The 121,896-nt window shown below is 46.0% G+C and overlaps 4 protein-coding genes and 2 long non-coding RNA genes across 9 annotated transcripts; 4 read left to right on the top strand and 2 right to left on the bottom strand.

The window, feature by feature from the left end:
* Nucleotides 1–35,715: 35,715 nt before the first annotated feature.
* Nucleotides 35,716–50,401, top strand: LOC310705191 (uncharacterized protein). The gene is made up of 7 exons (XM_083499744.1): nt 35,716–35,795; nt 36,953–37,445; nt 37,614–37,695; nt 37,975–38,057; nt 38,994–39,120; nt 44,731–47,803; nt 48,173–50,401. Exons 2-6 carry the CDS (start codon nt 37,044–37,046, stop codon nt 45,987–45,989), a joined length of 1,953 nt encoding a protein of 650 aa, XP_083355870.1. The 5' UTR covers nt 35,716–35,795; nt 36,953–37,043; the 3' UTR covers nt 45,990–47,803; nt 48,173–50,401.
* Nucleotides 50,402–56,025: 5,624 nt separating this feature from the next.
* Nucleotides 56,026–73,295, top strand: LOC310705318 (zinc finger protein 24-like). 3 transcript variants are annotated; one of them, XM_083499957.1, is made up of 4 exons: nt 56,026–56,096; nt 70,957–71,449; nt 71,781–71,874; nt 72,147–73,279. In XM_083499957.1, the coding sequence occupies exons 2-4, from the start codon at nt 71,048–71,050 to the stop codon at nt 72,545–72,547; spliced, it is 897 nt and encodes a 298-aa protein (XP_083356083.1). In that variant the 5' UTR covers nt 56,026–56,096; nt 70,957–71,047; the 3' UTR covers nt 72,548–73,279. The 3 variants fall into 3 exon arrangements, with proteins under 3 accessions (XP_083356083.1, XP_083356082.1, XP_083356084.1); XM_083499956.1 differs by lacking the exon at nt 56,026–56,096 and adding an exon at nt 69,646–69,742 and having other exon boundaries at nt 72,147–73,295; XM_083499958.1 differs by lacking the exon at nt 56,026–56,096 and adding an exon at nt 69,646–69,742 and having other exon boundaries at nt 71,781–71,862; nt 72,147–73,295.
* LOC310705088 (uncharacterized protein) lies at nt 56,037–94,080 on the top strand. Of its 2 annotated transcripts, XM_083499499.1 has the most exons (7): nt 56,037–56,254; nt 57,267–57,759; nt 57,956–58,037; nt 58,306–58,388; nt 63,799–63,925; nt 64,343–66,404; nt 93,835–94,080. In XM_083499499.1, exons 2-6 carry the CDS (start codon nt 57,358–57,360, stop codon nt 66,103–66,105), a joined length of 2,457 nt encoding a protein of 818 aa, XP_083355625.1. In that variant the 5' UTR covers nt 56,037–56,254; nt 57,267–57,357; the 3' UTR covers nt 66,106–66,404; nt 93,835–94,080. The 2 variants fall into 2 exon arrangements, with proteins under 2 accessions (XP_083355625.1, XP_083355626.1); XM_083499500.1 differs by lacking the exons at nt 56,037–56,254; nt 57,267–57,759; nt 57,956–58,037; nt 58,306–58,388; nt 63,799–63,925 and adding an exon at nt 64,128–64,261.
* Nucleotides 79,665–93,751, top strand: LOC310705096 (uncharacterized protein). Its single transcript, XM_083499516.1, has 6 exons — nt 79,665–79,779; nt 81,001–81,493; nt 81,825–81,906; nt 82,188–82,270; nt 86,651–86,777; nt 91,139–93,751. The coding sequence occupies exons 2-6, from the start codon at nt 81,092–81,094 to the stop codon at nt 92,830–92,832; spliced, it is 2,388 nt and encodes a 795-aa protein (XP_083355642.1). The 5' UTR covers nt 79,665–79,779; nt 81,001–81,091; the 3' UTR covers nt 92,833–93,751.
* On the bottom strand, nt 87,580–110,953 carry LOC310705476. Its single transcript, XR_014525323.1, has 2 exons — nt 110,739–110,953; nt 87,580–88,131 (listed from the first exon to the last, which is right to left on the bottom strand). It is a non-coding gene; the product is annotated as an uncharacterized lncRNA (long non-coding RNA).
* LOC310705413 lies at nt 91,851–103,058 on the bottom strand. Its single transcript, XR_014525252.1, has 3 exons — nt 101,322–103,058; nt 92,796–95,117; nt 91,851–91,957 (listed from the first exon to the last, which is right to left on the bottom strand). It is a non-coding gene; the product is annotated as an uncharacterized lncRNA (long non-coding RNA).
* Nucleotides 110,954–121,896: the final 10,943 nt, after the last annotated feature.

Genomic DNA, 121,896 nt, shown 5'->3' on the forward strand with positions numbered 1-121,896 from the left:
CAGAAATATGATTTGCAAAAGCACAGCAGAGCAGAAGAGATAAGACTGACTTCCGTTCTTACACTTTCCAAGCCCAGGAAAGTAAACAGGGGCATGTGACATACTAGCCACATATCCAGCAACGGGAGGAGTGAATTGCTAACACACCACACATGATTTTAGGTGATAGAAGTAAAAAAGCCCTTTTTGCTTATGAGGTACCCAAGAGCCCATACAGAGTCCTTTTGTAGGTTCTCTATCGGTAGAAGAAAATAGCAGAGACCAACCAGAGATAGCAAAGCAGCTAGTAAGCCTGATCTTTATTAACTGTTGTAAGAGGGTGCTCCCCCACACGCAGGAGAGAGGAGGAGGACCCCGAGCCATGCATGCAAGCCCTTATATAGACATTTTTAATTGTCCGCCCCGGAGTCCAAGACCTCCCCTAGAAACATCATACATACATCATAGAAGGGGTGTAGCCCAAGGACACCCCCCCAGATACATCATTCGTACATCACAGAAAAGGCTGTCTACAACAGAAATCAGAGTGTGTTGTTTTTACCTTGTGTGCCAGGTCACTTGACTGGATTACCTGGGGAGCCTGGCCATTTTTTTGTAATGATAGTACTTAATTCCTGAGCCAGGTCACAGGCTCACCCTATTCACACCTTAAATGTGCTCTTATGGCAGGATTTGCAAGGACAGAGACAATGGGGTGGTTTCTGCATTTCCTTCGACCTTGTAGAGAAATATTGGAGGTGACTGAAAGAGTCAACATGACTTTAGGACTTTTCCTCTGCGTTTTGGACATGTGGTTTATATATTTCTATATATTTCTATATGTGTTTGCTTGGTACAATGGGGTCACAAAGAGGTGGACACGACTAAACGACTAAACAACAACATATATATATATATATATATATATATATATATATATATATATATATGAGACCTAAAAATTATTATAACTATTCCCCCCTTTTTAATGTTTAATGTACCCTGAAGCTTTTTCTTGGTGAAGTGAATTTCAAACCATTTAAAAATGGATAGAGAAGCTTGGCACAATGCAGAGTGCCAGGCAGAACAAGGAAATGTGGTCATAAATTGATCTAAATACTGGACAGTGCAATAGCCTGATCTATTAGAAAGCTTAAAATGCATGAGAATCCTCCATTGGGGTTTAGGCAATAAGACACTATATATTGAACATAAAAGCTATTATACACAAAAAAATGGGTCCCCTCTTTGTGGAAATAACATACTGTCAGACACAGGTTAGCATTCCTACATAATATCACACAACACCCAACATACTAATTACCATAAATATCAGTTGCCTATCTTGAGGCAATCGTGATCTTTTACATATCTTCTCAATCCTGGGGCCCAGAGTCTTGAGGTTTAAGAGGTAAGAGAATGTGCTTGCAATTCAACTTTCCCCCCTTTGTCAGCCCCCTCCCTGTCAGTCTATATCCTTTGGAAAGAGATAGCTGTGGCCACTCTGGTGTCTTTTGTTGTTGTTGCTGCAGGTAATAAATAGTCTTGTGGTCACGAGGAATTGGGCTGAGGGTTTTCCATCGTTGGGTCTGCGTTGACATCTGTAGAAAGGATATCCTGGAGGGTGGGGCAGGACTTTTGGGACTTAAAGACACAGTTATAAAGGTAAGAGGTAAAAGCCAAAAAGGGGAGAATCTCCTTGAGTTTTCTTGGGAAGCAGAAAACAATAAAAATATTGGCGAGTAAAGCATTTTATTCATTTCAATATTATTATCACATTTCCATATAATTACGACTGTTATTATATGCTAAAAATACAAAAATATAAAAGGAAAACAAAAGTAAAAAAGAAAGATTACCAGCTAAACAATTTTTTCCAGATAAAAAATAAATGGACTTGACAGAACAACAGCGGATTTTTTAAAAAAAATATGATTAAATAATACAAAGATATTATCAAAACCACACAGATTGTTACTGGACTGGAACCTTAAGGACTAGGAGGTGAAGGCGGTGATGGTGAAATGGGCACACGATTGTGGCTATCCAATGAAGATGAAAAATGGGGGAAATTATGAAAAAAGACTTAAAATTCACCACATGCTATCTGATTTTTAGATGGTACCTGACCCCATCCAAATCAGTCAAAATAAATAAATATCAGCAATAAGTGTTGGAGATGCAGACAAAATGAGGGAACCTTATTCCACATGTGGTGGACATGTCCCCAAAGGGAAAATAAAATAAAATAAAATAGATGCTATTTATTTTAAAGAAAACCAAAGCTTTCCTATTTTATATTCTTACAATAAGCATACCAAATGAAAATAAAAGAGTGTTTCTTTACACGACAACAGCGGCTAGGATGTTAATAGCAAAATTCTGGAAAATGAGTTAATATCAACCATAGATGAGTGGCAATTAAAGTTGTGCTAGTACCTTGAAATGGCCACAATGCCAGAACTTCCAAGAGACTGAGATCTACTCCCAGTAATAAAAATCCTGCCAGTGATCTACCCATTGTCTTCGCCCAGAGTTCTTGAGCTTTTCTCAGGGAGCAATGACCAGAGTTGTGGATCGACCAGTAGATCATTTAACAAATTAAAATTATAAAAATAAATGTGCTATAAAAGTACATACCATATATGAAGTATCCAGATAATGGAACTTTTAACACAGTGGTTTCTTCCATGAACAACAAGTCTTACAATGTATATAGACAGGCGCAGCATTGATTTTAGCTACAGGTGACAGAAATCTGCAGCTGCAAGGTTTTCTTCTTTAAGTGACCCCTTTAAAACAACAAATGTAAAGCAAACTTGATCCATACACAGGTTTGTTACTTTGTTAAAATATGTTGAATTGTGACATTATGGTCATTTATATTACTTAGAATATGTACAATGAATGAAGCCCATGAGAGCGAAACAAGGCATTATTCCGGAAATCCTTGTCAACACTGTGGAACTGTAATAGGCTCCAATTTGGACTTTATGAACGTATGTGGAACAGACACTAGCAGACATTTGGTCTTTTGAATGAACTGATTTATTGGGACTTCCGTCTATATTATTGCACTTTATGTGTTGTTTATGTGCAAGATAAACCTTTGATATTGTGATAAGAATGTATAGAAGAGTATTATTTATGTGAATCCACAGCCGGTTACGTCTTGTGTGTTTGTACATTCAAGGAACAGCATTCCTGACCCAGATTTTCACAGGAAGTCCCTAAGATGATTCCCCTTTCAAACCAGATACGTGAACCTAGGCCAGTAGGGTCCTCCTCTCTGGCAGACGGAGAACCCCTTCCTCAAAGCCCCTCCCTTCCCCACTTCCCCATGGGGGTCTCCCACACCACCCATCACTCACCAGCATGGCTTTGGTCGTCTCTTGCTTGGAGCATTTCAGAGTGCTGAGCCCCCTGAGCTGAGCTGCCTGGCAGTTGTGAATCACCTCCGGCAGGTACAGCTGATCTTCCTCCAGCAGCTGAAAGGCAAAAGTCAGTTCCTCACGAAGGGAGGGCTTCTCCACCTCCGAGAGGGCAGAGTGGGGGGCAAGGAGGGCAGGTCTGAGTCCCTGCTCTGGTTCTCTCCAATACTCACCTCTGAGCGACAGATGTGCAACCGCAGCACATCTGCAAAGAGAAGGACATGGGGACAGGTGAGTCTGTCTCTTGAGTTCCTGGCAAGGCTATTCTAAGAGTTTCCTCCTGGATTCCAAGTCCTACTGCAGGGGAGGAGGGACATCCCAGGCCTTGGGGGCCAATCCTGGTCTCCTTCAACCAGAATGTGGCTCCCCAGGCCAGGGGTAAGCAAACTAATGCCAGGGGGCCAAATGCGGCCCAATCGTCTTCTCAATCTCGCCTGCAGACAATTCGGGAATCAGCATGTTTTTACATGAGTAGAATGTGTCCTTTTATTTAAAATACCTCTCTGGCATTTGTAGGGCATAGGAATTTATTCATTCCCCCCCCCCCCCATATAGTCTGGCCCCCTACATGGTCTGAGGGACGGTGGATCGGCCCATGGCTGAAAAAGGTTGCTGACCCCTGCCCCAGGCTAACAAGGTGGTCAATATCCAGTTCCACTCCACCCTTTTAAAAATTAAATATCAAAACAGATCCCAGCTTTCAGAGCATGTAAACCACATGAGTGGAAAGACCGCTGTGCCACTCACAGAAATAGAACTATACTTCCTTCTTCCACATTTACAGTAAAACTCTACGTAACGAAACCGAATAGATCCAAGTCTGCCTTCCTCCGCCAACCTCAACTTCGCTCTTCAAGCCAAAAGACAACACTTCCCCATCCCCTGGCGAAACCCCGTGGCCTTTCATTGGTAGAGCTGCCACCACGCCAGTGGCGTTTAACTCAGCGCAGCATGACGACTGACTCAGTGAGTGGTGAGATGCTTTGAGCCTCGGGCACTTGGCGGGTTCTGAAATGGCCGTGCAGGACACAGTTTGAGGACCCCTGGTCTACACTGACTGGGACATTCTGCATGCCAAACAGATGCTCTAGGGCTCCCCATATTTCACTAGCCTTTCAACGTTATGCTATTAGCAACCGTGGAGATTCCACCTGCCTCTTTTGAAAGGAGAAAACTCACCTGATCAATTTAATTAACAACAACAACAACAACAACAACAACATATTTATACCACTCCGATCTGGCTGGGTTTCCCCAGCCACTCTGTGCAGCTTCCAACAAAATATTAAAATACAATAGTCCATCAAATATTAAAAGCTTCCCAAAACATAATAAGAGCAACCATCCATTTTCAGTCCATTGAATTAGCAATTAAGCATTTCTGGAAAGGGAAATAGCATACTTTTGTATATTAGCATAAAAAGCATGCATAAGAAAGTATTACTCATTTATGACGAGAATAAGATTTATTTCTTTTGAAATTTCCTTGGTTCCTCCTTGGCAGCCAGTGCGATTATTTCAGCAGGGCTAGAACTCAGGACCCGCTGCCTTGAGGGACATCTAAGAGCAGTTGGGCAGGGGAAAGGTCTCCCTTGGGAGGTGGTGGACTCTCCTTCCTTGGAGGTTTCTAAGCAGAGATCGGACGGCCATCTGCCATGGATGCTTTAGCTGAGATTCCTGCATTGCTGGGGGTTGGACTAGATGACCCTGGGATCCCCTCCTATCTCTCCACTCCTGAATTCTAGGAGGAGCTTCCTTGCCTCCTGCAAAGCCCTTTTCCCTGCAAGCTCTTCCTCTGGTTTCTGGCCAAGGGAGGGAGATGCTCAGAGTCCAGCCAAGAGCCTCACCCCCAAAAGGATATCTGGGCATAGGCGTAGCCAGGGGGGCAGATGCCCCCCTTAATCCATAAAAAATAATAGAAATCTGAGGTTCTGCCAAGCGGGAGAGGGCTGAGGTGGAGGGACTCGGCTTGGCAAGGGTTAAAGGGAAGTGAGCTGCCTTCCTAGAGAGGACAGGAAGCAAGAGGGGGCCAGGTCCTCCAGAGCCAAGGCCCCTCCCTCCCCAGTCCTTTCCTTGCTTTGGGGTCTCTCCTGCAAGGGCTGCCTCGCTGTCCCCTCCTGGGATCTGGTGAGTCTCCTCTCTCTCCCCCCCCCCCGAGGGTGCAGTGGGGAGACGGGGGGGGGGGTCCCAGGGCTGCAGCAGGGGAGGATGCCTGGGGGGCCTGATCTGCTCCTGCGGGGGGGAGGGACCCCAAGTCAGGGAGGAGAGGGTTCTGCCAGGGAGGGGCGGTCTGTCACGCTCTCCTTCCTGGAGATCAGAGGATCCCAAACTCATTTAGCCCTCCCCCCCTTTCTGAAAAATATCTCCCTTCTTTAAACAAAGGAGTCCCTGGGACTTTAACTCTGTGTGACATCGCTCAGCCTCATTGCACAACAGAGGAAACATGTGCAAATGGTTTTCCAAAGCTGGACGAGGAGGTGGACTAGACCCCCGCCCCCAAGAAAACCCCACGTGGAGGGAGGAAGGAAGGAAAGGTGGGAGAGAAAGGCCAGGAACAAAGAGAGGGATCCCAGCCCCTAGTCTGGCTGCTGTATTGTGGATCAGTTTCCCAGTCGTCTCCCAGGGCAGCTCCCCACGGAGGCCACTGCAGGAATCCCCTCGCACCCAGAGCATGGCATCCCAGGACCACATCCTATCTTGAAGGGAGAGGGAAGGGTTAATCCCAATAATATCTGGACCCAAGCTAACTGCTGCAGTTGTGGTTAAAACCGCAATTGCTTCAGCTATGTAGGCCAGAAGCTGCTTCCTGTTTCATGCTTCCTGCTTCAGTAATGCAAGAGAAGAACACACATAGAAGGGAGGGAGGGGAGCTTAGTTAGCCATATGCCATATAAGGTAATAAGTTGTAACCTTGCCAGCTGATTGGGGAGACGAATGTATGCTCTCAGGTATAAGAAGGCTTGCTGAACACAGTATAGGGGCCGCCAGTCTTTGGAAGATATTCCACTGCGCAGATAGATCTCAATAAAACTATTTTCTCCGAAGAAGTTGCTTCCCTGGTGCTTTTGTTCTCTCCTCGGTCCTGGGCAAGCGGGCAAATGGATCCCATGTAATTAAGGCTTCAATCTGTCCCAAAGGGATTGTTGATGGCAAAGCAGCCGGAAATGGGCGCTGCTACTCACCGAACCTGCAGGGACCTTGGCATCAATGGCTGTGTGTTTGTTAAGCTATCTATCAGAATAATAATAATAAAGTAATAATAAATTACCCGCCTAAAATTCAAGGGAGATGTTTTCGGCCCTGCCCACTTGGCCCTGAGGGGGTTGGTCAGATACATACCTGGCCCTCAGAGCAAATAAAAAGGGTCCCCACCCCAGGAGTCTGTTTGGAGAGCGGCAAAGAGTCCAAGTGCAAGAAAAGGAGACAGAAGCAGGGGAGTGGGGGGGAGCAACTCCTGAGGACCCCCGGGTGAGGACCCCCACTAGAGCCAAGCACCCATTTTTCACAAGATACAAATGATTCCCTGGTCTGTTGGTTCTGACTTCATGCATTCATAGAATCATAGAGTTGGAAGAGACCACAAGGGCCATCGAGTCCAACCCCCTGCCAAGCAGGAAACACCATCAGATCACTCCTGACATATGGTTGTCAAGCCTCTGCTTAAAGACCTCCAAAGGAGACTCCACCACACTCCGACCTCCAAAGGAGACTCCACCACACTCCTTGGCAGCAAATTCCACTGTCGAACAGCTCTTACTGTCAGGAAGTTCTTCCTAATTTTTAGGTGGAATCTTCTTTCTTGTAGTTTGGATCCATTGCTCCGTGTCCGCTTCTCTGGAGCAGCAGAAAACAACCTTTCTCCCTCCTCTATGTGACATCCTTTTATATCTTTGAACATGGCTATCATATCACCCCTTAACCTCCTCTTCTCCAGGCTAAACATGCCCAGCTCCCTTAGCCATTCCTCATAAGGCATCGTTTCCAGGCCTTTGACCATTTTGGTTGCCCTCCTCTGGACACGTTCCAGTTTGTCAGTGTCCTTCTTGAATTGTGGTGCCCAGAACTGGACACGGTACTCCAGGTGAGGTCTGACCAGAGCAGAATACAGTGGCACTATTACTTCCCTTGATCTAGATGCTATACTCCTATTGATGCAGCCCAGAATTGCATTGGCTTTTTTAGCTGCCGCGTCACACTGTTGGCTCATGTCAAGTTTGTGGTCAACTAAGACTCCTAGATCCTTTTCACATGTACTGCTCTCAAGCCAGGTGTTCCCCATCTTGTATTTGTGCCTCTCATTTTTTTTTGCCCAAGTGCAATACTTTACATTTCTCCCTGTTAAAGTTCATCTTGTTTGTTTTGGCCCGGTTCCCAGGGCAAGAAAAGGAGACAGAAGCAGGGGAGTGGGGGTGGGGAGCAATTACTGAGGACCCCCGGGTGTGGACCCCCACTAGAGCCAAGCATCCATTTTTCACAAGATACAAATGATTTGCTTGTCAGTCGGTTCTGACTTCATGCATTGACTGGAAGGCAGTAGAAACCAGGTTGATTAATCTCCCAGAAATCCCTTCAGTTGCCTCCACATTTTGCATTGCTGGAAGGCTAGAGACTTATTTCTTCTCCTCTTCCTCTTTCTTTTCAAAAGATAGCTCATGGTCTGGGATGCAGTGCAGTCCAGCCCTGGTTCCCAGCAAGACTCATCCATGCTTGCTCAAGGAACCAATCCCCCCCCCCCCCCGTTCTACAATTCTGTAACAGAACAATGTCTTTGGTTCATAGGATTTCCTAGGGCTTTTCATTACGACAGACAGAACTTGTCAGAAGACCAAAGGGTTCCTTCCGATCTCTCAAAGGCTTCCTGAGAGCACAAATGGATGAGCAAGATTCAGCTGGCCCTGAGGCAGGAAGAGGCCATGGCAGCCAAACTGGGAGCAGTGGGAGATTCTGGGAAAACCCAGTGCAGAAGATCCATGGTGAGGTGGACCCCCTCCGCTCAGAGGTGCAGAGCCAGAAGTTGAGGCAGTTCTGCTGCCAGGAGGCCAAAGGACCCCGAGAGATTTGCAGTCGACTCTACCACTTTTGCCACCAGTGGCTGAAGCCAGAAAGGCACACGAAAGCTGAGATGCTGGACCTGGTGATCTTGGAGCAGTTCCTGGCTGTCCTTCCCCCGGAGATGGAGAGCTGGGTGAGGGAATGCGGAGCGGAGACCAGTTCCCAGGCGGTGGCCCTGGCTGAAGGTTTCCTCCTGAGTCAGGCAGAGGAGAGGAAGCAGGTGAGAGAGACTTTCCTCTGGATACTCCCAAGGGGCTCCAAACAGGACAGAGAACATCCCATAATGCTCTGCTGATGGCCAATCCGTTTTCTGGGAAAGCATCCATGAAATGAGATCTCACACCCTTCAAGTCTTTGTCATTCTCTTTCTAACATTTCTCACCATTCTCTGTTTTGAATCCTTGTTTCTTTTTCAGGGAAAGGATCTCTTTGCGGAAATGGACCTGGATTCCTGTGAGGCAGAGAGGCCTCCGTTGGACACCAGAGAGAGGCCACTGGGTAAGGAGGAAGGTGGTTTTTCTCCATTTGGTTTCATTCTGTTTGCTTTCCAACTCATCTGAGGGTTCTTTTCATCTTCTTTTGGGGGGAGACAGTTGGGAACAAAGGTCCAGAGGAGGGGAGATGTATTTCTGCACAACAAACATATGAAATGGACACAAACGTCCAAATGCTCTCAGTAGGTAAGGCTTTCTCAAAGGCCCACCTGTAGTAAGAGATGCCCTGTTTCACCTGTGAGAGAAGCCAGCACTCCTGGCTTCCTGTTCACCTTTTATCTTTTGCAGGTGACAGGATGATGCCGGCAAGACCTCCTGATCGGTCTTTTCATGGGGACAGAAGGGAAGCAGCGGCTGTGGAACCAGATCAGGTCAGGGGAAGCTGCCTTGTGGGGACAGAGGCCGAGGGATGGAGCAATGTCATGGACTGGTGGGCACAGAGGAGTGGTGGGAAGAAGAAGCTGGGGAACCAGGAAGGGAAGACGGCTCAGAGCCCAAGAAGTGGAGGTGGAGGAAGGATGGGCGGTCAGAGGGGCAAGAGGGAGAAGCCTGGGAAGAGGAGGTGTCAGAAGCTGAAGGGGTTACAGGGCTTAGTGAGCTGGGAGACTCTGTGGAAGAATGCAGTGCAGAATCAGAGGCAGAAGAGGAAGGAGGCGAGTGCGAGAGGAAGGTCGAGAGGCAGAGGTGAGTCAGGAGGAGGAGCCACAGGTGACTCCCTCTCCTTTTCACAGAAGCCACCCTCCCTGCTTGTCTCTCAGAGCCAGGAGACCCCCTGCAATGCAGGAATCTCTGCTAGATCATCCAAGACAGATGGCCATCCAACAGAGGCTTATTTTATTTCTAGATTGATCACTGAATGCTCAGATTGATTGGACAAATGAGAACAAATAGTGGCCTGGATTCACCTAACCAGCCCCATTGGCTGCAAAATGGGGCCTGCCCCCCATTCCTCCCGCTCTATGCCCCTATGAACCCCTTGAATTTGGCTCTAGGGCATTGGGAGGGAACTCCCCAGAACAGCTGAGGAGGAGAGGAGAAAGTGGACCCTTCCATCAGGCAAACTGGAATTCTAGGCAGAATGACTTGGGAAACACAAAGTGGAGTACCACCTATTTGCACAAAGATGAATACCCATAATTAAAACTTAGAATAAAATAAGCATCCATAAATAAAATGCGCAGCAAAGCAATCCTATTGAAACAGCTCCCCTGCGTGAGTGCCCGAGGGCCCTGCTCCTGCCACTCACCACCTGGCCCAGGGCGGGTCCTGAAGCCTCATAAGGATGGTTGCTGCTGCTGCTCCTGCTGGCCAGGAGGACTCGGAGCGGCGCAATGTTCTTTTTAAAATGTTTTAAAATGTTTTTTTAAAATTTTTAAAATCTTTTAAAAAAATTTCTTTTCCCCCCTTTTGATTACTATTTTTGTGGGGGGTGGGATGGGTGTTAAGACCAGAGCATGTCATTACAGAGGAGGCAGGTTTAGTCGTTGTTTGAGGACTATCCCTGCCTCTTGGTCTGGTCCTGACTGGACGGATACTAGAATCAGCAAGGGATACCCACATGACCTGAAGGTGCTGCTGTGCAATGCCAGGTCAATGATTCATAAAATCACTGCCATCCATGACTTGATCATGGATGGAGGACTTGACCTGGCATGTGTAACAGAGACTTAGTTGGATGAAGAAGATGGGCCTGTCCTTGCCGCTGCTTGCCCACCAGGTTTCTCTTACGCACAGCAACCCAGGTCATGTGGGCGGGGAGGGGGGGTTACAGTGCCATGGTCAGATCACTTCCTGGTGCAACTGGACTTCTCCACTACCCTTCCCCTCTGCAGGGATGTGGGACCGATTCGGATGGTCCGCCCCCGCCACTTAATGGCTCCAAATGGTTTCCAGAGAGTGGTAGGGGATGCTTTATCCCATGTTGATGGCCTTTCAGCTGATTCCCTGGTGGCCCGCTGGAATGCGGAGTTAACCAGGGCTATTGACTGTTTGGCTCCGAAGCGCCCTCTCCGATTGCATGGAGCCCGGACAGCCCCGTGGTTTTCCACGGATCTGAGGGCAATGAAACGATCGCTGAGATGGCTAGAGCGCCGGTGGCGGATAGCTCATTCTGAAGCTGACCGGACACGGGTTAGAGCTCAATGCCGAGCCTACCAAGTGGCAGTAGCAACGGCGAAGAAGACTTTCTTGGCCGCCTCTATTGCATCTGCAGAAACCACCAGCAGGAGACTTTTTCAGGTGGTTTGCAATTTAGCAGAACCACCTGCTACATCGGGGCCCAGTATGGGCCACATGATCTCCTGCAATGATTTTGCAAAGTTTTTTGCAGATAAAGTCGCTCAGATTCAGGAAGAGGTAGACTCCACCGTGGGAGCAGGGCCGGGGCAGGAGAGTGCTAGTGTCCTGCCTAGTCAAGTTGCGTGGGATCAATTCCAATCTGTTACCTCCGAGGATGCGGACAGGCTGCTTGGACGAGTGAAACCAACCACCTGTCTCCTTGATCCTTGCCCATACTGGCTTATAAAAGCTAGCCGGGAAGGGCTGGGAGATGGGCTTCGTGGGGTGGTGAATGCTTCTCTCTGTGAGGGAGCCTTCCCAGACCCGCTGAAAGAGGGGGTTATCAAATCGCTTATTAAAAAACCATCTTTAGATGCTGCCAATATGGCTAACTATCGCCCAGTCTCGAATCTTCCATTCCTGGGCAAGGTGATTGAGCGAGTGGTTGCCGAACAACTCCAGGCACGCCTGGAAGAAGCGGACCATTTGGATCCCTTCCAGTCGGGATTCAGGCCTCATCATGGGACTGAAACTGCCTTGGTCGCACTGGTTGATGATCTCCGGCGGGCTAGGGACAAAGGTGAGAGCTGTTTCCTAGTTCTGCTGGATCTCTCAGCGGCGTTCGATACCATCAACCATAGCATCCTTCTGGACCGTCTTGAGGGGCTGGGAGCTGGGGGCACTGTCATACAGTGGTTCCGCTCCTTCCTCCTGGGCCGTGTTCAGAAAGTGGTGGGGGGGATGAGTGTTCAGACCCCTGGGCTCTCACTTGTGGGGTGCCTCAGGGTTCTGTCTTCTTCCCCATGCTTTTCAACATCTACATGCAGCCGCTGGGAGAGATCATCAGGGGGTTTGGCCTGGGTACTCATCAGTATGTGGATGATACCCAACTCTACCTCTCTTTCAAATCGGAACCAGTGAAGGCATTGACGGTCCTCTGTGAGTGCCTGGAGGCAGTTGGAGGATGGATGGCGGCTAACAGATTGAGGTTGAATCCTGACAAGACAGAAGTACTGTTTTGGGGGGACAAGAGGCGGGCAGGTGTGGGGGACTCCCTGGTCCTGAATGGGGTAACTGTGCCCCTGAAGGACCAGGTGCGCAGCCTGGGAGTCATTCTGGATTCGCAGCTGTTCATGGAGGCACAGGTCAATTGTGTGTCCAGGGCAGCTGTCTACCAGCTCCACCTGGTACACAGGCTATACCCTACCTGCCCGCGGACTGTCCTGCCAGAGTGGTGCATGCTCTGGTTATCTCTCGCTTGGACTACTGCAATGCACTCTATGTGGGCCTATCTTTGAAGGTGACCCGGAAACTACAACTAATCCAAAATGCGGCAGCTAGACTGGTGACTGGGAGCGACCGTCGAGACGATATAACACCGGTCTTGAACGACCTACACTGGCTCCCAGTACGTTTCCGAGCACAATTCAAAGTGTTGGTGCTGACCTTTAAAGCCCTAAACGGCCTTGGTCCAATATACCTGAAGGAGCGTCTTCACCTCCATCGTTCTACCCAGACACTGAGGTCCATCCAGCTCCGAGGGCCTTCTGGCGGTTCCCTCACTGCGAGAAGTGAGGTTACAGGAAACCAGGCAGAGGGCCTTCTTGGTAGTGGCACCCGCCCTGTGGAACGCCCTCCCACCAGATGTCAAAGAGAAAAATAACTACCAAACTTTTAGAAGACATCTAAAGGCAGCCCTGTTTAGGGAAGCTTTTAATGTTTAATAGATTATTGTATTCTGGTGTTTTGTTGGAAGCCGCCCAGAGTTCTGGCTGGGGAAACCCAGCCAAATGGGCGGGGTATAAATAAATTATTATTATTATTATTATTATTATTATTATTATTATTATTAACAACAGGAAGGATACAACAGAGCATTGTCTCAGAGGAGGACATTTCCCTTTTTCTTTTAGGGTCCATTGTGCTTTGAAGATGTTGCTGTTCGTTTCACGGACGAGGAGTGGGCGTTGCTGGATCCTGACCAGAGAGCTCTGCATAAGGACGTCATGAAGGAGAATCGTGGGATCGTGGCCTCTCTTGGTAAGGCTCCCTGTGGGATCGTCATATCTGCCTGGAAATTCAAAAAATACCTCAATGTGACCAACCTCTTATATTGTCACAGAGCTCAACAGCGCCCCCTATAACACCTGGGAACCTAACACCCTCACAATAAAGAGTAAATTACAGTTTTTTCTTTGAACAACCTTCCTCAAATTATTCCTTTTTCTACCAGGATTAGGCTGGTCTGAACTTCCCAGGCCATCTTCAATGTCAGCTTCAGAATTGTTAGGAAAGCTAAGTAGTTTCAGGTTTTTGTTTTTGCTCCTGTCAGTCTTGGGTTGACCAAAGAGACGACTGGCAGCGAAGCTCAGGTGCTGCCAGCCAGAGAAGAAGCAGGCCTAGGGAGAGGAGAGTTAGCAGCGGAAGGCAGAGGGGAGGGGGAGAGGAACTGTCATCTGAGCTCTGAAGAAAGGGGAGAAGAAAAAGAGAGAGAGAGTGACAGACAGCTGTGTGAGAGCTACAGGAGTGAGTCAGACGCTGGAATGCAGGAAGCATTCTCTGCCAAATTTAAAGATACTGGAAGAGAAGGTGGGGGCTTCCGTGCTGGGGAAGGGGGAGGAGCTCAGTCCGGGCAACTCCATCTTGTGGGGAGGACGATGAGTAGAGGAGCTCCGTCCAAGTTTGTTGTTTCAGCAATAAATCTGAAATTATTAACAGCCAGAGTCGTCTCACGACCAAGCCATAACAAGGACTGACATTGGAGATGGAGGGGATGCCATGACTGGGCCAAAGAAAATCCATCCCAGAGAAGAGCTAGGCTTATGGAATCTCAGGTAGTAGTAGCAGTGATGAGGATGAGGATGAGGATGATACAGTGGTACCTCGGTTTACAAACTTAATTTTTTCCAGAACAGGTACCACTGTAGTAGTAATAATATTTTTTTGTAATGGCTTGGCTCTCCCACAGAAGTGAGACACCGGCAGTAATTATCTCAAGTTTATTGCTCAACCACATAAATCACTCCGGAGCTCCTTCACTCCATGTCTGACTTCCAAGTTTGCAGTTGCCAAGTCTAAACTCCACCCCTTCCTCTTCTTCCAAGAGGGGGGAAAACCCTTTCGCTTCCGCTCTTTCCCCCTCCTCTCACTGACCTTTTCGCGCCTTCGAGTTTTTGGGCTAGCCATTCCTGGCCTCTCCCCTTCGGAGCTAAGATTGGTATTTTGTGGATCTTTGCTATCTGCTGCCTGCTCTCTGTTCTCTGAAGCTCTGCCACTCGGCTGCCCCTCCTCCCTCTCACATTCCGGCTCACATTCCAGTGTCCTTATCTCTCTTTGCCTGCTTTCATACATTCCAGCCTCTGTCAGCTCCGGAACAAAGCTGACATTTTTATTTCTACCCTGCCCATCTGACTGGATTGCCCCAGCCACTCTGGGCGGCTTCCAACACATATATAATCATGAAACATCAATAATAATATTCTGATCCCATATTAAAAGAACATTAACTTAAAATGAGCAACTTATACTGGTGGCCAAAATTGTGGAAACCTTTTGTGGAAAGTGTGTTTCTGAGGTTTGATGGCTCATAACACCACTTTTTTGTGGAGTAATGTCGTTGTTTTTTAATCGCTTAGTTGTGTCCGACTCTTCGTGACCCCAGGGACCAGAGCACGCCAGGCACTCCTGTCTTCCACTGCCTCCCGCAGTTTAGTCAAACTCATGCTGGTAGCTTCGAGAACACTGTCCAACCATCTCGTCCTCTGTCATCCCCTTCTCCTTGTGCCCTCAATCTTTCCCAACATCAGGATCTTTTCCAGGGAGTCTTCTCTTCTCATGAGGTGGCCAAAGTATTGGAGCCTCAGCTTCAGGATCTGTCCTTCCAGTGAGCACTCAGGGCTGATTTCCTTAAGATTGGATAGGTTTGATCTTCTTGCAGTCCATGGGACTCTCAAGAGTCTCCTCCAGCACCATAATTCAAAAGCATCCATTCTTCGGCGATCAACCTTCTTTATGGTCCAGCTTTCACTTCCATACATCACTACTGGGAAAACCATAGCTTTAACTATATGGACCTTTGTTGTCAAGGTGATGTCTCTACTTTTTAAGATGCTGTCTAGGTTTGTCATTGCTTTTGTCCCAAGAAGCAGGCATCTTTAAATTTCGTGACTGCTATCACCATCTGCAGTGATCATGGAGCCCAAGGAAGTAAAATCTCCCACTGCCTCCATTTCTTCCCCTTCTATTTGCCAGGAGGTGATGGGCCCAGTGGCCATGATCTTCATTTTTTTGATGTTGAGCTTCAGACCATATTTTGCGCTCTCCTCTTTCACCCTCATTAAAGGTTCTTTAATTCCTCCTCACTTTCTGCCATCAAGGTTGTGTCATCTGCATATCTGATATTTCTTCCGGCAATCTTAATTTTGGCTTGGGATTCATCCAGCCCAGCCTTTTGCATGATTAATTCTGCATATAAGTTAAATATGCAGGGAGACAATATACAGCCTTGCCGTACTCCTTTCCCAATTTTGAACCAGTCAGTTGTTCCATATCCAGTTCTAACTGTAGCTTCTTGTCCCACGTAGAGATTTCTCAGGAGACAGGTGAGGTGATCAGGCACTCCCATTTCTTTAAGAACTTGCCATAGTTTGCTGTGGTCGACACCGTCAAAGGCTTTTGCATAGTCAATGAAGCAGAAGTAGTAGCCACAGTCAGCTCCAGGTCTTGTTTTTGCTGACTGTATAGAGCTTCTCCATCTTTGGCTGCAGAGAATATAATCAATCTGATTTCAATGCTGCCCATCTGGTGATGTCCATGTGTAGAGTCGTCTCTTGTGTTGTTGGAAAAGAGTGTTTGTGATGACCAGCTTGTTCTCTTGGCAGAACTCTATTAGCCTTTGCCCTGCTTCGTTTTGAACTCCAAGGCCAAACTTCCCAGTTGTTCCTTTTATCTCTTGACTCCCTACTTTAGCATTCCAATCCCCTATAATGAGAAGAACATCCTTCTTTGGTGTCACTTCTATAAGGTGTTGTAAGTCTTCATAGAATTGGTCAATTTCAGTTTCTTCAGCACCAGTGGTTGGTGCATAAACTTGGATTACTGTGATGTTAAAAGGTCTGCCTTGGATTCGTATCGAGATCATTCTATCATTTTTGAGATTGCATCCCAGTACAGCTTTCACCACTCTTTTGTTGACTATGAGGGCCACTCCATTTCTTTTATGGGTTTCTTGCCCACAGTAGTAGATATGATGGTCATCCGAACTGAATTTGCCCATTCCCTTCAATTTTAGTTCACTGATGCCCAGGATGTCAATATTCTTGCCATCTCATTTTTGACCACATCCAAGTTCATGGTTCTTACATTCCAGGTTCCTATGCAATATTTTTCTTTACAGCATTGGACTTTCCTTTCGCTTCCAGGCATATCCGCAACTCAGCGTCCTTTCTGCTTTGGCCCAGCCACTTCATCAGCTCTGAATCTACTTGTACTTGTCCTCCGCTCTTCCTCAGTAGCATGTTGGAAACCTTCCGACCTGAGGGGCTCATCTTCCAGCGTCATAACTTTTATATGCCTGTTGTCTTTGTCCATGGAGTTTTCTTGGCAGGGATACTGGAGTGGCTTGCCGGTTCCTGCTCCAGGTGGATCATGTTTGGTCAAAACTCTCCACTATGACCTGTCTATCTTGGGTGGCCCTGCATGGCATAGCTCATAGCTTCTCTGAGTTATTTAAGCCCCTTCGCCACGGCAAGGCAGTGATCCATGAAGGGGTTTTAATTAATTAAAATTAATTAATTAATTAAAATTAATTAATTAACATAATTAATTAATTAGCTTTAATTACGGCCTTACAATGCTTCCCATGAAGTTTTTAGTTCTGCAGCTGTGAGAATGTGAAACCAAGACTGAATTATTGCCTCTATTAATTGGGCTTCCGATTGGGTTAAAATCTGAGCTATTCCCAGGACATTCTGGCAGTGGAATGGAATTATCTTGAAAGCACCGCTTGCACACAGCAGCAACATGACATGGAGCTGAATCTTGTTGAAATAGAAAAATAAATAGATTATATATATATATATATATATATATATATATATATATGCGCTTCAGTATCAGGGAAAATATCACCTGTGGAACGCCGGTGTAATGCAAGTAGGATGTAAATGTTCTCTGATTTTTCTCGTGTATTTCATGCCATCACTACCAAGCAAGGAGATTTGGGTCTCATCCCTCCAAATAACACTGTCCCATTCTTCCACTGTCCACTTAACAAGGGTTTAGTCTTTCAAGCTTTGCTTGAGAGATAACAATGGCTTTTTCCTTAGAATTCTAACATTTCGACCAGTCCTTGCACTCAACTTCACATTACATTGCACCATGTCATCTTGTATACACCCAGATGATATTCTTCTGTCATGTAGGGACAGTCTCTCCATTCTTCGATCGTCACTTGCCTTTGTGCACCTTTTCCTGCCTTAACCAGTCTGATTTTTTAGTGACTGAGTCTCCATATACGTCTTCAAAAATATAGAAAGGCCAGCTTTGGTTATGTTTTCCACAATCTTTCTTCTAATTTCTTCATAACTGTAGCCCTGTTCACTTAATAGTACTATTTTACCTCGCTTTCTGGGTGACCAATCAACTCTTTGTGCCATTTCTTTAATTTTATTATGTTGTTCAACCTGACTAAATGAAAGAAGACAGAAAACCAACCAACGTGTTAGCAATCACGTAACACACTGACAAAAGTCAACCTAAGCAAGTTGTGCTTCCTTTTTCTGGTTTTTTCGCTATAATGTTTGATAGAATATGGGTAATTAAACAAACTTTGTTGAATTGCATTCTTGATTAAATTAAATTATCTTTCCATTGATATATAATTTTATAATATTACTCCAAAAGAAGCAGAGTTTTGAGCCATCAAGCCTCTGAAATTTTTCTCCAAAGGCTTCTGCAATTTTGACCACTACTGTATATCAAACAAAGCAACATTCAACAACACATCAGAATATCATAATAAATATGTTGGTTAATGACAAACAACACAGGTAATGAACACACACCCAACTCCCTTTAGTTCTTCTCTGAGGCTCTAACCCTTTTTGTCTGCATTGCAGATTGTGATGAATCGGAAATCGAGAACAATGGTGACCACGATAAAATCCCCAGAGAGGAGAAGCCACGTAAAAATTTAGAGTGTGGAGAAAGCTGCAGTCAGAGCTCCCATTCCACTTCCCATCAACAAAATCTCATTGGAAAGAAACCATATCAGTGTGTGGAATGTGGAAAGAGTTTCAGGAAGAGCTGCGATCTGACTTGCCATCAAAGAATTCATACAGGAGAGAAACCCTATCAGTGTGTGGAATGTGGAAAGAGCTTCAGTAACAGCCGCAGTCTCACTTCACATCAAATAATTCATACAGGGGTGAAACCATATCAGTGTGTGGAATGTGGAAAGAGCTTCAGTGACAGCCACAGTCTCACCTCCCATCAGAGAATTCATACAGGGGAGAAACCCTATCATTGTGTGGAATGTGGGAAATGGTTCAGTCAGAGCTCCCATCTCATTGCGCATCAAAGAATTCATACAGGGGAGAAACCCTATCAGTGTGTGGAATGTGGAAAGAGCTTCAGGAAGAGCTGCGATCTCACTTGCCATCAAAGAATTCATACAGGGGAGAAACCCTATCAGTGTGTGGAATGTGGAAAGAGCTTCATGAAGAGCTCCCATCTCACTTCCCATCAAAAAATTCATACAGGTGAGAAACCTTATCAGTGTGTAGAATGTGGAAAGAGCTTCAGGATGAACTACCATCTCACTTCCCATCAAAGAATTCATACAGGGGAGAAACCCTATCAGTGTGTGGAATGTGGAAAGAGCTTCAGGAGGAAGTACATTCTCACTTCCCATCAAAGAATTCATACAGGGGAGAAACCCTATCAGTGTGTGGAATGTGGAAAGAGCTTCAGGAAGAAGTACATTCTCACTTCCCATCAAAGAATTCATATAGGGGAGAAACCCTATCAGTGCATGGAATGTGGAAAGAGCTTTAGTCACAGCAACAGTCTCACTTCTCATCAAAGAATTCATACAGGGGAGAAACCCTATCAGTGCATGGAATGTGGAAAGAGCTTTAGTCAGAGCTCCTCTCTCACTTCTCATCACATAATTCATACAGGGGAGAAACCCTATCAGTGTGTAGAATGTGGAAAGAGCTTCAGTCACAGCTCCAGTCTCACTTCCCATCAAAGAATTCATACAGGGGAGAAACCCTATCAGTGTGTGGAATGTGGAAAGAGCTTCAGTCAAAGCTCCAAACTCACTTCCCATAAAAGAATCCATTCAAAGGTCGGAAAAACCATTTTACAGCTTTAGGAGCTAAGAAATCCGCACCTTTATTACCTTGTGTTTGGCTGATTGACATCTAATGCCTTTTGAACATGTGGTGTTTTGTGTTTTTATGTTGTAACCATCCTGAGACCTGTGGGTGTAGGAATATGCGCCAATATTTAAAGACCTAGGCGTCTCCCCCCCATTAAATTTTTAATTTGGCCTGTGGGGTTTGCCCTCCTAGGTGTATGGCATCATACTGGGTCATAAGGAAAGGGTTAACAGTGTAAAATGATTAACCAATAGGAACCCAAGCGGAGGAGTTAGAGTTGTTAAGAAGTGAGTCTGGAGTTAGAGAAGGGAGAGGGAGGATAAGTCTGTGGGTTGGGCTGGTTTGATGCGAGAGAGTGAGAGAATCTGTTAAGAGGAGTCAGTTAAACAGCTGGGATAATCAGTTAGAAGGTATTAGGAAGGTATAGGCCGGTAATGAAACTAAGGTTAAGAAACTGACAAGAAAAATTATCTGAAACCGGGACTTCCGGGTTGGACCCATCGTTTAATGGCGGATTCCCTCCGAGCTCCGGAGGGAATCGGCTCTGCAGAGACCGGGTCTTACCACTGCGGCGATGCGGGGACCCTTAAAATCACAGGCATAGAAGCCTGTGAGCGTAGTGACTCGGCGGGCACCATTTGCGCCCCCCCAATCCGTGAAGGAGCCTTTTTAAAGGCTTCGGAATGGGGACGGGGTGCGGCGCGGTGCTGAGAGTACTCCTTCATCTGCGGAGTGAAGCCGTGAGCCATTATCAGAGAGCGCTGACTTTTTCCTTGGAACATTCGGACTTTAAAACAGCAACCCGTGAGTAATACGGAAATTGGAATCTTAAAGAAAAATTTTGCAGGTCAGGAACGAGCGGGGAAGGGTTAAAAAGGAAGTCCACCCCCCCCTTTGTAAACAATTTAAAGCAAAGGACCTGCTAGCTAAGGTCGAGAGAATATTTTTTTTATTTTTTTTTAGTAAAAGACTTTAATTTCACGGTTTTGACATTATAAGAATTTTTGCTGGAGGATTAAAAGATTACTTTTGGGAGCTGAAGTTTCCACACACCCCCGGACCCGGGAATGTCCCACGAGAGAGCCTGTTGATGAAAGACTGGAAAGTTTGACAGCTGTCAAGTTGGCTGTCGAGACTGAAAAGGAGAACCTAGTTTCTGTTGCTTCTGTTGGTTAATTTGTAATAATTTGTTGAATAAGGAAGGGCTGATACAAAATAACCTGACTTTTGGACTTGAGCTGAAAGGAATACTAAGGAACTAAAATCCCCCTAGAGGGGTTTAGTGACATTACAGGAATGACTGGAGGAAGGAAAATTCAGGCTGAATTGGACAGAGCATTTGTTCTCTTGGGAAAGTTACGAGGCCAATCTGATGTTTTGGCTATGAAATGTTACAGCTCTGGATTCAGCAGTAAAGAACATTGTTGAACCTGATAAGGACTTGAAACAAGGAGCCTATCCAATTGAACAAATAGAGAAAACGGAGAGCTTTGACAATATGGAGCAGGTAACAGATGTTGTCCCTGAAGAAAAGGAAAGAGGAGCTGAAACTGCAGAAGTTAAAGGAGAGCAACATTTTGAAGCCTGACATGATGACAAAAAAGGAAAATAAAAATCTGATGTGGAGAGCCTGGCCTGAATTGGAGGTGGAAGTTGGAGCCTGGGGGACATTTGGACCTGAAAGGAGTATAAAACAAGATTTGAAGTACCCCATAAGCTTTATCACTAAAAATGGAGGTCTGGCTGGTAGAAATATGGATCCTGTTGGGCCGGAGTTTCTTAGAGATTTGGATCCTGTTGGACTGGAGCTTCTTCGAGACTTGGAGTTTAACATAAAAGACTATCCAAAAGACCGGCAGAGAGGAACTGAGAGAGAACTGAGAGCCTCGGACATGAGATCTCCAGGCTAAACAGTATATTGAGACTGATGGATTTTTGTTTAGGACTGAAACCAGGAAAAGGGTGGGTGGAGTCTGGGAATCCAAAGGGTATATAAATATAGTTTGTTTTGTTTTTATTTTGCTTTGTTATTGGTATGGAAATTGGGAAAGACGTGGAAGGGAAATTTTGATCGACTTTAGGAAATATGTTTTGTTTAAGAAAAAATAATGAGGTATAAATATTGTAGGTGTAAATTTGGTTAAGTTAAAATTGATCTTTTTTTAAATGGCTAAAATTAAAGGAAAATAAGGTTTGTAAATATAAATTGAGGAAATGGAAGAAAGAAGAAAAATAAAATAACAATATGTTAGAATAAATTAAATTAAGTTAAAATGGAGAAGTAAATTAAGGATTTGCTGAGCCAATAATTTAAATTGGAATACTAGAAGGGGAGGTGTGAGGAGGTCTGAGAAACAAGTTAAAAGAAAATAAGTATTTGAACTTTCAGGTGTTTTTAATTGTTTTTATTTTTAAGTTTTGTATTTTTGTATTTTTTCTTTTTGTTTGTTTATCTTTGTCTTTGTTGTTATATGTGTTGTTCTTTTTTGAAAATGCTAATAAATATTCATTAAAAAAAAGAAAAATTATCTGAAACCATAAACTTGTTAATGCTTATAAAATAAACTTGTGTATTTGGTTTAATGTTAACAACTGTCTAGATGCAGTGTGTACCTGAGAGAAACGGGTTGGTGGCAGCGGGGAAGCGATCCAGTGGTGGCACAGGGATCAATAGACTGTCAAACGTCCGGGGACCCTGTGTGAACGCCACAAAAGTGTTGGCAGTGGTGGGATAACATCACTACGCCTGTGAGATCCATTCAATACCCTGTGGTGGGATATTTAGATTGTTGCGCCTAGTCACCAAAAAAGCGACAGCAGCAGTGGGATCCAAATCAATATGTTTGAGGCGGGATCAGATAGATACGCCTGTGTTGGGGAAAACAATACACTTGGAGGGGGAAGGGTAAATCTGTGAAGTGATTACCTAGCCTGAGTGTGTAGTTGTAAAATACCCAAGGTAAGTCGCAAAGCCAAAATAACAAGGGAAAAGAGAGCTCAAAATCTGTTCTGGCAGAGGGCTTAGGCTCGTGGTCAGAGGAAGTAAGCTTGAAGGGTTAGAGAGAAAACCCATAGCAGAACTTTGGGACCAGAGTCTTGAGAGAAGCCTAGCCAGAGGGAACGGTACTGAGAGGAAATTTCTCTTATTTTGTTAATTTACTGACAATTCTCACTCACACTTTATGCCACCCAAAAAGATAAGAAATCCTGTGAGGGAAAGAACTTATGAAAGTTCTGAAGGAGAGGAGAATGGAAATCCTCAGAGGGGAGAGCAGTGTTTAGAAAATGTAACTAACATTCAACCTGAGGCAGGAGGTCCAAAATTCTCTGAAGACTTTGTAAAGTGGAAGTTAGAACAAGAATATAAATTGGAATTAGAAAAGATTAGATCTGTACCAGAAATAGAAAGAATTAAAGCTGAAAGTGAGAGCTAAAGAATTAGGGCTTAGCAGGCGAGCGAAAGAATGAGAGCTGAGCAGGAGAGGGAAAGTGAGAGTGAAAGAATGCAATTTCAGCTGGAGATGAGGAAACTGGAATTAGCAGCTATGGAAAATCAAAATAATAGTAATAACACCATTAGTCAAACTCAAGTGAAGGTAGATTTAAAGCGTTTTCCTGTGTTTAAGGAAAAAGATAGCCCTGAGGCTTTTATTATATCATTTGAAAGAGTTTGTCAAGATTTTCAAGTGAAAGATGAAGATAAGATGAAGATACTTAGAGCCAAAATAAGTGGTGCATTAGCTGAAATCTATGCCAAAATGACTGAGGACCAATCCAAAAATGTTGATATGTTTAAGCAACTAATATATACCAGGTTTGGGATTACCCTAGAACAACTGAGAAAGAAATTTAGAAATGTGACTAAAGTGAGGGAGGAGACATACGCTCAGTTTGGGGCTAAAATCTCAAACTACTTCACAAAATGCTTAGAACAGGAGAGGGCAGACTCCGTTCCAAAAATCAGAGAAGTGTTTGCTCTGGAACAATTTTATGAAATGATAAACGGCCAATTAAAATATCTTATAAAGGAAAGACACCCTCAATCACTTCAAGAAGCCGCTAACTTAGCTGACCGAATAAATGAAATAAGGGACCATAGGTTTGATGAACCAAGTTTTGGCGGGAAAGAAGAAGAAGAAGAGTTTGGATTTGATATCCCGCCTTTCACTCCCTTTAAGGAGTCTCAAAGCGGCTAACAATCTCCTTTCCCTTCCTCTCCCACCACAAACACTCTGTGAGGTGAGTGGGGCTGAGAGACTTCAGAGAAGTGTGACTGGCCCAAGGTCACCCAGCAGCTGCATGTGGAGGAGCAGAGACACGAACCCGGTTCCCCAGATTACGAGTCCACTGCTCTTAACCACTACACCACACTGGTGTGGGGGACTACCAGAAATAGATTCCAACAGGCAAAGGGAAACCCATCTTCAGAGACAGACAAGGGAAATAGGCCGTTGTCAAAAGGGCAAAATGGCAAGGCCCAAGCAAACACCAGTCTCACTGAGGAGAAAGAGTGGAAAACAAATTATACAAATCCCAAAGAACCGAAATGCTGGGGATGTGGAAAATTTGGCCACAAAAATTTTAATTGTAGAGCTGGAGGGGGAACGTCTGTCAATATTAGCCCTCCAAAAAAAACCCATATTGTATCAAAGCAGTTGAGGAGAGCCAAGCTAGTCAGGATAGGCCGAAGCCTGCTGAAGTGGTGGAGGCTAAAGTGGCACATTGCTATGCCATTAAACAAGACAACCTTTTTTTGAAAAACGCTGGGGAAATTATTTGGATTGAAGGGAGGAAATTTCTAGGGTTAAAAGATACAGGCTCGCAAGTCACTATTGTCCACTGAGAGATAATCTGTCCCATCAAAATAATTCCAGGGAAAGTTATGCGATTAAAAGGAATTTCAAATCAGCCTCTGTATTGCAGAGATCCATGTTAAGTTCCAAGATTGGTCAGGACAGTGGCAGGTTGCCATTTCTGAGGAGATTCCCACTGCTGTGCTGATCGGATGGGATCTCTTAGAGCATGAACAGAGTTCTTTTGTAGTTACTCACTCCAAGGGGGGTCAACAGTCACCCGATGCTGAGGGGAATGCTACTGTTGTCAAAGGAGACAGAGCTGAGGAACAGATCTCTGAGAGGAGAAATGAAGCCCTGCTGGTTCCTTTTACAAAAAACCAAAAACCTAGTTTTGCCCAAGAACAGAAAGAGGATGCTGATTTAATTAATTGTTTTGAGGCAGCCCAAACAAAACAGAAAACCTGGTACGACAAAAAGGCCAGAGTAAGAACTTTTGAACCCAATAGTGAAGTGTTGCTACTGAGACCAACCATAGGAAATAAAATGCAACTAGCATGGAAGGAACCATACAAAATTGTGTTCAAAATGAGTGATGTAAATTCCATAATCCAACAAGGGGAAGAAGGGCGTCAGGTGGTTCGTGTGAACATGTTAAAGCCTTATCTTAGACCAGAAGGCTGGACAGTGTATGCAACACGTGAAGATCCAGACGAAGGCGATATAACATGCTGGGAAGGGAGAGGGGAGCAATTGTGCAATCTACAAGAAATTAAGATAGCTCCTACATTAACCCTTAATCAGCAGGTGGAGGTTAAACAGATCCTGCAAGATTATAAGGAAATTTTCAGTAATACTCCAGGTAGAGCTAAGGGAGTTGTACATCATATCAACACCGGGGAAGCCGAGCCCATTGCTGTAACCCCCTATAGGATAACAGGAGAATATAGATATAGGACATAACATTATGTTTGCTGACTGGGAACGGTTGTGGACCACTGGTATGAAATTTACGGCATGTAATGCCTTAAGAGAGAATATTATGAAAATGATATACAGGTGGTACATGACTCCAGTCAAGCTTGCAAAAATCTATCATTTGCCCGATAACAAGTGTTGGAAATGTAAGGAAAACGAAGGTACATTCTTTCACCTTTGGTGGACGTGCCCAAGGATTAAGGCTTTCTGGGACATGATATATAATGAAATGAAAAAGGTATTTAAATATACCTTTCTGAAGAAACCAGAGGCCTTTCTCCTGGGCATAGTCGGCCAATTGGTGCCAAAGAGGGATAGAATTTTTTTTTATGTATGCGACAACAGCAGCAAGAATACTTATTGCGAAGTATTGGAAGACACAAGATTTACCCACCCTGGAAGAGTGGCAGATGAAGGTGGTGGACTATATGGAATTGGCAGAAATGACTGGCAGAATCCGAGACCTGGGAGAAGAGTTGGTGGAAGAAGACTGGAAGAAATTTAAAGACTACCTGCAGAAATACTGTAAAATTAATGAATGTTAAATTGATGTTGGATTGAAAATAAGTGGTATTAACAACAAAGTTAAAACGAATATGCAAAAAACTGGAGTGATAATGGATGAAAATATTTAGTTATAATGTGTTAAGATATAGGGTTAAGATAAACGAAAGAGGCTAAGGATTTGCTGAACTGATTATGTAAACGGGAATACAAAAAGGGGAGGTGAGAGGAGGTCAAGGAAAGTGGAAAATGACCCAAAAGATATAAAAAGTGGATTTGTTTTTTAACTTTTTTTCCTTTCACTTATGTGTTTTTATTTTTTATTTTTTGCTCTATGTATTATTGTATTTTTCTTTTTTGTATTTTTTTCTTTGTTCTTATATGTTCTCCTTTTTTATTCTGTAAACTTTTGTTTATTTTTTGTAAAACCTTAATAAATATCTTTAAAAAAACAAAAACAAAGTGTTGTTAGACAAACCTGAGGGATCTATCAGATTTTGCCTGGATTATAGGAAGCTGAACCATGTCACTAAAGCAGATGCATATCCAATGCCACATTTAGATGACCTGATCGAAGCTATAGGCCAGTGTCATTATATCACCTGCCTATACTTAACAAAGGGATACTATCAAGTAAAAATGGACCCTAGGAACCAGGAGAAAACTGTGTTTAGAAGTCGCTTAGGGCAGTTTGAGTTTAAAGAATGTGCCAGCCACTTTTCAGCGACTGGTGGACAAAATCCTGAACGGATTACGAGGGTTCACAGTTGCTTATTTAGACGATATTGCTGTGTACAGTCCAACTTGGGATAAACACAAAGAGCACTTGGGGATAGTGCTACAGCAAATTAACCATCAAAGCTAGCAAATGCCAGATAGGGGGCTCGATTATTCAATACCTGGGACACATGTTGGGAGGAGAAGTGATGAAACCTTTAGAGACAAAGGTAGAAGCCATTTCAAAATGGCGTACCCCTACCTCCAAGAAGAAAGTCAGAGCTTTCCTAGGACTAGCCGGTTATTATCGAAAATTTATTCCAAAATTTAGTGAGTTAGCAGCGCCTTTATCTGACCTAACTCGGAAGAAGGAGCCAGATAAGGTTAAATGGACAGCAGCGTGTCAGCAGGCCTTTGATGCCTTAAAAAGCGCCTTGACGTCAGGACCAGTCCTTGTTGCTCCTAATTATGATCGTGAGTTCACCGTCTTCACCGATGCCTCCAATGCCGGGATCGGGGCCGTACTGTGTCAAGAGGGAGAGAAGGACAACCTGCATCCAATCACCTTCATAAGCAAGAAATTACTTCCGAAGGAAAGACATTTTCGACCATCGAGAAGGAATGCCTTGCCAACCTGCGGTTGAAAGTTAACCAGTGCACAGTTATAATTTTTCTGTAGTTAACTGAATACCTAAGATATATCAGGTTTTATGTATAAATGTACATTTTGCCAGAACAAAGTAATTGATGTACCAATGTTATGTGGAATGTGAAGGGTGTAATAACAGGTTAGTAAATGTTTATTTGCATTAGATATGTAATGCTGATTGATCAGGAGAATAACTACTGTAATTTTCGCTCCATAACACGCACTTTTTTGCTCCTAGAAAGTAAGGGAAAATGCCTGTACGTGTTACAGAGCGAATGCACTGGACTGGAGCCCTGGCTGCCGTCAGTCAAGCAAAGCGTCTGTCCTCGCTTTGCTTGCTTTAAAGCAACCTACGGAGGAGCTGGGGAGGAGGGAGGGAAGGAGAGGTGTTATGTACTGAGTTCAATAGGATCCAAACTGCAGCAGTCTGATTGGTCCTAGAACAATAGGATCCAAAAGGCAGCAGTCTGATTGGTCCTAGAACAATAGGATTCAGAATGCAGCAGTCTGATTGGTCCTAGAACAATGCAGCAGTATGATTGGTTGGCAGGAACCACCCAATCCTGCTCCAGATAGAAGTGAATCCACAACCTGATTGGCTTACAGTAGAATTCCGGAATTAGCCGATCATGGGCAGCCTATTGTGTAAATAATGTATATAAAGCAGATACTGTGAGGGGACATTCATTCATTCCTCCTCACCACTATGAGCTGAATAAAGAGCATGAAATCACTTTGCGACTCTGAGTATATTTCACTGGCGACGAGGATGGGATCCCGCTGAGCTGACTGCCACACCCAGCACCGCAGCACCGCCACCTGCCGCACCGCTGCCTCGCACCGTGTATCCAGGCTTCAGCTCCGGGACACAAGGAACTCAGAATGGCAGCCAACAGCAGCTTCTCGCCATTCAACCCAGCATCTGGAGACTGGGAAGCATACGCCTCCCGTTTCACCTTCCTCCTAGAAGCCAAAGGGGTCACCGACGAAGAAAACGCCAAGAAGAGGGCGATAGTCTTCAGCGTCTGTGGAGAGGAGACATTTGAAATCGCCCGGGCTCTCCTTGCGCCTGAAGACATTGCTACTGTTCCATACAAAACAATAATGGAACAGCTGAAGGGGCACTTTTCGCCGCAGCCCTCAGTGGTGGCTCGTCGAAATGCCTTCTACGCAAAGCGGCAAGCCCCTGGGGAAACCATAACTGGGTTTGTGACCTCTCTCCGCCAAGCCGCCCGGTTCTGCAACTTCTCAGAGCTGGAGAACATGCTTCGGGACCGCCTCGTCGGTGGCCTGAAGGATGAGAAGCTGCAACGACGCCTCTACGCTAAGAAGGACCTAACGTTCCAGGTTGCTTTGGAGGAGGCCCTGGCAACGGAAGCTGCCGAGAGGTCGACGCAAGAGGCACGGCCGAGCCTGCCATCCCAACCAAGGGTCCACCATGAAGACCTCACCGACAACTCAGGATCCGACAGGGAGGAGGTGCACCGAGTACAGCAGCGCACTCAAGCAGCGCACAGACCACAGCTGCCTCAACGAGAAGGAGGGAACTGTGCAAGCTGCGGGGAGAGTCACGAGAGGAGGACCTGCCGTTTCCGCAACGCAGAGTGCAGGCAGTGCAGAAAACCGGGACACATCGCCCGGGTGTGTCGGGCTCGGCCCACCCGACGCCAGGCAGCAGATGACCAATCCAAGAGCCCCAGGTCCCGGGGCCCAACGCACCAAGGCAACTCGACGGAGCTCACGGACTTCCAGGTATACCAGTTGCCCCACCCCAACGTAGAGAAAATTTATGTAGAGGTACAGATAGAGGGGGCCCCTTGCCGCATGGAGCTTGACACGGGTTCAACTCTATCCATAATCTCGGCAAGGACCTTAAGGAAACTGTGTCCTACTGGGGGTCCCAAACTCAGGCCGGCCCCATTCACCCTACGGGACTTCCAGAAACGTAAGGTCCCCACAATGGGGGTGGGGACCTTCAGGGTGCAATACCGAGGGCGGACGCGGCAACTGGACTTGCTTGTGGTCAAGGGCTCCTACATTAGTTTACTGGGATTGGCATGGTTTGGACCACTGGGGCTAGCTGTCACCGGGGTGAACCACACTAGCTTACAAGTGGACGTGGACGCCATATGCAAGGAATTTCCAGGGGTTTTCGATGGGAAATTGGGACAGTATACGGGGCCCCCCATTGCGCTACAGCTTGACCCCGCAGTACGACCGGTCAGGCTCAAGGCCCGCCGGGTCCCGTTTGCCTTGAAACCCTGTATAGACGAGGAATTGGACCGACTTGTGGAGCAAGGAGTGCTGGAGCCGGTGCCTAATGCCCCCTGGGAAACCCCAATCGTCACACCCGTCAAGCCTAATGGTTCGGTCCGCATCTGCGCAGACTACAAATGTACCATAAACAAGGCCCTCACGGCCCACGCATACCCAGTGCCAGTGGTCAGCCATGTCCTTGCCACCCTGGCTGGGTCGAAAATTTTTGGCAAGCTGGACTTGGCCCAAGCATATCAACAGCTGCCAGTAGATGAGGCCACAGCAGAGGCACAGACGGTTGTGATGCACAGAGGAGTGTTCAGGGTAAAGTGGCTGCAATTCGGTGTCAGTGTGGCACCAGGCATATTCCAGAATCTAATGGACTCGCTCCTTAAAGGGATTCCTGGCGTCACCCCCTTCTTCGATGATGTGTTGATTGCCGGGCCCACACCAGAGTTTGAGGACCGCCTCCGCACCGTTCTGCACCGTTTCCAGACGGCGGGTCTCAAGGTAAAGCGGGAAAAATGTCTACTAGGAGTGCCTCAGGTGGACTTTCTGGGATTTATGGTGGACGCAGAAGGGGTCCACCCGACTGGGGACAAGGTACGGGCCATTTGTGATGCCCCAGCGCCCAAGAGCAAGACTGAACTTCAGGCCTTCTTGGGACTATTGAACTTTTACCATTCCTTCCTTCCCCACAAGGCGGCGGTAGCAGAGCCCCTACACAGACTCCTGGACAAGCGGGCCCCTTGGGTGTGGGGCCAGCGCCAGGAGGCCGCATTCCAGGCAGTCAAGGACTTGCTTGTCTCAAACTCAGTCTTGGCACACTTTGACGAGAGGCTGCCGGTGGTGCTAGCATGCGACGCCTCACCCTATGGCATTGGCGCTGTCCTGGGGCACCAACTCCCGGATGGAAGAGAGGTACCGGTGGCGTTCTTTTCCCAGACACTCAACGCAACCAAGCGGAACTACTCGCAAATCGACAAGGAGGGTCTGGCAATCGTGAAGGGAGTAAAAAAATTCCATGATTTCTTGTACGGGTGGCCCTTCACCGTGGTGACTGACCACAAGCCGTTGCTTGGCTTGTTCGCCCCCGAAAAGCAGACCCCCCAAGTGCTGTCTCCTCGCGTCCTCAGGTGGTCAATTTTCCTTGCCAGCTACCAGTATGCACTGATTCACCGACCTGGGAAGGCGATGGGCCATGCGGATGCCCTCAGCAGGCTACCACTACCGGAAACAGGCCCTGACCCAGCACCTGCACAAGAGGTTATGAGCCTGGAGCTGCTTCCCGACCGCCCCATTCAGGCACAAGAAGTTGCACACCATTCCAAGAAAGATAGGGTCATCTCCCGGGTCCTGGACTGGGTGTGGAGGGGATGGCCCAGCAGCAGCCCCGGGCCAGAATTCGCCAGCTACACAACCCGCAAACATGAACTGTCGGCCCACAAGGGGTGCCTGTTATGGGGAAGCAGAGTCGTTGTTCCCCAGCCCCTTCGCAAAAGGGTCCTCACAGCCCTACACGAGACACATCCAGGGGTAGTAAGAATGAAGGCCCTGGCCAGGAGTTATGTGTGGTGGCCGGGGATCGATGGAGAGATAGAGGCCTGGGTCAAACACTGCCAGGCCTGCCAAGAATCCTGCCCAGATCCCCCAAGGGCCCCAGTCCAGTCCTGGGGGTCCGCCCGAGCACCATGGTCACGCCTGCATGTGGATTTCGCTGGCCCCTTCTAGGGGAAAACATTCTTCATAGTGGTGGACTCCTACACCAAATGGCTGGAAGTCGCACTGGTACCGTCCACTTCCACGTCCGCAGCCATCCGGGTACTACGCAGGCTGTTTGCAACCCACGGGCTCCCTGACACTCTTGTCTCAGACAACGGGACTGCATTTACGTCAGGAGAATTCCAAACCTTCACAGCGCAGAACGCCATCCCCCACATCCGTTCGGCGCCGTTCCACTCTGCCACCAATGGCCAAGCAGAACGCATGGTGCGGACTACCAAGGAAACCCTTCGCCGCATGACGCAAGGGGACTGGGAGTACCGCCTTGCCACATTCCTTCTAGCACAGCACAGCACCCCCAGCTCAACGACTGGCCGGAGCCCCGCTGAACTACTAATGGGTCGGCGCCTTGCAATCAGATTGGACCGCCTCCACCCCGATAGAGCTCAGGATGAGGTAGTGGTGGGGGAAGGCAGGAACCCCCGGACCTTCGAGGCCCAGGACCCAGTGTACGCAAAGAATTTTGGGGCAGGCCCAGCATGGGTACCCGCCACAGTCACCAGGGTCACTGGCCCTGTGTCGTACGAGGTGCTAACGGATGGGGGGCAATGCTGGCGCCGCCACTGCGACCAGATACGGCGACAATTCCCGGGAGAAAACCAGGAGGAGGACAGGTCAGAGGAGTCCCAAGGGAACAGCGGGGCAGTGAGGCCCATAGAGCAGGAGGGGCCAGCAGGAGAGGCAGAATCAGTAAATACAGAGAGGACCCGTGAGGCCGAAAGGACACCGGAACCAGAACCACGACTGAGCGAGCCGGTTGCACCAGACCAAACAGCCCCATCACAGCCAGCATCCTTGGAACACGAGCCAGAACCTGGAGCCCGGACCAGGGAACACCCCAGGCCGCAACGCACACGTAGGCCACCGGCGTACCTCGAGGATTATGAATGCGACCTCCCGGGCAGGACTGGAACTTAGAGGGGAGGGGTGTTATGTACTGAGTTCAATAGGATCCAAACTGCAGCAGTCTGATTGGTCCTAGAACAATAGGATTCAGAATGCAGCAGTCTGATTGGTCCTAGAACAATGCAGCAGTATGATTGGTTGGCAGGAACCACCCAATCCTGCTCCAGATAGAAGTGAATCCACAACCTGATTGGCTTACAGTAGAATTCCGGAATTAGCCAATCATGGGCAGCCTATTGTGTAAATAATGTATATAAAGCAGATACTGTGAGGGGACATTCATTCATTCCTCCTCACCACTATGAGCTGAATAAAGAGCATGAAATCACTTTGCGACTCTGAGTATATTTCAAGAGCCATGGCAGCAAAGCGGGCAGCAGCCGCTTACACGGGAGGAGGGACAGACGGGAGCCATATCGAGCCGGAAGGAGGCAGGTGGTTAAACGCCAGCAGGCGCTTTTAAAAGCGTTGCGTAGCCAGCAACAGCTGCTGCAGCCTCAGCTAGCAAAGGTCCGCACGCTCTCTAAACGGAGCAATGAGGCTGGAGAGGGACGGCAGGGCACAGGAGGGGTTGGATCGGGATGGAAAAAAATTAAGCAACCAGCAGCAAAAAAACCCCAACCTCAAGCTCTGAGCCACGAGCGCAGTGAAAACCAGGAAGTAAAAAAAAAGGCTGAGGAAGGCACGGGATGAGGGAGAGGGGAAAACTATGCAAATCCCCCGCTGTCTCAGCTGATCCGCTGGGGACAGGAGCTGGAGCTTGCTTTTTTACTTCTGCAGCTTGTTTTCAGGCAGGATAGATTTGAGCATTGTCTGGGTCCTAGTGCCCCTACCGCTTTTTTGTGCTCCATTCTATTGCTGCTGGTGGCTGCTTATCCGAACCTGATACCAGTAGCCATGTGTACAAACAAAGTAGAAGGCTGCAAGTAGGAGCGCTTTCACACAGCTAATGGCGAATCCCCTGCAATCCAAGTCCTCCTCACTTGCTCAAATCTATTCTGCCTCAAAACAAGGAGCGGAAGGAAAAGGCGGCAAACTGTTAAATGGAAAAAAACCCCAGGCACAGGGCAAATACCTTAAGTATACCTTTAAAGCAACAGTGCTCTTTCCCTCCCTCCTCCCCGCTCAGCTCACTGAAAAGATCCTTCCCCACCCACCCCACGCGTGTTCCTTGTCCCTTGAGTGCTTTTCCTTCCCTCCCCACTTAAAACGTGGTTACAAAGCACGGATCCACATGGATCCTCAGGATTTTTGCACTGGGTCACCCCAAATTCACCATCAGATCACATGTCTGTGGCCACAGCATGAACCACAAAAATCATACATCCACTGTTTTGTTTAGAATATTTTCTTCTTCTTTTCCTCCTCTAAAAACTACGTGCGTCTTATGGTCAGGTGCATGTTAAAGAGCGAAAAATACGGTAGGTTAAGTTATCCCTCCTGGGTCAATCTTCTAAAGGGGGAGGTATGTGGCGTTAGCCCTCCTAGAAAGAGGCCTTGTTCTGGCTCCAGCAAACGTCAGACTGTCAGTTCTTCTCAACTTCTCAAAATTAAGGGGAAATGTGTGTGCGTCCTATGGAGCAAATGCAGGCTCCCTGGCTTCAGCGATAGCAACCCGAAGCCTCTGAAGCCTGCGCTCCAGAGGCTTGGAGTTGCTTTCGCTGAAGTCACGAGAGTCTGGTCTTTGAGGCTGGCGGTGGGGGAAAGCAGCGCTTTCCCCCACCGCCAGCCCCACAGACTGGGGGGGCAGTGGGAAGGTGCACGATGCCTTCGCGCTACTCCCCGACCTGGTTTTGAGGCTGGCGGTGGGGGAAAGCAGCGCCAACACTGGTAGCGTTTTAATAATAATAATAATAATAATAATAATAATTTATTATTTGTACCCCATCCAACTGGCTGGGTTCCCCCAGCCACTCTGGGCGGTTTCCACGACCAAAAATACACTAAAAATACACTAAAATGACAGACTTTAAAAACTTCCCTGAACAAGGCTGCCTTAAGATGTCTGAATCTCAGGTAGTTGTTTATCGCTTTGACATCTGATGAGAGGGCGTTCCACAGGGTGGGCGCCATTACCGAGAAGGCCCTCTGCCTGGTTCCCTGTAGCTTTGCTTCTCGCAATGAGGGAACCGCCAGAAGGCCCTCGGCGCTGGACCTCAGTGTCCAGACAGAACGATAGGGGTGGAGACGTTCCTTCAGGTATACAGGACCGAGGCCATTTAGTGCTTTCAAGGTCAGCACCAACACTTTGAATTGTGCTCGGAAACGTACTGGGAGCCAATGTAGGTCTTTCGGGACTGGTGTTATATCTGAGTGCAGCGCAGGGACTGACTGAGCGGATGGCGAGATGCTTTCAGCCTCGGACACTTGGTGGGTTCTGAAATGGCCGTGCAGGCTGGAGGGCTGGATTCGGCCCACGGGACATAGTTTGAGGACCCCTGGCCTACACTGACTGGCGGCAGCTCCCCAGAGTTTCAGGCAGGGATTTCGTCCAGCCCTTACAGGAGATTGACCCAGGGGTTGACCCTGGGACATTCTGCATGCCAAGCAGATGCTATAGGGCTCCCCATATTTCACTAGCCTTTCAACGTATTGCTATTGGCAACCCTGGAGATTCTACCTGCCTCTTTCGAAAGGACAACACTCTCCTGATCAAATAATGATAATAATAATAATAATAATAATAATAATAATAATAATAATAATAATAATATATTTATACCCTGCCCACCTGGCTGGGTTCCCCAGCCACTCTGGGCGACTTCCAACAAAATATTAAAATACAACAGTCCATCAAATAATAAAAGCTTCCCTAAACATAAAAAAACAACAATCCATTTTCAGTCCATTGAATTAGCATTCTGGAAAGGGAAATGGCATATTTTTGTATATTAGCATAAAAAGCATGCATGAGAAAGTATTACACATTTATGACGAGAATAGGATTTATTTCTTTTGAACCTCGCTTGGTTCCTCCTTGGCAGCCAGTGCGATTATTTCAGCAGGGCTAGAACTCAGGACCCGCTGCCTTGAGGGACATCTAAGAGCAGTTGGGCAGGGGAAAGGTCTCCCTTGGGAGGTGGTGGACTCTCCTTCCTGGGAGGTTTCTAAGCAGAGATCGGACGGCCATCTGCCATGGATGCTTTAGCTGAGATTCCTGCATTGCTGGGGGTTGGACTAGATGACCCTGGGATCCCCTCCTATCTCTCCACTCCGGAATTCTAGGAGGAGCTTCCTTGCCTCCTGAAAAGCCCTTTTTCCTGCAAGCTCTTCCTCTGGTTTCTGGACAAGGGAGGCCAAGAGCCTCACCCCCCCAAAAAAGGATATCTGGGCATTGGCGTAGCCAGGGGGGCAGCTGCCCCCCTAAATCCTTTAAAAATAATAAGAATCTGAGGTTCTGCCAAGCGAGAGAGGGCTGAGCTGGAGGGACTCGGCTTGGCAAGGGTTAAAGGGAAGTGAGCTGCCTTCCTAGAGAGGCCAGGAAGCAAGAGGGGGCCAGGTCCTCCAGAGCCAAGGCCCCTCCCTCCCCACTCCTTTCCTTGCTTTGGGGTCTCTCCTGCAAGGGCTGCCTCGCTGTCCCCTCCTGGGATCTGGTGAGTCTCCTCTCTCTCCCCCCAGAGGGTGCAGTGGGGAGACGGGGGGCAGGGCTGCAGCAGGGGAGGATGCCTGGGGGGCCTGATCCGGGAGGGGCCAGGTCTGCCACGCTCTCCTTCCTGGAGATCAGAGGATCCCAAACTCATTTGGCCCTCCGCCCCCCCCTTCAGAAAAAATCTCCCTTCTTTAAACAAAGGAGTCCCTGGGACTTTAACTATGTGTGACATCGCTCAGCCTCATTGCACAACAGAGGAAACATGTGCATATGGTTTTCCAAAGCTGGAGGAGGAGGTGGACTAGCCCCCCCCCAAAGAAAACCCCACATGGAGGAAGGAAAGGTGGGAGAGGAAGGCCAGGAGTAAAGAGAGGGATCCCAGCCCCTAGTCTGGCTACTGCATTGGGGACCAGTTTCTCAGTCGTCTCCAAGGGCAGCTCCCCACGGAGGCCACTGCAGCAATCCCCTCGCACCCAGAGCATGGCATCCCAGGACCACATCCTCTCTGTCCCAAAGGGATTGTTGCTGGCAAAGCAGCCGGAAATGGGCGCTGCTACTCACCGAGCCTCCAGGGACCTTGGCATCAATGGCTGTGTGTGTGTTAAGCTATCTAGCGGAATAATAATAATAATAAATTACCCACCTAAATTTTAAGGGAGATGTCTTTGGCCTGCCCACTTGGCCTCCAGGGGGTTGGTCAGATACTTATCTGGCCCTCAGAGCAAAGAAAAAGGGACCCCACCCCAGGAGTCTGTCTGGAGAGCGGCAGAGAGTCCAAGTGCAAGAAAAGGAGACAGAAGCAGAGGAGTGGGGGTGGGGAGCAACTCCTGAGGACCCCAGGTGAGGAACCCCACTAGAGCCAAGCATCCATTTTTCACAAGATACAAATGACTCCCTTCTCAGTCGGTTCTGGCAACAGAAACCAGGTTGATTAATCTCCCAGAAATCCCTTCCGTTGCCTCCACCTTTTGCATTGCTAGAAGGCTAGAGACTTAGTTCTTCTCCTCTTCCTGCTCTTTCTTTTCAAAAAGATAGCTCATGGTCTGGGATGCGGTGCAGTCCAGCCCTGGTTCCCAGCAAGACTCATCCATGCTTGCTCAGGGAAATATTTCTTTTCCTGTCCTACAAATTCTGTAACAGAACAATGTATTTGCTTTGTAGGATTTGCTACAGCTTCTCATTTAGAAGGGCAGAACTTGTCAGAAGACCAAAGGGTTCCTTCCAGTCTCTCAAAGGCTTCCTGAGAGCACAGATGGATGAACAAGATTCAGCTGGCCCTGAAGCAGGAAGAGGCCATGCCAGCCAAACTGGGAGCAGTGGGGGATTCTGGGAAAACCCAGTGCAGAAGATCCTGGGTGAGGAGGACACCCTCTGCTCAGAGGTGCAGAGCCAGCAGTTGAGGCAGTTCTGCTGCCAGGAGGCCAAAGGACCCCGAGAGGTTTGCAGTCGACTTTGCCACCTTGACCATCAGTGGCTGAAGCCAGAAAGGCACACGAAAGCTGAGATGCTGGACCTGGTGATCTTGGAGCAGTTCCTGGCTGTCCTTCCTCTGGAGATGGAGAGTTGGGTGAGGGAATGCGGAGCAGAGACCAGTTCCCAGGCGGTGGCCCTGGCCGAAGGTTTCCTCCTGAGTCAGGCAGAGGAGAGAAAGCAGGTGAGAGAGACTTTCGTCTGGATACTCCCAAGGGGCTCCAAACAGGACAGAGAACATCCCATAATGATCTGCTGATGGACCATCCGTTTTATGGGAAAGCATCCATGGAATGAGATCTCGCAGTCTTTCTCAACCATTCTCTGTTTTGAATCCTTGTTTCTTTTTCAGGGAAAGGATCTCTTTGCAGAAATGGACCTGGATTCCTGTGAGGCAGAGAGGCCTCCGTTGGACACCAGAGAGAGGCCACTGGGTAAGGAGGAAGGTGGTTTTTCTCTGGTCTCATTCCGTTGGTTTTCCAACTCATCTGAGGGTTCTTTTCATCTTGTTTTGGGGGGAGATAGTTGGGAAGAAGGGTCCAGAGGAGGGGAGATGTATTTCTGCACAACAAACATATGAAATGGGCATAAACATTCAAATGCTCTCAGCAGGAAAGGCTTTTCAAAGGCCCATCTGCAGTTAGAGATGCCCTGTTTCACCTGTGAGAGAAGCCGGCACTCCTGGCGTCCTGTTTACCTTTTATCTCGTGCAGGTGACAGAATGATGCCAGCAAGACCTCCTGATCCGTCTTTTCATGAGGGCAGAAGGGAAGCAGCGACTGTGGAACCAGATCAGGTCAGGGGAAGCTGCCTTGTGGGGACAGAGGCCGAGGGATGGAGCAATGTCATGCACTAGTTGGGCACAGAGGAATGGTGGGAGGAAGCAGCCGGGGAACCAGGAAGGGAAGACAGCTCAGAGCCGAAGGAGTGGAGGTAGAAGAAGGATGGGTGTTCAGAGGGGAAAGAGGGAGAAGCCTGGGAAGATGAGGTGTCAGAAGCTGAAGGGGTTACAGGGGTTAGTGAGCTGGGAGACTCTGTGGCAGAATGCAGTGCAGAATCAGAGGCAGAAAAGGAAGGTGAGTGGGAGAGGAAGGTCGGGAGGCAGAGGTGAGTCAGAATAAGGAAGAGTCACAGGTGGCTTCCTCTCCGTTTGCCAGAAGCCACCCTCCCTGCTTGTCTCTCAGAGCCAGGAGACCCCGTGCAATGCAGGAATCTCTGCTAGATCATCCAAGACATATGGCCATCCAAAACAGGCTTATTTTATTTCTAGATTGATCACTGAATGCTCAGATTGGTTTCTAAGCAGTGGACAAATGAGGAGAAATAGTGGCCTGGATTAACCTAACCAGCCCCATTGGCTGTAAAAAGGGGCCTGCCCCCCTTTTCTCCCCCTCTCCATGCCTCCATGAATCCCTTGAATTTGGCTCTAGGGCATTGGGAGGGAACTCCCCAGAACAGCTCAGGAGGAGAGGGAAAAGTCGATCCTTCCATTGGGGAAACTGGAATGCTTGCCTAGGCAGAATGAATTGAAAAACAGAATGTGGAGTACCACCTATTGCACAAAGACAAATACCCATTATTAAAACTTAAAATTAGCATCCATATTTAAAATGTGCAGCAAAGCAATCCTATTGAAACAACATTGCAATGTACAGGAAGGAAACAACAGAGAATTGTGTAGCAGATCATATTTCTGCTGTCTCAGAGGAGGACATATCCCTTTTTCATTTAGGGTCCAGTGTGCTTTGAAGATGTCGCTGTTCATTTCACGGACGAGGAGTGGGCGTTGCTGGATCCTGACCAGAGAGCTCTGCATAAGGATGTCATGGAGGAGAATTGTGGGATCCTGGCCTCTCTTGGTAAGGCTCCCTCTAGTATCGTCATACCTGCCTGGAAATTCAAAAAATACCTCTATGGGACCAACCTCATCTATTTTTACAGAGCTCAACAGCGTCCCCATAACACATGGGAACCTAACACCCCCACCCCCAGTTTTTCCTTTGAACAACCTTCCTGAAATTATTCCTTTTTCTACCAGGATTGGGCTGGTCTGAACTTCCCAGGCCATCTTCAATGTCAGCTTCAGAATTGTTAGGAAAGATAAGTAGCTTCAGGTTTTTGTTTTTGCTCCTTTTAGTCTTGGGTTGACCAAAGAGCCGACTGGCAGCGAAGCTCAGGTGCTGCCAGCCAGAGAAGAAGCAGGCCTAGGGAGAGGAGACTTAGCAGCGGAAGGCAGAGAGGAGGGGGAGATCAATTGTAATCTGAGCTCTGAACAAAGGGGAGAAGAAAAAGAGAGACAGAGTGACAGACAGCTGTGTGAGAGCTACAGGAGTGAGTCAGACGCTGGAATGCAGGAAGCATTCTCTGCCAAATCTCGTAGGATCTGAAAAGTGGTCGAGACGCTCTAAAGATACTGGAAGAGAAGGTGGGGGCTTCCGTGCTGGGGAAGGGGGAGGAGCTCAGTCTGGGCAACTCCATCTTGTGGGGAGGACGAAGAGTAGAGGAGCTCCGTCCAAGTTTGCTGTTTTAGCAATAAATCTGAAATTATTAACAGCCAGAGTCTCCTCACGTTTGTGGGAGAGACCAAGCCATAACAAGGAGTGACATTGGAGATGGAGGGGATGCCATGACTGGGCCAAACAAAATCCATCCCAGAGAAGAGCTAGGCTTATGGAATCTCAGGTAGTAGTAGCGGTGATGAGGATGAGGATGATACAGTGGTACCTCGGTTTACAAACTTAATTTTTTCCAGAACAGGTACCACTGTAGTAGTAATAATAATTTTTTGTAATGGCTTGGCTCTCCCACAGAAGCGAGACACCGGCAGTAATTATCTCAGGTTTATTGCTCAAACACATAAATCACTCCGGAGCTCTTTCACTCCGTGTCTGACTTCCAAGTTTGCAGTTGCCAAGTCTAAACTCCGCCCCTTCCTCTTCTTCCAAGAGGGGAAAAACCCTTTCGCTTCCGCTCTTTCCCCTCCTCTCACTGACCTTTTCGCGCCTTCAAGTTTTTGGGCTAGCCATTCCTGGCCTCTCCCCTTCTGAGCTAAGATTGGTATTTTGTGGATCTTTGCTATCTGCTGCCTGCTCTCTGTTCTCTGAAGCTCTGCCACTCGGCTGCCCCTCCTCCCTCTCACATTCCAGCTCACATTCCAGTTTCCTTATTTCTCTTTGCTTGCTTTCATACATTCCAGCCTCTGTCAGCTCCGGAACAAAGCTGACATTTTTATTTCTACCCTGCCCGTCTGGCTGGGTTGCCCCAGCCACTCTGGGCGGCTTCCAACACATATATAAACATGAAACAGAAATAATAATATTCTGATGCCATATAAAAAGAACATTAACTTAAAATGAACAACTTATACTGGTGGCCAAAATTGTGGAAACCTTTTGTGAAAAGTGTATTTCTGAGGTTTGATGGCTCATAACACCACTTTTGTGTGGAGTAATACCATAAAATTATATATCAATGGAAAGATAATTTAATGAAGAATGTAATGTAATGACTTTCATGAAGGAGTATTTATTGGAACAGCAGTCATAAAGAAAAAACGTGAAACTTTTGGTAACCATTGGTAACCTTTAGCTTTAATTACAGCCTTACAACGCTTTCCCATGAAGTGAACCAAATTTTTAGTTCTGCACCTGTAAGAATGTGAAACCAAGATTGAATTATTCCCTCTGTTAATTGGGCTTTATTGCTGGGTTGCCTCTGATTAACAAGTTTCTTTAGTTGGCTCCATAGATTTCTGATTGGGTTAATGTTTGGGCTATTCCCAAGCCATTCCGGCAGTGGAATAGGATTATCTTGAAAGCACCTTTTTCACACAGCAGCAACAGGACATGGAGCTGAGTCCTGTTGAAATAGAAAATAAATATATAAGTAGGAGGGGGCCGCTAGGGGCGCCTTGGAAGATGGCGGATATTAACATCTATCCAGCTCCCACGAGGTAATTAGAGGCTGATTATGGGGAGTAAATCAGTCTCCCTCATCTCTCCAGGGGGGAGAGATGCAGTTTTCACCCGCTGTTGCCATAAATCACCCCCCAGTTTGGAAGAAGGAGGGGGTGAGGCACTGGGTGCACAACCCTCGGCGGGCCTCGGAACTCCTCCAAAGCTACTTCCAGGAGCGAAACTAGTTGTGTTACTTAAAAGGAAAAAAATTGGTGAAAGATAACGCACAGGCTTCAAGAGAGGCAGGAGGTTTTTATCTGCTAACAATTTTACCACTGAAATGAAGAAGACTGAGACAGAAGATTACATCAAAGAACTACAGACATGCTGGTATGTGGATTGGAGTGCAACGGAACTAAAGGGGGGGGAATGATTTTTTATCTTTTTTTGCTCTATGTGATTAACTAATAACCCTCCCTCTTAGAATATCCATCACAGCAACTAATTGGCAAATGGGACTAAAAAGGAACTGTGTGGGAATAATATGAATTTAAAGGTTTTACTCTGTAAAGGATTTGGAAAGAAGGGCTCTCTTTGTGACGCAGTTAGAATGGAGATTTGATACGAGACCTGTGTTGCAGGAGGTTTGGTCTTGGGGAGGGCGAGCCGAAGATTTATTACTTTTGATGAGATTGTGAACTGGAAGGGGCAGCCCTCCTGGAAAAAGACTAATTTACGATGCAACAGGTCGGGAAAGTTAAAGAGCGAGCTTTTGGACTGTATTTCATCGGAACAACAAGAAGGCGATTGCTTGCTCGAGCGGAAATGCCTGGATTATTGGGATTTACGAGAGAGCAGTACAAAGCCCACACAGAAATACAAACAAGACTGTTTCTTTCAAGCCACTTGCGGAGCAATTTGGAGGTGAATGAAAAGGAAAATGAGTAACGACAAGGATTGAGAAGAAGAGACTGGAAATATCATTCTTAATATGAAAGCAGCAGAAAATATTCGAGGATTGGACTCCTGCCGATCAAGAAACATGGGTACCCCCCACAAAAATTTATAATTTGGAAAATAATTGGATTACATGATATGCATTGTTATAATTTGGACTAATTGGTTTGATGTGTTTAATTCGGTAATATGAAACTTAATAAAAGATCACCTGCGGAAGGCTTCAGTTTGGGCTAAAGTATTTCATTTTTTATTTGGGGGCATTTCCATTCCCTTTAATGATGAAAATTCTGCCCACACCTTTTGCTGCCATACAACCTCAGATCATCACACTATCTGGGTGTTTCACGGTTGGTGTAATGCAAGTAGCATGTAAATCTTCTCTGATTCTTCCCCTTGTGTATTTCATGGCATCACTACCAAGCAAGGAGATTTGGGTCACATCCCTCCAAAAACATTGTCCCATTGTTCCGTGTCCAATTAACATGGGTTTAATCTTTTCAACCTTTGCGGGGGGCCACTAGGGGGCGCATAGGAAGATGGCCGACAATAACATCTCTCCGACGCACAGGAGGTAATTTGGAGGCTATGTTGGGAGTAATTAGGCTCCCTACACACTCAAGACGGTGAGTGGGGCCGTTTGCCTGCTGTGCCCGATATCACCCCCGACTTTTTGAGGGGGATGGGGGCATTAGGCACAAAATCCCTCCTGTGGGATCTCGGCACTCCTGGACGCTGTCTCTGACCTGCGCCACTAGCTGCAAGAACTTCAAAAGAAACAATTTGGCACGAAGGAATGCACATGCTTCAGGAAATGAGGAGGAGTGAAGACTGCAACAGAAGAGGTCTCTGGAAAAATAAGATTTAAATTATGAGAAGACACGTCAAGATACGGTATGGCAAAGGACTGATGGGGGAGGGGGAAAATGTTTTATTTTCCTACTTATGTGATTAAACCCAAGAATCCCCTCCCTTCAAGAGGCAAAAGCCAGAAATGAGGTTTTAAGGACTTAAGCTGTGAATCTAAGGCTGTGTGGAGATAAACTTTCGAACCAAAGCATGTTTCTAGAAGACTGTGGAATGTATAAGAGCTTTGTTCTGACGCAGTCAAAAATCCCGTCGCCATTTTGGGAAGCTCTGTCGGAGGACTAAGTCCGGGAGGAGGAAGAGTGAAAGAGAGCGTTCTTACATCGTGGGAGAAACTCCTCAAAGAGGTCTTAAGAGCGACAGAGCTATAATTTACGAGGGAAAAAGTGATCTTATCTCCAAAGGTGATGATTTATGGGAACCAACTGGAATTGAGGATTGACGACGGGAAATCCACACAGGAGTATTATCGGAGTTTATTGGCTTAAGGAGACCATCAGAAGAGACCATAAAGGACAAAGAGAAAATATATGATTAAGAAGTGATATGGAAACAGCAAGATAAGATTGGAAAGAACTATGAATATGTGTTTGGACTGTTTGAACATCTATTTGGACTGATTTGGACATAAATGCAGAAGTAAGGATTAGATCAGAATCCTTCCTCGGATCTGGAAGTATGGGACCCCCCAACAAAATTAAAAAATTCGGCTCTGTAATTTGGAATTTATGTGATGTGGTTTGATTTGATGTGATTGGCCGGTTAATAAAATTTATTTTTTTAAAAAAAATATTTTCAACCTTTGCTTGAGAGATTTTCTTTAGTCATTTAGTCGTGTATGACTCTTTGTGACCCCATGGACCAGAGCACACCAGGTCCTATTGTCTTCCACTGCCTCCCGCAATTTGGTTAAACTCATGCTTGAGAGATAACAATGGCTTTTTCCTTAGAATTCTAACATTTAGAGCAGTCCTTGCACTCAACTTCACATTACATCTCGCCATGTCATCTTGTATACACCAAAATGATTTTCTTCTGTCATATAGGGACAGTCTCTCTATTCTTCGATCGTCACTTGCCTTTGCGCACCTTTTCCTGCCTTTACCAGTCTGATTTTATAGTTGCTGAGTCTCCTTATACCTCTTCAATAATATCGAAATGCCAGCTTTGGTTAAGTTTTCCCCAATCTTTCATCTAATTTCTTCATAACTGTAGCCCTGTTCACTTAATACTACAATTTTACATTGCTTTCTGGGTGACCAGTCAACTCTTTGTGCCATTTCTATAATTTTATTATGTTTTACAACCTCACTAAATGAAAGAACAAAAAACCAAAACCAACTTGACAGCAATCACATAACACACTGACAAAAGTCAACCTAAGCAAGTTTTGCTTTTTCTGGTTATTTGGCTATAACGTTTGATAGAATATGGCTAATTGAACAGCCTTTGTTGAATTGCAGTCTTGATTAAATTATCTTTCCATTGATATATTATTTTATGATATTACTCCAAATGAAGTGGTGTTATAAGCCATCAAAACTCTGAAATACACTTTTTTCCAAAAGTCTTCCACAATTTTGACCACTACTGTATATCAAACAAACCAACATTCAACAACTCATCAGAACATAATAATAAATATGATGGTTAATGACAAACAACACAGGTAATGAACACAAGCCCAACTTCCTTCAGTTCTTCTCCATTTGTTCCTGAGGCTCTAATCCCTTTTTGTCTCCATTGCAGATTGTGATGAATCGAAAATTGAGAACAAAGGTGACCACGATAAAATCCCCAGAGAGGAGAAGCCGCGTAAAAATTTAGAGTGTGGAGAAAGCTGCAAGCAGAGCTCCAATTCCACTTCCCATCAACAAAATCTCATTGGAAATAAACTCTATCAGCGCATGGAATGTGGAAAGACCTTCAGCCAGAGCTCCTCTCTCACTTCCCATCAAAGAATTCACACAGGGGAGAAACTCTATCAGTGTGTGGAATGTGGAAAGAGCTTCAGTTGGATCTCCCATCTCACTTCCCATCAAAGAATTCATACAGGGGAAAAACCCTATCAGTGTGTGGAATGTGGAAAGAGCTTCATTCAAAGCTCCTCTCTCACTTCACATAAAAGAATTCATACAGGGGAGAAACCCTATCAGTGTGTCGAATGTGGAAAGAGCTTCAGGAAGAGCTCCGATCTCACTTCACATCGAAGAATTCATACAGGGGAGAAACCCTATCCATGTGTGGAATGCGGAAAGAGCTTCAGAATGAGCCACGATCTCACTTCCCATAAGAGAATTCATACAGGGGAGAAACCCTATCAGTGTTTGGAATGCGGAAAGGGCTTCAGTCAGATCTCCGGTCTCACTTACCATCAAAGAATTCATACAGGGGAGAAACCCTATCTGTGTGTGGAATGCGGAAAGAGCTTCCGTCAGATCACCAATCTCACTTACCATCAAAGAATTCATTCAGGGGAGAAACCCTATCTGTGTGTGGAATGTGGAAAGAGCTTCCCTGAAAGCTCCTCTCTCACTTCCCATCAAAGAATTCATACAGGGGAGAAACCCTATCAGTGTGAGGAATGCGGAAAGAGCTTCACTCAGAGCTCCTATCTCACTAAGCATCAGAGAATTCATACAGGCGAGAAACCCCATCAGTGTGTGGAATGTGGAAAGAGCTTCACTCAGAGCTCCTATCTCACTAAGCATCAGAGAATTCATACAGGGGAGAAACCCTATCAGTGTGTGGAATGTGGAACGAGCTTCACTCAGAACTCCAAACTCACTTCCCATCAAAGAATTCATACAGGGGAGAAACCATATCAGTGTGTGGAATGTGGAAAGAGCTTCAGTCACAGCCACAATCTCACTTCACATCAAAGAATTCATACAGGGGAGAAACCATATCAGTGTGTGGAATGTGGAAAAAGCTTCAGTCAGAGGGCCAATCTTACTTCCCATCAAAGAATCCATACAAAGGTTAGAAAAACCATTGTACAGATTTAGGAGCCAGGCAAATCCACACTTTTTTAACCAGGCCTTTGGCTGATTGACATTTAATGCCCTTTTAAAATGTGGTGTTTTGTGTTTTTATTTTGTTTTTTTATGTTGTAACCATCCTGAGACCTGTGGGTGTAGGGAATAGCTGCCAACTTTCTGCACCGCCTAGAGTACCCGCAGAATTGTGGTTTCTACTGGCAACACACATAGGAGAACAAATGAAAGACTAACACAAGGGGCAGGAAAAAACCTGGAATGGGCCATACCAAATGGACATCCGGTGTGAAGAGGTCACTTTCCCCACTGCTGAACAATGCCACAGGTAGAGGAGATGGAATGCTAGAAGTGTTCTCCTGAGCAAGGGGAGCTGCTCTGAAATTGAACTACGAGCTCAAAATATTACTTTTTTAAAAAGTTGCTGCCACTATAGGCATTGCAGGCAGAAAGCTGGAGGTCGAGCAGGCCCAGGCTGTGCTGCACCCAAGAGTGGGGGTGAAGGGAGAAGGGAGAAGTGAAGAGACTGAAAGCTTTTTCTTCCCGATGCGTTTCCGGTGCAGCTCTGAATTCCACCTGGTCCGGAATTGTCCAGTGGAGCCACAGGATGTTTTCTTTGGCAACCAGATAACAGGAGCTGCCAAGTGTGGGAAGCCTCAAAAGGTCTCAAGGAAACTGGCAGAGACATGTCGTCACAGTATCATTTGGCTGCTGCTATGGCAACAGTGAAAAACTGCGACCAGGGCCACGTGCTGAGCTGGGTGATTGTCAGTGGGGCCAGTCACCACCTCATGTCATCGCTATCTAGTGGTTTTTTGTGGAACTGCAAGGCTGTGAAAACTGGAAGAAGTGTAACTCTTGCAGATGGTTCCAAGCGCTATGTCTGGCTCTGTTTATTGTTCTTTTTTACAGGTGGAGATTGAGGCCTATGTCGTTCCAGAGATGCAGTTCTGTTTGCTTTCTGTTTCCTCTCTTGTCCATTTGGGGTTCTAAGTGTGTTTTGAAAATAATGTTTATTCCATTTCCAGAGGTGGGCGACAACTGGTCAGTGTTGAGTGCAAAGACAGGCTGTTTGTGCTAGAATCGCCTATTGCACGTAAAGGTCCCACTGAGGATGCACAAGCACAGTGTGGTAACCTTCCCATTCATGATGGGTGCCATCATGGCGTTTGGCACCGGAGAATGTCACATATCAACTGGGGGTACGTAAAGAAGGTCCCAGGGTGCACTGAGGGGTGCAAGATGAAGGCATGTGACAAATACCTGGAATGCAGGGTGCCTTCAAGAAAGACAAGGTTCAGACGTGCTCTTATCCTAGGTCTGACAGAGTAACCACAAAACCTTTTGAGCTAGTCCATGCAGACCTTTGCAGACCTTTGCCAGTTGCCAGTCTGGGTGGGGCCAAATTTGTGCTATCTCTGGTGGATGATTATTCCAGAAATGGGTGGATTTTCTCTCTGAAGCACAAGTGAGAGGCCGCTGCTTTGGTGAAAGACTGGATAATGGCAGTGAGAAGTACTGTTCTTACTGCGGGTCAAGGGCTTTCAATCAGATCGTGGTGGAGAGTTCACCAGGTCTGCGTTGCAGAACTTCTTCTGCCAGAAAGGCATACACCACAGGTTGACTGTAGCAAATTCTCCTCAGGAGAATGGAGTTGCAGAATGCAGGTAGAGAATGCTGCAGGAGGCAACCAAAGCCATGCTCTTTGACACAGGGTTGCCCCAGCAGTTTTGGGTGGAAGCGTGGAAATCCACATCGTTCACTCTGAACCGTTCTTACAGTTCTGTAGTAGGGGACACGCCCTATTTTCTGCTGCACAGCAAGAAGCTGGGCATGTTTAGCCTGGAGAAGAGGAGGTTAAGTGGTGATATGATAGCCATGTTCAAATATATAAAAGGATGTCACATAGAGGAGGGAGAAAGGTTGTTTTCTGCTGCTCCAGAGAAGCGGACACAGAGCAATGGATCCAAACTGCAGGAAAGAAGATTCCAGCTAAACATTAGGAAGCACTTCCTGACAGTAAGAGCTGTTCGACAGTGGAATTTGCTGCCAAGGTGGAGTCTCCTTCTTTGGAGGTCTTTAAGCAGAGGCTTGACAACCATATGTCAGGAGTGCTCTGATGGTTTTCCTGCTTGGCAGGGGGTTGGACTCGATGGCCCTTGTGGTCTCTTCCAACTCTATGATTCTATTCTAAGCCCAAGGTGCATTTCTTCTGTGTGCTTGGATGTCAGGCTTGGGTCCTTGTGCCAAACCCAGAAAGGGTGGCTCTAGGTCCCAGAGAATGATCCTTTGTGGGTATGAGCCAGGGACCAAGTGGTGGAGATTTGCCTATCCAGAAGGCAATCAGTCTATGATTCTAGTCAGCAGGAGTGCTGAGTTCTGTGAGCAGAGTGGGTGGAATACATGCATACATGGGAATCCAGACATTCTTTCAGAGAGTCTGCTTGACTCTGCTGATGAAGGAAAGGTAGAAACTGATCCTGCTGCTGAGGCTCAGAGTCCCAACCCAGAGCAGGAACAGGAAAGGGCATCTCCTAAAGCTGTTAAGCTAGAGCCAAAGAGTGCTCCTCCTCACCCACAAGTCCAGTTGAGAAATCCAGAATGTGCAGTAAGTCAGAGGGGAGAGCAAGGACACACTAGTTGGCCCTAGTGGGTCAGAGGGCGTACCTGAGGTTGTGCTGAGGTGTTCAGCTCACACTACTAAAGGAAAACCACCTGAAAGGTTTGAGGTCACTAGTGTGTGGATTGGTGTGGCTCAGTGTGAACCAGAGAGTATTGAGGAAGTTCAGAAGTTGCCTGAAGAGGAAACCAGGAAGTGGCAAGAGGCAATGCAGAAGGAAATGAACTCAATGAAGTCTCTAGGTGTGTTCTCCAGCACAACGCTGCCAGCAGGCAAGCAGGCCATGAGCAGCCGCCGGGTTTACCGTCTTAAACCCACAGCAACTGGAGAACCGCAGTACAAGGCTAGGCTGGTAGCCAGAGGGTTTATGCAGTGGAACTGCTGCCTTACACTGAGGTGTATGCTCCTACTTCCAGCAGTAAAAGTCTGTGCATGCTCTTAGCCATTGCTGCACAGAGAGGTCATCAGGTGCATCACTTTGATGTGGATGTAGCCTATTTGAACTCAGACCTCCAGGAGGATCTGTACATGCATCCACCTCCAGGGCTTGAGAGCAATAGGCCAGATGCAGTGTGGAAGCTTCATAAGTCCATTTACGGTCTGAAGCAATCGGTCAGGAGAGTCACAAGAGGTGGTCTTGATTTTTGTGGATGATACAATCTATGTGGCAAAGACAGGGAAAGAGGTTCAAGGGTTTGCCACAGAGCTTGGAAAACATTTCCAACTCAAAAACCTAGATCCAGTGAAAGTTTACCTAGGCGTCCAGGACGGAAGCTTCTTGCTCAGTCAGAAAGGCCAGATTGAGCAGTTGCTTGAGAAGTTCAGAATGTCTGAATGTGCAGGGGTCAGTACACCCATGGAGACAAGCTACGTGAAAGACAGTCAGCTAGGGGAATGTGCCGAGTTCGAAAACACAGAGATCTTTCAGTCAGCTCTGGGTAGTTTGCTGTATCTCTCCCAGTGAAGCAGACCAGACATACGCTAGCATTTGCTACCAATCTGCTCAGCAGGGAAGCTACAAGGCCAAGTGTGAGTGCCTGCAATGGTATCAAGAGGATGCTGGGTTACCTGCAGGATACCAAAGATTTCTGTCTCAAACTGTTGGCTAAGGATGAAACCAAGCTTACATTCTGGACTGATAGCGACTGGGCGAATCTGGAAGACAGGAAGTCTGTGCCTGGGATGGGAATAAAGTTTGGGGACACTCTAGTTGGGTGGAAGTCCCAAAAGCAGAATTCAGTGCATTGTCAGAGCTTTGCAGAGAACTAGAGTTTTACACGTGTTTGGTCCAAGAGATCTGCGGGGATTGTTGTTTGCCCGTCACTGTTTGGGAGGATAATCAACCCTGTCTGAAGTTGGCAGAGTCTGGGCAGTTTAAGACCAGAACCAAACATTTGGACATACGTTTCCAAAATGTGTGTCGGAATGTCCAGTCAGGCTTGGTGATGCTGAAGTACTGTCCAAGCCAGCAGAATCTGGCAGATGGGTTTACTAAACCTTTGAGTTTCCAGAGGCACAGTGAATTCTGTGCAGGGTTGTTTTGGGGGTAAGTGTTGATGCTTACAAGCCCCAGCAGTGCAGGACAAGAGGGGGTGTGAGGAGAATCAGAGCTTACAGGGTTAAAACAGCTCAGCGTCTTGTGTTGTGCCCACTGAGGGGTGGAGATCCCTACATCCGGGATCTGTTATTTGTCTTTCTGCTTTCGTTTTCTGACCAAGACGAAAGGAGTAGCGATATCTGCCGCTCCCAGAACGGATGATTTATTTTTGCTTCTGTACATAAATAAAGCTGCTTAGATTAGAAAGTGGCTGTGTATAGGTGCTGTTTTCTGCATGCTTACACACACAAGCACAAAGCTGTGTTTCTCTGCTACAAGTCCAGGAAGCTGAGTCGCAGCGTAAGAGTATCGGACTCCACAGATTCTGGATTGCAGAGCCTAACCCCACAGTTCCTAAGGGACCAAAAAGATAATTGCAGCCTGGATACACTTGCCCAATTCAAACTGATTCCAATTAGAATTTATATAGCCCCATGGTTCTCAACTTTTTTTTTTTGAATATTTTTTATTAGGAATTTCAACAGCAATTTATAAAAAACACATCATCCTCATTCCCCCCATTTTCCCCTCCCCCCAGAAAGAAAACCTCCCTTCCTACATTATATTATGACCTATATCTTGTGCCCATTTAATCATGACTGATTTCACCTCTTCATCTTTTGTTTCCCATTCTAGCAGAATACTATATGCACCTTTCAGCAACTTCCCTTTCCCTTCTACGACTTCCTTTTGAAATCTAGATGTTGTGTAGCGAAATCATTTCTTATTGTCTTCTTGTAACCAACTCTGAAAATGGTCTTTTATTTCCTCGTAATCTCTTCGTTTCCATTTTCCTTCTTGATCCTTTAACAAGTCAGCATAGGTAAGCCACTTTCCTTTCTTTCCAAGTGGTTTGAGCAGTAAAGCTTCATGTGGTGAAAGCCACCAAGGGGGTTGCTGTTCTAACAAATCTTTATATCTCTCCCATACACTCATTAGTGATTTCAAAATTATATGGTTATAAAAACTTTTATGTACCTTCCCTTTCCCATGCCATAAATATGCGTGCCAGCCAAATCTATTGTCATGTCCTTCCAATTCTAATGCTTCTTGCTTTTCCAACTTCACCCAGTCCCTAATCCATATCAGGCATGCAGCTTCATAATATAATTTAAAGTCTGGGAGGACAAAACCGACTCTGTCTTTTATGTCTGTGAAAAACCATTCTAAAAAAGGCAGTTGTTCAAATTAGTCATTTTAACTCTATAAGGGACCATTCCTGTTAAGTCAAAGCATATACACCTTCATGTATCTGCTGTTTAATGGCTCCTGAAGCTTTGTCTTGGCGAAGTGAATTTGAAACCATTTAAAAATGGATAGAGAAGGTTGGCACACTGCAGAGTGCCAGGTGGAACAAGGAAATGTGGTCATAAATTGATCTAATCTCAATACTGGACTCCGCAATAGTCTGATCTATTAGAAAGCTTAAAATGCATGAGAATCCTCCATTGGGGTGTAGGCCATAAGACACTATACATTGAACATAAAAACAGTTATACACAAAAATTGAATCCCCCCTTTGTGGAAATAACATACTGTCAGACACAGCATTCCTACATAACAACACACAACATACTAATGAAATCTCAGTTGCATATCTTGAGGCAATCGTGATCTTTTACATATCTTCTCAATCCTGGGGCACAGAGTCTTGAGGTTTAAAAGGTAAGAGAATGTGCTTGCAATTCAACTTTCCCCCCTTTGTCAGCCCCCTCCCTGTCAGTCTATATCCTTTGGAAAGAGATAGCTGTGGCCACTCTGGTGTCTTTTGTTGTTGTTGCTGCAGGTAATAAATAGTCTTGTGGTCACGAGGAATTGGGCTGAGGGTTTTCCATCGTTGGGTCTGCGTTGACATCTGTAGAAGGGATATCCTGTAAGCGGGAGGGTGGGGCAGGACTTTTGGGACTTAAAGACACAGTTATAAAGGTAAGAGGTAAAAGCCAAAAAGGGGAGAATCTCCTTGAGTTTTCTTGGGAAGCTGCAAACAATAAAAATCTTGGCGAGTTAATCATTTTATTCATTTCAATATTATTATCACATTTCCATATAATTACGACTGTTATTATATGCTAAAAATACAAAAATATAAAAGGAAAACAAAAGTAAAAAAGATAGATTACAAGCTAAACAATTTTTTCCAGACAAAAAATAAATGGACTTGACAGAACAACAGCGGGTTGTTGTTGTTTTTTAATAATATTATTAAATAATACAAAGATATTATCAAAACCACACAGATTGTTACTGGACCGGAACCTTAAGGACTAGGAGGTGAAGGAGGTGATGGTGAAATGGGCACACGATTGTGGCTATCCAATGAAGATGGAAAATGGGGGAAATTATGAAAAAAGACTTAAAATTCACCACATGCTATCTGATTTTTAGATGGTACCTGACCCCATCCAAATCAGTCAAAATAAATAAATATCAGCAATAAATGTTGGAGATGCAGACAAAATGAGGGAACCTTATTCCACATGTGGTGGACATGTCCCCAAAGGGAAAATAAAATAAAATAAAATAAATGCTATTAATAATAAAAATCCTGCCAGTGATCTACCCATTGTCTTTGCCCAGAGTTCTTGAGCTTTTCTCAGGGAGCAGTGACCAGAGTTGTGGATCGACCACTAGATCATTTAACAAATTAAAATTATATAAACAATTGTGCTATAAAAGTACATACCATATATGAAGTATCCAGATAATGGAACTTATAACACAGTGGTTTCTGCAGTGAACAACAAGTCTTACAATGTATATAGACAGGCGCAGCATTGATTTTACTTACAGGTGACAGCAATCTGCAGCTGCAAGGTTTTCTTCTTTGAGTGACCCCTTTAAAACAACAAATGTAAAACAAACTTGATCCATACACAGGTTTGTTAATTTGTTAAAATATGTTGAATTGTGACATTATAGTCATTTATATTACTTAGAATATGTACAACGAATGAAGCCCATGAGAGCGAAAAAAGGTATTATTCCGGAAATCCTTGTCAACACTGTGGAACTGTAATAGGCTCCAATTTGGACTTTATGAACGTATGTGGAACAGAAACTAGCAGACATTTGGTCTTTTGAATGAACTGATTTATTGGGACTTCCGTCTATATTATTATAATTTATGTGTTGTTTATGTGCAAGATAAACATTTGATATTGTGATGAGAATATATAGAAGAGTATTGTTTATGTGAATCCACAGACTGTTATGTTTTGTGTGTTTGTACATTCCAGGAACAGCATTCCTGACCCAGATTTTCACAGGAAGTCCCTAAGATTATTCCCCTTTCAAGCAGGATATGTGAACCTAGACCAACATGGTCCTCCTCCTCTGGCAGATGGACAACCCCTTCTCCAAAGCCCCTCCCTCCCCCACTTCCCCATGGGGGTCCCGCACACCACCCATCACTCACTAGGATGGCTTTGGCCGTCTCCTGCTTGGAGCACTTCAGGGTTCGGAGCCCCCTGAGCTGAGTTGCCTGGCAGTTCTGAATCACCTCCGGCAGGTACAGCTGATCTTCCTCCAGCAGCTGAAATACAAAGTCAGTTCCTCACGAAGGGAGGGCTTCTCCACCTCCGAGAGTGCAGAGTGGGGGGCAAGGAGGGCAGGTCTGAGTCCCTGCTCTGGTTCTCTCCAATACTCACCTCTGAGCAACAGATGTGCAACCGCAGCACATCTGCAAAGAGAAGGACATGGGGACAGGTGAGTCCGTCTCTGAGCTCCTGGCAAGGCTATTCCAAGAGTTTTCTCCTGATTCCAAATTCCTACTGCAGGGGAGGAGGGATGCCCCAGGCCTTGATTGGCAATCCTGGCCTCCTTCAACCAGAATGTGGCTCCCCAGGCCAGGGGTAGGCAAACTAAGGCCTGGGGGCCAGATGTGGCCCAATCGTCTTCTCAATCCGGCCCGCGGACTATTCGGGAATCAGTGTGTTTTTACATGAGTAGAATGTGCCCTTTTATTTAAAATGCCTCTCTGGGTTATTTGTGGGGCATAGGAATTCGTTCAGCCCCCAAAAAATATAGTCTGGCCCCCTACATGTTCTGAGGGACGGTGGACCGGCCCACGGCTGAAAAAGGTTGCTGACCCCCTGCCCCAGGCTAACGAGATGGTCAATATCCAGTTCCACTCCTCCCTTTTAAAATTTAAATCTCAAAACAGATCCCAACTTTCAGAGCATGTAAACTGCATGAGTGGAAAGACTGCTGCTCCACGCACAGAAATAGGACTATACTGTACTTCCTTCTCCCACCTTTAAAATAAACATCTAGGTAATGAAACCGACCCATGTCTGCCTTCCTCCACCAACCTGCACTTCACTCTTCGAGCCAAAAGACAACCCTTCCCCGTTCCCAGGTGAAAACACCTGGCCTTCCATTGGTAGAGCCGCCACCACACCTGTGGTGTTTACCTCAGTGTGACGCAAGGACTGAGTGGATGGTGAGATGCTTTCAGCATCAGACACTTGGTGGGTTCTGAAATGACCGTGCAGGCCAGATTCACGACCCTGACGGGCTGGATTCAGGCCACAGGACATAGTTTGAGGACCCCTGGCCTACACTGACTGGCAGCTCTCCAGAGTTTCAGGCAGGGATTTTGTCCAGCCCTTGCAGGAGATGTCAGGGGTTGACCCTGGGACATTCTGCATGCCAAGCAGATGCTCTAGGGCTCCCCATATTTCACTAGTCTTTCAACGCTATGCTATTAGCAACTGTGGAGATTCCACCTGCCTCTTTCAAAAGGAGAACACTCACCTGGTCAATAGTAGTAGTAATAATAATAATAATAATAATAATAATAATAATAATAATAATTTATACCCGACCCATCTGCCTGGGTTTCCCAGCCACTCTGGGAAGCTTCCAAAATAATATTAAAATACAATAGTCCATCAAATATTAAAAGCTTCCCTAAACATAGTAACAACAACCATCCATTTTCAGTCCATTGAATTAGCAATTAAGCATTTATGGAAAGGGAAATAGCATATTTTTGATGCGTGCACAAGCATGCATAAGAAAGTATTACTCATTTCTGATGAGAATAGGATTTATTTATTTTGAACCTCGCTTGGTTCCTCCTTGGCAGCCAGTGCGATTATTTCAGCAGGGCTAGAACTCAGGACCCGCTGCCTTGAGGGACATCTAAGAGCAGTTGGGCAGGGGAAAGGTCTCCCTTGGGAGGTGGTGGACTCTCCTTCCTTGGAGGTTTCTAAGCAGAGATCGGACGCCCATCTGCCATGGATGCTTTAGCTGAGATTCCTGCATTGCTGGGGGTTGTAATAATAATAATAATAATTTCTTATTTATACCCCACCCATCTGGCTGGGTTTCCCCAGCCACTCTGGGTGGCTTCCAATAAAACACTAAAATACAATAACCTATTAAACATTAAAAGCTTCCCTAAACAGGGCTGCCTGTTTAGGGAACTAGACCCCTCTTTCTTCGGGTTGGACTAGATGACCCTGGGATCCCCTCCTATCTCTCCACTCCTGAATTCTAGGAGGAGCTTCCTTGCCTCCTGCAAAGCCCTTTTTCCTGCAAGCTCTTCCTCTGGTTTCTGGCCAAGGGAGGGAGATGCTCAGAGTCCAGCCAAGAGCCTCACCCCCAAGAGGATATCTGGGCATTGGCGTAGCCAGGGGGGCAGTTGCCCCCCATAATCCTTAAAAAATAATAAGAATCTGAGGTTCTGCCAAGCGAGAGAGGGCTGAGCTGGAGGGACTCGGCTTGGCAAGGGTTAAAGGGAACTGAGCTGCCTTCCTAGAGAGGCCAGGAAGCAAGAGGGGGGCCAGGTCCTCCAGAGCCAAGGCCCCTCCCTCCCAGTCCTTTCCTGCAAGGAAGGGGGGTGTTGCTTTGGTGTCTCTCCTGCAAGGGCCGCATCGCAGCCCCCTCCTGGGATCTGGTGAGTCCATAGCTGTCAACTTTCAGATGTGAAAATAAGGGATCAGCAGCCTGATCCCGGGGACAGTCTACGGGATATCTAAGAATCCAGGATAGCAGCGGGAAACGGCGCTGGAATAAGGGAATTTCCCGCAAAAAAGGGAAGGTTGCCAGCTATGGGTTGAGTCTCCTCTCCCTCCCCCCAGAGGGTGCAGTGGGGAGACGGTGGGGGTCCCAGGGCTGCAGCAGGGGAGGGTGCCTGGGGGGCCGGATCTGCTCATGTGGGGGGGGGGACCCCAAGCCAGGGAGGGGCCAGGTCTGCAACGCTCTCCTTCCTGGAGATCAGAGGATCCCTGACTCCCACGAAATCTCCCTTTTTAAAACAAAGAAGTCCCTGGGACTTTAACTCTGTGTGACATCGCTCAGCTTCATTGCACAACAGAGGAAACATGTGCAAATGGTTTTCCAAAGCTGGACGAGGAGGTGGACTAGCCCCCCCCCAAAAAAAGAAAACCCCACGTGGAGGAAGGAAGGAAGGAAAGGTGGGAGAGAAAGGCCAGGAATAAAGAGAGGGATCCCAGGCCATAGTCTGGCTGCTGCATTGGAAACCAGTTTGTGTTAAGCTATCTAATAGAATAATAATAAATAAAAAAATCAAGGGAGATGTCTTTGACCCGTCCCACTTGGCCCTCAGGGGGTTGGCCAGATACATTCCTGGCCCTCAGAAGAGAGGAAAAGAGATCTCACCCCAGGAATCCGTCTGGAGAGTGGCAGAGAGTGCAGAAAAGGTGACAGAAGCAGGGGAGTGGGTGTGGGGTGAGGGTGGGGGTGAGGGTGGGGGGAGCAACTCCTGAGGACCCCCACTAGAGCCAAGCATCTGTTTTTCACAAGATACAAATGACTCCCTTATCATTCGGTTCTGCCTTCATGCATTGACTGGAAACCAGCAGAAACCATGTTGATTAATCTCCCAGAAATCCCTTCAGTTGCCTCCACATTCTGCATTGCTTGAAGGCTAGAGACTTATTTCTTCTCCTCTTCCTCCTCTTTCTTTTCAAAAAGATATCTCATGCTCTGGGATGTGGTGCAGTCCAGCCCTGGTTCCCAGCAAGACTCATCCATGCTTGCTCAGGGAAATATTTCTTTTCCTGTCCTACAAATTCTGTAACAGAACAATGTATTTGCTTTGTAGGATTTGCTAGAGCTTCTCATTTAGACGGACAGAACTTGTCAGAAGACCAAAGGGTTCCTTCCGATCTCTCAAAGGCTTCCTGAGAGCACAAATGGATGAGCGAGACTCAGCTGGCCCTGAAGCAGGAAGAGGCCATGGCAGCCAAACTGGGAGCAGTGGGGGATTCTGGGAAAACTCTGTGCAGAAGATCCTGGGTGAGGAGGACACCCTCCGCTCAGAGGTGCAGAGCCAGCAGTTGAGACAGTTCTGCTGCCAGGAGGCCAAAGGACCCCGAGAGGTTTGCAGCCGACTCTACCACCTTGACCATCAGTGGCTGAAGCCAGAAAGGCACACGAAAGCTGAGATGCTGGACCTGGTGATCTTGGAGCAGTTCCTGGCTGTCCTTCCCCTGGAGATGGAGAGCTGGGTGAGGGAATGCGGAGCAGAGACCAGTTCCCAGGCGGTGGCCCTGGCCGAAGGTTTCCTCCTGAGTCAGGCAGAGGAGAGAAAGCAGGTGAGAGAGACTTTCCTCTGGATACTCCCAAGGGGCTCCAAACAGGACAGAAAACATCCCATAATGGTCTGCTGATGGCCAATCCGTTTTCTGGGAAAGTATCCATGGAATGAGATCTCACACCCTTCATGTCTTTGTCATTCTCTTTCTAGCATTTCTCACCTTTCTCTGTTTTGAATCCTTGTTTCTTTTTCAGGGAAAGGATCTCTTTGCAGAAATGGACCTGGATTCCTGTGAGTCAGAGAGGCCTCCATTGGACACCAGAGAGAGGCCACTGGGTAAGGAGGAAGGTGGTTTTTCTCCATTTGGTCCCAACTTTTCTGAGGGTTCTTTTCATCTTGTTTTGGGGGGAGACAGTTGGGAACAAGGGTCCAGAGAAGGGGAGATGTATTTCTGCACAACAAACATATTAAATGGGCACAAACATTCAAATGCTCTCAGCAGGTAAGGATTTCTCAAAGGCCCATCTACAGTTAGAGATGCCCTATTTCACCTGTGAGAGAAGCAGGCACTCCTGGCGTCCTGCTTACCTTTTTTCTCTTGCAGGTGACAGAAGGATGCCAGCAAGACCTCCTGATCCGTCTTTTCATGGGGGCAGAAGGGAAGCAGCGGCTGTGGAACGAGAGCAGGTCAGGGGAAGCTGCCTTGTGGGGACAGAGGCTGAGGGATGGAGCAATCTCATGGACTTGTTGGGCACAGAGGAGTGGTGGGAGGAAGCAGCCGGGGAACCAGGAAGGGAAGACGGCTCAGAGCCGAAGGAGTGGAGGTGGAGGAAGGATGAGCGGTCAGAGGGGCAAGAGGGAGAATGCTGGGAAGAGGAGGTGTCAGAAGCTGAAGGGGTAACAGGGGTTAGTAAGCTGGGAGACTCTGTGGAAGAATGCAGTGCAGAATCAGAGGCAGAAGAGGAAGGAGGCGAGTGGGAGAGGAAGGTTGAGAGGCTGAGGTGAGTCAGGATAAGTAAGAGCCACCGGTGGCTCCCTCTCCTTTTGCCAGAAGCCCCCCTCCCTGCTTGTCTTTCAGACCCAGGAGACCCCCTGCAATGCAGGAATCTCTGCTAGATCATGCTAGAGACAGATGGCCATCCAAAACAGGCTTATTTTATTTCTAGTTTGATCACTGAATGCTCAGATTGGTTTCTAAGCAGTGAACAAATCAGACCAAATAGTGGCCTGGATTCACCTAACCAGCCCCATCAACTGCAAAATGGGGCTTGCCCCACATTCCTCCCCCTCTCCATGCCCCCATGAACGCCTGGTATTTGGCTCTAGGGCATTGGGAGGGAACTCCCCAGAACAGCTCACGAGGAGAGGAGAAAGTGGATCCTTCCATTGGGGAAACTGGAATGCTTGCATAGGCAGAATGACTTGAAAAACACAAGGTGGAGTACCACCTATTTGCACAAAGACAAATACCCATAATTAAAACTTATAATAAAATAAGGATCCATAAATAAAATGTGCAGCAAAGCAATCCTATTGAAACAACTCCGCTGTGTGAGTGCCTGAGGGCCCTGCTCCTGTCACTCATCACCTGGCCCAGGGCGGGGCCTGAAGCCTCATGACGGTTGTTGCTGCTGCTGCTGGCCAGGAGGACTCGGAGCGGCGCAATGTTCTTTTTAAAATGTTTTAAAATGTTTTTTTAAAATTTTTAAATCTTTTTAAAAATTTTCTTTCCCCCCCTTTTGATTACTATTTTTGTGGGGGGTGGTATGGATTTTAAGACCAGACCATGTCATTACAGAGGAGGCAGGTTTAGTCGTTGTTGGAGGACTATCCCTGCCTCCAGGTCTGGTCCTGACTGGATGGATACTAGAATCAGCAAGCGATACCCACATGACCTGAAGGTGCTGCTGTGCAATGCCAGGTCAATGATTCATAAAGCCACTGCCATTTTTTTAAAAAAAATTCTTTTCCCCCTTTTGATTACTTTTTTTGTAGGGGGTGGGATGGATGTTTGGTTGGGTTTGGGAATTTGTTTGATTTTAATGTGTTTGTAATTTTTACAGTTATTTGTTTGTATTGTTTTATTTTGGGTTCTTTCTTTTCTTTAAGGGTTTTATTTTGTTCTTAAGGGGGGGGGTCAGGGCTGCCGGGGAGTGGGTCCCAGCCCACAAAATAGCTGGGGAATGTTCCATGGGGGGGATGCACTGGGACAACCGATCTCAGTGATCAGGGTTAGGAGGAGGAGTTACGCTAAGACCAGACCATGTCATTACAGAGGAGGCAGGTTAGTCGTTGTTGGAGGACTATCCCTGCCTCCAGGTCTGGTCCTGACTGGACGGATACGAGAATCAGCAAGCGATACCCACATGACCTGAAGGTGCTGCTGTGCAATGCCAGGTCAATGATTCATAAAGCCACTGCCGTCCATGACTTGATCTTGGATGGAGGACTTGACCTGGCATGTGTAACAGAGACTTGGTTGGATGAAACAGATGGGCCTGCCCTTGCCGCTGCTTGCCCACCAGGTTTCTCTTAGGCACAGCAACCCAGGCCTTGTGGGCAGGGAGGGGGGGTTGCAGTGACATGGTCAGATCACTTCCTGGTGCAAAAGGACTTCTCCGTGAACCTTCCCCTCTGCAGGGAGGTGGGACTGATTTGGATGGTCCGCCCCCGCCACATAATGGATCCAAATGGTTTCCAGAGGGTGGTAGGGGATGCTTTATCCCATGTTGATGGCCTTTCAGCTGATTCCCTGGTGGCCCGCTGGAATGTGGAGTTAACCAGGGCTATTGACTGTTTGGCTCCGAAGCGCCCTCTTCGATTGTATGGAGCCCGGACAGCCCTGTGGTTTTCCACGGATCTGAGGGCAATGAAACAATCGCTGAGACGGCTAGAGCTCTGGTGATAGATAACTCATTCTGAAGCTGACCGGACACGGGTTAGAGCTCAATGTCGAGCCTACCAAGTGGCGGTAGCAACAGCAAAGAAGACTTTCTTCGCCGCCTCTATTGCATCTGCAGAAAACAGCAGCAGGAGACTTTTTCAGGTGGTTCGCAATTTAGTGGAACCACCTGCTACATCGGGGCCCAGTATGGGCCACATGATCTCCTGCAATGATTTTGCAAAGTTTTTTGCAGATAAAGTCGCTCAGATTCAGGAAGAGGTAGACTCCACCGTGGGAGCAGGGCCGGGGCAGGAGAGTGCTAGTGTCCTGTCTAGTCAAGTTGCATGGGATCAGTTCCAATCTGTTACCTCCGAGGATGTGGACAGGATCCTTGGACGAGTGAAACCAACCACCTGTCTCCTTGATTCTTGCCCATCCTGGCTTATAAAAGCTAGCCGGGAAGGGCTGGGAGATGGGCTTCGTGGGGTCGTGAATGCTTCTCTCTGTGAGGGAGCCTTCCCAGACCCACTGAAAGAGGCGGTTATCAAACCGCTTATTAAAGAACCATCTTTAGATGCTGCCAATATGGCTAACTATCGCCCAGTCTCAAATCTTCCATCCTTGGGCAAGGTGATTGAGTGAGTGGTTGCTGAACAACTCCAGGCACGCCTGGAAGAAGTGCACCATTTGGATCCCTTCCAGTCGGAGTTCAGGCCTCATCATGGGACTGAAACTGCCTTGGTTGCACTGGTTCGATGTTCTCCGGCGGGCTAGGGACAAAGGCGAGAGCTGTTTCCTAGTTCTGTTGGATCTCTCAGCGGCGTTTGATACCATCGACCATATCATTCTGGACCATCTTGAGGGGCTGGGAGCTGGGGCCACTGTCATACAGTGGTTCCACTACTTCCTCCTGGGCCGTGTTCAGAAAGTGGTGGTGGGGGATGAGTGTTCAGACCCCTGGGCTCTCACTTGTGGGGTGCCTCAGGGTTCTGTCCTCTCCTCCATGCTTTTCAACATCTACATGCAGCCGCTGGGAGAGATCATCAGGGTGTTTGGGCTGGGTGTTCATCAGTATGCAGATGATACCCAGCTCTACCTCTCTTTCAAATCGGAACCAGTGAAGGCGGTGAAATTTCTGTGTGAGTGTCTAGAGGCGGTTGGAGGATGGATGGCGGCTAACAGATTGAGGTTGAATCCTGACAAGACAGAAGTACTTTTTTGGGGGGACAGGAGGCGTGGTGTGGAGGATTCCCTGGTCCTGAATGGGGTAACTGTGCCCCTGAAGGACCAGGTGCGCAGCCTGGGAGTCATTCTGGACTCGCAGCTGTCCATGAGGGCACAGGTCAATTGTGTGTCCAGGGCAGCTGTTTATCAGCTCCATCTGGTATGCAGGCTGAGACCCTCCCTGCCCACGGACTGTCTCTCCAGAGTGGTGCATGCTCTGGTTATCTCTCACTTGGACTACTGCAATGCGCTCTATGTGGGGCTACCTTTGAAGGTGACCCGGAAACTACAACTAATCCAAAATGCGGCAGCTAGACTGGTGACTGGGAGCGGCCGCCGAGACCATATAACACCGGTCTTGAAAGACCTACACTGGCTCCCAGAACGTTTCTGAGCACAATTCAAAGTGTTTCTGCTGACCTTGAAAGCCCTAAACGGCCTCGATTATCTGATAATAATTATCAGATAATGGAGGCATATAATTTGGACAAGAAAATTGGCTTCCAGGGGGAAAAATCAAAATTAGAAACAGAACTGTTAGAACCCAAAACTAAGATTTTGTCAAAGATGTATAACTTGCTGCTGAAATGGAATACTCAGGATGAAACGGTGAAATCTGCTGTGATTAAATGGGCACTAGATGTTGGACATAACATTATGTTTGCTGACTGGGAACAGTTATGGACCACAGGTATCAAGTTTACGGCATGCAATGCCTTAAGAGAAAATATTTTGAAGATGATATATAGGTGGTACATGACCCCAGTCAAGCTTGCAAAAATCTATCATTTGCCCGATAATAAATGTTGGAAATGTAAAGAAACTGAAGGTACATTCTTTCACCTTTGGTGGACATGCCCAAGGATTAAGGCTTTCTGGGAAATGATCTATAATGAAATGAAAAAGGTATTTAAATATACCTTCCTGAAGAAACCAGAGGCCTTCCTTCTGGGCATTGTCAGCCATTTGGTGCCAAAGAAGGATAGAACTTTTTTTATGTACGCCACAACAGCAGCAAGAATACTCATTGCAAAGTATTGGAAGACACAAGATTTACCCACTTCGGAAGAATGGCAGACGAAGGTGATGGACTATATGGGATTGGCAGAAATGACTGGCAGAATCCGAGACCAGGGAGAAGAGTCGGTGGAAGAGGATTGGAAGAAATTTAAAGACTATCTACAGAAATATTGTAAAATTAATGAATGTTAGAATGATGTTGGATAGAAATTAAGTGGTTTCCAGCTGTAATGCTTTAAGAGAATATGAAAAAGGGGTTATAAATAGGTTAAAATCTAATGGTAAGGATTTGCTGAACCAACAATTTGAAGTGGAATACAAAAAAGGGAGGTATGAAGAGGTCTGGGAAACAAGCTAAAGGAAAATAAGTAATGGAAATTCTGTGTATTTTTAACTATTTTTATTTTGTATTTTTGTTATTTTTTTCATTTTTACTGTAATATTTTAAAAAATCTTAATAAATATCTTATAAAAAAGAAAGAAAGCCCTAAACGGCCTCGGTCCTGTATACTTGAAGGAGCGTCTCCACCTCCATCATTCTTCCCAGACACTGAGATCCAGTGCTGAGGGCCTTCTGGCGGTTCCCTCCCTGCGAGAAGCCAAGTTACAGGGAACCAGGTACAGGGCCTTCTCGGTAGTGACACCCGCCCTGTGGAACGCCCTCTCACCAGATGTCAAAGAGAAAAATAACTACCAAACTTTTAGAAGACATCTAAAGGCAGCCCTGTTTAGGGAAGCTTTTAATGTTTAATAGCTTATTGTATTTTAGTGTTTTGTTGGAAGCCGCCCAGAGTGGCTGGGGAAACCCAACAAGATGGGCGGGGTATAAATAATAAATTATTATTATTATTATTATTATTATTATTATTATTATTATTATTATTATTAAACAGGAAAGAAACAACAGAGCATTGTGTAGCAGATCATATTTCTGCTGTCTCAGATGAAGACATTTCCTTTTTTTTTTAGGGTCCAGTGTGCTTTGAAGATATCGCTGTTCGTTTCACGGATGAGGAGTGGGCGTTGCTGGATCCTGACCAGAGAGCTCTGCATAAGGACGTCATGGAGGAGAATCGTGGGATTGTGGCCTCTCTTGGTAAGGCTCCCTGTGGAATCGTCATATCTGCCTGGAGATTTAAAAAATACCTCTATGTGACCAACCTCATATATTTTCACAGAGTTCAACAGCGCCCCCTATAACACCTGGGAACATAACACCCCCACAATAAACAGTAACTTACAGTTTTTTCTTTGAACAATGTTCTTCAAAATATTCCTTTCTTTACCACGATTGGGCTGGTGTGAACTTCCCAGGCCATCTTCAGTGTCAGCTTCAACCTTCCACAATTTTGACCACTACTATATATCAGACAAAACAACAAGTCTTCAGAATCTAATAATAAATATGTTGGTAAAATGACAAACAACACAGGTAATGAACACACACCCAACTCCCTTCATTTCTTCTCCATTTGTTCCTGAGGCTCTTAATCCCCTTTTGTCTCCATTGCAGATTCTGATGAATTGGAAATTGAGAGCAAAGGTGACCACGATAAAATCCCGAGGGAGGAGAAGCCACGTAAAAATTTGGAGTGTGGAGAAAGCTGCAGTCAGAGCTCCCATTCCACTTCCCATCAACAAAATCTCATTGGAAAGAAACTCTATCAGTGCATGGAATGTGGAAAGAGCTTCAGTCAGAGCTCCCATCTCACTTCCCATCGAAGAATTCATACAGGGGAGAAACCCTATCAGTGTGTGGAATGTGGAAAGACCTTCAGTCAGAGCTCCTCTCTCATCGCCCATCAAAGAATTCATACAGGGGAGAAACCCTATCAGTGTGTGGAATGTGGAAAGACCTTCAGTCAGAGCTCCTCTCTCATCACCCATCGAAGAATTCATACAGGGGAGAAACCCTATCAGTGTGTGGCATGCGGAAAGAGCTTCAGGGGGTGCTCCGAATTCACTTTACATCAAAGAATTCATACAGGGGAGAAACCCTATCAGTGTGTGGAATGTGGAAAGAGCTTCACAGGTAGTTCCTCTCTCACTTCCCATCAAAGAATTCATACAGGGGAGAAACCCTATAAGTGCGTGGAATGTGGAAAGAGCTTCAGTCAGAACTCCCATCTCACTTCCCATCAAAGAATTCATACAGGGGAGAAACCCTATCAGTGTGTGGAATGTGGAAAGAGCTTCACTGATAGCACCTCTCTCACTTATCATCAAAGAATTCATACAGGGGAGAAACCCTATCAGTGTGTGGAATGTGGAAAGAGCTTCACTGATAGCACCTCTCTCACTTATCATCAAAGAATTCATACAGGGGAGAAACCATATCAGTGCGTGGAATGTGGAAAGAACTTCAGGAAGAGTTCCAATCTCACTAAGCATCAGAGAATTCATACAGGGGAGAAACCCTATCAGTGTGTCAAATGTGGAAAGAGCTTCACTGAAAGCTCCTCTCTCACTTCCCATCAAAGAATTCATACAGGGGAGAAACCCTATAAGTGTGTGGAATGTGGAAAGAGCTTTAGTCACAACCACAGCCTCACTTTCCATCAAACAATTCATACAGGGGAGAAACCCTATCAGTGTGTGGAATGTGGAAGGAGATTCAGGAAGAGCTCCTCTCTTACTTCCCATCAAAGAATTCATACAGGGGAGAAACCCTATAAGTGTGTGGAATGTGGGAAGAGCTTCACTCACAGCCACAGTCTCACTTTCCATCAAACAATTCATACAGGGGAGAAACCCTATAAGTGTGTGGAATGTGGGAAGAGCTTCACTCACAGCCACAGTCTCACTTTCCATCAAACAATTCATACAGGGGAGAAACCCTATCAGTGCGTGGAATGTGGAAAGAACTTCAGGAAGAGCTCCTCCCTTACTTCCCATCAAAGAATTCATACAGGGGAGAAACCCTATCAGTGCATGGAATGTGGAAAGAGCTTCAGAAATAGCTCCTCTCTCACTTCCCATCAAAGAATTCATACAGGGGAGAAACCCTATCAGTGTGTGGAATGTGGAAAGAGCTTCACATGTAGCTCCTCTCTCACTTCCCATCACAGAATTCATACAGGGGAGAAACCCTATCAGTGTGTGGAATGTGGAAAGAGCTTCAGTCAGAGGGCCAATCTTACTTCCCATCAAAGAATTCATACAGGGGAGAAACCCTATCAGTGTGTGGAATGTGGAAAGAGCTTCAGTCAGAGGGCCAATCTTACTTCCCATCAAAGAATCCATACAATGGTCAGAAAAACCATTATACAGCTTTAGGAACCAGGCAGACGCGCCTTTTTAACCAGGCTTTTGGCTGATTGACATCTAATGCCTTTTAATATGTGGTGTGTTTTTTTGTTTCTTGGTTTTTTTATGTTGTAACCATCCTGAGACTTGGGTGTAGGGAATAGGGGCCTAGGGGTCTTTGCCCCACCCCCAATAAAATATTTAAGGATGCCACCCCCCAGTTTTTGGTGTGTTTTTTTTCAAACACAACCTTTTATTCTTCTGCAACTTGCCATACAATTTCTCTTTCAATTTGCCCTCTTAAAAAATAAAAAAATAAACTCACAAAGGTCACGAAGAAAACAAAATACAGTGGTGCCTCGCAAGACGAAATTAATTCGTTCCGCAAGTTTCTTCTTCTTGCGAGTTTTTCGTCTTGCGATGCACGGTTTCCCATAGGAATGCATTGAAAATCAATTAATGCGTTCCTAGGGAAACCGACTTCAGACCAGGTCCGGGGACAGTCTGTCCCCCGACCTCTTCTGAAGGCTGGGGGGGGGGCAAGGGCTTTTCTTCCCACCCCCAGCATTTTAAAAAACCCCGGGACAGCGGAGGGCTTCAGTTCCTCACTGCTGAGAGTGCAGAGTGGGGGGCAAAGAGCCCTGGCAGCGGGAGGAAGGTCTGAGGGATCCTCTCCCTACTCTTGTTTCCTCCAATACTCACCATTGCTGGATGAAGAAAGCCTGTGGCACATCTTCAAGAAGAGAAAAACAATAAGAAGCGAGATAAGAAACTGAGACAATAGGAATCCACTGATTGCCTCGCCTTGTCCTGCATCAATTGCCACCAACTGCTCTCTCCTCCATTCGCCCCACTAATAACCCAAAATCGCTGCCTGCAAGTCTGTGGTCCTTGTCACCATAGCAACCCCACCCACCCCGGACCTGGGCCACCTGGCTCCACCTATTGGGAGATGATCTATAATGAAATGAAAAAAAAGTTACAGGTAGCCGTGTTGGTCTGCCATAGCCAAAACAAAAAAATTCCTTCCAGTAGCACCTTAAAGACCAACTAAGTTAGTTCTTGGTATGAGCTTTCGTGTGCATCCACACTTCTTCAGAATGAAAAAAAAGGTTTAAGATAGCCTTTGTTAAAAGACCAGAAGCGTTTGTATTAGGTTTTTTAGGGCAGGATTTCCCAAAACATAAGAAAAATCTATTCATGTATGCGACAGCAGCAGCCAGAATTTTACTAGCTCAAAGATGGAAAGGCGATGAAATACCAGCGAAAGAACACTTAATTTTAATATATAAGGAATACAAATTTATAAGCAAAAGAAACAGAGGTGTTATAAACCAGTAAGGGAAGTTGGGGGAAGACATGGAGGGGGGGTGTTAATTGAAATTGTAAAATGTAATTTGAATGTTTGATTATGTTAAAATTTCTTTAATTCAGTTATGAAAAGTGGCTCCTCTTACTTAAGGGCCCCACAGACCTCATGGGACACCAGAGCAGATTCCCTTGTTGCTTTTTTGAGTCAACCAGCAATGGGGGTTGCATTTCCTTATTTCCAGGAGGGCTGTTGCTAAAGCACACAACATGCTCTTCACACTTAGTTATCTATTAGGAACACAGGCACAAAGAGCGTCTCGGAGTCAGGGGCCAGTCTGGGCCAAAGCGGCCCCCACTGCCCCCACCACGGAGTCCCTGGCACTCCTGGACCATGAGGGATGCCAGCTTTGGTCTTGGACCAAATTGGGGGCCAAACTGTCAGTATTTCATTCTCCCATTGCTAGTGTAACATAATATCCAGGTTTACACCTTCTGTACTGTGTGTGTAAGAATGGAAGTCAGTCTGTAAATCACTTCCGTCCTTTGTTCTCTTTTACTCTGACCGAGGAGGAGACGGCTGTGGAAGACAGCTCACGCCATGTTTCTTTGTTATTTTCCGCTGTAAATAAAGCTTGATGTCACATTTTAACACAGTTTGCAGGACATGGGGACAGGTGAATCCCTGAGCACCTGGCAAGGCTATTCCAAGAGGTTTCTCCTGGATTCCAAGTCCTACTGCAGGGGAGGAGGGACACCCCAGGCCTTGGGGGCAAATCCTGGCCTCCTCCAACCAGAACGTGGCTCCCCAGGCAAAGGAGATGGTCAATATCCAGTTCCATTCCACCCTTTTAAAATTTAAATATCAAAATAGATCCCAACTTTCAGAGCATGTAATTCACAGGAGTGGAAAGACCGCTGCGCTACTCATCGAAATAGGACTATACTTCCTTCTCCCACCTTCAAAGTAAACGTAAAGAAACCGAATTGATCCAAGTCTGCCTTCCTCTGCCAACCTCAAGCTTCGCTCTTCAAGCCAAAAGACAACACTTCCCCGTCCCCGGTGAAACTCCCTGGCCTTTCATTGGTAGAGCCGCCACCACGCCTGTGGCATTTACATCAGTGGGACGCAAGGACTGACTGAGCGGGCGGCGAGATGCTTTCAGCCTCGGACACTTGGCAGGTTCTGAAATGGCCGTGCAGGGCAGATTCAGGACCCTGGCAGGCTGGATTGGGCCCACGGGACATGGTTTGAGGACCCCTAGTCTACACTGACTGGGACATTCTGCATGCCAAGCAGATGCTCTAGGGCTCCCCATATTTCATTAGCCTTTCAATTTTATGCTATTAGCAACCGTGGAGATTCCACCTGCCTCTTTCGAAAGGAGAAAACTCACCTGATCAATTTAAATAATAATAATAATAATAATAATAATAATAATAATAATAATAATATATTTATACCCCACCCATCTGGCTGGGTCTCCCCAGCCACTCTGGGCGACTTTCAACAAAATATTATAATACAATAGTCCATCAAATATTAAAAGCTTCCCTAAACATAAAAATAACAACAATCCATTTTCAGTCCATTGAATTAGCAATTAAGCATTTCTGGAAAGGGAAATGGCATACTTTTGTATATTAGCATAAAAAGCATGCATGAGAAAGTATTACTCATTTATGATGAGAATAGGATTTATTTATTTTGAACCTCGCTTGATTCCTCCTTGGCAGCCAGTGCGATTGTTTCAGCAGGGCTAGAACTCAGGACCCGCTGCCTTGAGGGACACCTAAGAGCAGTTGGGTAGGGGAAAGGTCTCCCTTGGGAGGTGGTGGACTCTCCTTCCTTGGAGGTTTCTAAGCAGAGATCGGATGGCCATCTGCCATGGATGCTTTAGCAGAGATTCCTGCATTGCTGGGGGTTGGACTAGATGACCCTGGGATCCCCTCCTATCTCTCCACTCCTGAATTCTAGGAGGAGCTTCCTTGCCTCCTGCAAAGCCCTTTTTCCTGCAAGCTCTTCCTCTGGCTTCCGCCCAAGGGAGGGAGATGCTCAGAGTCCAGCCAAGAGCCTCACCCCCAAAAGGATATCTGGGCATTGGCGTAGCCAGGGGAGCAGCTGCCCCCTTAATCCATAAAAAATAATAAGAATCTGAGGTTCTGCCAAGCGAGAGAGGGCTGAGCTGGAGGGACTCGGCTTGGCAAGGGTTAAAGGGAAGTGAGCTGCCTTCCTAGAGAGGCCAGGAAGCAAGAGGGGGCCAGGTCCTCCAGAGCCAAGGCCCCTCCCTCCCCAGTCCTTTCCTTGCTTTGGGGTCTCTCCTGCAAGGGCTGCCTCGCTGTCCCCTCCTGGGATCTGGTGAGTCTCCTCTCTCTCCCCCCAGAGGGTGCAGTGGGGAGACGGGGGGGGGGGGTCCCAGGGCTGCAGCAGGGGAGGATGCCTGGGGGGCCTGATCCGGGAGGGGCCAGGTCTGCCACGCTCTCCTTCCTGGAGATCACAGGATCCCAAACTCACTTGGCCCTCCGCCCCCCCCTTCAGACAATATCTCCCTTCTTTAAACAAAGGAGTCCCTGGGACTTTAACTCTGTGTGACATCGCTCAGCCTCATTGCAGAACAGAGGAAACATGTGCAAATGGTTTGGAGGAGGTGGTGGACTAGCCCCCGCCCCAAAGAAAATTCCACGTGGAGGAAGGAAGGAAAGGTGGGGGAGAAAGCCCAGGTATAAAGAGAGGGATCCCAGCCCATAGTCTGGCTGCTGCATTGCAGACCAGTTTCCCCAGTCGTCTCCCAGGGCAGCTCCCCACGGAGGCCACTGCAGCAATCCCCTCGCACACAGAGCAGGGCATCCCAGGACCACATCCTCTCTGTCCCAAAGGGATTGTTGCTGGCAAAGCAGCCGGAAATGGGCGCTGCTACTCACTGAGCCTCCTGGGACCTTGGCATGAATGGCTGTGTGTGTGTTAAGCTATCTTGCAGAATAATAATAATAATAATAATAATAATAATAATAATAAATTACCCACCTAAATATCAAGGGAGATGGGCCTGCTCACTTGGCCCTCAGGGGGTTGACCAGATACATACCTGGCCCTCAGAGCAAAGAAAAAGGGACCCCACCCCAGGAGTCTGTCTGGAGAGCGGCAGAGAGTCCAAGTGCAAGAAAAGGAGACAGAAGCAGGGGAGTGGGGGTGGGGGAGCAGCTCCTGAGGACCCCCGGGTGAGAACCCCCACTAGAGCCAAGCATCCGTTTTTCACAAGATACAAACGAGTCTCTTGTCTGTTGGTTCTGACTTCATGCATTGACTGGAAGGCAGCAGAAACCAGGTTGATTAACATCCCAGAAATCCCTTCAGTTGCCTCCACATTTTGCATTGCTGGAAGGCGAGAGACTTATTTCTTCTCCTCTTCCTGCTCTTTCTTTTCAAAAAGATAGCTCACAGTCTGGGATGCTGTGCAATCCTGCCCTGGTTCCCAGCAAGACTCATCCATGCTTGCTCAGGGAACCATCCTACCTCGCCCCCCCCCCCCCGGCCTACAAATTCTGTAACAGAACAATGTATTTGCTTTGTAGGATTTGCTAGAGCTTCTCATTTAGAAGGGCAGAACTTGGCAGAAGACCAAAGGGTTCCTTCCGATCTCTCAGAGGCTTCCTGAGAGCACAGATGGATGAGCGAGACTCAGCTGGCCCCGAAGCAGGAAGAGGCCATGCCTGCCAAACTGGGAGCAGTGGGGGATTTTGGGAAAACCCAGTGCAGAAGATCCTGGGTGAGGAGGAATCCATCCATTCAGAGGTGCAGAGCCAGCAGTTGAGGCAGTTCTGCTGCCAGGAGGCCAAAGGACCCCGAGAGGTTTGCAGCCGACTCTACCACCTTGACCATCAGTGGCTGAAGCCAGAAAGGCACACGAAAGCTGAGATGCAGGACCTGGTGATCTTGGAGCAGTTCCTGGCTGTCCTTCCCCCAGAGATGGAGAGCTGGGTGAGGGAATGCGGAGCAGAGACCAGTTCCCAGGCGGTGGCCCTGGCCGAAGGTTTCCTCCTGAGTCAGGCAGAGGAGAGAAAGCAGGTGAGAGAGACTTCCCTCTGGATACTCCCAAGGGGCTCCAAACAGGACAGAGAACATCCCATAATGGTCTGCTGCTGTCCCATCTGTTTTCTTGGAAAGCATTTATGGAATGAGATCTCACACCCTTCAAGTCTTTGTCATTCTCTTTCTAGTATTTCTCACCATTCTCTTACAGATAGGTAGCCGTGTTGGTCTGCCATAGTCAAAATAAAAAAATTCCTTCCAGTAGCACCTTAAAGACCAACTAAGTTAGTTCTTGGTATGAGCTTTCGTGTGCATGCACACTTCTTCAGATACCATTCTCTGTTTTGAATCCTTGTTTCTTTTTCAGGGAAAGGATCTCTTTGCAGAAATGGACCTGGATTCCTGTGAGGCAGAGAGGCCTCCGTTGGACACCAGAGAGAGGCCACTGGGTAAGGAGGAAGGTGGTTTTTCCCCATTTGGTCTCATTCTGTTGGTTTTCCAACTCATCTGTGAGTTGTTTTCATCTTGTTTTGTGAGGAGACAGTTGGGAACAAGGGTCCAGAGGAGGGGCGATGTATTTCTGCACCACAAACATATGAAATGGGCACAAACGTCCAAATGATCTCAGTAGGTAAGGCTTTCTCAAAGGCCCATCTGTAGTAAGAGATGCCCTGTTTCACCTGTGAGAGAAGCAGGCACTCCAGGCGTCCTGATCACCGTTTTTCTCTTGCAGGTGACAGAATGATGCCGGCAAGACTTCCTGATCCGTCTTTTCATGGGGGCAGAAGTGAAGCAGCGGCTGTGGAACCAGATCAGGTCAGGGGAAGCTGCCTTGTGGGGACAGAGGCTGAGGGATGGAGCAATCTCATGGACTGGTTGAGCACAGAGGAATGGTGGGAGGAAGCAGCCGGGGAACCAGGAAGGGAAGACGGCTCAGAGCCGAAGGAGTGGAGGTGGAGGAAGGATGAGTGGTCAGAGGGGCAAGAGGGAGAAGCCTGGGAAGAGGAGGTGTCAGAAGCTGAAGGGGAAACAGAGCTTAGTGAGCTGGGAGACTCTGTGGCAGAATGCAGTGCAGAATCAGAGGCAGAAGAGGAAGGAGGCGAGTGGAAGAGGAAGGTCGGGAGGCAGAGGTGAGTCAGGATAAGGAAGAGCCACCGGTGGCTCCCTCTCCTTTTGCCAGAAGCCACCCTCCCTGCTTGTCTCTCAGAGCCAGGAGACCCCCTGCAATGCAGGAATCTCTGCTAAATCATCCAAGACAATTGGACATCCAAAATAGGCTTATTTTATTTCCAGATTGATCACTGAATGCTAAAATCGGTTTCTAAGCAGTGGACAAATGAGAACAAATAGTGGCCTGGATTCACCTAACCAGCCCCATTGGCTGCAAAATGGGACTTGTCCCCCATTCCTCCCCCTCTCCATGCCCCCATGAACACCTGGATTTTGCCTCTAGGGCATTAGGAGGGAACTCCCCAGAACAGCTCAGGAGGAGAGGAGAAAGTGGACCCTTCCATCAGGCAAACTGGAATGCTTGCATAGGCAGAATGACTTGGAAAACACAAGGTGGAGAACCACGTATTTGCACAAAGACGAATACCCATAATTAAAACTTAGAATAAAATAAGCATCCAGAATTAAAATATGCAGCAAAGCAGTCCTGTTGAAACAACTCCCCTGCATGAGTGCCTGAGGGCCCTGCTCCTGTCACTCACCACCTGGCCCAGGGCGGGGCCTGACAGGCCTCATAAGGACGGTTGCTGCTGCTGCTGGCGAGGAGGACGCAATGTTCTTTTAAAATTGTTTTTAAAATTTTCTTTTTTCCCTTTTGATTACTTTTTTTGGGGGGGGTGGCATGGATGTTTGGTTGGGTTCAGGAATTAGATTTTTTTTCTGTGGCCTCAGAAGCTGCTGAACGCTCCGCCCAGGAGATCCGCAAGTCCAGCAGCCCGCGTCTTGCCAGGGAGCCAGTTCCGGTGCATCATGAAGAGGCCAGCAGTGAGGAGGCATCCTCCACAGTGAAGACGATGACGTGCACCAGACAAAGCGGGAGCGCAGGAAGTTCCAACAGAAGTCCAAGGGCCAACCGGAATGTGCTGGCTGCGGAGGCAACCATTCCCGTGCCAAGTGTCGATTCAGAGACGCCATCTGTAGGAAGTGTTCCAGAAGGGGCCACATCGCTAAGGTCTGCCGATCGGCTCCGTCTGACACCCCCCCTTCATCGACTCGCAAGTCCAAGTCTTCACTCCAGTCTGCCAAGGAAAGTTGTTTCGCTCTCACCAACTTAAGCTGCCCGTCTGGAACCACGATTGGCCAAACCGACTCGCCTACGCGACGCAAGCTGAACGTCACGGTGCTCATTGAAGGAGCTCCATGTGACATGGAGATCGACACCGGGTCTGCCCTGTCCATCGTGTCATGGAGCACCATCAAAAGACTGGTACCCAGAGTGTCCAAAAGGCAACTCGACTCTCACCGCGTACACCTGAGAGACTACCAGGGAAACGACATTCCCGTGGTAGGCGTTGGCCGGTTCCGGATCGCCTTCAAGGATTTTTCGGGCCTGCTCCGGTTGGTGGTGGTCGAAGGTCAGCGGCCAAGCCTCCTAGGGCTAGACTGGTTTGATGCCCTCGGCCTGGAAGTCACCGGCATCAACTGCATCTCTAACGCAGAGACTGAGGGTCTGGTCAAAGACTTTGCCGAGGTTTTTGACGGCACCTTGGGCCAATATACAGGTACGCCCATCTCCTTTAGCCTTGATCCACAAGTCGCCCCCATCAAGCTAAAGCCACGCCGGGTTCCCTTTGCTCTCAAGGCTAAGGTGGACGAACAACTGGACAAACTGATCGCCCAAGGAGTTTTGGAGCCGGTTGACCACGCAAAGTGGGAAACCCCCATCGTCACGCCTGTCAAGCCAGATGGGTCGGTGAGAATCTGTGCTGACTACAAGTGCACGATCAACAAGGCACTTCAGCAGCACGCTTATCCGGTTCCTGTTGTCCAACACCTGCTGCATTCCCTGGGTGAGGGTAAGGTCTTCGCTAAGCTGGACCTTGCCCAAGCCTATCAACAACTGCCAGTCGATGATGCCACTGCTGAAGCCCAGACGATCGTCACCCACCGGGGGGCTTTCCGTTGCCGCCGGTTGCAGTTCGGGGTGAGTGTGGCTCCTGGCATCTTCCAAAGCCTTATGGAGCGTCTCCTGCAAGGGCTTCCGGGCGTGGTACCATATTTTGATGACGTCTTGGTGTCTGCAGACTCACACCAGCAGCTGTTCGAGCGCCTCCGTGCCGTGCTGACCAGGTTCCAGGAGGCCGGGCTCAAGGTAAAGAGGGAGAAGTGCCAGATCGCCGTTCCACAGGTAGAGTTCCTGGGCTATCTTATCGATGCCTCCGGTCTTCATCCAACCACATCCAAGATCCGCGCTATCCAGCAGGCCCCCACCCCAAAGAACAAAACGGAGTTGCAGGCATTCCTGGGGCTGCTGAACTTTTATAACATGTTCCTGCCCCACAAAGCCACAGTGGCTGAGCCTCTTCACCGACTCCTTAGCACTAAGACGCCTTGGGCCTGGGGTCATCGGGAGACGGCGGCCTTCAACGCGGTCAAGTCTCTCCTTTCTTCAGACAGTGTGCTGGTACAGTACAGTGAATCCAGGCCGCTGGTCCTTGCCTGCGACGCCTCACCTTTTGGCATCGGTGCTGTCCTGAGTCACCGTTTTCCAGATGGAAGAGAAGCACCGCTCGCCTACTTTTCCAGGACACTATCTCTGACGGAACGGAATTACAGCCAGCTCAACAAGGAGGCATTGGCACTTGTGGCTGGAGTGAAGAGGTTCCATGAATACCTCTATGGCAGGACTTTTGACCTCATCACTGACCACAAGCCACTCCTGGGCCTCCTCGCCGGTGATCGTCCAACTCCACCGGTCCTCTCACCACGCATGCTGCGATGGACTGTTTTCCTGGCTGCCTACCAGTACCGGCTCATCCATCGCCCTGGGAAATCGATGGGCCATGCCGACGCCCTCAGCCGTTGCCCTCTTCCAGCATTTGTGGAAGACCCGGCTCCAGCTTCATCGCTCCTTCTGATTGAGGATCTTCCGGCAGCGCCTGTATCGGCTGCCACTGTGGCCTCCGCATCTGCCCAGGATCGCACCATCAGCCGGGTGCTCAACTGGGTGTGGAGGGGGTGGCCACAAGGGCCTTTTGCATCGGAGTTCCAGCCCTTCGCAACCAGACAACATGAACTCTCAGCTCATCGCGGCTGCCTGCTGTGGGGAGACCGCGTCGTGATTCCCCAGGGACTCCGTCAGCGCGTCCTGGAGGCTCTGCACGTTGGCCACCCGGGAATTGTCAAAATGAAGGCGTTGGCTCGGTGTTACGTCTGGTGGCCTAATATGGACGATGCCATCACTGCCTGGGTGTCCGCCTGTCAAGCGTGCCAGGAGTCGAGGCCTGCACCACCGGCAGCTAAGGGACACACCTGGGAAACGCCAAAGACACCCTGGTCGAGGGTGCACATCGATCTGGCTGGCCCCTTTCACGGCCGGACCTTTATGGTAGTGGTGGACGCCTATTCCAAATGGCTGGAGGTCGCCCTGATGCCCTCCACCACTACCAAAGCTGTCATCCGGGTGCTGCGAGGCCTGTTTGCAACGCATGGGTGTCCTGATGTCCTTGTCTCTGACAACGGACCGCAGTTCACGTCAGGCACGTTTGAGCGGTATCTTTTGGGACTGGGCATCCGCCATGCCCTAACGGCACCTTTTCATCCATCCAGCAACGGGCAAGCGGAAAGAATGGTGCGCTCGACAAAAGAGGCACTGGCGCGCCTGGACCGGGGAGACTGGCATGAGCGGGTCGCCGAATACTTGTTCGTGCAACACATCACCCCTCATGCAGCCACAGGGAGGAGTCCTGCTGAACTGCTTATGGGCCGCCGCCTCAGGTCACCGCTCGACCGGCTACACCCAGACTTTGCCGTGGCTGAACCCCCAGGCTGTGCCAACGCACCACGGTCATTTGTCCCAGGAAACCAGGTCTTTGCCCGGAACTATGTGGGGGACATCCCTTGGGTGCCAGCCACAGTAGTGGGAGTCACTGGACCTCGCTCGTACCAGGTGGCACTCGAAGACGGACGCTTGTGGCGACGGCACATAGACCAGCTTAGGCGCAGGGTTGGGGACTTGGACACTACCGAGGTGCCCCCAACTGCGCTTGCGGCTCCAGAAGAGACACGTACAGATGGCGAGGCCCCACCTACACCTCCCTCGCAAGCTGCCAGCGTGGAGCTGAACCAAGCCGTTTCAGAACAGACTCAGACCACTCCACTTGCGGAGGCCCCACCCACAGCAGCGGATCCAGGGGAGTTGGTTCCAACGCCACCTAGGGTCGCACCACAGCCTCAGCGAGAACTGTGTGGCCCTCCGGACTTGGCTACCAGTCCCCGGCGGTCTGGCAGAGTTTCCAAGCGCCCAACGTATTTAAAGGACTATGTTGTTGGACAGGTATCACTGTTGGTCTAAGTATGGGAAATGTAACCGATATGCTTTTGTGCTTAATTGAACCATTACGCGTAGTGCTGTATATAAGGAAACCATTACGATTGTAACTAACGCCTTATCTCGGTGGGGAGGGGTGTTATGTAGTGTAGTTTCACCCTGGGCCAACAGGGGGATACTGTATATAGTTTTCACTCAGGTCTGTAGATAGTTTTCACTCAGGTCCGCGTCTGTTGTTTTAGGCGGGAACTCTGGGCTGTTGTGGTTACAATGTTGACAGCCGGCTGCCTATAAATACAGGCCGGCTGAGCTGTTTGCAGTCAGTTCTTTTCCAGCTTACCATAATAAAGAGCTACTTGAAGAAATCGCTGTGCCGGCTGCTATGTCAACCCACGACTTAACACTATTCATGTATGCGACAGCAGCAGCCAGAATTTTACTAGCTCAAAGATGGAAAGGCGATGAAATACCAGCGAAAGAACACTTAATTTTAATATATAAGGAATACAAATTTATAAGCAAAAGAAACAGAGGTGTTATAAACCAGTAAGGGAAGTTGGGGGAAGACATGGAGGGGGGGTGTTAATTGAAATTGTAAAATGTAATTTGAATGTTTGATTATGTTAAAATTTCTTTAATTCAGTTATGAAAAGTGGCTCCTCTTACTTAAGGGCCCCACAGACCTCATGGGACACCAGAGCAGATTCCCTTGTTGCTTTTTTGAGTCAACCAGCAATGGGGGTTGCATTTCCTTATTTCCAGGAGGGCTGTTGCTAAAGCACACAACATGCTCTTCACACTTAGTTATCTATTAGGAACACAGGCACAAAAGGGGCCAGTGGGGGCCAAAGCGGCCCCCACTGCCCCCACCACGGAGTCCCTGGCACTCCTGGACCATGAGGGTTGCAGATTTTGGTCTTGGACCAAATTGGGGGCCAAACTGTCAGTATTTCATTCTCCCATTGCTAGTGTAACATAATATCCAGGTTTACACCTTCTGTACTGTGTGTGTAAGAATGGAAGTCAGTCTGTAAATCACTGCCGTCCTTTGTTCTCTTTTACTCTGACCGAGGAGGAGACGGCTGTGGAAGACAGCTCACGCCATGTTTCTTTGTTATTTTCCGCTGTAAATAAAGCTTGATGTCACATTTTAACACAGTTTGCAGGACATGGGGACAGGTGAATCCCTGAGCACCTGGCAAGGCTATTCCAAGAGGTTTCTCCTGGATTCCAAGTCCTACTGCAGGGGAGGAGGGACACCCCAGGCCTTGGGGCAAATCCTGGCCTCCTCCAACCAGAACGTGGCTCCCCAGGCAAAGGAGATGGTCAATATCCAGTTCCATTCCACCCTTTTAAAATTTAAATATCAAAATAGATCCCAACTTTCAGAGCATGTAATTCACAGGAGTGGAAAGACCGCTGCGCTACTCATCGAAATAGGACTATACTTCCTTCTCCCACCTTCAAAGTAAACGTAAAGAAACCAAATTGATCCAAGTCTGCCTTCCTCTGCCAACCTCAAGCTTCGCTCTTCAAGCCAAAAGACAACACTTCCCCGTCCCCGGGTGAAACTCCCTGGCCTTTCATTGGTAGAGCCGCCACCACGCCTGTGGCATTTACATCAGTGGGACGCAAGGACTGACTGAGCGGGCGGCGAGATGCTTTCAGCCTCGGACACTTGGCAGGTTCTGAAATGGCCGTGCAGGGCAGATTCAGGACCCTGGCAGGCTGGATTGGGCCCACGGGACATGGTTTGAGGACCCCTAGTCTACACTGACTGGGACATTCTGCATGCCAAGCAGATGCTCTAGGGCTCCCCATATTTCATTAGCCTTTCAATTTTATGCTATTAGCAACCGTGGAGATTCCACCTGCCTCTTTCGAAAGGAGAAAACTCACCTGATCAATTTAAATAATAATAATAATAATAATAATAATAATAATAATAATAATAATAATAATAATAATATATTTATACCCCACCCATCTGGCTGGGTTTCCCCAGCCACTCTGGGTGACTTTCAACAAAATATTATAATACAATAGTCCATCAAATATTAAAAGCTTCCCTAAACATAAAAATAACAACAATCCATTTTCAGTCCATTGAATTAGCAATTAAGCATTTCTGGAAAGGGAAATGGCATACTTTTGTATATTAGCATAAAAAGCATGCATAAGAAAGTATTACTCATTTATGATGAGAATAGGATTTATTTCTTTTGAACCTCGCTTGGCTCCTCCTTGGCAGCCAGTGCAATTGTTTCAGCAGGGCTAGAACTCAGGACCCGCTGCCTTGAGGGACATCTAAGGGCAGTTGGGCAGGGGAAAGGTCTCCCTTGGGAGGTGGTGGACTCTTCTTCCTTGGAGGTTTCTAATCTGCGACCATCTGCCATGGATGCTTTAGCAGAGATTCCTGCATTGCTGGGGGTTGGACTAGATGACCCTGGGATCCCCTCCTATCTCTCCACACCTGAAATCCAGGAGGAGCTTCCTTGCCTCCTGCAAAGCCCTTTTCCCTGCAAGCTCTTCCTCTGGTTTCTGGCCAAGGGAGGGAGATGCTCAGAGTCCAGCCAAGAGCCTCACCCCCAAAAGGATATCTGGGCATTGGCGTAGCCAGGGGGGCAGCTGCCCCCCTTAATCCATAAAAAATAATAAGAATCTGAGGTTCTGCCAAGCGAGAGAGGGCTGAGCTGGAGGGACTCGGCTTGGCAAGGGTTAAAGGGAAGTGAGCTGCCTTCCTAGAGAGGCCAGGAAGCAAGAGGGGGCCAGGTCCTCCAGAGCCAAGGCCCCTCCCTCCCCAGTCCTTTCCTTGCTTTGGGGTCTCTCCTGCAAGGGCTGCCTCGCTGTCCCCTCCTGGGATCTGGTGAGTCTCCTCTCTCTCCCCCCCCCCAGAGGGTGCAGTGGGGAGACGGGGGGGGGAGAGGGCTGCAGGGCTGCAGCAGGGGAGGATGCCTGGGGGGCCTGATCCGGGAGGGGCCAGGTCTGCCACGCTCTCCTTCCTGGAGATCACAGGATCCCAAACTCACTTGGCCCTCCGCCCCCCCCTTCAGACAATATCTCCCTTCTTTAAACAAAGGAGTCCCTGGGACTTTAACTCTGTGTGACATCGCTCAGCCTCATTGCAGAACAGAGGAAACATGTGCAAATGGTTTGGAGGAGGTGGTGGACTAGCCCCCGCCCCAAAGAAAATTCCACGTGGAGGAAGGAAGGAAAGGTGGGGGAGAAAGCCCAGGTATAAAGAGAGGGATCCCAGCCCATAGTCTGGCTGCTGCATTGCAGACCAGTTTCCCCAGTCGTCTCCCAGGGCAGCTCCCCACGGAGGCCACTGCAGCAATCCCCTCGCACACAGAGCAGGGCATCCCAGGACCACATCCTCTCTGTCCCAAAGGGATTGTTGCTGGCAAAGCAGCCGGAAATGGGCGCTGCTACTCACTGAGCCTCCTGGGACCTTGGCATGAATGGCTGTGTGTGTGTTAAGCTATCTTGCAGAATAATAATAATAATAATAATAATAATAATAATAATAATAATAAATTACCCACCTAAATATCAAGGGAGATGGGCCTGCTCACTTGGCCCTCAGGGGGTTGACCAGATACATACCTGGCCCTCAGAGCAAAGAAAAAGGGACCCCACCCCAGGAGTCTGTCTGGAGAGCGGCAGAGAGTCCAAGTGCAAGAAAAGGAGACAGAAGCAGGGGAGTGAGGGGGGAGCAACTCCTGAGGACCCCCGGGTGTGGACCCCCACTAGAGCCAAGCATCCGTTTTTCACAAGATACAAACGAGTCTCTTGTCTGTTGGTTCTGACTTCATGCATTGACTGGAAGGCAGCAGAAACCAGGTTGATTAACATCCCAGAAATCCCTTCAGTTGCCTCCACATTTTGCATTGCTGGAAGGCGAGAGACTTATTTCTTCTCCTCTTCCTGCTCTTTCTTTTCAAAAAGATAGCTCACAGTCTGGGATGCTGTGCAATCCTGCCCTGGTTTCCAGCAAGACTCATCCATGCTTGCTCAGGGAACCATCCTACCTCGCCCCCCCCCCGGCCTACAAATTCTGTAACAGAACAATGTATTTGCTTTGTAGGATTTGCTAGAGCTTCTCATTTAGAAGGGCAGAACTTGGCAGAAGACCAAAGGGTTCCTTCCGATCTCTCAGAGGCTTCCTGAGAGCACAGATGGATGAGCGAGACTCAGCTGGCCCCGAAGCAGGAAGAGGCCATGTCTGCCAAACTGGGAGCAGTGGGGGATTTTGGGAAAACCCAGTGCAGAAGATCCTGGGTGAGGAGGAATCCATCCATTCAGAGGTGCAGAGCCAGCAGTTGAGGCAGTTCTGCTGCCAGGAGGCCAAAGGACCCCGAGAGGTTTGCAGCCGACTCTACCACCTTGACCATCAGTGGCTGAAGCCAGAAAGGCACACGAAAGCTGAGATGCAGGACCTGGTGATCTTGGAGCAGTTCCTGGCTGTCCTTCCCCCAGAGATGGAGAGCTGGGTGAGGGAATGCGGAGCAGAGACCAGTTCCCAGGCGGTGGCCCTGGCCGAAGGTTTCCTCCTGAGTCAGGCAGAGGAGAGAAAGCAGGTGAGAGAGACTTCCCTCTGGATACTCCCAAGGGGCTCCAAACAGGACAGAGAACATCCCATAATGGTCTGCTGCTGTCCCATCTGTTTTCTTGGAAAGCATTTATGGAATGAGATCTCACACCCTTCAAGTCTTTGTCATTCTCTTTCTAGTATTTCTCACCATTCTCTTACAGATAGGTAGCCGTGTTGGTCTGCCATAGTCAAAATAAAAAAATTCCTTCCAGTAGCACCTTAAAGACCAACTAAGTTAGTTCTTGGTATGAGCTTTCGTGTGCATGCACACTTCTTCAGATACCATTCTCTGTTTTGAATCCTTGTTTCTTTTTCAGGGAAAGGATCTCTTTGCAGAAATGGACCTGGATTCCTGTGAGGCAGAGAGGCCTCCGTTGGACACCAGAGAGAGGCCACTGGGTAAGGAGGAAGGTGGTTTTTCCCCATTTGGTCTCATTCTGTTGGTTTTCCAACTCATCTGTGAGTTGTTATCTTGTTTTGTGGGGAGACAGTTGGGAACAAGGGTCCAGAGGAGGGGCGATGTATTTCTGCACCACAAACATATGAAATGGGCACAAACGTCCAAATGATCTCAGTAGGTAAGGCTTTCTCAAAGGCCCATCTGTAGTAAGAGATGCCCTGTTTCACCTGTGAGAGAAGCAGGCACTCCAGGCGTCCTGATCACCGTTTTTCTCTTGCAGGTGACAGAATGATGCCGGCAAGACTTCCTGATCCGTCTTTTCATGGGGGCAGAAGTGAAGCAGCGGCTGTGGAACCAGATCAGGTCAGGGGAAGCTGCCTTGTGGGGACAGAGGCTGAGGGATGGAGCAATCTCATGGACTGGTTGAGCACAGAGGAATGGTGGGAGGAAGCAGCCGGGGAACCAGGAAGGGAAGACGGCTCAGAGCCGAAGGAGTGGAGGTGGAGGAAGGATGAGTGGTCAGAGGGGCAAGAGGGAGAAGCCTGGGAAGAGGAGGTGTCAGAAGCTGAAGGGGAAACAGAGCTTAGTGAGCTGGGAGACTCTGTGGCAGAATGCAGTGCAGAATCAGAGGCAGAAGAGGAAGGAGGCGAGTGGAAGAGGAAGGTCGGGAGGCAGAGGTGAGTCAGGATAAGGAAGAGCCACCGGTGGCTCCCTCTCCTTTTGCCAGAAGCCACCCTCCCTGCTTGTCTCTCAGAGCCAGGAGACCCCCTGCAATGCAGGAATCTCTGCTAAATCATCCAAGACAATTGGACATCCAAAATAGGCTTATTTTATTTCCAGATTGATCACTGAATGCTAAAATCGGTTTCTAAGCAGTGGACAAATGAGAACAAATAGTGGCCTGGATTCACCTAACCAGCCCCATTGGCTGCAAAATGGGACTTGTCCCCCATTCCTCCCCCTCTCCATGCCCCCATGAACACCTGGATTTTGCCTCTAGGGCATTAGGAGGGAACTCCCCAGAACAGCTCAGGAGGAGAGGAGAAAGTGGACCCTTCCATCAGGCAAACTGGAATGCTTGCATAGGCAGAATGACTTGGAAAATTGTATATAAGGGTTTTATTTCTTAAGGGGAGGGGTCAGGGCTGCCAGGTAGTGGGTCCCAGCCCACAAAATAGCTGGGGCATGTTCCAAGGGGGGGGGGGATGCACTGGGACAACTGATCTCAGTGATCACGGGTAGGAGGAGGAGGTACGTCAAGACCAGACCATGTCATTACAGAGGAGGCTGTTTTAGTCGTTGTTTGAGGACTATCCCTGTCTCTGGGTCTGGTCCTGACTGGACGGATACTAGAATCAGCAAGGGATACCCACATGACCTGAAGGTGCTGCTGTTCAATGCCAGGTCAATGATTCATAAAACCACTGCCATCCATGACTTGATCATGGATGAAGGACTTGATCTGGCATGTGTAACAGAGACTTAGTTGGATGAAGCAGATGGGCCTTCTTTGATTGCATGGAGCCCACTCAGCCCCGTGGTTTTCCATGGATCTGAGGGCAATGAAACAATCGCTGAGATGGCTAGAGCGCCGGTGGCGGATAACTCATTCTGAAGCTGACCGGACACGGGTTAGGGTTCAGTGTCGAGCCTACTAAGTGGTGGTAGCGACAGCGAAGAAGACTTTCTGCATCTGCAGAAAACAGCAGGAGACTTTTTCAGGTGGTTTGCAATTTAACGGAACCACCTGCTACAACGGGGCCCAGTATGGGCCACATGATCTCCTGCAATGATTTTGCAAAGTTTTTGGCAGACAAAGTCGCTCAGATTCAGGAAGAGGTAGACTCCACCATGGAGCAGGGCCGGGGCGGGAGAGTGCTAGTGTCCTGTCTAGTCAAGTTGCGTGGGATCAATTCCAATCTGTTACCTCCGAGGATGTGGACAGGCTGCTTGGACGAGTGAAACCAACCACCTGTCTCCTTGATCCTTGCCCATCCTGGCTTATAAAAGCTAGCCGGGAAGGGCTGGGCGATGGGCTTCGCGGGTTCGTGAATGCTTCTCTGTGTGGGAGCCTTCCCAGACCCGCTGAAAGAGGGGGTTATCAAACAGCTTATTAAAGAACCATCTTTAGATGCTGCCAATGTGGCTACCTATCGCCTAGTCTCAAATCTTCCATTCTTGGGCAAGGTGATCGAGCGAGTGGTTGCTGAACAACCATAACATACTTCTGGACCGTCTTGAGGGGCTGGGAGCTGGGGGCACTGTCATACAGTGGTTCCGCTCCTTCCTCCTGGGCCGGGTTCAGAAAGTGGGGGGGGGATGAGTGTTCAGACCCCTGGGCTCTCACTTGTGGGGTGCCTCAGGGTTCTGTCCTCTCCCCCATGCTTTTCAACATCTACATGCAGCTGCCGGGAGAGATCATCAGGGGGTTTGGGCTGGGTGCTCATCAGTATGCGGATGATACCCAGCTGTACCTCTCTTTCAAACCAGTGAAGGAGGTGAAGGTCCTGTGTGAGTGTCTGGAGGCGGTTGGAGGATGGATGGCGGCTAACAGATTGAGATTGAATCCTGACAAGACAGAAGTACTGTTTTGGGGGGACAGGAGGTGGGCAGGTGTGGGGGACTCCCTGGTCCTGAATGGGGTAACTGTGCCCCTGAATTAGATTAGATTAGATAAATTTATTGTCATTGTCTGTATATACACAGTATACACAACAACGAAAATCAAACACCCACCCAAAGACCGGGTTCACATATACATTTGCACGTATCTCCGACACTCTCATCCTATTTAGACATAATCTATAAAACATAACATAATCCAGAATATAGCATGACCTATTAAAGGCATAACATAACCTAAAACCTATCTCATTCCTTCTACTCCCCGCTTACTAAACCTTGCAACTGGCCCTGAGATCATTATTTAGTGCAGTCAGAGCTCTTGGATAGAAACTATTCAGAAGGCGTGTGGTTCGTGTTTTCATTGTCCTATATCTTCTGCCCAAAGGCAATAGTTCAAAGAAATTGTGAGCAGGGTGGGTGGAATCTCTCAGAATATTATGTGACTTCTTCAAGATGCGAGACGTGAAGATCTCATCCAGGGTTGGTAGTCGGAGCCCAATAACATTCTGGGCAATTTTAATTGTTCTCTGTAAAGCTTTTTTATCCGTTTCAGAGCTGCTCCCATACCACGATAATATACTATAGGTTAAGACACTCTCGATGGTACTATGATAATAGGACAGAAGTAGGTGCTGGGATAGAGTCAGTCCCCTGAGCATTCTCAGGAAACACAACCTTCTAGGTGCGCAGCCTGGGAGTCATTCTGGACTTGTGCCTCCATGGAGGCACAAGTCAATTGTGTGTCCAGGGCAGCTGTTTATCAGCTCCATCTGTTATGCAGGCTGAGACCCTACCTGCTCGCAGACTGTCTCACCAGAGTGGTGCATGCTCTGGTTATCTCTCTCTTGGACTACTGCAATGCGCTCTATGTGGGGCTACTTTTGAAGGTGACCCGGAAACTACAATTAATCCAAAATGCGGTAGCTAGACTGGTGACTGGGAGTGACCGTCAAGATGATATAACACCGGTCTTGAAAGACCTACACTGGCTCCCAGTACGTTTCTGAGCACAATTCAAAGTGTTTCTGCTGACCTTGAAAGCCCTAAACGGCCTCGGTCCAGTATACCTGAAGGAGCGTCTCCACCTCCATCGTTCTTCCCAGACACTGAGATCCAGTGCTGAGGGCCTTCTGGCGGTTCCCTTGCTGCAGAAGCCAAGTTATAGGGAACCAGGCAGAGGGCCTTGTCGGTAGTGGCACCCGCCCTGTGGAACGACCTCCCACCAGATGTCAAAGAGAAAAATAACTACCAAACTTTTAGAAGACATCTAAAGGCAGCCCTGTTTAGGGAAGCTTTTAATGTTTAATAGATTATTGTATTTTAGTGTTTTGTTGGAAGCCGCCCACAAAGACAAATACCCATAATTAAAATGCAGAATAAAATAAGCACCCATAATTACCCAATGCAATTCCGGGCTGCATCAATAGGAGTATAGCATCTAGATCAAGGGAAGTAATAGTGCCACTGTATTCTGCTCTGGTCAGACCTCACCTGGAGTACTGTGTCCAGTTCTGGGCACCACAATTCAAGAAGGACACTGACAAACTGGAACGTGTCCAGAGGAGGGCAACCAAAATGGTCAAAGGCCTGGAAACGATGCCTTATGAGGAACGGCTAAGGGAGCTGGGCATGTTTAGCCTGGAGAAGAGGAGGTTAAGGGGTGATATGATAGCTATGTTCAAATATATAAAAGGATGTCACATAGAGGAGGGAGAAAGGTTGTTTTCTGCTGCTCCAGAGAAGCAGACACGGAGCAATGGATCCAAACTACAAGAAAGAAGATTCCACCTAAACATTAGGAAGAACTTCCTGACAGTAAGAGCTGTTTGACAGTGGAATTTGCTGCCAAGGAGTGTGGTGGAGTCTCCTTTGCAGGTCTTTAAGCAGAGGCTTGACAACCATATGTCAGGAGTGCTCTGATGGTGTTTCCTGCTTGGCAGGGGGTTGGACTCGATGGCCCTTGTGGTCTCTTCCAACTCTAGGATTCTATGAATTAAAATGTGCAGCAAAGCAATCCTATTGAAACAAAACCGCAATTAACAGGAAGGAAACAACAGAGCATTGTGTAACAGATCATATTTCTGCTGTCTCAGGAGGACATTTCCCTTTTTCTTTTAGGGTCCAGTGTGCTTTGAAGATGTCGCTGTTCGTTTCACGGATGAGGAGTGGGCGTTGCTGGATCCTGACCAGAGAGCTCTGCATAAGGACGTCATGGAGGAGAATCGTGGGATCGTGGCCTCTCTTGGTAAGGCTCCATGTGAGATCGTCATATCTGCCTGGAAATTCAAAAAATACCTCTATGGGACCAACCTCATATATTTTTACAGAGCTCAACAGCGCCCCCTATAACACCTGGGAACCTAACACCCCCACAATAAAGAGTAAATTACAGTTTTTTCTTTGAACAATCTTCCTCAAATTATTCCTTTTTCTACCAGGATTGGGCTGGTCTGAACTTCCCAGGCCATCTTCAATGTCAGCTTCAGAATTGTTAGGAAAGCTAAGTAGCTTCAGGTTTTTGCTTTTGCTCCTGTCAGTCTTGGGTTGACCAAAGAGACGACTGACATTGGAGATGGAGGGGATGCCATGACTGGGCCAAACAAAATTCATCCCAGAGAAGAGCTAGACTTATTGAATCTCAGGAAAAGTAGCAGTGGTGGTGGTGATGATGATGATGATGATGATACAGTGGTACCTCGGTTTACAAACTTAATCTTTTCCGGAACAGGACAGTTCTTAAATCGAGGTACCACTGTAGTAGTAATAATAATAATAATAATAATAATAATAATAATAATTTTTATTTCTACCTCCCATCTGGCTGGGTTGCCCCAGCCACTCTGGGCGGCTTCCAACACATATATGAACATGAAACATAAATAATAATATTCTGATCCCATATAAAAAGAACGTTAACTTAAAATGGCCAAAATTGTGGAAACCTTTTGTGAAAAGTGTATTTCTGAGGTTTGATGGCTCCTAACACCACTTTTGTGTGGAGTAATACCATAAAATTATATAGCAATGGAAAGATAATGAAGAAGAAGAATAAATAATAATTATAAATTTTATTTATATCCCGCCCTCCCCAGCCGAAGCCGGGCTCAGGGCGGCTAACAACAATAAAACAGTACAAAAGTACAGCATAAACAACACTCTAAAATCATTCATTATAAAATTAATTAATTCAAGCCACTGGCAACCATTGGGCCAGAGCTCTGCGAAGATTGCCGAGGGAATCAGAATGTAATGCAATGACTTTTATGAAGGAGTATTTATTAGAACAGCAATCATAAAGAAAAAAACGTGAAACCTTTGGTAACCTTTAGCTTTCATTACGGCCTTACAATGCCTTCCCATGAAGTGAACCAAGTTTTTAGTTCTGCAGCTGTAAGAATGTCAAACCAAGACTGAATTATTGCCTCTGTTGATTGGGCTTTATTGCTGGGTTGCCTCTGATTAACAAGTTTCTTTCATCAGCTGCATAGATTTCCGATTGGATTAACGTTTGGGCTATTCCCAGACCATTCCGGGAGTGCAATGGGATCATCTTGAAAGGAGCGTTTGCACACAGCAGCAACAGGACATGGAGCTGAATCCTGTTGAAATAAATAAATAAATATGCTTCAGTATCTGGGAAAAGATCACCTGCGGAACGCTTCAGTTTGGGCTCAAGCATTTCATTTATGTATTTGGGGGGCGTTTAAAGTTAAAGGGACCCCTGCCTGCTAAGTCCAGTGGCGAACGACTCTTGGGTTGTGGCACTCATCTCGCTTTATTGGCCAAGGGAGCCGGCGTACAGCTTCCAGGTCATGTGGTCAGCATGACCAATCCTCTTCTGGCGAACCAGAGCAGCGCACGGAAATGCCGTTTTAAACCAACCAACTTGGTAGCAATCAACCAACCAACTTGTTAGCAATCACGTAACACACTGACAAAAGTCAACCTAAGCATGTTGTGCTTCCTTTTTCTGCTTATTTGGCGATAATGTTTGATAGAATAATTGAACAAACTTTCTTGGATTGCATTCTTGATTAAATTATCTTCCCACTGATAAATAACTTTATAATATTACTCTAAAAGAAGTGGGGTTATGAGCCATCAAACCTCTGAAATACACTTTTTTCCCAAAAGGCTTCCACAGTTTTGGCCACTTTTGTTGTTGTTTAATCGCTTAGTCGTGTCTGACTCTTCGTGATCCCAGGGACCAGAGCACGCCAGGCACTTCTGTCTTCCACTGTCTCCCGCAGTTTGGTCAAACTCATGCTCGTAGCTTCGAGAACACTGTCCAACCATCTCGTCCTCTGTCATCCCCTTCTCCTTGTGCCCTCCATCTTTCCCAACATCAGGGTCTTTTCCAGGGAGTCTTCTCTTCTCATGAGGTGGCCAAAGTATTGGAGCCTCAGCTTCAGGGTCTGTCCTTCCAGTGAGCACTCAGGGCTGATTTCCTTAAGATTGGATAAGTTTGATCTTCTTGCAGTCCATGGGACTCTCAAGAGTCTCCTCCAGCAACATAATTCAAAAGCATCCATTCTTCGGTGATAAGCCTTCTTTATGGTCCAGCTCTCACTTCCATACATCACTACTGGGAAAACCAGAGCTTTAACTATATGGACCTTTGTTGGCAAGGTGATGTCTCTGCTTTTAAAGATACTATCTAAGTTGGTCATTGCTTTTCTCTCAAAAAGCAGGTGTCTTTAAATTTTGTGACTGCTGTCACCATCTGCAGTGATCATGGAGCCCAAGGAAATAAAATCTCACTGCCTCCATTTCTTCCCCTTCTATTTGCCAGGAGGTGATGGGCCCAGTGGCCATGATCTTCCTTTTTTGATGTTGAGCTTCAGACCATATTTTGCACTCTCCTCTTTCACCCTCATTAAAAGGTTCTTTAATTCCTCCTCACTTTCTGCCCTCAAGGTTGTGTCATCTGCATATCTGATATTTCTTCCGGCAATCTTAATTTTGGCTTGGGATTCATCCAGCCCAGCCTTTTGCATGATGAATTCTGCATATAAGTTAAATAAGCAGGGAGACAGTATACAGCCTTGCCGTACTCCTTTCCCAATTTGGAACCAATCAGTTGTTCCATATCCAGTTCTAACTGTAGCTTCTTGTCCCACATAGAGATTTCTCAGGAGACAGATGAGGTGATCAGGCACTCCCATTTCTTTAAGAGCTTGCCATAGTTTGCTGTGGTCAACACAGTCAAAGGCTTTTGCATAGTCAATGAAGCAGAAGTAGATGTCTTTCTGGAACTCTCTAGCTTTCTCCATAATCCAGCGCATGTTTGCAATTTGGTCTCTGGTTCCTCTGCCTCTTCTAAATCCAGCTTGCACTTCTGGGAGTTCTCGGTCCACATACTGCTTGAGCCTTCCTTGTAGAATTTTAAGCATAACCTTGCTAGCATGTGAAATGAGTGCAGTTGTGCGGTAGTTGGAGCATTCTTTGGCACTGCCTTTCTTTGGGATTGGGATGTAGACTGATCTTCTCCAATCCTCTGGCCACTGCTGAGTTTTCCAAACTTGCTGGCATATTGAGTGTAGCACCTTAACAGCATCATCTTTTAAAATTTTAAACAGTTCAGCTGGAATACCATCACTTCCACTGGCCTTGTTATTTGCAGTGCTTTCTAAGGCCCATTTGACTTCACTCTCCAGGATGTCTGGCTCAAGGTCAGCAACCACACTACCTGGGGTGTACGAGACATCCATATCTTTCTGGTATAATTCCTCTGTGTATTCTTGCCACCTCTTCTTGATGTCTTCTGCTTCAGTTAGGTCTTTACCACTTTTGTCCTTTATTATGGTAATCTTTGTACGAAATGTTCCTTTCATATTTCCGATTTTCTTGAACAGATCTCTGGTTCTTCCCATTCTGTTGCTTTCCTCTATTTCTTTGCATTGCTCGTTTAAGAAGGCCTTCTTGTCTCTCCTTGCTATTCTTTGGAAATCTGCATTCAATTTCTTGTATCTTTCATTATCTCATTTTCTTGAACAGATCTCTGCTTTTTCCCATTCTATTGTTTTCCTCTATTTCTTTGCATAGCTTCTCTGAGTTATTCAAGTCCCTTCACCACGGCAAGGCAGTGATCTATGAAGGGGATTTTGATCACTACTGTGTATCAAAGAAAGCAACATTCAACAATTCATCAGAATCCAATAATAAATATGTTGGTTAATGACAAACAACACAGGTAATGAACACATACCCAATTTGAAGTGCAGTGTAAATTAATAATGCTGAGTTTTTAAGTGAAAGAATAAGAGCTTTACTGAGTTAAAATAAACTTCTTCATAAAAACATGGTTCCAAACAGTTTGACTAAGATTACATACTGACTCTGCTCACAACTGAGGCGGACTGACTCTGAATGAAATCTTACAGAGAACACAGAGAGAAAATGGCTGCCAAGTCACATGTCAGAGTGACTCAACAGTTAGCAGTTAGGCCTGAATGACTTTAGTAGACCCAAATGATTGTGCATTCCCAACACCTCCCAGCCTGTTTCCTGCTTCTGCTCTCATGTGTCTTTGTCATATGACACAACACCCTTCAGTTCTTCTCCATTTATTCCGGAGGCTCTAATCCCTTTTTGTCTCCATTGCAGATTCTGATGAATCGGAAATCGAGAACAAAGGTGACTGTGAAAAAATCCCCAGAGAGGAGAACCCACGTAAAAATTTGGAGTGTGGAGAAAGCTGCAGTGAGAGCTCCCATTACACTTACCATCAACAAAACCTTACTGGAAATAAACTCTATCAGTGCATGGAATGTGGAAAAAGCTTCAGTCACAGCAAGAATCTTGCTTCCCATCAAAGAATTCATATAGGGGAGAAACCCTATCAGTGTGTGGAATGTGGAAAGAGCTTCACTGATAGCTCCTCTCTCACTTATCATCAAAGGATTCATACAGGGGAGAAACCTTATCAGTGTGTGGAATGTGGAAAGAGCTTCTGTCACAGCCACAGTCTCACTTCCCATCAAAGAATTCATACAAGGGAGAAACCTTATCAGTGTGTGGAATGTGGAAGGAGCTTCACTGAAAGCTCCTCCCTCACCTCCCATCAAAGGATTCATACAGGGGAGAAACCCTATCAGTGTGTGGTATGTGGAAAGAGCTTCAGTCAGAGCTCCCATCTCACTTCCCATCAAAGAATTCATACAGGGGAGAAACCCTATCAATGCGTGGAATGTGGAAAGAGCTTCACTGATAGCTCCTCTCTCACCTCCCATCAAAGGATTCATACGGGGGAGAAACCTTATCAGTGCATGAAATGTGGAAAGAGCTTCAGTCACAGCCACAATCTCACTTCCCATCAAAGAATTCATACAGGGGAGAAACCCTATCAGTGTGTGGAATGTGGAAAGAGCTTCAATCAGAGCTCCGCTCTCACTTCCCATAAAAGAATTCATACAGGGGAGAAACCTTATCAGTGTGTGGAATGTGGAAAGAGCTTCAGTCACAGCCACCATCTCACGTCCCATCAAAGAATTCATACAGTGACCAAACCCTATCAGTGTGTGGAATGTGGAAAGAGCTTCAGTCAGAGCTCCCATCTCAGTTCCCATCAAAGAATTCATACAGTGGGAAAACCCTATCAGTGTGTGGAATGTGGAAAGAGCTTCACTGATAGCTCCTTTCTCACTTCCCATCAAAGAATTCATATAGGGGCAAAACCCTATCAGTGTGTGGAATGTGGAAAGAGCTTCAGAAACAGCCGCAATCTCACTTTCCATCAAAGAATTCATACAGGGGAGAAGCCCTATCAGTGTGTAGAATGTGGAAAGAGCTTCATTCAGAGCTCCTCTCTCACTTCCCATCAAAGAATTCATACAGGGGAGAAACCCTATCAGTGTGTGGAATGTGGAAAGAGCTTCACTGATAGCTCCTCTCTCACTTCCCATCAAAGAATTCATACAGGGGCAAAACCCTATCAGTGTGTGGAATGTGGAAAGAGCTTCCGTCAGAGCTCCCATCTCACTTCCCATCAAAGAATTCATACAGGGGAGAAGCCCTATCAGTGTGTGGAATGTGGAAAGAGCTTCAGTCAGACCTTCTCTCTCACTTCCCATCAAAAAATTCATACAGGGTTGAAACCCTATCAGTGTGTGGAATGTGGAAAGAGCTTCACTGATAGCTCCTCTCTCACTTCCCATAAAAGAATTCATACAGGGGCAAAACCCTATCAGTGTGTGGAATGTGGAAAGAGCTTCCGTCAGAGCTCCCATCTCACTACCCATCGAAGAATTCACACAGGAGAAACCTTATCAGTGTGTGGAATGTTGAAAGAGCTTCAGTAGCAGCCGGAATCTTACTTCCCATCAAATAATCCATACAAAAGGGGGAAAAAACATTAAACAGTTTTGGATTCCAGGCTTTGGCTAATTGACTTGTATGAATATCAAAGTATTATGGGCCTTAATTTATGATGAGTCAAAAAAATGTTTGAATAACCTTTCTAAAAAGACCAGAGGGATTTCTGTTAAGTATTGTTGGCAGGGACATCCCGAATGCCTTTAGAGAAGTATTTTTATATGCAACGGCCACAGCTCGGACTTAGGTGGGAAAGGGGTGGAAGGAAGAAGTCGTCTCGACAATAACGGACTGGCATAACAAGCTACAAGAATTTGCTGAAATGGTGCAGTTGACAAATAGCCTGAGAGGCACTTCAAAACAAAAAAATATTTTAAAATGGAATAGATATATGTTCAAAAATACAGTAAAGTTTCGCTATCTATGCTAGCATTCAATTGATATTGGAAAGAGACTGAGTTGAGAAATAAGACCAAGGGTACATATTGATATAGGAATGTATTAGAAAAAATGTAAAGAAATATACAATAATAAGAATACATTCATTTGTGAAAAAGGAATATAGAAAGGGATAGACAGGAAGTCCAAAGTGTTGGTACATATATGATTTTGGAATAATTTTTTGTCCTTGTTTTCTTTTAGCATGTAAACTTTGTATACATGTTGAAAATTATAGTAAAATAAGCCTTGTGATGTAACATGATCATGTTTACCGATGTAACATAAGAACATTAATAATTTAAAAAAAGACATCTAATGCCCTTTTAACATGTGATGTTTTGTGTTTTTATGTGGTGTTTTTATGTTGTAACCATCCTGAGGCCTTTGGGTGTAGGGAATAGGCTACAACCCTTAAAGGCCTGGGGGTCTTTGACCCATCCCCCAATAAAATATTTGAGGATGCCACCCCCCCAGTTTTGGGTGTGTTTCCCCCCCCAAACACAACCTTTTATCCTTCTCTTAAAAAATAAAAAAATAAACTCACAAAGGTCATGAGGAAAACAAAATACAAGAAAATACAAACGTGGACAGGTCCCATCTTTCTGGGCAAAACGCAAAAGTTTCTTTAAAAGAGGCTTTCCCAAACTAGGGTCCCCAGCAGCTCCCGGACTACAGCTCCCATCATCCCTCCCTATTGGTCCTGCTAGCTAGGGATGATGGGAGCCGTAGTCCAAAACCAGCTGGAGACCCAAGTTTGCTTTAAAGGGAAAGTAGGCTGGCCGTGTGACACCCTCTGCTGGACAAAAGCACTGCCCCAGAATCTGAACCACCCCCAGTACTGCTGCTTGGAATTTATAGATTGCAAAACTGAAGTTTGATCGGCACTTCAACCTCTAGGGAGCTTCTAGGTGTTTTCTGCGCCACCTAGAGTACCCACAGAATTGTGGCGTCTGCTGGCAACACACAAAGGAGAACAAATGAAAGACAAACACAAGGGGCAGGAAAAAACCTGGAAAGGGCCATACCAAATGGACATCCGGTGTGAAGAGGTCACTTTCCCCACTGCTGAGCAATGCCACAGGTAGAGGAGATGGAATGCTAGAAGTGTCTCCGGGGCAAGGGGAGCTGCTGGGAAAGTGAACTACAGGTTCAAAATATTACTTTTTTAAAAAGTTGTTGCCATTATAGGCATTGCCATTCAAATGGCGTGCATGCATCATGTGTTTGATTGTGCAAGGCGGGCCTTAACTGGCCCCCCATCAATATTTTATTCAAGTCGGCAGCACTGGGTCGTGTGGTTTCCAAATTAGATAAAAGACATGAATCTCCTTCCTTTGCACATGTTCCAGCTTAATATCCTCATTTATTCTTTTTTAAATTTATTTGCGTTCATCTGAAGATTTTACAATATAAATATACAGGATGAAAGTCCTCTGTGAGATTTATGTGAGGAAGCTGGTAAAATGTGGGCTGAATGAGGTAACTCTTAGGTGGATTTGACTGACCGAACCCAAAGAGGACTCCTTCATGGTTCCTCCTCATCCTGGGGAAAAGTGACAAGAGGGGTGCTGCAGGGTTCTGTCCTGGGCCTGTTGCTCAACGTCTTGATAAATGACATGGATGAAGGAACTGAGGGGATGCTCATCACATTTGCACACGACCCCAAAGGGATTATAATGGCGTCCTCTCTCTTCTTCAGCAACAGACAGGGAGACACAGAACAGTGCAAAAGCACAGCAGAGCGGAAGAGGTAAGACTGACTTCCGTTCTTACACTTTCCAAGCCTAGGAAAGTAAACAGGTTCATGTTCAAAATGAACTTTCTTAGCTGACTTCCGGAGGCGGCACGAAACAGCAATGGCGGTCCTCTTCGGTCTCTGAAGAGGGGCTCCGCGGAAAAGGGTCGTCCGCTGCGGCACAGTGGTGACCCGTCAAGAAAAACCACGGGCAGATTGAGCCTGTGGCCGTGGGACTCGGCGGGCACCAGAAGCAACTCCAGAAACGAAGAAGGAACCCCGTAAGGGGCTCCGGAACGTGGAAGGGGGAGCGGTGCTGTGAGTTCATCGCTCTTTCCGCGGAAGCAAAGCCGCGCGGCTGCTGCTGATGAGCGCTGACCTTTCTTCTTGAAACATCAGGCTTCAAACTACATACTCGTGAGTAAGGATTAATTTTTTCGGGACTAAAAGACTTAAAATTCGGCTGAAAACGGGAGACGCAAAACAGGAAGTCCGTCTTCCGGCTGTGCTTTAAAGATCAAAAGCAAAGACTTTGACAAGCGGGAAGCGCTTTAAAAGGGATTATAAAATCGGGACTATCGTGTGCCGATGGAACTGGCTTTTAAAAGGGGAAAGAAAAAGATTTCTGTTCTTGAACATACTGGACTTTAAATGGGACTTTCCTTCCTTTTGTGGATTATAAAGGATTAAGATACCAATTCTTGGACTGCCAGGAGAAAAATGAGCTGTCGTTGCGGAAACTGTATTTAAAATAGAAACTTTTGCATTTGAGCGTTGCGGTAAGATACTATCAAGGAAATTGTTACTTGCACCTTTTATGTGAAACTTTGTTTCAACTAGGGAAGAGCTCTGCACGTTAAAAAAAAAAGAGACTGAAGGACTTTTGGCAAACTGAGCTTGCAGGGACTTTAATGGTGGATAAAATTCTTTCTTTTCTGTGAATTACAGTAGCACTCCCCCTAGTGGATTTCGGATTTACAAGTGCTTGAGAACATTACTTTATTTTGACTCTCTGTGGTTTTGTTATTTACACTTTGGAACTGTCTTTCCCATGGGACAGCATACAATTTGACCTTGACTCATTGACAGGTGTGGAATGAGTGGCCAAGCGAAAACAAGATCTGCAAAAACGAAAGCAAAACAAGCCCAACTTGTGCAAACAACTTTGGCTTCTCAGTCACGTAGATCATCTGTCCCAGCTGTCTTGGGAGTACAAGAAAAGGAAGTTGAGCAGCCAGCAGCAGAGGATATGGCTGCAGGAGGATCTGAAACCTTCTTAAAACAAATGTTGGACCAATTTGCAATCTTGAATAAGAAGGTGGATGACCAATCGGCAAAAATTGATCAAGCCACATCCTCTATCAGTAAATTGACTGACCAAGTTGCACAACATACACAAGTAATTGGGAATCTTAAAGAAGCAACTGTGGAAAATCGGAAACTGGCTGAGGAAGCCAATCAGAAAGCAGAACAAGCAAACCAGAAAGTTGAGGCTATAAAAGGGGAGGTAAGGCCGCTACACAAGCATATCAGTGATCAGCAGGCCTACCTGTCTATGGTGGAGCTGAGAAATCGGGAAAATAATTTGAGATTAAGAGCTATACCAGAGCTTGAACAGGAAGATTTAATTTGTTATTTGACAGCATAATTTTCCAAGTTCTGGGGTACAGAAGAAGACAAAGACTTTAAAATCACAACTGCGTTTAGATTGGGAAGAGTCGTGAGGAGGGACAGGCCCAGAGACTGTTTGATTATTTTGAGATCCAAGCAGGAGAGAGACAAAATATTAGGCCTCCATTTTAAGACATCACTTGTTATTCAAGACAAAAGAGCAGAAATTTACAGAGATATACCAAAACAACTTTTGGACCTCAGAGCTACATATACAGACCTAGCAAGACTACTGAGAGGTAACGCAATTCCTTATAGGTGGGAGTTCCCCCAAGGACTATCTTTTAACTTCAAAGGAAAGAAAGTTAAAATCAAAACAACAGAAGACAACCAGAAGTTCCTGAACGACCACGGAGAAGACCTTCAAAAAGGAGCAGTAACATCTTGGCCACCACCACCGCCTGGAACAGTACCGACACTTACACCCTCGGGTCCAGAAGAAAAGGAGGACACCCCATCATAGGAACAACAGATTGATCCAGGATGTCTCTGCAGCTGCTCAGTTGGAATATAAATGGTGGGAATTCCCCGGAAAAAAGAAGGATCTTTCATATTTTGAAAAAAGAACAATTGGACATTATTTGCTTGCAGGAAACGCATGTGACAAGACTCCATAGGAAAGTGCTAATCAACAAAAGATTAGGCCAAGAATTTATTTCATCAGACAGAGTTAAGAAAAGAGGAGTGGTGATTTATGCAAAGGAGAACTTGTCACCGAAATTTTTATTTAAAGATGAGCAAGGAAGAATTTTGGCAATTGAAATACAAACACAAGGAGAAAATTTTTTGATATTAGGAATTTATGCACCAAATGAGGGGAAATCGGAATTTTACAAGAAGCTGCATGAGATAATGCTGGACTATCTGGATTATACCAACATCATAATGATGGGAGACATGAATGGGGTGGTCTCTACTTACATGGATAAGTCACAAAATCAAAATTTAACTAAAGACGGCAGACTACCTAAAACTTTTTTTGAACTAACTGACAGTATGGACTTGATTGACATCTGGAGGACAAAGAACCCCTTAGGTAAAGAAGGAACATTATTTTCTGAGGCCCACCTGTCATGGACAAGAATCAACCAAATATGGACAACTAGAGGGCTGGCACCAAAGACTAGAAAAGTGGAAATCTGCCCAAAGACTTGCTCCGACCATAACGCCTTGAAAGTGGAATTGAGACTTACTCCAATCGGTTCCTTTAGATGGAAAATGAATGACACCCTATTAAGAGATCAGGAGATCGTGAAGAAGGCCAAAAAAACTTTAAAAGATTATTTTGAAATTAACTTGAACACTTCGGTGGAAAAGAGAACAATCTGGGACGCAAGTAAAGCAGTAATGAGAGGGTTTCTGATACAACAGAATACGATCAAGAAAAAACTCTGGAATGGAAAAAAGGATAAGATACTAGAGAAGATAAGAGATGGAGAGAAAAAATTGAGATTAAAACCAAAATCAAAAGAGGTCCTAAGAGAAATTAAATTCCACCAAGCACAATATGCGAAATTGATAAACCAAGAAGTGGAATGGAAAATTAAACAAATGAAACAAAGATCATTCGAATCGGCGAATAAATGTGGAAAACTGCTAGCATGGCAGTTGAAAAAGAGACAAAAATTGAACTTTGTTACCAATCTGGAGGTTGAAGGGAGAAATATCCAGAAACCAGAAGAAATTAGAAAGTGTTTCCAGAGATATTTTAAAAAACTTTATACGCAAGGGCCTCAGGAAGTGACTGAGATGGACGATTTTTTAAAGGTTAATGGATTACCAAAACTATCCCAGGAGAAGAGAACAACTTTGAATTACAGAATAACACAACAGGAAATCAAGGGTGCCATTCAGAATATGCAACTAGGCAAATCTCCAGGCCCAGATGGACTCACCTCCAAGTACTATAAGACATTAAAAGACTATTTGATACAACCACTAATGGAGGTTTGTAACCAGATTATGGAGGGGAGGAGGGCACCGGAAATGTGGAAAGAAGCCTTCATCACATTGATACCTAAACTGGAAACTGAAAAGACCCAACTTAAGAACTACCGTCCCATCTCACTCCTAAATGTGGATTATAAAATTTTTGCAGATATTTTGGCAAATAGACTTAAAAAAGTGCTAAATGAAGTAATTCATAAGGACCAGGCAGGCTTTCTCCCAGGTAGACATTTGTCTGATAACACCAGGAACATTATAGACATTTTGGAACTTTTACAGACTAATATTAACACTAAAGCAGTGTTAATCTTTATTGATGCGGAGAAGGCCTTTGACAACATTTCTTGGAGGTTTATGAAGAAAAATTTGGAAGGGATGGGAGTGGGACGGGGGTTTGAAAATGGCATAGAAGCAATCTATTCAGAGCAAAAAGCTAAATTGATAGTGAACAATGTGGTGACAGAAGAGTTTAAAATTGAAAAAGGAACACGACAGGGGTGCCCTCTTTCCCCTCTTTTATTTATCTCAGTCCTGGAGGTGCTTTTGAATATGATTAGAGAGGACCGGTTGGTGCAAGGAATACAGGTCGGAGTGAAACAATATAAACTGAAAGCTTTTGCAGATGACTTGGTTTTAACACTACAGGAGCCAGAACCCAGTACAAAAAGGGTTTTAGAACTGATTTATGAGTTTGGTCGGGTGGCGGGATTCAAGTTGAATAAGCAAAAAACTAAAGTTCTGGGGGAAAACTTGACACCGTTAGAAACAGATGGGTTTCAGAAGGAAACAGAACTAAATGTGGTTAAAAATGTGAAATACCTAGGGGTTAATTTGTCTTCCAAAAACTTGAATTTATTTAAAGATAATTATGAAAAATGTTGGTCAGAAGTTAAAAAGGATTTAGAAACTTGGTCAAGATTGAAACTTTCCTTGTTGGGTCGAATTGCAGCTATAAAGATGAATGTATTGCCAAAGATGCTGTTTTTGTTTCAAACCCTACAGATCGTGGACAGAGTGGAATGTTTTGGTAAATGGCAGAAGGACATCTCCAAGTTTGTTTGGCAGGGCAAAAAGCCCCGAATAAAATTTAAAATACTAACTGATGCAAAAGAAAGAGGGGGGTTTGCCCTGCCAGACTTAAGGTTATATTACGAAGCTGCAGCCTTCTGCTGGATGAAGTATTGGTTACTTTTAGAGAACACTGATGTCCTAGATCTGGAAGGGTTTAATAATTCTCTAGGATGGCATGCATATTTGTGGTACGACAAGGTAAAGACTCATAAAATGTTTAAAAACCATATTGTCAGAAAAGCAATATTTATGGTCTGGACAAAATACAAAGACTTATTAGAAAGTAAGACTCCGAGGTGGTTATCACCAGTGGAGGCCAAGGCTCGAAAAAAACCCAATATGGAGGCCGGCTGGCCGAAATATGGGGAAATAATAGAGAAAATTGGAGACAATTGGAGGTTGCAGAGCTATGAAAAATTAAAGAATAAGGTGAAAGATTGGTTCCACTATGCTCAAATTCAAGAGGTTTTTAAGTTGGACAAAAAAACAGGATTCCAGGCGGAAAAATCGAAACTAGAGACAGAACTGTTAGAACCAAAGATTAAAGTACTTTCGAGAATGTATAACTTGCTGCTTAAATGGAACACCTAGGATGAGACAGTCAAATCAGCCATGATAAAATGGGCTCAGGACATTGGGTACAACATTATGTTTGAAGACTGGGAAAGGTTATGGACCACTGGTATGAAATTCACGGCATGTAATGCCTTGGAAAAAAATATTATGAAAATGATATACAGGTGGTACATGACCCCAGTCAAGCTTGCTAAGATATATCATTTGTCTGATAATAAATGTTGGAAATGTAAGGAGGCTGAAGGGACATTCTTTCACCTCTGGTGGACCTGTCCAAAAGTGAAGGCCTTCTGGGAAATGATTTATAATGAGTTAAAAAAGGTGTTTAAGTACACCTTCCCTAAGAAACCAGAGGCCTTCCTCCTGGGCATTGTCGGCCAGAAGGTGTCAAAGAATGATAGAACCTTTTTTATGTACGCAACTACAGCAGCAAGAATTCTCATCGCAAAATACTGGAAGACACAAGATTTACCTACACTGGAAGAGTGGCAGACGCAATTGATGGACTATATGGAACTGGCCGAAATGACTGGCAGAATCCGAGATTTGGGAGAAGAAACAACGGAGGAGGATTGGAAAAAATTTAAGGATTATTTACAAAAAAATTATAAGTTATATGAATGTTAAGAATTCGCACGATTTGGAAAACTTAGCTTCAGCAATAAGATTTGATGGTATGGGAAACTAAGTTATATTTATGAAGGGATTAATGTTTAAAATAATATTACATTTGTTTTTAGAGTAAATTGATAACAAGTATTTTAAACTTAAAATATAATTATTTTGAAAGAACAAAAAAATGCACGAAACAAGGTTATAATTTGCTGATATCTTTATTACAAAGAACGCATGGTGAGGGAGACGTGGGGAAGTCCGGTTGGTTATGGAAAAATGTTTTGGAAAGATGATTTCTTCTTCTTTTTTCTTTTTTCTTTTCTGTTATTTCTTTGTATATCTGACTTAGTATCTGTATCTGGAAAAAATGCAATAAAAATATTTTAAAAAAACAAAAACAAAATGAACTTTCTTAAACACCCTTTTTGTTAAGTATCCCAAACCAAGCGCTGCCAAAGGAAAAATGGATATTATTTATGTATGCTACAACAGCGGCCAGAATCTTGGTTGCACAATATTGGAAGACAGAAGACATACCATCAAAGGAACAATGGCCAGAAAAACTGATGAACTCTGCAGAGTTGGCTAAGCTAACAGATAAACTATGAGAGAAGGACAAAAAGGACTTCAAAAGAGTCTGGGAACCATTTACAGTCTATTTGCAGAAACAACAAAATGGACTGGATTCACTGGCAGGGTTTGAATAAACGTTCACAACTTTATTTCAGTAACAGATACTTTAGAGAAATGATTTGGGAAATTGCTTTTATATAAGAAAAGCAGGATACAACAAATAAAGCTAAATAACTCAGCAGAGGGGAAGTTGAGGGAAGTCCAGAGGAGGGGAGGGAAAACAATGGTAAATAACATGATGATTGAGATCTGTATTTTTATTTGTTATAAAATTCAATAAATATTCGTTTTATTTTAAAAAAAGAAAGTAAACAGAGACATGTGACATACTAGCCACATATCCAGCAACGGGAGGAGTGAATTGCTAACACAACACACATGATTGCAGGTGTTACAGAAATGACATGGGGTGGCAAATCTTTAAAGTCGTCACAGTGTGTTCAATTCTGGGCATCACCGAAGGAGAAGGGATGTGTCTGCAAGCATTGGGGAGTGAATTTTAAGTTATGGTGGGGTGGGGTGGGGTGGGGTGATGGGCTGAAAATTAGCCAAGCTTTGCTCTTTGGTAGAAAAAGATGGAAGGATTGGTTTTCAGAGTTTGGAATAGAGTGTTAAGAAGTGGGAGGTGAAAGCGGTGATGTTTTGGAGCAGAGCTGGCGATATCAAGCATTTGAGTGATTATCTGGGGATTTTCATCACTTTGTCTGTTATTCAAATCGGACTTCAAATAGGCTAAAGTCAAGCCAAAGTTTAAAGCACATAAAAATTCATAATTAGGTGGAATGTGCCTTGACCAAACTTTTATTCCTGGCTTTTGGTGGGAAAGTTGAGTTGTTGGGTTGTCTGAATGTTGAAGTTCTGATCTATTTAAAGTTTCAGATCTATAAGCCTGCTTGCTAAGCAAAAAGAAACAGGAAAGCATACATATCAGAAATGTCTTAGGACATCGAACTGGGAAAGTGGATTTTAAACTAACTGAAAAGGTTTTATGCCTTGGGAATTTGGTCTCTTAAATCTTAAATCTACTCCTTCGCCTTCCTTGAGTCCCTGGTAGGAGAAGCCAATCATGGCTTTATTCAAATGGTAATTTAGTCAGGTGATGCAACACTTCAAATGGTATAATAGATTGCTGAATCATGAACCCTGTACATGTACAGTGGCTACGTTAGTTTAAAAAAAGAAGAAAAGAAAAGAAAAAGTAGGTTTAAACCAAGAGGTGACAAAGCTATGCTCTGCACATGAAACTTGATTCAAATTTCTTTTTGTAAAATTGGGAGCCATTGAGGGAACGGCAGTGAGAAGGACCCCTTTTGTGTGTTTGTGTAAAATGGTTGGTTGCCCCAAATCTTTGCCCCAGGGGGTCCCAAAGGGGAAATAATGGTGAAGTACTGAGCCATCAACTATGGAAGAAAGGTTGCCAAGGTCCAAATCTAACATGCAAGATTCTTTCCACAGGTAAATTTCAGAGTTCTCCCACTCTGAATTGTCTCTGAGTAGTTGTTTTATTTAATGGATTTTTATCGATTTTATTGAAGCCTTATTTACCTAGGGATCCATCAGCCACGCCATCCCCGGACCTTGGAGGGAACAAAAGTACCAGGAAAGCAAAATCTTCTTTGGAGAAAAAGTTTATTGAAATCTGTGCACAGAGACAATCTGTACACAGAGACAACCAGCTGGATAGCTCCTGAAAATACACTGGCTGTAAAGCAAGACACTTCAGCAGACTTTCTTATACTTTCTGAGCACTCTTCCCCCTCCCACACCTTCCCCAGACTTCCCCAATCGGCTAGCAAATGTTCAACTTATTCCCCTATATGGAACATCCATATTGCTTGCTAAACACATTTTATTGCTTGCTAAACATTCCTGTCTTTCTGCTAACCAAGCACTCCCTCCCCTCTCCTTCATACACGTGTCTTTTCTCATTCTTGCATTAGTAAGCATAAGACAGGAAAAGGGGCCTCTTTAGCAGGCCTGGTTAAATTTAGCAGGTCTGGTTGGTTATTGCTAACAGCAGCTTTAGCAGGTCTGGTTATTTCTTGCTTACAGTAGCAGCTTCTGCTAGCCAGCAAGGCAGGAAATGGCCTCTGACAGATTTAGCACACAGCCAGTGTCTGCTAGCTGCTAGCTGACCACATTTTGCAGAAGTCAAATTAGCTCAGAAAGTTGCTTAGATCCAAGATACAGAGAATATTAAAAAATCCTTCTTAGGTACAAAGTACAAGGTATAAAGAATATTGAGAGAAACCTTTCCCATCTCCCTTTACTCCCTCCTCTTCTTTTGAACAATCTATTACTTAGATTCGTTCTGGGGTAGGGGTCTATATTCTCTCATTACAGCAATCACGCGAGGTCCCATCATGCGGGACATCATCTTTCCCATCATATTCTGCAAGCATTGCATCAAGCAGGGAATACAAAAGCAAAGAAGCAATAGAAGCATTATTGGGCCCACCAGCATGGTAAATATTCTCCCCATCCATCCACCATCGGGCAACCAAGAATATAACCAATTCCATGGATCACCTTCTGTAGTTTTTAGCGGGTTTTCAGCTATCATTGTTTCCATGTGGTCAATTGTGGCCGAAATGCTGACATTATTATCTGGGATAAACATGCAGCAATGAGAATGAACTAACGCACAAACTCCTCTCTATGTTGAAGATGTTACCAATGGGAATTCTATGTAGCATCAAACCTGGCCGTTTAGCATAAGGTGGTATGTGCATACACAGCCAACAATTGGAGAGATTTAACATTGTGGTGAACTTCCTCAAGGGTGAGAGCCTACCGGTGAGCTGATGCTCCCACTATGTGGGTCAACTTTCCTACTAACCCTGTTGGGTGGATTGAACTTTTGAGCTGCCTCCCTACTGACCAGGGCATATGGAGGCTGAAATCCTGGGGTGGCAATTCTTATTTTGGGAGGCTCGAGTCACCACGATTGTCAGAGGTGGTCTGCAGAATTTACTGACACTTGTTCAGCAATCTCAATGCACCCCTGGTTCAGGCTCCCACCCTTGCAACACTTGCATTAAGATAGGTTCCGTCCCATCTAACGCCTGGATTAAGATTAGAACCTGGTCCATCAGATGAGGTTGGTACAGTGCTCTACCCCCCAGATAACAGTTGACTACCCTCCCACAACAGCAAGAGCGGTCCAGAACTCGATAGATTTCGATCGTCTCTGCAACTTCCCGTATGAGCACTATCCACGCGTGCTGGACAGTGGTGTGGGAGAGGAGCCACAACGGGGCAGTGGGGTGTTTCAATACGGCAATCTCATCAAACCCCAGTTTCCAATAGCCAATGAGCACGCCATCTCTTACCACCGGCAAGACGAACCAGTCGTAGCAGAGGCCAGCAGGCCAATAAGGGCGGTATGGCTCAGTGGGGTCAGGGCTGTGGGGCATAGAGCAGATAACAGAAAAAAGAAAAGAGAAAGTCCTTATGGAAATATTAAATGTCCTGGTGGACTTCCTGGATTAGTCCCGGCACGGGTTTTCACGTTGGGGACGCTGCCCGCGGGCGCCCCTCCCATCCAATTCTTCAGCTGTGCGTTGAGATATCAGCTTCCGGTGTGATATCAGCAGAGCGGTCGTCTGCCAGGCATCTGGAGATAATCAGCCGAAGGGAGTTCTCTGGATCTGGCGTAACTGTCCAGTTTGAAATGGCTTTCTTTACTGAGTAGGGTGGACCCACGGGGTGATGCCAGCAACCTCCACAGCAGTAGGTGTAGAAAGTAGCACAGTGTATGGTCCCCTCCACCAAGGCTGTAGGGGGGGGCTCGCTGCCAGTCTTTCACCCACACTTCGTCACCTGGCTCGAACTGATGCAGCCAACACACAGGGGTTGCGAGCCTGGGTCCACCTGTCGAGACAAAAGAAAACTCGGAAGAATATCTGGACTTAATTATTCAATTGCATATCCTGACCAGCATGTGGGGGACAACATTTTGACATATGGGACCGGTCTCCTAAATATAATTTCAAAGGGTGACAGATGGGTCCGTTTTGACGGGAGACTGCGGACCCTGAGTAACGCCAAGGGCAACATGGTCACCCAATTAGACCCGGTCTCCTGTGTCAGCTTGGACAGCTGATTCTTTAGAGTTCTGTTCATTCTCTCTACTTTTCCAGAACTCTGGGGTCTATAAGCAGTATGCAGCTTCCAGTTGATCTGGAGCGCTTTTGCCAGCCCCTGTAGGACTGCATGAACAAATGCTGGTCCATTATCAGATCCTACGGACCTTGGCAATCCATAGCGAGGGATGATTTCCCTAAGCAGGCACCTGGTTACTTCAAATGCCTTTTCAGTCTTTGTGGGCCATGCTTTGACCCATCCGGTGTAGGTGCACACTGCTACCAGCAGGTAGCGGTGCAGTCCACAACGGGGTAATTCAGTAAAGTCCACGACAAGATCTTCCATAGGTGCAGTTCCACTGTGCTGAATCCCTGGGGGAGCCAGTGGTCCGGCTCTGGGATTATTCTTTTGACACAGCAGGCATTTCCTGGAAATCTGGGCTGCCAGTTGGTAGAGGTGGGCTATATAGAAGCATTTCTCCAGCTGCTTGGTTGTAGCATCTGGTCCTATGTGGGTTGAATCATGGTATCTCTGAGTAACCTGCCGAGAAAGGGACTCTGGAATCCATATCCTGTCATCAGGGGTAAGGTACCATCCTTCTTTGGACAGCGTCAACTCCTGAACGTCTGCAGTGTCCCTTTCCTGCTTCGTATAAGCTGGCTTGTCAGTGGTGCTTAAAATCTCTTCTGGGACCAGTGCTCCAATAACCGAGGCGGGGGCCAGTTCTTGGGCTGCTTCCTTGGCTACTCTGTCTGCCAATCGGTTTCCTCTGGCCACTTCCCCTGGTCCAGTCTTGTGTCCATAACAATGGATAACTGCCACTGCCTCGGGCTCCCATACAGCATCCAGAAGGTTCAATAAGGCTTGTGGGTGGGCCACCTGGCTTCCTCTGGAGGTAAGCAAACCTCTTTCTTTCCATAAGGCTCCATGGGCATGTAAAGTCAGGAATGCATACTTAGAATCTGTATAAATGTTTATCTTCTGTCCCTTTGCCAGGCTCAGGGCTCTGGTAAGTGCAGTTAGCTCTGCCAGCTGGGCTGATGTTCCAGGCGGGAGTGACTTTGCTTCGATCACCTGGTCTTCCAGGGCTACCACTGCATAACCTGCCTTCCAGTGTCCAGCCTCAATGAAGCTGCTTCCATCCATAAACCATGATGGCCATTGGGGATCTGCTTCATCTTTAAGGTCAGGCCTGCTAGAATACACCTCATTCATTACTTCAATGTAGTCATGCGTGGGCTCCTCACCTTCTCCTACCGGTAATAGGGTAGCTGGGTTGAGGGCTGTGGTGACTTGGAATTTCTAACGCGGATGTAGTAGCATCTGACATTTCCTCATTTTAGCCTGGGAGAGGAAATAGGTGCCTTTCGGCAGATGGCACACTGATTCTTTCCTAAGCGGCCTCGCCCTCCTCTTCTTCTCCTAACGGTGGACTTCCCGTCTTCAGGGCCATCAACTTCTTTGCCTGGTACTTCTTTTTCTTCTGGGTCTCTTTTTCCCTCTGATTATAAATGGTCTGGGCTAATTCCAGCATCCATTCAAGGGTGTGGCCCATAAAAACCTTCATTTTTTTTGGTGGATATCGGGCGCCGCTTGGGCTACAAAGGCAGTTTTTATGATAGGGGCATTGGCAGCCTCATCTGGGTCCACAGGGATATACTGGCGGTAGGCTTCCTTCAGCCTCTTTAAGTAGGCTTCAGGGGCCTCCTCTGTCCCTTGCATTCTCATGTGTGCTCGGGCTTCAGCATGAATTCGCCTATCCTCCTCTGTAGTTAGTAGGGCATCCATCAAATATTGCACATCATAAGAAGTGGGGTTGTATGTTTTAAAAATTGGCAGGGTTTTCTTCAAATGAAGGGTTTTGATTCTTCCAATTACAAACATCTGCACTAGAGAAGGGGACATGTTGAACTGTATGAGTTCTATTGGGCACAACCCCATCAGGTCCCGCGGGGGCCGGAGGGTCATACACTCTATGGAGAGGCATCACTCTGGCCGCGCCCTTCTCCTGTGCTTTATGTGCCCTATGGAGGGTCACTCTTTTCGCTGCCTTTCCCCACTTTTTCTGCCACTTTCTTCTCTGTTCCCCTATACATCCCGCTGTTTTAAGGTTCCACATACTTTCTCAAACGTTCTGCCTGTTCCTCTGTTCATATCTTTCCATCACTTGTCAACTTAATCAATCTTCCTACAAATGCCTCATCCTCATCATCCTCTTCTCGTTCCTCCCTTTCTCCATCTTCGCCCAGGTCTAACAATGCATTGTCCACGGGATTGGGGGCTGGGCCATCTGTTCCCTGTGGCGGGGGTGGTGCCAGGGCTGTTGCCGGGGCATAAGGCGGTGGGGGCATTAAAACTTTATCTTCTTCCTTCTCTGAATCCTGGAGGACTGGGGGGTTGTCCTCCTGTCTTCCTGACTGAGCAGATACGGCTGCCTGAGACTTTTTGGCAGCATGACTTCAGCCAAGGGGGGTTCTTTTCCACATTGGTCTTCCATGTGGAAATGTAGGGGATTTGATCAGAACGGTCATTCAAAATGTTCTGATATAATGGATTAATGAGTTGCAAATCAAGGGTCCTGATGGACGGCCAATTTATTCTTTTTGGGTGGGCCAATCTAATTCACAATGTCCTCATCTTCCCCTCATCAGCTTGAATCCCCAAAAGCCTTCCAAGTATCTGACATGCAACATAGCAACATACAACATACAAATCACATCAATATAATTTCAACATGTAACACACTAAACACACCAAGATAACTTCAGCATGCAATACACAAAACACACCAAAATAATTTCCCCTCCTTCTTCTGTTCCAAATTTTTGCTGGTGGCACTCTCCTGCACAACCAGTCCCCTTTATTCCTGGTGGCTGGCACTCTACTGCGCAACCAATCCCCTTATTCCTGGTGGCACCTTATTGCCTGTGGCACCCGGCCACAACCAGGGGAGGTTGATCAAGCCTCCTGCCCTTTCCGTCGGGCTGCCCTTTCCGCCGGGCTTACCTTTTTTTCCGCTGCGGACCTGTCCCCTCGGCGCCGTCCTCTTGTTCTCCCTCAACTAGATGTCTCCACTCCAGAACAGTGTGGCTGGCTCCCCCCACGAAACAGGCGGGGTGCGCACGGGAGCCTGCAAACGCTGCTGAGCTGTTCACCTTGGTTGAGCCTGGCCCTCCGGTCCGTATTGGGGAGGGGGCTTATCCCGGACGAGCCCCCAAAGAAATGAAGCCTTATTTACCTAGGGATCCATCAGCCACGCCATCCCCGGACCTTGGAGGGAACAAAAGTACCAGGAAAGCAAAATCTTCTTTGGAGAAAAAGTTTATTGAAATCTGTGCACAGAGACAATCTGTACACAGAGACAACCAGCTGGATAGCTCCTGAAAATACACTGGCTGTAAAGCAAGACACTTCAGCAGACTTTCTTATACTTTCTGAGCACTCTTCCCCCTCCCACACCTTCCCCAGACTTCCCCAATCGGCTAGCAAATGTTCAACTTATTCCCCTATATGGAACATCCATATTGCTTGCTAAACACATTTTATTGCTTGCTAAACATTCCTGTCTTTCTGCTAACCAAGCACTCCCTCCCCTCTCCTTCATACACGTGTCTTTTCTCATTCTTGCATTAGTAAGCATAAGACAGGAAAAGGGGCCTCTTTAGCAGGCCTGGTTAAATTTAGCAGGTCTGGTTGGTTATTGCTAACAGCAGCTTTAGCAGGTCTGGTTATTTCTTGCTTACAGTAGCAGCTTCTGCTAGCCAGCAAGGCAGGAAATGGCCTCTGACAGATTTAGCACACAGCCGGTGTCTGCTAGCTGCTAGCTGACCACATTTTGCAGAAGTCAAATTAGCTCAGAAAGTTGCTTAGATCCAAGATACAGAGAATATTAAAAAATCCTTCTTAGGTACAAAGTACAAGGTATAAAGAATATTGAGAGAAACCTTTCCCATCTCCCTTTATTATCAGGTTTTGTTTTGTGTGTATATACCTATGCATTATAGCAGGGACTGAAGGGGAACAGTTAGGGGGAACAGTTAGGTTACCCTAAAACTGTTTGTGAATTTCCTCCCCCAGCCAGGCCTCAAAGCCTCAAGCACTTTTCAAACTGCACTTTTCAAAGTTTTTCTCTCTCTAAGGCTAAAAGCTTTTAGCTCAGCATCTTTCTATGTAACAAAGGTAGCTGAATTAGAACAAAGCCTTTTCGCTTCTCAGGCCTAGCTGACCTTGTCAAACAGTACATCTAGATTGTTGCAAACATTTCCGGGAACAGAGCCAGGAAACAAGAGAAACATTTCTATGCAATCCTGTGAAGGGGAGAGGGGAAAAGGGGGGTTGGGGAAAAGGGTAAAAACCTGCTGTAAAATGTTTTTTTCTGGGGCCTGTTTTGTGAATCCATCACACAGGTGCCTCTGCCCCCCTCCCCACGGCAGAATAAACCTCTTTCTCTGGATTTAACCCCTTGGTGTCGGTTGACCCTTTTTGTCTCTGCCCAGGTGCAACGTTTTCCACCCATGGTTAAAAGGCCTAGAAAGGCTACAGGACGTCCAACTTCCAAGATGCTGAGATCTACTCCCAGTAATAAAAATCCTGCCAGTGATCTACCCATTGTCTTTGGCCAGAGTTCTTGAGCTTTTCTCAGGGAGCAGTGACCAGAGTTGTGCATCCACCAGTAGATCGCGACTGACCTGTTGCACGTACCTCCATTCTAGGAACAGCATCCCTGATACAGAATTTCCCTAAGATGATTCCCCTTTCAAACAGGATACCTGAACATAAGCCAGCAGGGTCCTCCTCTCCGGCAGCCCCAGAACGGCCTCTGCTGTCCGGTGCTTGGACACCTGAAGGGCGTGGAGTCTTCTTAGGGCAGCTGCCTGGCAGCTCTCCATCACCTGGAGTAAGAAATCTTGCTCTGGCTCCAGCAAAAGTCAGGCTGTCAGTTCCTCTCAACTGAGAGTCCTGGCAGGGGGGACCAGGTCTGAGGGAACCTCTCCCTTATAGCTGTCAACTTTTCCCTTTTCATGCGAGGAATCCTGTTCGGAATAAGGGAATTTCTCTTCAAAAAAGGGAAATGTTGACAGCTATTCTCTCCCTACTCTTGTTTCCTCCAGTACTCACCATTGCTGGATGAAGAAAGCCTCTGGCACATCTTCCAGAAGAGAAAAACAAGTAATAAATGAAATAAGAAACTGAGAAAATAAGAATCCACTGATTGCCTCGCCTTGTCCTTCGTCAACTGCCACCAACTGCTCTCTCCTCCACTCGCCTCACTACTAACCCAAAATGGCCGCCTGCAAGTCTGTGGTCCTTGTCACCATGGCAACCCCCCTCACCTGCACCTGGGCCCACCTGGCTCCACCTATTGGGAGATGATCTATAATGAAATGGGAAAAAAAGTTTTAAGATAAGCTTTGTTAAAAGATCAGAAGCGTTTTTATTAGGAATTTTAGGGCAGGATTTACCAAAAGATAAGGAAGATCTATTCATGTATGTGACAACAGCGGCCAGAATTTTACTAGCTCAAAGATGGAAAAGCGACGAAATACCAGTGAAAGAACACTGGCAAGAAACGTTGATGGAATAGGCTGAAATGGCGAAGCTAACTCAGAGACTTAAAGATAAGGACAATAATGACTTTAAAAAGGATTGGGAACCTTTTAAGATGTATATACAGAAACAATGCATAGAAATGGACTCACTGGCAGGATTTGAGTGATACACTTACAATGGACAAATACAAACAGAAAATGCAGTTATGAGGTAAAAATGAGAAGGAAAAGACAAATGTTATAACCTTCATTCTAATATATGTAATTTAAATGTTTGATTATGTTAAAATTTCTTTAATTCAGTTATTAAAAGTGGCTCCTCTTACTTAAGGGCCCCACAGACCTCATGGGACACCAGTGCAGATTCCCTTATTGCTTTTCAGTCGACCAGCAATGGGGGTTGCATTTCCTATTTTACAGGAGGGCTGTTGCTGAAGCACATGACATGCTCTCAGTGGCGTAGCGTGGGGGGGTGCAGCGGGGGCCGGCCGCACCGGGTGCAACATCTGAGGGGGGCGCACTAATCTAGTGGAAGAGACTCGAGTGCTAAAATCCACGGGTTAGGGGGCGCAAATTACTTGCCTTGCCCCGGGTGCTGACAACCCACGCTACGCCAGTGCATGCTCTTCACACTTAGTTATCTATTAGGAACACAGGCACAAATTATTGTGTGTGTGTGTTTGTATTTGCAAACTACCCCAGTCTCTGAGCGGTGAGATTCCAGGGGTCCCAGGCGCTTCCCCATCTTCGGTTTCCTTGGAACGAAAGTCAGCGGAGACTGTTGTCTTTATGATATCTTTTTTTTAAAAAAAAGATATTTATTAAAGTTTCCAATTTTTTGCAAAACATAAAGAAAAAACAAATCCTTATCTCAAAGCATTACAGCTTAAAAAGAAAAAAAGAGAAAAAGATAGAGAAAAGAAACACCTTATTTTCTCTCCAACCTCTTAAATTGTTATAGCTTTAAATTCTTGCTTACAAAAAGAAACTTGTTTTATCATAATTACAGCTTTAAACCACTTAATTTCAATCCAACATCATTCAACATTCCTTAATTTTGCAATATTTTTGCAAATAGTCCTTAAATTTTTTCCAGTCTTCTTCTGCCGACTCTTCTCCCTGGTCACAGATTCTGCCAGTCATTTCTGCCAGTCCCATACAGTCAATCAGCTTCATCTGCCATTCTTCCAAAGTGGGTAGATCTTGTGTCTTCCAATACTTTGCGATAAGTATTCTTGCTGCTGTTGTTGCATACATAAAAAAAGTTCTATCCTTCTTTGGCACTAATTGGCCGACAATGCCCAGGAGAAAGGCCTCTGGTTTCTTCAGGAAGGTATATTTAAATACTTTTTTCAATTCATTATATATCATTTCCCAGAAGGCCTTAATCTTTGGGCATGTCCACCAAAGGTGAAAGAATGTACCTTCAGTTTCTTTACATTTCCAACATTTGTTATCGGGCAAATGATAGATTTTTGCGAGCTTGACTGGGGTCATGTACCACCTATATATCATTTTCATAATATTTTCTCTCAAGGCATTACATGCCGTAAATTTCATCCTGGTGGTCCACAACTGTTCCCAGTCAGCAAACATAATGTTATGCCCTACATCTTATGCCCATTTAATCATGACAGATTTAACCGTTTCATCTTGAGTATTCCATTTCAACAGCAAGTTATACATTTTTGACAAAATCTTAGCTTTAGGTTCTAACAGTTCTGTTTCCAATTTAGATTTTTCCACCTGGAAATCAACTCTTTTATCCTGATTGTAAGCCTCCATTATCTGGTAATAATGGAGCCAGTCTCTCACTTTATTTTTTAATTTCTCAAAACTCTGCAGTTTCAATTTATCTCCTTCTTGTTCCAAAATTTCCCAATATTTTGGCCATTTGACCTCCATATTGAGCTTTTTCTGGGCCTTTGCTTCCATCGGAGAGAGCCACCTTGGGGTTTTATTTTCCAATAAATCTTTATATCTTATCCAAACATTAAATAATGCTTTTCTAACAATATGGTTCTTAAATGCTTTATGTGCTTTAACCTTGTCATACCATAAATATGCATGCCACCCAAAAACGTTATTAAAACCTTCTAAATCCAAATTGTCTGTGTTCTCAAGAAGCAGCCATTCTTTCAGCCAGCAAAATGCCGCTGATTCATAATAGAGTTTAAGGTCTGGCAGGGCAAATCCACCTCTGTCCTTTGCATCAGTTAATATTTTAAATTTTATTCTGGGCTTCTTGCCCTGCCAGACAAATCTATAAATGTCTCTCTGCCACTTCTTGAAACAGTCCATTTTGTCCAAAATTTGTAATGATTGAAACAAAAATAACATTCTTGGCAATACATTCATCTTTATAACAGCAATACGGCCTAACAAGGAAAGCTTCAAATTTGACCAAATTTCTAAATCTTTTTTAACTTCCATCCAGCATTTTTCATAGTTATCTTTAAACAGATTTCCATTTTTGGCTGTCATGTTAATCCCCAGGTATTTCACTTTCTTAACCATAGTCAAACCTGTTTCATTCTGAAACTTCTCTCTTTCCATCGATGTTAAATTTTTCTCCAAAACCTTAGTTTTTTGTTTGTTCAATTTAAATCCTGCCACCTGACCAAACTCTTGAATTAATTCTAATACTCTTTTAGTACTAGATTCTGGCTCTTGTAACGTCAAAACCAGATCATCTGCAAATGCTCTCAATTTATACTGTTTAGCTCCGACCTGTATACCTTTAACCAACCGGTCTCTTCTAATCATATTCAGCAGAACCTCCAGGACCGATATAAAAAGCAATGGGGAAATTGGGCACCCCTGTCGTGTCCCTTTTTCTATCCTAAATTGTCCACATTATTTACAATTAATTTAGCTTTTTGTTCAGAATATATTGCAAACAGAAATTGTCAATAATGATTGTAAAATTATATCTAAAATGTACAAAATACTATTGGAATGGCACACGATGGACGAGGAGGTTAAAGAGGTAATGATTTACTGGGCCAGAGATTTAGGGTATAGTATAGAGCTGGAAGAGTGGCAAAAAATATGGAATGAAAATCTGAAATTTACAGCATGTGTAACGTTAAAAGAAAACACCATGAAGATGGTATATAGATGGTATATGACACCGGCTAAGCTGGCAAAAATGTACAAGATCTGCAATAAATGCTGGAGATGTAGAGAGAAAGAGGGCACATTTATGCACATGTGGTGGGAATGTAAGAAAGTGAAGGGGTTCTGGGAAATAATATATAATGAGTTAAGGAAAATGCTGAAATATAGCTTTGTAAAGAAACCAGAGACCGTTTTATTAGGGATAACCAGAAAGGAAATAAATAGGGACTTTAAACTCTTCCAGTACGCAACAACTGCAGCGAGAACGCTGATAGCTCAAAGGTGGAAACAAGAACAAGTACCGACTCTGGACGAATGGAGAAGTAAATTAATTGACTATGCAGAACTGGACAAACTAACGGGAAAAATTAGACTTCAAAGAGATCATAAGTTTTTGGAGGACTGGGGAAAATTTAGAGAGTATTTGAAAACTGTATGTGAGGAGAATACAACGCTAGTGTGCTTTAAAGAAGCTTTGTGAAAACTAAGGAATATCGCAAGAATGTAAACGAGGATACAAAATTTTTATTTAAAGGCGATATTATAATTAAGAAATGTGTAAATAGGAGAATAACCTTGGATGACTGTCAGAGGAGTTGAGGGAGGTTCAACAAACTAAAATATGTGATGTGGAAAACGGAATGATTGAAGATTTTATGGAAAATTTAATAAAAAACATTTTTTAAAAAACAGAATATATTGCACCTATACCATTTTCAAAACCTTGACCTACCCCCATACCCTGTAAGTTCTTTTTCATAATAATAAAAATAAATAATAAATTTTATTTATATCCCGCCCTCCCCAGCCGAGCCGGGCTCAGGGCGGCTAACAACAGTCAAATAACAATCAAATAATAACACATTCTAAAAATATTTCATTATAAAAATTAGTTAAAATCAAATTGATGGCAACCGATTAAACAAAATTCTGTGCAGGTTGCCAGAGGAGGGAGTCAGGCTGCGCCCTGACCAAAAGCTTGGCGGAACAACTCTGTCTTGCAGGCCCTGCGGAAAGATGTCAGATCCCGCAGGGCCCTAGTCTCTTGTGACAGAGCATTCCACCAGGTTGGAGCTGCAGCCGAGAAGGCCCTGGCTCTAGTTGAGGCCAGCCTAACCTCTCTGAGGCCTGGGACCTTGAGGGTGTTATTATTTGTAGACCGTAGGTTTCTCTGTGGGGCATACCAGGAGAGGCGGTCCCGTAGGTACGAGGGTCCTAGGCCGTATAGGGCTTTAAAGGTTAAAACCAGCACCTTAAACCTGATCCTGTACTCCACCGGGAGCCAGTGCAGCTGGTATAGCACCGGATGGATGTGATCCCGCAGCGAAGACCCCGTAAGGAGTCTCGCTGCAGCATTCTGCACCCGCTGGAGTTTCTGGGTCAGTCTCAAGGGCAGCCCCACGTAGAGCGAGTTACAATAATCCAGTCTGGAGGTGACCGTCGCATGGATCACAGTGGCTAGGTCAGGGCGAGAGAGATAAGGGGCCAACTGCTTAGCTTGGCGGAGATGGAAAAATGCCGCCTTTGTTATAGCTGTAATCTGCGCCTCCATAGAAAGGGAGGTATCGAAGATTACACCCAAACTCTTAACGGACGGTGCTGGCACTAATTGCACCCCCGCAAGAGATGGGAGTTGCCCCCTCGATCCCATATCGTCCCGCCCCAGCCAGAGGACCTCTGTCTTCGAAGGATTTAACTTCAACCGGCTCCCACGTAACCATCCAGCCACAGCTTCCAGACATCTGGTCAGTGTGTCTGGGGCCGAGTTAGGATGGCCATCCATCAACAGATAGAGTTGGGTGTCATCAGCATACTGATGGCAACCCAGCCCAAAACTCCGGACAAGCTGGGCGAGGGGGCGCATAAAGATGTTAAAAAGCATCGGGGAGAGAATCGCACCCTGAGGCACTCCACACACCAAGGAGTGACGCGATGACAATTCCCCCCCAAGCGCCACCCTCTGTCCCCGATCAGAGAGAAACGAGCGCAGCCATTGAAGGACTGTGCCCTGGATCCCCACGTCGGCAAGGCGGTGGTCCAGGAGTTCGTGATCCACCATGTCAAAGGCTGCTGACAGATCTAGAAGAATCAGCAGCCCCGACCCGCCTCGATCCAGCTGCCTGCGGAGATCATCTGTTAGGGCGACCAGAGCCGTCTCGGTCCCATGACCAGCACGGAAGCCGGACTGGAATGGATCCAAAGCAGATGTTTCATCCAGAAACCTACCAAGCTGTTCAGCAACCGCTCTCTCAATCACCTTACCCAGGAATGGAAGATTCGAGACCGGGCGGTAATTGGATAGATCTAAGGGATCTAACGATGTTTTCTTTAAGAGCGGACGCACCACCGCCTCCTTCAGTTCCCCTGGGAATATCCCGGTGCCAAGGGACAAATTGATGATATCCCCCAGGGGGGCCCGCACCTCGTCTGGACACGCTCTAATCAGCCATGACGGGCACGGGTCAAGAGGACAGGTGGTGGGCTTTCCAGCTTGGAGGAATCTGTCCACATCGGCTGGAGATATCCGGTCAAAGTGGTCCAATACTGGACCCGAGGACAGTCGAGGGGCCTCCAGTTCCTTTATTGTATCCAAATTGGCAAGGAGGTCATGGCGGAGCAACAAGACCTTCTCCGCAAAAAAGCTCGCAAATGCCTCACAGCTGTGTGTCAGATTGTTATTTAAATTTGGCTGTCCTTCAAGGGACGTTAATGACCGGATTATACTAAATAATTGCGCCGGGCGAGAGCTAGCGGATGCAATGGAGATATATTATCAAAGGCTTTCTCCGCATCCACAAATATCAAAACTGCTTTAGTGTTTATATTCACTTCTAACTTTTCCAAAATGTCAATTACATTCCTCAGATTATCAGATAGATGTTTTCCTGGCAGAAAGCCCGCTTGGTCCTTATGAATCTCTTCAATCAGTACTTTTTTCAGTCTCTTAGCCAAAATATCAGCAAATATTTTGTAATCCACATTTAATAAGGATATGGGACGGTAGTTCTTGAGTTGAGTCTTTTCAGTCTCTGTTTTCGGTATAAGTGTAATATAAGCCTCTTTCCACGTTTCTGGTGCCCTTTTCCCCTCCAAAATTTCATTACAGACTTCCTTCAAAGGTTGTATTAGCCAGTTCTTCAAAGATCTATAATATCTGGAAGTCAACCCATCCGGCCCTGGAGATTTGCCCAATTGCATGTTTTGAATGGCCCCTTCTATCTCCTGGTCAGATATTTTACAGTTCAACATTAGCTTACTTTCTTGTGAATTTTTTTGTAATCCATTTGTTTCCAAAAAGCGGTCAATGTCCATTTCGCTCTGTGGCCCTTGTGCATACAATTGCTTAAAATACTTCTGGAAGCAATTTCTAATTTCAGTTGGGTTATGTACCTCTTTCCCATCTACATCCAGATTTGTAATGGTATTTAATTTTTGTCTCTTTTTCAGTTGCCAAGCCAGTAATTTCCCACATTTATTCGCTGATTCGAATGTCTTCTGTTTTATTTGTTTAATTTTCCATTCTATTTCTTGATTTATCAATTCCATATACTGTACTTGGTATAATTTTATTTCTCTCAAAATATCCTGTGACTTTGGCTTTACTCTCAATCTTTTCTCCCCTTCTTTTATTTTCTCCATAATTTTATCTTTTTTCTCATTTTGACTTCTCTTCTTTAATGCGTTCTGTTGTATCAAAAACCTTCTCATCACAGCTTTACTTGCGTCCCAGATTACTCTTTTCTCAACGTTGGTAGCCATATTTATTTCAAAATAGTCTTTCAAGGTTTTTTGGGCCTTTTTATAAACTTCTTCATCTCTAAAAAGGGTGTCATTCATCCTCCACCTAAAAGAGCCGGTTGTTGTCTGATTCATTTCCATCTTTACAGCATTATGGTCGGAGCACGTTTTTGGGCAGATTTCCACTTTCTTTATCTTTGGTACCATGCCTCTAGTAATCCAAATTTGGTCAATTCTAGTCCATGTCATCTTGGCTTCAGAGAAGAAAGTTCCCTCTCTCCCCAGAGGATTCTTGGTTCTCCAAATGTCAATCAAGTCCATATTGTCAGTAAGTTCAAAAAAAGTTTTTGGTAGTCTACCATCTTTGGTGACTACCTGTTTTTTTTTTTTTCATATTTATATTTATTGATTTTCCAAAAGAAAAGTGATAACAAAAAAGAAAATAGAGAATCAAAGCGAAAATTAAAAAGAAGAAAAACAGCGCAGAGTAGGTACTCCATATATACTTAGAAATTTTTACATCTTTCAAATTAACATAGTCATTTCTTTCTGGACTTCCTTCAGCCCGCCCGTAAATCTTCCGCAATAAAAATCGAAAATACACATTACCTATTATGTATTGCCATTTGGTACTCTTATACCTCTATTTTCCTTAGACAATACCTCTTCCTCTTTTACAGTGCTTCTCTAAAGCCCCTTAACGTTATTTGACCTTCACTAAGATGTTCCAAATAGTCCGCATATTTCCCCCAGTCCTTGACGAAATTTTGGTCTCTTAGGTGTCTAATCTTACCCGTTAATCTATCCAAGTCTGAGTATTCTAATAACTTCGATCTCCACTCCTCTATTGTTGGCATTTCCTTTTTCTTCCATTTTTGAGCAAGGACTATCCTTGCTGCTGTTGTTGCATAATACATGAATTTATGATCTTTCTTTTTGATTTCGTTCCCTAATATTCCTAACAGAAAAATTTCAGGTTTTTTAGTGAATGTATACTTTAAGACCTTTTTTAGTTCAGTGTAGACTTCTTCCCAGAATTCTCTCACTCTCTTGCACTCCCACCACATGTGGTAGAAGGCACCTTCCTTCTCCTCACACTTCCAACATTTACTATTTACTTTGTACATTCTTGACAATTTCACAGGTGTTATATACCATCTGTGAAACATCTTCATGACGTTCTCTTTCACAGTCATACACGCCGTAAAGTTCAGACCCTCCTTCCATAAATTCTCCCATTCTTCAAATTGTATTGCATGGCCCACATCATTAGCCCAACGGATCATTACTGTCTTAACTTCTTCATCTGCCAGATTCCAATCCAACAACATTTTATACATTTTAGATATTATTTTCTCCTCACAATTTATAATTTCCCTCTGGAATCTTGATTCTGTGTCTGCGTATCCTCTATCTTTGGCCTCTTTTCTAAACATTTCGTTAACTTGGCGGTGGTGCAACCAGTCATACACATACCCCCTAACCTGCTCATACGGCTTTAATTTCCATTTCCCATTCTCTTTCATTAACAGTTGTTCATATGTTGCCCAGTCCCCACCCATATTAATTTTTTTGAGGCTCATCACTTCGAGGGGTGAGAGCCAGTGTGGAATCTTAGGTTCGAGTATGTTCTTATACCTTTCCCATACCTCAATAAGTGGGCCTCTGAAAATATGATCTTCAAACCCCTTATGTGATTTCCTCTTACCGGACCACAGATAGGCATGCCAACCGGACCTGTTATTGAAACCTTCTAAATCAAGTAGTTCCTTGTTCTTTAACTTAACCCAATCTTTTAGCCAACAAAGGCATACTGCTTCGTAGTAAAGGCCCAGGTCCGGTAAGGCGAAGCCTCCCCTTTCTTTCTTATCTGTCAACAATTTGTATCTTATACGAGGTTTCTTACCCTGCCATATAAATCTTGATAATACTCTCTGCCATTCCTTAAACACTCTACTTCCCTTAATTATGGGAATACTCTGAAATAGAAATAATACCCTCGGTAATACATTCATCTTAATGGTGTTAATCCTTCCCCAAAGCGACAGTTTCAGTCTTCCCCATGTTTCCAAATCTTTTCTTATTTCTCTCCACACTGGCTCATAATTGTTTTTGTATAAATCTATATTTTTTGGCGTGAGCCAAATCCCTAAATATTTTATTTTCTTAACGACCTGTATCTGTGACTGTTCTTGGATTATTTCAGTTGTTCTTTGGTCTATGTTCTTAACCATCATCTTTGTTTTCTTTTTGTTTAGTTTAAAGCCAGCTAATTCTCCAAATTGTTCTATCTCCTTTAGAATTTCTTCTACTGTGATTATAGGATCTTCCGTCATTATAACCAGGTCGTCTGCGAAGGCTTTTGTCTTATAGGCGTGTTGTCCTATTGTGACTCCTTTGATTTTCTCGTTTTGTCTGATTGAATTTAACAGGGTTTCCAAAACCATTATAAATAACAGCGGGGAGAGTGGACATCCCTGTCTTGTACCCTTCTGTATCTTAATTTCTTCTGTTACAATGTTATTTATAATCAGTTTGGCCCTTTGTTCTCTGTATATTGCATTCACCCCATTGTAGAAGTTCCTGCCTACTTCCAGGTGTTCTAAGTTCTTCATCATAAAATCCCATGCCACATTGTCAAACGCTTTTTCGGCGTCTACAAACATCATTGTCACTTGCTTATCAATTCTCACCGATAGAAATTCGAGCATGTTAATTATATATCTTATGTTATCCCTCATATTCCTGCCTGGGAGAAACCCGGCCTGATCTTTGTGGATAATTTCTCCCAAAATGGTCTTTAATCTTTTCGCTAGGATACCTGCAAATATTTTATAGTCCGTGTTCAACAGCGAAATTGGCCTATAATTTTTGACCTGAGTTCGGTCTGCATCCTGTTTCGGGATGAGGGTAATAAACGCCTCCTTCCAGGTCTCCGGAATTTCTCCTTTCCTTAAAACATTATTCATCATTTCCTTCAAAGGGTTCAGAAGCACCGATTTCATCTCTTTGTCATAACTTGCTGTAAATCCGTCAGGTCCCGGAGCCTTCCCTCTTTTTAAATCTTTGATTACCTCTTCTATCTCTTCTATTTCGATTGATTTGTTTAAACGTTGCTTTCCATCAATAGGGATTTTCTGTATCCTTTTCTCTTTCAGAAATCTTTCTATCTTCCTTAGGTTATTTCTCTCTTTCTTTTTATAAAGACTTCTATAATAGTCTAGAAACTCCTTCCTGATTCCTTTGGGATCAGTGACCTCTTCTCCTTCTATTACAATTCTGTTTATTGTACTTTGTTCTTTTCTCTTCTTAATTTGCCACGCCAACCACTTTCCAGATTTATTTGAAAATTCGAAGCTCTTTTGTCTTAACTTTTTGATATTCCACTCTATCTCTCTATTTAATATCGCTGTAAATTGGGCTTGGAGAATTTTTATATTTTCTTTTATTTTCTGAGAGTTGGGCTTCCTAATCAATTTTTGCTCGCTTTCCATAATCTGTCTTAAAATTTCCTCTTTTCCTTTTTCTCTGTTCCTGTTTTTAATCGCGTTCTGCTGAATAAAATATCCTCTAATCACAGCCTTACTGGCATCCCAGACTGTGTTTATGTTTGTACCTTTGTCTCGGTTGTCCATAAAATATTCAGATAGCTTTTTATGTGCGTTTTCTACAATTCTTTGATCGTTTAGGAGGTAATCTTTTAACCTCCATCTGAAAGTTCTTCTATCATAACTCTCCAATTCCCATTCTATCGGGCTATGGTCAGAAATCACTCTCGGTTTTATATCAATTTTTTTTACCCTGGGACACAGTTCGTTTGACATCCAAACCTGATCGATCCGTGACATCGAGTTGTGTGGTTCGGAGTA

The sequence above is a fragment of the Podarcis liolepis genome (assembly GCF_965112155.1).
Source record: "Podarcis liolepis genome assembly, chromosome: 4".
Lineage (NCBI taxonomy): Eukaryota > Metazoa > Chordata > Lepidosauria > Squamata > Lacertidae > Podarcis > Podarcis liolepis.

Excerpts from the sequence above, each read along its gene's own strand:
- LOC310705191 (XM_083499744.1), top strand. The coding sequence starts at position 37,044 with ATGGATGAACAAGATTCAGCTGGCCCTGAAGCAGGAAGAGGCCATGCC. Across the intron at positions 37,446-37,613 it reads AGGCAGAGGAGAGAAAGCAG|GGAAAGGATCTCTTTGCAGA; the intron begins GTGAGAGAGACT and ends TTTCTTTTTCAG. Across the intron at positions 38,058-38,993 it reads CGACTGTGGAACCAGATCAG|GGTCCAGTGTGCTTTGAAGA; the intron begins GTCAGGGGAAGC and ends TTTTTCATTTAG.
- LOC310705088 (XM_083499499.1), top strand. The coding sequence starts at position 57,358 with ATGGATGAGCGAGACTCAGCTGGCCCTGAAGCAGGAAGAGGCCATGGC. Across the intron at positions 57,760-57,955 it reads AGGCAGAGGAGAGAAAGCAG|GGAAAGGATCTCTTTGCAGA; the intron begins GTGAGAGAGACT and ends TTTCTTTTTCAG. Across the intron at positions 63,926-64,342 it reads TGGGATTGTGGCCTCTCTTG|ATTCTGATGAATTGGAAATT; the intron begins GTAAGGCTCCCT and ends TCTCCATTGCAG.
- LOC310705318 (XM_083499957.1), top strand. The coding sequence starts at position 71,048 with ATGGATGAGCGAGACTCAGCTGGCCCCGAAGCAGGAAGAGGCCATGCC. Across the intron at positions 71,450-71,780 it reads AGGCAGAGGAGAGAAAGCAG|GGAAAGGATCTCTTTGCAGA; the intron begins GTGAGAGAGACT and ends TTTCTTTTTCAG. Across the intron at positions 71,875-72,146 it reads GCCACTGGGTAAGGAGGAAG|GTGACAGAATGATGCCGGCA; the intron begins GTGGTTTTTCCC and ends TTTCTCTTGCAG.
- LOC310705096 (XM_083499516.1), top strand. The coding sequence starts at position 81,092 with ATGGATGAGCGAGACTCAGCTGGCCCCGAAGCAGGAAGAGGCCATGTC. Across the intron at positions 81,494-81,824 it reads AGGCAGAGGAGAGAAAGCAG|GGAAAGGATCTCTTTGCAGA; the intron begins GTGAGAGAGACT and ends TTTCTTTTTCAG. Across the intron at positions 81,907-82,187 it reads CACCAGAGAGAGGCCACTGG|GTGACAGAATGATGCCGGCA; the intron begins GTAAGGAGGAAG and ends TTTCTCTTGCAG.